General features: G+C 42.9%; 1 protein-coding gene across 1 annotated transcript; it reads left to right on the forward strand.

Annotated features, from left to right (window-relative positions):
• Positions 1–36,666: 36,666 nt before the first annotated feature.
• SDC2 (syndecan 2) lies at positions 36,667–97,791 on the forward strand (the record flags this gene model as incomplete). Its single annotated transcript, XM_080610476.1, has 5 exons — positions 36,667–36,726; positions 87,629–87,740; positions 94,835–94,968; positions 95,742–95,877; positions 97,134–97,791. The coding sequence occupies 5 exons, from the start codon at positions 36,667–36,669 to the stop codon at positions 97,295–97,297; spliced, it is 606 nt and encodes a 201-aa protein (XP_080466602.1). The 3' UTR covers positions 97,298–97,791.
• Positions 97,792–121,896: the final 24,105 nt, after the last annotated feature.

The following is a 121,896-nucleotide window of genomic DNA, read 5'->3' on the forward strand; positions in this document are numbered from 1 at the left end:
CAGGGAGGAAATGAGTTCAGGCCTTAAAGAAAACAGTGGCAGGTCACTCTCCCTTCATGGAGAGGAGCTTTGATGTGCAGCTATCCCTCTGTCCAATTAAGAAGCAAGGCTAATGAGGGCTGTCCTGACAGAAGGCTGCTGGCCATTGCCTGAGCCTCTGCACCGCCCAGAAATGCAGCTCTGGGGATGAGCCCCATGGGACTTGGCTGACATTCACCTGAACACCCTGCAAACCCCTCCAGAGTCAGCCTCTCCAGCAGCTCTTTAAAGAGCTGGATCTTGACATTGATTTCAAAGGGGGCTTGAATTACTTGCAATTTTGTATTACAGCCACGTTAAGCTCGAAGGCAGAAGTGTCCACGAGGGTTGTTCAAATGCTATTTTTGCTTTTGCAAACAAAGGGGCCCTTGATACCAAATGAGTGACTGTATCCCCGAAGTATGCTGGCCTGTCTAAATATGGAGATATTAGTAAGCATTTATTTTCATTGTCTGAAAAAGGAGGAATTACTGTTTCTATTTTTTTTTCCCCTAAATTTTAATGGGGAGAGAAAAAACAGCCTTTTGGACAAGGGCACTTTTCTATTTTCCCAAGAATAATCACTTCTCTGTATGCAATACTGGCCTGGCTTCTGCAACAAAAATATTCTTTCGGGATATTTTGATTATGTCCCTTGGGGAGACATCATCATCAGCTGTTTTCCAGATGTTTTAGTCTTTCTTAATCATACTTTCTTGCTAGCTGTGAGATCTGATTCAAAGCCGAAGAATGTCATTCCATCCGGCACAGCTTTCCTGAGTCCCCAGGAAGTGTTTGGGTTTTGCAGCTTACAGTCATGAATTTAATTGAAAGATAAACTGAAATAAATCTATTTAGAGTGGACTTACACATAGACATGCTATTGGCATCTAAAGCTTACCAGCATTGCCACTAGGAGTTTCTCTCATGTGTTTTATGCATCAGGTTGAACTTTATAACTCTGCTCTGGAGAATGCAAGGTGCCTTGCTATCCTGAATACTTGCTATCAGCAGAAAATGTTCTCACCTTGTGGTCCACCACTTGCTCTATGTCGTTTACAAGTCTATTGAACAGCAGCTCCCAGAACAAACTGCAAAAGCCTCTCAGTGACCTTCCTTGGTTGCAAAAAGTTATGTTTTGTTTTCACACTTGTAACCAAGCCTGCAGTTTCCCCAGAGCCCTGCTGAAGAGTTTTGTCAGACGCCTTTGGTCTGATGGGCAAGGCGGTCTGATTCTCTGTATCTACCAAGAGTCAGTGCACAGTGGTTCTTCTACCAGCTCCACAATGCAAGGATCTGCCTTTACCACAAACACCAGACTTCGGCTTTTAGACTGAAGTTCCACCAAAAAGACTGTTTTCCCCATTGCCCCATTCTCTGCGTAGTCATTTATTCCTGTGTGTAATAGAGGTAAACTGCTCCTTAATCAAAACCGTACCTTCCACATCCATTTCCTATTGTCTAATAATAACAACTGATCTTAAAAGTAAATTGGCTGTGCATGTTTCAAAGAGTTTACTCAGGACCTTGTTCAGTGGGGTCCAAGCCTTTTTCAGTGGGGTCCAAGCTGTGAATAAGGATCTGGGATCCCTCTGAAAGCCTAATGTGCAGATGACACCCCTTCTGTGTGACTCAGATTGTGTCTGCTGCACACATTGCCATCCTGACATGTACCTTACTCCGCTGAGGGATGTAGTCCCCAGCTAGGAAGCAGAATTTTTGCAAGATTGAGCTCTGACTATTGCTAGAAAAGCAGGTTGGAGATTTTGGGGGAAAGTAGTTTTTTTCCATTATTTTCTGTAAAAATCGGAATATTTTATTTTCATTGTTCTTACACTATTCCTCCAGGGCTCCTTGTTTTGACACATGTTGAGTTCAATGAATTTCTCTTGTTTTCATTCATAAAGGACAAAGTCCTACAAACACATGAACATGGCAGAACTTTATGGGGTGTGGACACACACAGCTTTATGTGCACTCTCGCTCTCTGTTAGCTTCCTAGACACATACCAGCCAATATTATTTTTCTTTCGGAAGGGAGGGAAATAATAAAAGATCCTGTTTATGTGGACATAGAAAATAAATATTTTTTAAATGGATGCCAAATGTTAAGCTAATAACCTTGAGAGCTTGGGCATGCCTCCCAAAAAATGCAGATGAACGGAAAACTCTCTAAGAAGTTTCTCCATGTTTTACTCTGGATTTTCCCAGTTATTAGACTCCTGGGATTTGCAGTTTTGGGAAGAAGGATGTGGTGTGGCCCCTTGGCTTCATAAAGCCTGAGAGTGCATGAAGTGTCCATTTGCCAGACTGAAGACAAAGACCTATCATCTCCTTCCCACTCCCTCACTGCAAGTCAGGCTGAAGTCATGATGCCACCAGCATCCCAGCATGAGCTGAGAAACCATGTGCCTGGACTGGGGAACTGACTGGGAAAAGTACTTCTGCTGGGCTGGTCTCAGATGATGTGGTTGTCAGTCTTCTCTTATTTTCCTCTGCCATATGCAGATGCACACAAATACCTTTCCAAGGCTCTGCTACCAAGAACAGTTACCAGCCTGTTCTGAGCACACACACTGTCAGGGTTTCACCCTCCCTGGCCATCTCATTGTTTCTTTCTCTTCAAATATATGTTTGCCAGCCAGCTGAGATAGCGGCTCCTATGTGTGTGTCCATACCTGGGCATTTTGCTACTGCAAAATGGAGGGGTTGTGACCCCATCCATCCTTGCTTTCCTCATGACAGAATCAGAAGGAGAAAAGAGCCCCAACATCAAAATTCTCAAAAATATAAGGTAGAATAATTATTTTCCTGCCATGTATTTTTGTCTCCAGTCTACCATTGCCGTGGAGGAGAAATCCACAGAAGTGGATAGCAGAGTAGGTGAATTATGTGAGCCAGTGCACAATTCCCATTACCATCGACCTACCTCCAGGCGCTACAGAGTTGGAAAGCGAAGTTTTCCTGGCACAAGATTGCCTGAAATTGTTTGGGCACCTGCTCACAGACTTCCATAAGTCTCAGTTAGGGGGACAAAGAACCAGAAATCACAGAAAGAAAACATACATTGGAAAGAAAGAACTGCTGGGGCTATTTGTTTTTTGCTTTCACAAAGGCAGTGGATGCAGGTGAGTGAAGAAAGGATGCAGTTGCTAATTTCTGGACATTTGATTATTCAAGTGCATAAGTTCAGTAAAAAGCTAACCTGCAGCTTGGCAGTGTACAATACTGTTATCCCATAGGAAGTACAGACTGTTCATTTCAGTGCTATCTCTTTCTGATTTATAACCCTATAGTAAACTCTATGCAGGCTTCACAGAGCAGAACTGTGGCAGGTTCAAGGATTAAGGTCTTCACTGTACAGTAACATTAAAAGAAACCTCATATTTGCCAGGGGCAGCCTCCAGTTTGTTTTCATAAAGAGGAAGTGCACTGAACATCTTCATGGAGACTTCACTTAACCATCTTCCTCATTTTATTTCTCCTTTATCTTAAAATAGACCTTTTAGGCTGAAAGTTGATGGTTCCACTTTGTACACGGAAAGCATAACAGAACATAATAGACAGTGTGACATGAAATGTAGGAGCTAGTCCAGAATGACGCAAGGAAGAAAACAGCTTCAGCTGCAAATGCTGAACCAGTCAGGATGTGAAAATCATTTCTCTCCTTCAAGCTGAAACAAAAATGTAACTGAAATTATAATTTCTGGGCAGCACGAGTAATAGCCCTGGGATCAGTTGGAAAGAAAAGGAAATCATTTAAATGTGTGAAGTTTGTGTTAGGAGCTGTTGGAGGGCAGACAAGAAGAAATTATTTGCTAATTGTGCCATAAATTTTAGAGGTTCTCCTTGTTTATTCTAGTCACATATAAACGCACTGATTCTTTCACTAGGAAGAGCTATTTAGTCCACAGAGAACCACATTTCAATGTTCATGCACTGTAAAACTGCTATAGGAAGAGTGTTTAGTGAACAGTTAATGACTTCCTTAAAAGGATAATACAGTTAACAGTTGAGAGGATGTACAGCTAAATATGGCCCTTATAAAACTTAGCAGATTCCATTAAAAAACAGACGTGCAGGAAGTGTCTAGTTCCTATTAGAAATGATTGTACACAGTTGCATGGGAAGAAATAAATTTAGTGTACAGAATTTTACATCACATCCTTTGAAAGCACTGAAAATCTCTGGTGTCCACGAATCTGTGCATCTGGTCCACATACACACACATATACACACAATTAACTGGTGTGCAATTACTTTAAAGGAAAATGTGCATCTAAAAGTCAGAGCCTACACATGCTGAAGTGAACAGCAATATCCTACTGACTGCAGCAGGCCTGGGTTTGGTTGCACCCGAATCTGTAAGCTAGGTTCTCCTCTCATTGATACCTCAACTCACCTGGGGAGATTCCATATCTGTGCAAAGGAGGAAATCTGTTCCTGTAGTTTCTCTGTTAGAAAATTCATTCCATTCTCTTTGATCTAATTTTCTATTTTGGAAATTAAAACAGAGCTAGTGCTAAACTTCCTTCATTAGATCGAGCATTTATTATGAACAGCAATTATGCACTCAGTCTTACTCAACTGATTTTTTGGGATTATGAATGTTTATATTCAAGGTATTATCAAGAAAATGATCCAGAGCCAGAATCATCTAGCATTGAAAGATGTCTGCTCACAGGAGCCTGGAAAACCTTTCTCAACTGTATTTGAAAAGATTTTTTAATTCATTTCGTGGAAATCAGAGAATTAATTTGCCTTTAGCCACAGTCCTAGTGCTCACAGGTGAAGCCAAGGAAATAATCCAGAGAACATCAAGACAAACCCCTGATGAAATCTAATGCAAAATTGCCTACCAGAAACCTAAATAACTGGATTCAGAGGACATTCATGCACCCACACCCAAGTTTTTTATTCCCCAAAGAAGACTGACTTCCCATCTGCACTGAGTGCTGTGAGGATGTCCCAGCTGGGTTCAGGACCTTAGGAGGAGGGAGGTTTCAAGCACTTGGGCTGCCTGTGGACAATGCAGGGTCTCACCTTTGAGCAGTTGCTTGGGCTGCTCTGCAGTCCACAGTGGGGACAAGATGCTCCTCATGGTGCCCTGTAGTCCAGGAGCTGAGGAGTCATCAAGGAAAGAAATATTTAAAACCAAATATCCTTGAAACCTCTTACTCTGCAGGATCCCCTAAATAATCCCCATCCTTTGATGCCCAGTCCATCAGGAACAGAGGTTAAAAATTCAAATTGACAGAAGAGAGCAGGAGCCATTGTACCATGGAAAAGTCCTTCTTTGGCAGGTTGATAACAACATGACTTTGGTAGTGGATTTTGCTTTCCATATTCTAAGCGGAAAACTAAACCAGTGTGGCAGACCCATCTGGGCTTGCAATACCAGTAAGCGAGAGGGAAGTGAAGAGTAACACTATCATGAAGAATAAGGTTTAAAAAATGAAGACAACTTTTTCATTGTGAGGTCTGGGGTTTATGTTGTATTTTTATTACTGCAGATGGTTTTGTGTGGAATATGATGGCTATTCTACTGTGTTGGAAAAATTATGTTCAATTCAAAAGCCTGAATTTCCAGTCTACAGGTTTTGTAGGAAATAAATAAACAGTCTCACACAGGAAATGAACAGAAGCCTCTCTGCAGCACACAGCATTTACAAATCATTGATTCGTCATCTGATATTTATTGGGCTACCTTACATCATGAACACGGAGGAAAAAAAAAGAAATCAAGAGAATGACACTGCCCAATACCTGCTAAAAGGGCAGAATTAGTCTTTACTCTGACCAAAGGTGCCTGTTCCAGCCATGTCTTGGCATTTTAAAGAACATTAGCCAGCATACAGGATTGTTTCCCTTGGCATCTGCTGGCTTGGGTACAAGCCTGTGCTGCAAAGCCTCTATCCACAGCATTAGCAGGCATTTCTGTAAAATGATGTTACTTCAAAGCTCTGAGAGCATGCTATGTTACAAGAATTCAAAGCAACAGCAGAACATTATTGAACAGCATGCCTAACTCATTGCTATTATTTACCATGTGGTAAATGTTAAATATTATTAATAAATGTTATTATTTACTGTAGATTTCAAGAGCCCCTAAAAACCACAGGAAAGGAGCTCCAGCAAGTTTTTTGATGTTCTTCATAATGGTTTCCTTACAAAACCTAAACAATTCTCCTGTTTAACGCTACCCAAGCAACAGAAACATTCAGAAAAAGGAACATGTATAATTTAGTACAGTGTTGCTTAATTTAGTACAGATATTGCTACTAAATTGTTGTATAGTTTAGTACAGATATTGCCATATTGCAAGCATGACCTCCCTACATCAGCTAACCCATGTTGCTTCTTGGGACATTAGTAGATCAGAAAGAAATTTTAGTTTTACCCATTATCAGCAACATAAAGCTTATAATGAGCAAGTTTACCTTCACAAACAGCACTGAATCAGCTTCCTAAGAGCCCTTGCAAAGTGAGTAGAGTCCCCAGCATCTCTTGCCACATCTACTTTCCAACTCAGTTGAAGGCACTTGGGCTAACAGCTGCTCTACCTGTGACTTTTGCAGTTTGCCCTGAGCTGGAGTGTTCATTTATGTATGTATATATATATATATGTAAAAATATATGTCAGGCTGTAGAGGTGTTGCTTAGAAACCTCTTTTAGCAACCGAATCAGCAGACATCTGCTTCTGCTGAGTCTGGGGTGTAAGTACTTAACAAGGGCTAACACGAGCTGTTGCACAAAGCAGCAACTAGCTCTGGTGATACTCTAGTAGGGCTGTAGTCAACCTCTTCCTTGCTTTTCACAGCCTAACCAAAAGGCCACTGACGTCACTGTTAGAACAACAGAAGTCCTAGCATGCATGATACACCTTGTGATTTGCCATATTTGCCCAAGACGTCAGTGCAAGTTCAGGAGTTTCTTGCTTCATCCACCATAACATTGGCATTTCGGGTGTGATTCAGGCTCTTGGTCCATGGGTGGACAGCAGTAGCCCCAGTCGCATGGCAGCATTGCTGCCATCCACAGCCCTCTACCATGGCTTGGATCTACAAGGTTTCCCCAGTGTCGTCACAGAGGGAGTTCATTAGCTCAGTTCTGTAACGTCACATCTCATCGCTTTCATTCTGCATTTAATGACTTCCTTTGAGTGTCACAGGTTAAATCTGGGGCTTCCAGCTTCTTATTACAAATGCCTTCAACACACAGGTTCTCTCAATAAAGATGATTAGAAAAAACTGGAAGAGGTAGGTTTTATCTTTATAGCAAGGACTGAAGAAAGAAATTATAATTGTCATATTGGAAGTGGCTTTTTCTCACAACTATTTTATACATGTACTCATTGATGTGTTGAAACCCATGTAGTTACATCACCACAATATTGCATCAACACCACGAAAGAGCCATCAGCCCATGGTCTTCTCTGTAGCAGTGGTGGATCAGGGGAAGGTCAGTCTTTCAGGAGATTGCTGTGTTACCTGCTGGCAGCAGGAGCTGAGGGAGGCAGCTTGGCAGCTCACATCACCTTGTAAGAGAAAACCCTTGGCTGACTGCCTGAATGACCCTCAGGCAGGGTTTAGGATGACCCAAGTGACGTAATTCTAGGAAAATCACAAGTATATCTTCAGGAGAAGCATACTGTCCAGCAGCTCCTGCAGACAGTGTAGGTGCCCATCCCTCTCCCAGCTTAATCCACCAAGATTTTCCCAAATCCTCCAAAGTTTACCTAAACCCTGAGGCCACCACTCTATCTTTAGCATGCTACCACTGTTAGCAGGCCTTTTTTGCCTATGGAGATGGGCTATACCTTTTCAGTTATTGATCTTGCAAAGCTGTGGGACCACAATACACCTTCTACAGGGTTGTTTTCCTAAGAAAGGCTCTGTCAAAGGAAAGACGCAGCCAGGCATCTGCCAGGCTTGGGACACCTATGCCCGGCAGGGAGGTTCTAGGTGGTAAGCAGACCTGGGAGATCACACAAACAGCTTGTAATCGTGCCTGTGACCTCCTTGGAACCAACCACAGCGGGTGAAGATGTTGACTAAAGCAGATACTGCAAAGCCAGGATAAAGCAAATAGCCCAGTGAAATGGGATAAGGAGTAGAAAGTGCTGAGCAGTAGGTGGTAGTCTGTACAGCAGAGCCTGTCCCAGCAGCCCACGCTCCAGGGCTTACCTAAGGAGAGGCTGGCACTGAATCAGGTTCTTGCTCTGTTTTCTGAGGAGCTGCAGGAGGAGATTGAGAGGAGCGATGTCTAAGGTCTACCCCAGAGACAGGATCTAAAAGCCAGACCTACATGTCATCATGAGCCTTTGCTGGCAGTTTGGTTGAGAAGATTGGAAACATGGTGCAGCAATAGGCACTGACTGATGGCAGGTATGTTGGCTGTGCATAAAGTGCAGTCATTTCTTCTGTCTTCGTCTTACTTTTATATTCACTCTCTCTTGTTTATAATCCCTGAATACAGCCAACCTTTGCTAGACTGGGAATATAAACACATCTTTTTGTGCATATAAATTCAAGGACAAAGCATGTGGCTGTGAAATTGGAGATGAATAGATAAACTCTCGCAAGCAAAGAGATAGGGCCTTCACTCAACTCCTCAGAGGGGACTAACCAAGAGGGAGGTGGCATTTCCCTCCAGCAACCCTCTGGATGTGTCCCATGACCAGGAGTACTGTCAGCCCTCACCCCAGGGTGGCCAGGCACTTTGTCTTTACACTTCAGAGACCAAGCACACAGAGTGCCAAAGGTCTCCCTCAGGGAACTGCTAATGGGAGCCTCCAAGTGGAAAATAGCTGCAGCAATGCAGATAGAGGTGGATAAGCCACTCAGGTGCTGCAGCTGTACCTCCGTGGCTTGTCATCCACATTGATTCCCCAGGGAGCAAATCAGGTACAGTCCTGGCTAATTTCTAGTGACATCTGTGCTTAACACGGGTCAAGCCCTGGCCCTGCCTTTCCCAAAACAGGCTTAATAATTATTAACTTTGGGCTGGATGAGGAGAAAACAAACGTTAACTAATAACCTTGATTTCCTAATATACACAAAATCTTTTCTATTTTCTAACGTTGGCTCTGCTTGACTCTCTATTTGCCTGGGAAACACCGATCTGATGCTTTGCCCCTTGCCTGCGGTTTTATACCAAGGGAAGGACAGAAAATCTGGAATGATGAATCAGTGATGCAGGGTGAAGTTGGAGACGTGTGTGAGTCAGTGGGTACTCCACCATGCTGACAGAACCGGGACTTCTTTTCTTCCCTTTACCTTATGAATCAATCTGCCTTCATGTCAGTTCAATTGTAACTAAACCTGCTCCTTTTTTTCCCTTTTTTTTTACGATGCACTTTGCAGCGCTTTGCATAGCCTGAGGGTCTGGGTTGGCATGTAAATGGATATTGCCCTGCAAGCTGCATTCTGCCATACAATCACCATCGTCTCCTAACTCTTAAAAGCCAGAGCATGATGTGAATTATAGGCTTTTCTTCTCCATGTGGGGCTTGCAGCTTATAGTCCTGAATTACATTTTGTCAGCCTGTTAAGAAAGCAAGATAGAAGCCCATTAAAAATAATCTGCAGTTATGTAAGTGTTCATGAGTGTCTAAATATTAATGTCAGGACAGTGTGCAATGGAAGTGCTCTAAATAATCCTTTTTAGCCTTTGTAGTTTAATCTCTACTCATATTTTATCCATTAGTTACCTCTAAATAGTATGGTTCTTTTGATAAGTTAGAGGCTGTGAATAACATTCACTGAAATTTCAGCATTCTTGTCTTTAACTGCTGCAGTTGAACATGACTGTTCCTGGGGCTGCTTGGTCTTTGGTATTTTAATTGCAAATGAACTACACAACCTGCAGCAGTTTAAACAAACAAACAAAATAAGGGCAAACATCCCAGTGCTCAACTCATGCCTCCATTTGTGGTCTGCAGAGGTATTTGAAATCTCAGCCCGCTCACATTATCGATGCTTAACTCATACCACTTTTCTACATGGTGTTATTTGACAGCTTCCAAATCTTACCAATCAAATGCTGTCTCAATGTCAAAGTGATGAGATAAAATGACAAAAGGCAGGAATTAGAAGCTTTCACATTGTGCCTAACTAGCTGCCAGTGTCCACAACCAATCCATTGTGTCAGCGAATTACTCGGTTCGGTTGGAGGTCCCAGTGGTGGGTACCACATACACAGTAGCATCCAGCTGTGGAAGGGGAGGGTTTCATTCATTTTATGTGCTTACGGTACAATCCCATCCTACCAGGGCTTTCATCTAGGAAAAATACATGAGCAATACCTGAAGGCAAAGGATGTAATATTTGCACATTCAAAGAAGGACCTGAAGTGGTAATTCACCATGTCATGGACCTTGTGCAGGGGCATCCAAAGTACCTGCCGGAGTCCAACAGATCCTTCCTCTCTCATCCTCCTTCCCTGTCAGCACATCAATTTACCGTATGGCAGCTACTCTGCAATGGTGAGGTGGCACATGCAGGCTTCATCCTGCTGCATGGGCAAAACACATGGCCTTCAAAGTGGGTTTCCCCCTGCCCACCACACCACCCTGTGCACACTACCACAGCACCCAGAGCCATTCCAAGCCCCCTGCTGCTACATGAGGGTTTCTGGCTGTAGGCTTGGCAAAGGGGATGCACAGGAAAATGCAGAGACAGGGCCTAGATGCAGCCAGGGGATGGGCCTAACAGACAAAAAGCTGAATCTGTTTCATGGCCCAATTTGTAGCTCTTGCTCACAGCCCTGCACAGCGAGGACAGAATCTGTGGGGCAGCACTGCAAGCAACTGGCATCAAGTACTAATGGTTTTGGAAAGGCAAAAATAAATCCCATAAATATCCTGGCCTTCTATTTCTCAACAAACACAGCAAGAATCTCATTGCTTCAATATTTCGTAAATAACTGACTATATCAGGTAGTTATAAAGGTTTGAAATCTGTTTCCAAAATGCTCAGTGATTTGTTTGTTAATTTAGATTGCATTTCTTTTAATAAAAATAGCCAAGCAAGAGGCCTTGAAAAACTGCGAAAGGACTCCCAGTGGAAGAACTGATGCTGTTTAACTCTCTCCATTATCGTTGCTTAGGGCCATAGAATCATAGAATCATAGCCTTTCTCACATCCCCTCAGCACCATGGAAATGTCACACAGCCAGCTGAGAAATAGCTGTCATCAAGGAATTCCTCACCATTAGATTTATGGACAAGGATAATTTCTAGGTTGAGACACAGTCTCGTGTCTGAAGATCCTCTTGTGAAAACTTTGCCATTGCAATTGGGTTTCTAAGGAAGTTGTGACAATAATACATGTTGATTAGAAAGCACTACATGCTGGAGCTGAATGATTCACAGTGTCACACTGGAGGATGTTGCAGAAATAGCTACTGGTAGCACAGAGCATCCCAAACTCTAGCCTACAAAGCAGATCCTACAGCACGAATCACGTGGGAGTGATTCTTTCTTCTTACTTCCAGCTGTTCAGTTGCTTAAAAGGTTGCTAAAAATATGACTATTGCTTAATATTACCCTTATATGTAGTCTTTCTGCAATATCATCTTGCAAGCTGTATGGGGAAATCCTCCCACCCATGTGACAAATATATAACTCTTCAGAATCTAAATTTTCCAGTGAATGCATTCACTTTCCCTATTTTAAACACATCCTTTCTATTTTGGTCAAATGACTGTGATCATTAGATCACGAACGAGGTGAAAAGGAACTCTCAAAAGAAAACACACCCAAACCCTCACTTTTTGTTAGCCCTGAAATGCGCTGGTGGAGGAGGACTTGCTGCCAAGCTTTGCTTTTCCACAGCCTCAAAATCCTGCTGCCCAGCCCTTGGTGGGAAGAGTCGTGGAGCTGTGAGGAAGGCACAGTGCATTGTTGCCCTGCCCCAAAATGCCTGGGATCACCATCACCCTCTTTTGGGAAATATCCATGTGGATAGCTGGTTTGATGTTATATCGGGGCTTCTGACATTGGTAATACCTTTAAATGACAGCAGACATTTTCACTCTCATTATCCAGGCTCTCTCAAGCACCCCAATGTCCTGAATTTGAGCAGAAATAATTAGGTACCATTGCAGTGTCTAAATAATTTTTGATTTTGAACACCAGCTCAGTGACAAAAATTGATCTCTCCCTCTCTCTGTGTTTCTCTGCTGAGGGTTTTGGGCTGCTCACAAAGGGCTAAATCAAGGCAGCTTTCAGAGATTCTGTACCATAACAGGTGACGTTAAACATTTCTTCAGACGTTGCAGAGAGGTTGCAAAATGATCCATTTTCACAGTAAAAGCCCAGAAACTGTTTGTGCATACAGTATTTGCACAGGGTTAATATTTTCTTTTTCTGTTTGTGTGTCCACATGTGCCCCTACACAGACGTATGCACACACACAGAGTGCTGATTGGTAAAAGAAATCTACATTTTTAACATATTCTTTAACACCTTGGATTCAGTTTGCTGCGAGTGGTAGAATTACCTTACTGACATTTTGACAATATTTGGACTGCTGTCAATGCTACAAAAATCCCATGGAAGCTGATGATGAACTGCAGAGGAAATGTGTCTTTGCAGCAGAACGACATTGTTTTCTGTCTGCCCTTCTTGCCTCTTCTCTTTAAAATACTCCAGCCACCTAATCCGGGATCAGAAATGACACCGTGTCACTTAAATTGCCAATTGCCCAAAACGAGTCCTGAATGGCTGAAGCAAAAAAAGCTTGTGCACAACCTGTAATCTTCAAATCATCTGTCCAAGCAACTCAGTGACCGCTTATGAATAACAAATGCATTTGGAGACATGGGTTGGGGCTCACAGACTGACCTGCTAGCCATCATCCAGGATGAAGTATTCACAGCGCCCGGCAGCAACTGCTTTATGATCTTAGAAAAATAGGAGTGTAGTACCTAGAAAATACTTCTAAGGGAGTCTACAGTGCCTCTCTGGGTCACCTAATAATTTGAATTGGGCAAGGCTGTGGGAGAGAGGATGGCAGCCACCATGTGCTTCAACACAGCCGAAAGCAGAGGAGGGATGATGCTCGCCTCGTGTGTTTGGATGTTTCCAGCACTGGGCAGGAAGTTTTGCTTGGAAATGTTGGCAAAAGGTACTGGAGACATTTGCAGGAGGCAGAAGGAGGGATGGAGAGGGAGGAAGGATGCAGGGAGAAGTTCAGCAGCATGGGCATATGAGTGAGAGCTGTCACCCAAGCAAGGGCTGAGGCATTCTGCTTTCTATGTAACTCTAGTCCACACCCCAGGACAAGAAACTGCTCCCTTTCTCATCATGACTTACATCTGACCTGCAAAAGACATACATGAAAAAGCATGGAGTAGTTACTTTTTTCATCAGCTGCTCTATGCATGCCAGAAATAGGCTTTAGACCTTTGCTGGTTTCCAGTTCATGTTAACAAAATACAGTGAAAGCAACTGCTGAGCAAAGGCAGAACTGGAGTGAGCTGCAGAGGGCTGAGAGACTGTGAAAAATGAATGGCATCCCTACCCTGCTAACCAGCAGGAGAATGGGCTGCACAGTACCACTGGGATCCTACCAAGTGCAATCACTGACCAGGCATAGCGTATTTTCCACCTTCAAACTAAAAAAAAAAAATAAAAATGCTATTTTCTCTTTGAAATCCTTGGAAGCTCTGCTAGAATAAACTCTCCAATCCTGTTTGAACAAGTGTGATTTTATATTCTCACTGTTTGCTTTGCATTGCATTACAAACCCCCGTAGCCACTCACTTGGAAAAATGCTTGTGGCTCAAATACATTGAATAGCTAAAAACAGACGATGTTTACTCTTCTGATTGAATTAAAAGCATTTTACTAGAAGTGTTTACAAAATCTTCTACATGTAATAGGAATTCACTGCGAAGTTGGAACAGCGCTTTTAGGACTTTTTAGAATCGTTGCCGAGTAATCATGGTAATTTGATTATATTAGCAAGACTTTTTAAAAATTCAGGAAATTGGGTCTTTATTCAGTCAAATGAAAATAGGTTGTAGGAAAGAGATACTCAGGCATTAAATGCTACAAGGAGTTCTGCTGTAAATTGCCAGATGTTCCGATGCGGCGTACTGAACGTAGTGAAACGTTTTGGTTGAGGATTGCAACACACTGCATGGAGTAATCAAACCACCTTCAGGTAACGAGATGAAACTCCTCACACCCCACTGGAATTATCCAGTGCAGTGAGTTCCCATAATCTCCTGGCTCAGTGCATGGAAGCGGCTCACACAATCAGCTCAGTGAACACGTTTAGAGTTTGTCACTTTGGGTTTCATCAGCCTGTGCATGTGCTTGGCAATAGATATTGGTTCAGGACAAATGTTTCTCATTCAAAGTCTTGTTTATGTGACCTGTGTCCATTGAGTTCACCTTCTGTACCTGCCCTGCAAGCATGCAGGAGCCATTTAAAATTAAAATTGCCATGAAATAAGTCCTAAGGAATTTGACTTTGTATTGCCTTTTTCACACTTGGGGTATGTAAAACTGCAGTGGAAATTCATCAGCTGATAGCAACCATGCAACCACGTTGTGTAGGCAATTCTCAGGCACTGCAGCTCCGGTGGCTCTGAATGCCTATTTCAGCTTGTTTAATGGTTGGTGACATTGCTGGGGTTACACATTCAATCTTCTTGTTTTAAGGAATTCCACAGGATTGATCTCTGACCTGGAGGGTGACGCAGAGGCAACCTCCACCTCTGACCTCCCTTCCTCCAAAGGACCCAGCTGGGTAATGGTGAGAGCAGCAGCCTGTCAGCCCTGGGCTGCTCTGCAAGTGCCATCCTCAAGCACAGGATGTCCTGTGATCTTGAAGCAAGTTTTCTCACTTGCCCATGTTTCAGTTTTAGTATTGGGTATGCTGAGGCCCTCAGCTCTTTGGCAAGGATGCATTGTCAGAGGAACAACAGGAGGATTTTTATGCAATAGGCACATCTGGAGAAGATAGCTCTGCGTTGTGCTCCCTGTGGTTTCAACCCCATTTCCAGCTGAGATAATAGAGCTTCTGAGGTTGCTCTGTACCTGTGCGGCATCGGGAGGGGCAGAACCAAGGGTAGGGGAATGTCCAACAGGAGAGGTGCAATGGTTTCAGTTGGTCTCTTGAAGACACTCAAGATCTGGTTTTGGTAGTAGAGGGCAAGTGAGGACTATCTGAGCTGGAACTCTACTGAAATCCAGAAATCACTGTCATTCTTCCCTGGGATAGCTGTGGCCATGCGCTGCCTGAGTGTCCTTTGAACATGTCTTGCTGGTGTCCATTTCCATGGGAAGTTGAACCTTCCCTCCTTGCAGGTGTACAGATTTCATGAAACTCTCTAGGAAAACCTCCAGTTTCTCTTAAGTCAGTGTGCCATCACTTGTACCTTTCTCATGTTCACTGTGATGTGAGCGGGCATTTCTGGCTCCAGATGATGCTCGCCCACTATCTCTAATCTCAGTTTCTATCTGTTTATCCCTTACTTTTGGGACACATACTGTGAAGCTGGTATAGATGTGAACCTCCACCCCCTGGGTCATAACTCTGATGAAAATCCCTACACCATTTACGCCCCCAAGGATTTTCTTTACACGCTGTTTTCAGCAGCACATTTGGGATCCATTTCAGATTTTAATTAAAAAGGCATACTCTTTATCTGTTATATTGTCACTACTCGGTACAACTTCCTGATGCTCTTCAAAGAGCAGGTTCCGACTAGAAACAGTGATTTTTGTAGGATGGAGAGTAACCTTTAACAGTTTCATCATGGAGCTTTATGATGGTAAGGTTATTTTTTTTTATTCCTTTTTGCTATTGCTGTGACCATAAACTCCACAAAACTCTTGGGAGAAGTACACAGGCAGGGAGGGCACTCCAGAAGAGCAGGCCAGTGGAGAAGGGCAGGAGGCCCAGTCTCCAAGGCTATTACTGTGGACCATGCAATACATCAAAAGTCCAGTTACAGAGGCAGCAAAATACAGCAAGGATTTATGAATACAAGTGTAGCTGTGTGTTGCCATCACAGAGAGCAGGGGAGGAGCTGCTCTTGGAAGTTGATGTGAAGGAAAGCATCAATGCGTAGTGTTCATGGAGTTCATCCATCCTCTCTGCTGTCGTTGACACCAACCATTCAGCATGTATAAAATCAAGGTTTGTGTCTGCACCTGTAGTAGCCTGTTATGGAGAAGGACAGCCTGCAGAGACTTGCCTGGCCATGGCATGTCAAGTCAGATGTCCAGCCAGCCCAAGTAGGGGGACAAAGTCCATACTGGAATCCCTCCTTTCCTGCAGCCTAAAACCAATACTGATTACGGCAGCAGTTCATTCTTTGCAAATCAATTCAACTGCCGCTACCTGAGGGGGTTTGAAATCAGGCTGAATGTGCTCATTCAGCCTCATCTTCTCCAGGCAGGGCTGACTGCAGGGGTTGGAGTCATGCACCATTGCTGCCCAAAGCCGTGACATTGAGGACTCAGCACTTTACGAAGCCCTTTGAAGGCATATATGGTGCTCCTTGGGCACAGTGGTGTACACACAGCTTCTTACTGATGTGATATTGGAACACCAAGAGACAGCAAATTGAATTTAGCTTCTTAATAGCATTTATTTAGATTTGCTTTGGTAACAGGCAGGAATAAGGACTTAAGAGCCCAGGAGACTAATCCTTTCAGACACTCAAGCTCCCATGCAGAGTGAGATGAATTTCCAAATGTCATATAAAAGACATGAATGTCTCAGGACTGTGCCCCAACCATGGGAAAATGAGGGAATCCTTTTGCCTCTGAAGTAGACAAACAGATAATGGCTCAGAGGTGTTTTCTCTCCTGGCTTTTGGGTACTACTGGGCTTATGAACATGGGTCATAAAGACAGGGACTGAACTGGCATGAAGCTACTTCTGTTTTCCAAAAAATCTGTGAAAAGCAAGGGAGATTTTGCAAAATCCACACCTTGATTATCTGGACTTGAGGATGCAGCGCTCTAAGCTGCTGAAAAGTATCAAATCCTTCAGCAACGGATTTATCGAAATGCTTAACAGAACTCTTCGTAATGTGAAGTGGAGATAGTATCCTTGCTAATATGGTTTCTTACTGAATTAAGTAATAAAGTAGAATTTTTGAAGCAAATCAGCTCTTGGAGCCTGCCTACTGTCACTGTGCTTTTTCATCTCAGGAAATTCTGGGGACTGTAAGCGTGAAGATTAATTTCATTGTGTGCTTCTGAAGAAAAACTCCTGTTAGAAAACAAGGGCTGGAGCTGTGGCAGATGGTGCTTTTCTGGCGAAGAAATTAGTGTTTAATAAAGATTGTAATAGTGTGAACCAGATGTTCATCTCACATTTTGTCTTTGAAAAGATTTGGGATGATGCCAGATAGATACATATGTGCATCACAGATCTTGAAAAAACACACAACCGTATTCCCAGGGGCTCATTAAGGGAGGAGTAACTTTCTGCAAGCCATCAAACTCAACTGTAAAAGCAAGGTCTGTTTAAGCTGTGACTAAATATCTCCTAGGAACTCCCTTTCACCTTTCACATGGACAGAGCAGCACTCCAGAATAATAAGGGTAAAGTAATATGGTTTTCCAAGGCAAATGGTGACTCCAGTTTAATCAAGTACTTTGGAAAATAATACTTAACTAGGTAAAGAAAGCTCTTAATGAAACACTACTCCTACCTGGCTTTGTCTAGCTCTCCACTGGAATGCAGAGGTGAGTCTCTAGCTATACAAGACAATATTTCCAAGTCCCCTACTTACTGGGCTTTTCAGCAAAGCATGGCTGTATTTCTTGTGTCTGAATTGCTCCTGCTATCTGACAGATTCCCAGTCTTCAGTGAGCTGTCCTGGTTTCTTCCCATGCAGTGGAGAAGTTCTCCCACCTCTGCTCTCCCCACCTGCAAGTGAGCTACCTGAAGGCTCAGCCTCATACTACATTGTGTTCCTGGCAGAGCAGAGGTGTGGGGTCAGAGCTCCCAGCCTGGTGCTGAGGTCTTGCAACAAGACTATGTAAAACTCCACGTGAGTCACTCCCCTGCCTGTGCCATCCAGGGAACAGTCACTCTCCCCCGGTGACATTTCACCTCGGGTGCCTGTGAGCAGCACAACTGCCTGTACTGCTCAGGTATGAGGCCCTCTCTCCACCCATCCCCCAGGGCTGGGTGGCATAAGAATGACTTCACTGGACATAGCTGTAGAAGATTAGTTACCTTGACATTGTTTCCCTTTTGCACTTAGAGTGAACAAGCCCTTGATGCCAAGGTCTCCTGCCTTACTATCTTCACTTAGTAAAAACACATATTGCTGTAGAAAATGAGCTCTGGATGGATAAATGCCTCTCCATGCCATGACTGAGCCATTTGCAGTCTTGAGCCATTTGAGCTGCCACCGGGGTCTCTAGGAGGTGGAGGCAATTATTTTAGGAGGAGGGTCATTCCCGAAAGGGCATGTGCAGCAAGTACTGGTGATGCCAGATGTGTTACTGCAATTAGAGCAGGTGTCCATCATAGGATGCAGCATTTATTATCAGCTCCTGTTGTTACTGGAAAAGCTGCAAGTTCTATATGTATCTGGTAAAGGTGAGGTTAATCAATGACTTAAAGGTGGTTATTTAGCATTATCGTCTCTGTGTGTGTACATGTGTCTGTCCATCTGGGAAAAATCCAACTAAAAATGAAGGTGGTAAATACTGCAGCACAGCTTTGCAGGACTGGCAGCTCCCTGCAGCACCAGGAGCACCATTCTGGGAGCAGGCAGCACAGGGATAGGGGCACTGATATACCCTTTGAAGCAGTTACTCCTTTGGCTGGGCTACAGGCCTGGCTGCTTGTTGGTAGGGACAATACAGGGGCTGTCCTGTGTTGGAGGCCCAGCAGCACCCACAGATGCTGACCTGGGAGAGCAGGGAGAGCCAGGAGCCCTGTGAGAAGATCCAGCAGCGACTGCTTTGGTCCTTCCTGTCACAGCAGCAAGAGCTATTCTTTGTTCCCAGGTTTTTTGAACAAGGATTTTGTCATAGCACCAAAATAACCAAGGGACTGCACGTTTTAATTAAACCTGCTGTGATCTCTGATTCTTTCCTCTAAACCAACAGGAGGACCAAGCGATTCGTGTAGGAGGGTCTTCGTTATTTTGAGGGGGAGTCTCTGAGTTCCTGCTGCCCTCCTTTAGCACATCTCTGCAAATCTGCCTCAGCATCCAAATAAACTCAGAAGGCAAGAATGCTCAAACTAGGTAAGGTCTGGAGAAGCATATAGCAAATTATTTTACCTTAAGTCTATGGTGGACTTAATTGTCAGGATCATTTTTCTGGGCATGGCATTCATACTCCTGCATATTGCTGGGGGATTCAATGCCATGGCCATTTTTAGCTGTTAGAGCTCAACGTGTGTTATCTGAAGAACTTTGCAATATGTTTTATATAAGCACAAAACCTACATTAATTAATAGGATTTTAATTAAGAGAATGAGCTACATTGTGCACACTTAAACTGCTTTAGAACTCATTTGCATCAATTTTTTTGCAATTAGTCAGTTCTAAATCAATTAAATACATCCACATAGAGAACCTGACTGGTATAAAATGCAAGACTGATTCACAGATTGCTTATACTTACATTTCAGTTCAAGGTCTCCTCGCAGTGGGGCCAGACATGGCATCCTGTAAACACCGTGCTTATCTTTTCCAGCTTATAGTTTTCTTGTGATTCAGATAAAAAAACTGAACTACCGTCACACCATTGTGGAGGAAATGCTTTAACTTAAAACTCTCCAATTAGAGTTCATGCTGAGTTGCCTTACCTTGCAATTAGAACAGGTGAGGAGTGCACATAAATTATTATTGACATCTCCAGGAGCTCAGCTGATGCAAGGTTAGTTACTTAACTCAGTTGTCTGCTGGAGTCCTTGAACTAAAATAAAGGTTATTCTCACTGACAACATCTTTTGTGCATGCAAAAGCACAGGAGAACTCATTAAGGACTTTATTCTTTGAAATTCTTAGGAGTCACACCAAAACACCATAGCTGCTAAATGTGTCCTTCCAGAGCTAGAAGGTAATGAATTTAAAATGTTGCTCATTACAGAAAAGATGAAAGAGGGAAAAATCAGAAGTGTCATCATCTAACATCAGTGAGGAAGTTGGAAGGGAAATAAAGATATTTATTTTCAATGTGAAAATATTTGCAAGGTTTTTCATCTTTCCAGTGCTACTACAGAAGCATTGAGGCTTGTACTGTTAAGCCAATCCTATTCCTGTGAAGAATTTAATAAGAATGTTAGAGTAAAAGCATCTGGGATCTCTGAAGTGAGGTTCACCTGAGAGAGAGAACACCAGTATTTAGTCTTTCAGAACAGCTTGGGAAAACAGGCTCATTGCTGATCAAGGCACAGTTAGCAATATGTCTGGAAATCAGGCACATCCTCCACCTAAATTGTCTGCATATCTCTAAGGCTTAGAAAGGACAAAGTGATTTTCCTTCTTTGTGCCCATTGCTATCTGTTAACATGGGAAAGTCGTACCAAACTCAAGCTAACTGTTCAGAACTGTGTAAACACCCCTCTCTGCTCATTCTTGCCATCTGTGATTGTCCATTGTCCCTGACCCTCATTCATGCAACATCTGAACAGAGAACCTTGTGTGACAGAAGCAACAACTTCCTCTGTGCCTAAAGAGCTGTTGCAGAATTTCAGGCAATGTCTAAGCAGATATTTTGAATAGCACATGTTTATTATTTTCTTGGCCACAGAAGACCTCTTCACCTTTGTCCCAGGTTCTGTCCTGAAGAACTACTACACAATCCAGTGTCCATTACATGTGAATACGCTGGCAGGGTCAGCTACTGCAAACCATTCTACAAAGGAAGTCACTCACAGAGCAAACCCAATGGTACACACATGGGACTATTCAAAAGACTTCTGTTACTCATATGGGTATCCATTGATAAAACTGGGCCTTTATGGTAATGTTTATGGCTGTGCCTACTGCCTCACATGAACAAAGAGGGGAAGGAAGAAAGCACCCACTGCCTTTGTCAAGGTGCAGAAGATAATTCCCACTCTAGTGCATGTTACTCTTTTTTCTCCCCATTGCTTGCACCCTTCTCCCTCCCTCCTATCCTCCCATTTCCTTCCACCACTACAAAGCCCTTCAAAGATCAAAGTCATCATTGACCATGAGTTTGCACAATGTTTCTGCTTCGACACTGGCTGGGAGCCAGCTGGCACGTGTTAAAAACCATCATCAGAATCTGTTTAATTACTGTTCCCAATGCAGTATTTTAACAAAACACTGGAACAGATACACTTCTAGCAAGCTGATGCCCAATGATGGGACACTGCAGCAGCACAGCCATGACTTTGATGTTGGCTGGTTTAATTCTTTTTTCATTTCATACTATTAATCCACTTTTGGCCTGCTTTGAAGAGATGCCTTTGCAAATACAGTAAAAGGAGCTCTATAAGATTTTATCATAGAATCATAGAATAGTTAGGGTTGGAAAGGACCTTAAGATCATCCAGTTCCAACCCCCCTGCCATGGGCAGGGACACCCCACACTAAACCATGTCACCCAAGGCCTCATCCAACCTAGCCTTGAACACCGCCAAGGATGGAGCACTCACAACTTCCCTGGGCAACCCATTCCAGTGCCTCACCACCCTCACAGTAAAGAATTTCTTCCTTACTTTCAATCTAAACTTCCCCTGTTTAAGTTTGAACCCGTTACCCCTTGTCCTGTCACTACAGTCCCTGATGAATAGTCCAACCCCAGCATCCTTGTAGGCCCCCTTCAGATACTGGAAGGCTGCTCTGAGGTCTCCACACAGCCTTCTCTTCTCCAGGCTGAACAGCCCCAACTTTCTCAGCCTATCTTCATACAGGAGGTGCTCCAGTGCCCTGATCATCCTCGTGGCCCTCCTCTGGACTTGTTCCAACAGTTCCATGTCCTTTTTATGTTGAGGACACCAGAACTGCACACAATACTCCAAGTGAGGTCTCCCGAGAGCAGAGTAGAGGGGCAGGATCACCTCCTTCGACCTGCTGGTCACGCTCCTCTTGATGCAGCCCAGGATACGGTTGGCTTTCTGGGCTGCGAGAGCACACTGCCGGCTCATGTTCAGTTTCTCATCAATCAACACCCCCAAGTCCTTCTCTGCAGGGCTGCTCTGAATCTCTTCTCTGCCCAACCTGTAGCTGTGCCTAGGATTGCTCTGACCCAGGTGTAGGACCTTGCACTTGGCATGGTTAAACTTCCTAAGGTTGGCATCAGCCCACCTCACAAGCATGTCGAGGTCCCTCTGGATGGCATTCCTTCCCTCCGGCATATCAACCGAACCACACAGCTTGGTGTCATCGGCAAACTTGCTGAGGGCGCACTCAATCCCACTGTCCATGTCACCGACAAAGATGTTGAACAAGACCGGTCCCAACACAGATCCCTGAGGGACACCACTTGTTACCGGTCTCCAGCCAGACATCGAGCCATTGACCACAACTCTTTGCGTGCGGCCATCCAGCCAGTTCTTTATCCACTGAGTGGTCCACCCATCAAATTGATGTCTCCAATTTAGAGACAAGGATGTCATGTGGGACAGTGTCGAACGCTTTGCACAAGTCCAGGTAGATGACGTCAACTGCTCTGCCCCTGTCCATCAGTTCCATAGCCCCATCATAGAAGGCCACCAAAATGGTCAGGCAGGATTTCCCCTTAGTGAAGTCATGCTGGCTGTCACCAACCACCTCCTTGTTTTTCATGTGCCTTAGCATGCCTTCCAGGAGAATCTGCTACAAGATTTTGCCAGGCACAGAGGTGAGACTGACTGGTCTGTAATTCCCCGGGTCATCCACTTTCCCCTTCTTGAAAATGAGGGTTATATTTCCCTTTTTCCAGTCGTCAGGAACTTAACCTGACTCCCATGATTTTTCAAATATGATGGCTGGTGGCTTAGCAACTTCATTTGCCAGCTCCTTCAGGATGCGTGGATGGATTTCGTCAGGTCCCATGGACTTGTGTACATTTAAGTTTTTCAGATGGTCTCGAACCAGATCCTCTCCTACAGTGGGCCTAGGGTCTTCATTCTCACAGTCCCTGTGTTCGCTTTCCAAGACTTGGGTGGTGCAGTCAGAGCCTTTGCCAGTGAAGACTGAGGCAAAGAAGTCATTAAGAACCTCAGCCTTCTCCAAATCCTGGGTAGCCAGTTCTCCCGATATTTTCCGAAGGGGGCCTACGTTGTCCCTAGTCTGTCTTTTACTCGCTATGTACCTATAGAATCCCTTCCTGTTATCCTTAACATCCCTAGCCAAGTTCAATTCTAACTGGGCCTTAGCCTTCCTCACCTGGTCCCTAGCTTCCCAGACAGCATCCCTGTATTCTTCCCAGGCCACCTGTCCCTGCTTCCATCTTCTATAAGCCTCTTTTTTCCTTTGAATTTTCCTCAGCAGCTCCTTATCCATCCAAGGAGGTCTCCTGGCCCTCCTGCTGCACTTCCTTCTAGTTGGGATGCAACACTCCTGAGCTTGGAGCAGGTGATCCTTGAATAACAACCAGCAGTCTTGGGCCCCCCTGCCCTCTAGGGCTATATCCCATGGAACCTTACTAAGCAGGTTCCTGAAGAGGCCAAAGTCTGCTCTCTTGAAGTCCAGGGCAGTGAGCTTGCTGCACACTCTTCTCACTGTCCTGAGGATCTTGAATTCGACCATCTCGTGATCGCCGCATCCAAGGCTGCCCTGGAGCATCACATTTCCAACCAGCCCTTCCCTGTTGGTGAGCACGAGGTCAAGCATGGTACCTCTCCTTGTCGGCTCCTCTATTACTGGCAGAAGGAAGTTGTTTTCCACACAATCGAGGAACCTCCTGGATTGCTTGTGCCGGGCCATACCGTCCCTCCAACAGATGTCAGGGTGGTTGAAGTCCCCCATGAGAACAAGGGCCTGAGTGTGAGGCCATTCCTATCTGTCTGTAGAGCACTTCATCCACAGATTCCTCTTGATCAGGCGGTCTGTAACAGATCCCCACAGTAATGTCTCCCATCGCTGCTCTCCCTTTAGCCTTGACTCACAAACTCTCTGTCAACTGCTTACTCGTCCCCAGACAGAGTTCCATACTCTCCAGCCTATCCCTAACATAAATAGCAGCTCCCCCTCCCTGGCTGCTGGCCCTGTCTTTTCTAAAGAGCCTGTAACCTTCCATTCCAACACTCCAGTCGTAGGAGCCATCCCACCATGTTTCTGTGATGCCTACTATATCATACTCCCGTAGATGTGCACACATCTCTAATTTCTCTTGTTTGTTCCCCATGCTACAGGTGTTTGTATAGGGGCACCTGAGCCGAGCTCCAAATGAAGCCGGCTCATTGGCTGGAGCGGCTGGAATATTTCTGCATCGCTCCAAGCATTTATTGTAGGTGCTGGCAACTGACTGCGTGTGTTGGGATGGAACGATGCCCCCCTCCCCCAACACATCTAGTTTAAAGCAACCTTGGCCAGCCTGGCAAGCCTCCTACCAAAACCACTCTTCCCCTTCTTTGTCAGACCAGCTCCACCAGCCCCCAGTAGACCTGGCCTACTAACTTGGGTTCCGTATTCAAGTCACCCAAACCCCTGACTATGGCACCATCCTTTTAACCACTTATTAACTTGGCCAATCCTCCTGGCTTTTTTAAGGTCCTCCCCTGTATCCTGGAGAATTGATGAAAAGACAATCTGAGCTCCAGAGCCCCTAACCACCTCTCCCAGGGCTCTGTAGTCCTTCTTTATGTTCTCCAGGCCACTGCTATCAACATCACTAGCACCCACATGGATCACTAGAAGTGGGTAATAGTCAGTGTGACTCACTAGAGCAGGCAGCCTCTCTGCAACATCCCATGCCCCAGGTAGGCAACACACCTCCTTCAAGACCGGGTCAGGCCAACAGATGAGTGCTTCTGTCCCTTTCAAAGTAGAGTCCCCTACCACTATGACCCACCTCTTTTTCCTGGCAGCACCAGTAGAGATCTTCTTTACCACTGCACCAGCCGGTTGTTTCTGGTGCGAGTGCCCTTCCTCCTTAGCCCCCTGCAGGACAGCAAAGCGGTTCTGGGTGGGGACAACAGATTTAGGAGGAAGCCCCTTGCTTTTAATTGTCCTCTTCCTCCTTTTTTTGTTGTTTTTTGTTGTTACTATTTCCCAGCTTCCTGGGTTGACAGCCTCCTCCTCTCCTCCATGAGCTTCAGGAGATGCTTGAGGCCCCTGCACAGTTTGGGCCTGGAGCAAGCATTCCTGCTTCCTCTCAGCTTCCCTGACATCTTGCAGCCTATTGACAGCATCCCACAGCTCAGCCACCTGCTGCAGGAGGACCTCCACCAGGGAGCACTGAGTGCAGCCCTGCCCATTGGGCACCGTTCCCTCAGGAGACCAGTGCAGGCACTCTCTACGCTCTGAGCATTGCACTGCAGCCTCCCCTCTCATCAGCTCTGTCTGGGTGCCTCCGCTGGCCACTGCTGGGGCAGCCCGAGCAGAGCTCCCAGGCCGGGCCCTGGTCATACAGTGAGTACTCACCATGCCGCTCACCATCCCGCGCGAACTGCCTCGACCCGCCCTGCTCGCCGCACTCTTGGTCGCTCCCGCTCCCAGGGGCAGGTTTTTACCCAGTCAGGGCTGGTGCCGCTCCTCCTGGCTCCGCCCCCTGTGAGTCCCTGCTCGCGTCAGCTGAGCTGCCGGCTCCTGGGCAAGGCCTGCCGAGGACCTGAGGCTCCCTCGGTGGCTCTGGGCGCTCTGAGTTGAGGCTCCTGAACGCTGATCTCCCCCCAGCTCCGGTGTTGAAGGTGTCCTCTGTCGAGCTACTCACCTCAGCAATTTTCCCCAATTTAGTATAAATTTATAACTAGAAGAGGTCCCATGCAGACCTAAATTCAAAATATATTGCTTACAAAATGAGGCACTTTATGCTAGGAGCCCCCCCCAGTGTATGACCTGTTGCTGGATAAGGACACTCTCCTGGCTAGCCTTAGAGCTGAGGGTTAGCATGATGATCATCTGCTCCAGGAATTGCTTGCAATTAATCCACCTGTTAAATTGAACTTATTATTGTTTCTTTTAAGCCTTTTCCTAACCTTTCATACATGTCTCGACTTCTGGTCCTGCCCAGAGACACCATTGGGTGGTTTCTCTGGTTCACACCTTCTCTGGGTTCTCTGATGCAAGAACATGTATTCTTACTGCCTCTGCGTGATCACACAGAGCAGAGGCCAGGTCAGACACACACCAGGTAGCCAGTGGCTACCTGCATTGCAGGACCTCATGTTGTACATCTCTCTAGCCAAAAAATCTGAGTGTGTACCATTTGCACTATTGCCCAAAATTATACTGCAGGATTGAGAGCCCCCCCACTCCAACCAAGTGCAGCTAAACCATGGAAACTTAAGGACTATATGGAGCAGGAGAAGTCTGAGCTTTCTGGTATAGTGGAAGAGCATTCAGCCCAATGTGCAAGGGAAAGGTGACAGCCTCCCTGTGCACTCAAGCTGGAAATGAGAACTGTGAGGCTGCAGCACTGTCCAGTGAGACACTACATCGAAGCAGCCTCCAGCTGATGCACAAGTTGTCCTGTTTTCAGGAGTGAGCCTATGTTACCACAACCAGTTTGACAACGGCTAGGTACTTGTTATTCTTCTTGTCATCACCCATGAATCTGAACTGCAGGGTCCTAGGGCTGGTTGTGGATGACAAAGCAAGTCCTGCAGCTGAGGACATTGCTGTCCTGGCAGACACATCCTCCTGTGTCAGGGAGCCAGGGAACCACTCCTGCTGCTCTGCAGTGGATGGCCTCTTTGGCAGCTCGAGGGACTGTGAATAATCCTTTTGAGCTCCTGCCACCAGTCCCAAAGTGTGATCAGTACACAATGACGCCAATGACATAGTCTGAACCCTCTCCTGCTTCGAGTGGCTGGGTTTGAACAACAGTGACAAGAAGGAGCCGGGAAATAGGGGACATTCAAAAGGACTCTCTCCTTCACACAGATCCTGTGAGAGGAATGCAGTCACCCCATCAGATCACAGGACAGTGTTGAACACAGGTCACGTGTTAGGCATATATTGTCCTGGCATCCCCATCTTGCCCCTGGCTCATGTGACAAGTGCATCTTCTCGTCCCGCTTCCTTTATTCCATCACACAGCCAGATGCCAGCCTCAGCCCCAAGGATCCTGACTCCCAGCATCTTGCTGCAGGGCTTTTGCCCATGCCCAAAGCAAAAGGCAGATGGGGCAACTATTCACCCTGTTTGTTGTTGCTAAAGCCTGGGTCAAAAATGTGCCTTCAAGATGTCCATGGTGCTGCACTGGGAGCCTCAGCATCCAGGGTCCCCCAGCAGAACATTGCATGTTTGGTGGCTGAGGCACACAACACTGTCCCCTATGACACGATCATGTTTTCAGTTCTCACTGATTATACCTTTTATGTTCCTTCTTGTATATTAATAGGCTTCATCTCCTCTGTGGCGGACTTAATGGAGGGTTAACTGCTTGGTGCTGTTGTTCAAAAGGACATTAGAAGTTTCAAATACTTGGTCACTCTATCTCAGCAACCAGGTCTGCAAAATTATCTGGGGATTATCCTGAGGATGAGGGTAAACTCTTGTCCTTGGAGAGGTCAGATGATAATTTTACCACAGATTTTTATCATATCCCTGGAGCTGGCATTTTCCCCAGTGAGATTTCTAGCACTTTAACTGGATGCTCAGTTAGAAAGACCGCACATGATGCTGTCTGACTGGTGTTTAGCTTTTCTGCTTCCAAGCCTGGCTTGACCTGAGATGAGAGCTGGGAGTGGAGAGGAGACAGGCTGGGCAGGAAACAGAGTCCAGTAAACTTCTACAATCCTTAAACAACTGCAGTTGGCTGGGATTCACTGTTTGAGATGGACCAAGGTTCAGGGTTATTTATTTTATCTGGAATTGTTTCACATCTCTGGATGTAATATGTGGGGTTGGCTCCCCCTCTGAAAGAAAGTAGGCCTTCCGAAGAAGGCTTTCAAAATGATCACCCATTATCTGTAGTGCAGCATTCGCCTTCTCTGCATTCACAAATTTGGAATTAATTCCCTCTACGACATAGCATTTAATGAGTTTGTCTTCTGAGTTCTGCAAAGCATTTAAAATCCTTTTGATGGCATTTTCTCTTTTAGTAATTAATGTCTTATCAGTGAGTTTTGCAGAGAACAATGGCCTGATTCTCCTCTGATGCCATTTTACATCTCTGTAGCTTCACTGACTACAAATGAGTTACTCTTATTTTGCATAGTGGGAGAGGCGAATTAAGACCTTAAGCCTACTACTGTTTAATCACATGCTTTGAACTCATTTTGTCTCATTCAGAATTTGCCCTTTGCTTGCAGCCCTGCATAGGTCCCATTTTACTATCGTTAAGAAGCTGGTCATTACTGAGAATGTACGTACTACCCTTTGATTTCAGAAACCCCAAGTGATGGATGCTCCAGCCAGGGGAAACCCCACACTGCATCATCTCACAGTGGTAGGTGGTGGCTCTTCTCCTCACCTGGGTGTCAGACTTCCCCCAGGGATTGCTCTAGAGCACTGAGGGACACTGGTTATTATTTCATTTCACTTTTCCCACATACCTGATGAATTTGCAATTACACTCAGAAATGAAGAGCTTGTCACATGAAAACAAAGCTTTTTCTCTAGAATGAAAAGTCCAGCTGTGTTTTCTCTTAGCAACAGTCAGACCATAGACTCTTCTTGTACTGAAGACTAATTTGTTTTGATGCTCACAGGATGTATATCCTGAGATTGGAATAAATATGCTGCAATGTGTACGACCTGGACACATCTTTGTTTTATTCTTTTGGCTCTGGATCCAGTTCCATCCTGAGAAGGTAAAAACAACACTAATAGAGAGAGAAACAGAGCAAAAGAACTAAACAGCTGTGATAAGGCTTGACATAGACAGATGCTCACTTGCTGTTGGAATATATGTTTATTTTAAATATATTTATATATTTATATCTGAACAATCAAGTATGAGCAGGCAAGATACTGTTTTAAAATACTTTCATCAATTTTACACACAGCTGGACTAACTTTAGCATGCTCAATGTACTACATGGGCAAGTCCTGCAGTATCTGTTTACTCCCATAAGTTAGATGATAAGTGGTGTCAAATAATTCCAGTGATTTTTTCATGTGTGCAAGCATTACCCATATGGGTACAGATTTCCAGGGCCAAACAACAGAAATTAGTTAAGCCAAGTGTGACGTTGTGCATTACATTGTAAGAGTAACATTAAGAAAACCTGCGATATGAAAACATTTCAGTTACAAAGAAAAGCGCTTGGAGTTGAGAAACACCAAAATTAAGGTTGTCCTTGCAGCTAATGCCTTATGATACCATCTTTAATTACAGTCACCTTTGTCATTGTCTCCATAGCTTTCAATTTCTGCAACAAAATGAGGCATGGATCTTACTGACAACATTATCTCTCACTACACAGCCTATTATTTATGCTGATCAGCCAATACAGAGTGTTGGGGCAGAGAGATATCTTCCCATCGCTATTTGTTGACAGTCGAGGAATGCAGAGCCTTATGTCCATTGGTGTAATTTCGAGGTCTGGAGGAGAACACAGCTGTCCCATGGTGGGCAGTTATCATCTTCTTTTCAGCAGGACTGTCTCTGTCCTCTTCTTCTCCTGGCCTCTCCAGACATAGCACTGTCCTGCTTTCCTCCCTTGCTGCCCCTGTGGGTACCTACCGTGGGTCTGATGCCCTGGTGCTCACCCATCCATGCCAACGCCTTCAGCCACCTTTGCTCTTGTTCTTCTCCCACCGTGCTGCTCTCTCCCCATATTCTCCCATTTCTTCCTCACTCTCCAACTCTTACCACCACTGCCCCTCTCTATATACCTCCATGAGTAAATCAAATTCCCTTCTCTTTCCCCTCGCTGTGCAAGCACACGCAGCAGACTTTGTCTCACAAGTGCCAAGAGGAGATCTACAGCCAGCCCTTTTATTTGGAGATCAACCACAGAGAGATTTCTGTGGCTCTGAGCTGGAACATGCCCTGCCTAGATGGGATTTTTAGATGTCAGAATTTAACAAGTCTCTACCAAGCACGTACAAACTGCAAAGACAGTAATGTTTAGACATGGTCCAAATTTGGGAATAATTTCCCAGATGTGTTGAAAAGCAAATTTCTAGTGTTTGGTTGACTCCTTTTGCCAAACCTTTGCTCTTTGCTTCCATGCACGGAGGTAAAACGTCTTCTCAGATAAATGTTGAAGGAATTTGGCTTACCATAGACATAATAACATACTTTCTCCTAACCTTGCTCTTGGATACAGATGCACCATTCTTGATAAAACCTGCAAAACAAAAAGAAACCAAAACAAATAGAGTCAGCCGGAGGCTGATATTCAGTGTAGGAAATTTCAGCTTGATGCATCAAACTTTGGCAAACGTATAAGCAACTGACAACAAGATATAATAATGAAAAAGTGTTGGGCAATCTCTGCACCTATAATTCATAACTCCTACTCATTTTAAGATAATGGAAATTACTAATGTTCATCAGGAATTGAATGGATGCCTCTGTTATTACTTGTATTATTCAGTTAGCAACAGCAGCCAAATGTATGTCTAACTGACTTTCATTAACTTCAGCAGTATACCTGGCAGAATTAAAATCCGTTTCAATTCAACCCTTCCGTATTTTTCTCCTGATGTACTGTATACAAACCTTAACCACGATATCATCTTTTGGGATAATAAACTAAATCAACAATGCATTTCATTTGCAGTGATCATGTATGAGACACTTCCAGGTATGCAAATGTCTCAGGCGAATATTGAGCCATCGTTCTAAATGAAACCTTCAGAGATAAAGAATTATCTTTTCTATTTTAAAGGTACATTTTGTCCTAATAAAAAGAAAGCAAGCGTAATAGCCTTGGCTAAAATGTCAGAATGGTAAATTTTACCCTGTTCAGGAGGTCAGCAAAAAGTGACACCGGATTTCTTAGGGCAGTTAGCATTCAGAGCCAAAGCTGGGAGTATAATGTTTCTTTGTCCAACTTTCAGGATTTTTCGGTGGTCCTAGCTGTCAGTATTGTGTCATTTGCTTTGCTTATGGTGCTTGGAAGGCACCTCTCCTGGAAAAAAGAGACTCAAATCAGCCAGGCACTGGAGGCACGTATTTTGCATTTAAAAGGTTCAGCGACTTGCTGAATAGCAGGGATGAGAGCTGCTCTAGGAGCGCTGCCAAAGCCAGACTTTAATGCCAGGTGTAAAGGCTATCTTTGAATGTGGATGAGTGACTGGTTCTGATGTCCCTCTCTATGCGGGGGTCACAACTTTCTGAACGTAACTCTTCTGGAAAGCTGGCTAACACCTCACTGAGCAGGAGATGACTCCTGATCCCCCCTTGCTTGCTCCACCTGCAGCATCCCCCCCTCAGCAACCATCTCTTGAGTGAAGCCTTCAGCCTGTGTTTACCATTGTGTTTCTTTGCATTGATTCTCTATTGTTGAACAATGACAAACACAAACCAGCTCCATTTTCAGGCTGCTCCTGGACTGCTTCACCCGATCCACCACCTCTTAGGAGGCTGCTGCATGTGCTGTGCCTGTAATTCTAGCCTTTTATTTTCTTCTTCATTAGGCCTCCCTACCACTATTCTTTTCCATGGAAAATGAAAAAAGAAGTTTTCCTTGATGCAAGTTTTCTGTTGTCAGTTGTTGCCCAGCCAAGTTGCAGGCCAAGCTCAGACTTTTTGTTGCATTCATACAGAGCCCAACACTATAAACCACCTTATAAAGCACATACAGTCCAAATGAGTGAACCTGGCCATGTCACAGCAGACACAACAAGCACTGGCTGCTTTATGGTGCCCTTAGCTCCTGCTATGCTGTTTTAGCAATCAGGGAGCACTCAGTTCTGTGCAGACATAGTTTGTATTTCATATCAACCAAGATAAACAGAGAGATTGATTAAAAAGTAAATACCCTGCGTAAGTGTTATGCTTCAGAAGCTGCACAGCAGGAGAGTTCTTTGAATCAAACAAACAAAGATGTCCCAGGGTATTTTGGGGATGCTTAGAATAGGTACCCTTGGAACAAGAGCCTATTGAAGAAGCATGCATGTTCATATAATTACACTTCTAAAAACTGATGCAGAAAATAATCATTCACTGATGTGTTACCAAAATTGCTGCAACCTCTCGTGTGGTTCAATAGTCCTACAAGCCCCAGCCTACCACATCCCTAAATTCACATTATAATGCAGAAATGAACATGACTGCACTGCAAATATTTAGTGAGACATTTTTGTAGAAAAGATGGGTAGTTCTATTATTCTTAAATTAGAAGCATAAAATTTGGGAGTTTGGGGATGTAGCAATAAATCTCATTCTGAAATCTCCCACTGACATATTTTAGCAAGTTTATTTCAGATCATTGCCAGCATGGGTTCAACCACATTTAATATCAGCTGCTCTCTTCCTTTTCGCAGATTCTGATCCTCTGTGAATAAGTTATTTGGGAAAATTTGCCACCTCTTATGACTTTTGAACATGACGCCAAGGCTACCCCATCATGGGAACAAATACAGCTACCAATCATTTATACAACAAACATCAGCTCCAGCCAATGCCACCTCATCACCCACTTGGCTGCAGCATGAGGCTCAGAGTTTTGCTGTGTTGGCTGATGCTGTGGGCCAAGCATTCTCAATCATGCCTTGTGTTATTGGCCAAATCTTAATGGAGAAATGGCATGATCAGGAGCTTTCCTCCCCATGTGGATCTCTTTCCTTAGCCCTGCTGGGTGCACGAGTCACCTGGAGGACTTGGCCATGCAGAAATGAATGCTTGGGAAGCACTCAGGAACTTGTTCAACTTACTTATCTTTAACAGTGCCTTGGCAGCCACTGGCTTGAAATCTTTTTTCTAAGGTTTCCAAAATTGGTTTTTGCACAGCTTTTGTCTCTTTCTAACCATGACTCTTCCCTAAAATTCAGGTAACTCTATGGCTCATTCCACTAAAGGGCTCCTGCAAAACCCTGCCTGTGCTCTGTGGTACTCCTGGCTTTAGAAATGTTTGCATTTGTGTGAAGTCATTCAGTGCTTTGACTGCATAGTACAAATGAGCCAGAGCTGGGAACAGAGGCTCCAAATCCAGAAGGTTTGTTTTCCCTTAGGAGAGACCCACAGCTGAATTTTCAAATTCAGCGGCCATTTGGGTTATGGTTGGGTACTTTCAGTAGCTGAAAACCACATTGCACATTCTACATGTGAGATCCTCTCACATCTTTCCAGCATATAACACAGTTGTAAAAAAATGTCCTTTAGTAAAGTTTGTCCCTTAATCCCACCTTAATCCCACTCCAGCCTTGTGTGATCCAGCATCGGGATTGTGGTCAGGTGGCCAGTGGCTGGTCTGCATCAGAAATGCCCTGGCCTGCAGCTTTCTCTTGGCAGCTCTGTCTAATTGCCTGGCTCTTATTATCCCCTCATTGCAGTTCTTATTACATAATTCCTCTGGGTTAAAAACATTTGGTTTCATGCTGGGCTTTCCACTTGCTTCTGTCACTATAAAATCAGGGTGACAAGAGAAGCAGGTACCAGAGCACTTGGCTGTGATGAGGTAGAACGACTATCCTCCGTGGGACCACGCATGGAAATGCTCCTAATGTTGCTCCCAGCCGGATGGCTCAGGAGTGTGGGGAGGCAACAGGTAGGTCCCAATACAATGTTTTGCTATTTCTGTGACCTGGAAAGGTTATTTCTTTTCTCTTCTTCCCTCCTCATGCTCATTTCTGTCCTTCCAAATAATTCATCTGGCTTCTGGTCCTCAGTTCTGCTCTTTCTAGAATTAGAGCATATGCTTAGCTTTGTGCTTGGCATCAGAAATCTCCTCCCCACCCCAGGTTTAAGAATGTGTGTAGGCATTTGGAGGTTTTCCAGGTCCTAGCCCTGAGTCCTCCCTTGGCACTGCCCATATGGACACTTCTGGTCCATGAGAGGCCCCTTAGCTGCTGTTATCTTTGCCTGAGGAAGACCTTCCCCTCCTCGATTACAGATGATACTGGTCTTTGATAGATTCTACTGAGTACATAAATCAAAGCATCACAGAATCACAGAACAGTTTGTATTGGAAGGAACCTTAAAGCTCATCCAGTTTCAAACCCCTGCCACGGGAAGGGACATCTTCCACTAGACCAGGTTGTTCCAAGCCCCATCCAACCTGCCCTTGAACACTGCCAGGGATGAGGCAGACACAGTTTCTCTGGGCAACTTGTTCCAGTGTCCCCTCACACTAAAAATCCCTGATAATCATGGATTGTAACATGAAAGAAAGGGTGAGCTTGCTTTATTTGTTAAAGACATGCCTGAAAGGTCTGAATGCTAAAAACACATGCTGCTGTAGTAAATCACCTGCCTCTTGGTATCTGGCAACCCTTAGGATGCTTCCGATATTCAGCTTCTCTGTCTTCACATTCATTCTTTTATGTTATTTGCTTCTAATGTGGCGTTCTGCTTTCCTGCTGTTAAATATCCTGCCAGCACATGGAATGCTACTTCTGGTTTCCGCTTTGACTTGGGGCGAGTTGCAACCTCTTTATCTCTCCCATCCCTGCAGATGGGGGTGCCTGTAAGACCCTGTGCCAATGTGAGGTCCTACAGATTCGGCCCAACTGGAGTCTTCCTCCCTTTTGTTCACTGCACTTCACTCACCCACATCAAACAGCGCTGAAATTGTCACTTAGCTGGATTGCAGTCCTGCTGCCTACCAAGGAAAACGATACACAGAATTGGGTCCTAGGTATTTGCAACATACTTTGAAGGAGAAGGATTACATTAAACAATCCGCTTAATATAAGGAATATATTAAACAATCTGTGCGTGACTCTGGCGAGGAGCAGACCACTGAAAATCTGATAAGATTTCAGCGGGGAATGCAGCCTAAAAAATCAATGACACGGCATGTCCGGAAAGTGGATCTAGAAATAGCAAGTGTGGTAACTGTTGAGAGGTATCATGTTCCTGGGACTGGGTTGTGTGCAGCAAGAGCACTCCAGGCATGGCCACCTACCCTTCTGGGACAAGGGTCCTGCCATTTCCCAGCAGACTGCACAGGCATCTCCAGGGGTGCCTGTTTGCCTGGGAGAGGTTGGGAAAGTGATGAGTGGGGTGAGAGATTGCTTGTGCCAAATTAACTTCATTTTATTTTCTTACAGGGTGTTCTAGTTTTGATAGGAAGGCAACCGGAGTGGGAACTAAAGGCGGTTGGGATCTCAACACCACCCATCAGCCAAAGCACTCCACAAAGCGCAGGGCAAGCAAGGTAAAGGGTGTGGAAAAACATCTGCCCAGGATAAACATCTGCTCAGGCAATCTCCCTGGGCTCTTTTTGTCCCCTCCAGGGTAGAGGTCCTCCAAGAGGGACAGGTTTTGCTAAACAAGAGACCATTGCAGACCTTGTGACCATTTGATGCAGCTATAAACGCTGCCTGTAGCCTTCTGAATTAAATCACAAGTGGTAGTTTGCAAGTGAGACTGATATATTTTGCTTTCCTGGTTATTGCTCCTTTCCCGTGTTCAATGACTGATGTAATATATGGACACACTCAGTGGTGGAAACATGCTGGCATAGGCAAGTGGATCAGGCTGAGGCTCCTACCTCAATACCACCATTTTCCCCAGCTGAGAAATACCATGGACTAGTCACGGCACGACTTCTTGTTTTGGCTTCTGAAGCATGCATTCTTGGTGTTGTCAATTCCTGAAATATTTATTTTGAAGATGCAGCTCCTGGATCCCTGCAACTAGGTGCAAACTGTAGCTGTCTCTTAAACTACCCCCTCACCTCTAAAAGTGTCTGGGCTTCTTGTCGAGGGAGAAAAGTTAAAACCAGAAAGAATCTTGGGGCAGAAAGCCAAGTGGGGATCCACAATGGGCTGGCATTTTGGGATATCCCCCCTCCCCGTGATTTTTAACCCCTCCGTCCTGTTTTTTCCAACACCAGGGACTGCCACCGGGGTTGACTCGGGAGGGTTGTGCGGAGCAGCGATACGAAATCCAACGCTGAAAACACGCGGCAGCCGCCAAAATTACACTTGAAGAGAAGGAGCTTTTCCACGGCCCAGCTTTTATACCGGGCCAGCCCTCGCTCGGTCAGCCCGCGGCGCTGCTCATGTTTTCCACTGGGGGGGAGGACGAGAGAGGGGAGACCGGAGCGGAGAAGGAGGAGGAGGGGTTGGAGGGGGGAAAGTTGCTTGAATTTGCTAGGGGCGAGAGCCGGCGGCAGCGGCGCGCCGCCTCCTTCCACTGGCTGGGGGAGCTGCCAATCTGTGTTGTAATCCTGCAGGAATTTCTGCGGGGTTTAACTGGGAGCCGCGCCGCCGCCGCCGCGCACTCGGGGCGGAGGGAAGGCAGCAGAGCCGGCAGCGCGCAGCCTGCAAGCCGGGCGCCCCAGCGCCGCGCAGCATCGGGCCCGCCGAGCAGCGCCGGAGCGAAGCGCGGAGTGGAACGGAAGGAGCGTGGTGGGAAAGAGGGCGCCCGCGGCCGTGCCCCGCGCCCCACGGGCGCTGCCGCCCCCCGGTTTCTCCTTTGTGCCTGGCCCCAGGCGGCCGCCGCTTCGGCTCTGCGGGAATAATGCGGGGCGTGTGGCTAGCGCTCACCGTCAGCTTCGTGGCCTGCGCCTCCGGGCAGCCGGTGAGTGCCGGGGCGAAGGGGAGGGGGCGGCCCCGCGGGGCGCAGAGGGACGGGACAAGGACAGGCAGCCGCTTCGGCTCCGTTTCCGAGCGCAGGGCTCGCAGCCTCGGCCCTGCCCGCGGCATCGCGGGCCGCCGGGCAGGGGGCTGATTCAGGGGGCATCTGTTGATAGCTGAGCGCTCTGCAAGCAGCAGACCCCCCTCCTCCAAAAGAAAAGACATCCCCCGAACTGAAGCGGAGCGGAGCGCCCTGTCGCCCTCCAGCGAGCCTCAGACCAAGTTTGCCGCGACGACCCGTCCCCCTGCCGGTCCCGGAATCTCCCCCGGTGACGGGGGTGACGTCCTCCCTTCCGCCCCGGAGCAAGGGGTATGAAGGGGGGGACTCCGCGGCCGTGGGGCACCCGAGGGGAGACGGCGGCGCTGCGGGGTCGGGTCCCGAAGCCCTCGGGGCGCTGCGTCCCGCGGGGGCTCCGTCCCCAGCCCGGCGCTGGAAGCAGCAGCCTGAGGGCAGCGCGCCTTCCCGCGGCTCTGCGGGCGGCGAAGCGGGAGCGTCTCCTTGCAGAGTCAACCCTCCCCGCACGGCTGCTAATATGAGGGGGAAAAAAAGCAGTAACGACCCTTGGTTGCGAGGCTCAAGATTCCCCCAAACCTTCGGGTACGCAGCGCTGCTGCGCCTCTACTTGCAGGAGTGCGCAGCGCTGCGCGCCGCCCGGCCAGCCGCCTGTCCCGGCCGCCCGCCCCGCCAGCCCTTCCTCTGCGGGCTTGCTGCGAGATGCTCGGGATAATGCCGCTGTTTACACTTTGTCCGAGCCACAAGTTTATTTGCTAAGCGAGGTCCTGCGCTTAATGCAATTAACTCGGTTGCCGGGATTTGTGCCTCTGGAAGAACCACTCTCGGCTAAGCGCTCCCACTCTTCCGCGGCAGGGAGCCGGTGACAGCCGGGCAGAGGGGTTTAGCCTTTTCCATCGGTGAATATGAGATTGTCCTGAGGGAAAGGAGGCATGCAAATGACACAGTTGCAGTGTTTGGGCAAATATTAGGAAATAATAAATTGAGGTTTCACTATGAAATTAAAAAAACATGACAATTTAATCCAATTAAAATGAGCCGCTCCAGTGAACTAAATAATGTCACTAGCTTGGGCTAACTTCTGAAGTTGTCTAGTTGTATAAATTAGCCCAGTCACAGCCTTCATGAAATCTGGCTCTTCATTAGGGATTTCTAAGGATACAATTGCAAAACGCGTTTCTTAAGAACTAATTAAAAAAGGGCTGTGTAGAACACCGAGTCCCTTTTCCGCGAAGTATAACAGCGCTGCAGAAACACGCTTGGCTAATGAGGGACAATATACTTTAATTTTATAGAAATGTAGTTATTACGAAGCTCTCTGATGGTGCAGTAACTATTAAACTGCCACAGTAATTAGTAAAGTATTAAGTTTGATGGGTTTTTGCCTTAGGATGAACACGCTGCGGCGGCGTGAGGCTGGTTGTCAGGAGGTTCGGGGGGCGGGGGGGGTGGGGGCAGCTTGGCTCTGGTGCAGCGCCCTCCCTGCTGCCACAAAGTTGTGGAGAGACTGGAAAAGCGAAGGAAGGTTGTTGTTTTTTCTTTCACTATCCTCCCCCTTTTTTTCCTCCTCTCACTATGTCTGGCAGCGGCTACATGGTCCCTTAAGGCAGGATCCTGTAGACTGATCTCTGGGAAGATAGATACCAATTCAGTCGTCTCTGCAGAAGGTTGTCTTGGTTGTAAGACGAATTTCATTCGGATGCTTAAAAAGCCCTGCTAGCTCTTCAGAGCACTCTCAAGTGGTTTAGCTTTAAATTTCTTCCCCTTTGATTCTGCTATTTATTGTTGTTGTTATTATCTAGGCAAAGCTGTAAGGTAGAAATCTCATTTCTGATTAAGTAAATTATCCAGGAGCTTTTTAAGCAGAGGAGGGTAGGGCAGCAGGAGATTTTGTTTCCTAAAGCAGTGAGTTCCCTGTGTTTACTTCATGTAACCAACAAACCTTTTAACTGGGGTGGGCCATATAGATATCAGAGCTGTGTCAAAAATTACTGGACATGAGAACACCTCTGAACCTGGGAGTGGTTTGTCCATGCTGGATGCATGCTCGGTGTGTCCCGAGGTGGGGAGGGGCACAGCAGATGCTCTGTGCTGTGCTGTGCCAGCTGCCTTGGGGGAGCCAGTGCTTGGGGACATGGCTGGGATAAAGAGGGTGAGCCCAACCTGCTCATGCCAACCTGCACATGGTATCAAGCATTGCCCACATCAGAGCTGGTGGATATCAGGGTGGTTTGCTGCCATCAGCACAGTGTGCAGTGAGACATCAGAGTAGAGTGGGGTCCAGTAACCCTGGCAGGTCTGGAAGGACATGAGGGAATCACCCAGGCTTGTCTGACTGTCAAAAAATGTTCTTTTTAGCTACGTTGAAAGTTTCCTGGTTTGCTTTTAGGAGAGAGAAAGAGAGTGATATGAAACCGCTGGAAAGAAAGGGCAAACTCTGTAAGTGAGAGGCTTGATGTGCCTTTTAAAAGATTGGGTCCAGTCCTGGAGGAGGTGAGAGTCAGCAGTTGCTGATTTTAGTAGCACCAGAGAGCAGCGCCAAGTATCCAGCTGCACTTGTCAGCTCCCATTTGGAAAGAGGTTGATAAACCTTTCTGTTTCATCCTGGTTTGCAGCACTGAAACTAATGGTTTTCCAGAGCTTGTATGATGGTCTGATCCTCTCCGCAAGCCCAAGCGCATGTTGGGAAACTTTGCTGGCTGGCAGGTTGTGCTGCATACTGCAGTGCTGGAGTGCTGCTCTCCTAACAGAAGGTTAATAGTGGCTCTCCTCGTGAGGGTTCTGGAGTCTGGAGACTTTGCTTCATGTCAGCAATACATGGTGGGGTGTTGCATTTTAGGTTTTCAGTAAAACCTGAGGCATCAACATTAACTGGGTGGTCTTTCTGTTTCTTGTGAAAGCATCTGAGCATTGATTTGTTGGCATAAAGATAGTTATTGAAGGATGATCCAACGACAATATTTGTTATATTTTTCAAAAGTATTTAGTATTTTAGAAGCATGATGCTGTTATTTTCCTGTATTTAATGGTTACTTTGCTTTTCAAATTTGGAAAATTGATTGTGTGCTGGAGAGGAGGAATGTTGGCTTTTTTGAAAAGGCAGCTAGACTTTGGAAATAGTTATTAGAGGAGAACAGAGAAGAAGGTCTGAAGAGATAGGTGGCATTTCAGATTGATATGCCGTGCATGTCTCTCCTAAGCATGTTAAGTCTGCATTGCCAAGGAAGTTCCCAAGAAAGGTAGGAGGCTTTTTTAGTCTTGATTTATTTCCACCCTTCCCCAGCTCATGTGAGCTTTTTCTTCTCATTATAGAATTAATAAATATCCATCCTTTGCTTTTTGTGGCTTGGCAGCACCTGGAATCAGGAAGCAGCATCTGCCATGGCTGCTTCCTTTGCTCTGGCTGAACATCTGGATGCTCCAATCCAACAGCTGCCTGCACTGCTGTGCACTGGAAATTCAGGGAAGCTGTGGGTTTTGCCACCAGTCTTGGGAATTACAATTCTGGTGCTGCAGTGAAGCCACCCTTTAGCTGGATGTTCTCAGGAGCCACTTTCTGGCAGTAGGCTTCTCTCCCAGGTTAGCTTATCTTTTACAAATTAAACAGCAGATGATTCTTGACCAGAGATCAAACACTGAAACATTTTCTCTTTTTAATGTCTTAGCCCTGAGGTCTGCCTTGGAACTGACTTAATATTCAGGCCTAAAGTGCAGAGATGTTTTCTCTGCATTTCTTTCTAGATCTTTATCAAGGAAGTAGATGAGAGCGTCGTCTTCAGGAGCAAGTCAGGGCAAATATCTCAGGGTTTGAAGTGAGGTACTGGGATTGTGGTTCTTGGGCAGATGATACCTCTGTTTGGGGCAATTGCTGCAGCTAATGGAATAAAGATGGTAGACTTTGGAGAATGAGACATAAGGCTGGGTTTGCTTGAAGTTTTGATGGATCTAAGTCTCTGTGGTTGTAATCTTAAAAGTAATCTCAGGATGACCATATTGAGGCCTAATTTATTGACTAGCATAGGTCAAAGCCTAATTTCTTGGCCAGCAGAGGAGTGAGTTCTGAAAAGTCCCGTTTCAAAGACTAAGCCATGATCTAATGCCTCCGTGGAGGATGGTGGAGAGCTACCTGCTATCCTTGGTGAGGAATGTCATGTTTTGGCTGGGAGTCCTGGGTTTGGAGAAGAGCTCATTCCTCCCTGCAGCAGCTGAGCTCCCTGCAGAGCATCCAGTCATTTTCAGAGCTTTCCGTTCGCCCTGCTTTTCGTGGCCGATTGTCTCTATAAAACAGAGGCATATGGATGGCATTTATTAATTACATTATCTCACCAAATTGACTTTTGCCATTGACCAGTTTAAACATTTTCTTTATGGTGAAGAATTACAGGCTTTAGTAAAGCCCAGCAGCCAAACAAAGGGCTCTTGTCTACTTACAGAGAAGTACTCTTTTGTCTTCTGAATAGATTTGACTGACTATGATTTTTAACAGAAATGTTGTGTTTGAGACGGGCAAGCTTATTTGAGGTCCATCTAAGACCCTGCTTGAATGTAAGTCATAACGATGCCCTCTGTGCTGCTGCCTTTGTGAGAGTGTGCACAAGTCATGAGCAAGCAATTTGGTCCATGTTCAAGTTGCTTTGCTCTCCATATTGTAGCAAGCATGAGAGAATTGCTGTAGGCTGTTCTGTAAACAGCTTGTTGTTTGGTTATCATAGAGTCACAGAATGGTTTGGATTGTAAAGGAGCTCAAAGCTCATCTAGTTCCAGTCCCCTGCCATGGGCAGGGACACCTTCTGCTAGACCAGCTTGCTCAAAGTCCTGTCCAACCTGGCCTTGAAAGCTGCCAGGGATCGGGCAGCCACAGCTGCTCTGGGCAACCTGTGACAGTGTCTCACCATTCTCACAGTGAAGCATTTATTCCTTATATCCAGCCTAAATCTACCCCTTTAGAGCTTAAAGTCATTACCCCATGTCCTATCCCTATGTGCCTTGTGAAAAGTCCCTCTCCAGGTTTCTTGTAGGCCCTCTTTAGGTACTGGACACTGCTCTAAGGTCTCCCCAGAGCCTTCGCTTTTCCAGGCTGAACAAGCCCAACTTCCCAGCCTGTCTCCATAGGAGAGGTTCTCCAGCCCTCTGATCATCTTCATGGCTCTTCTCTGGACTCATTTCGAAAGGTCCATGTACTTAAGCTGGGATCCCAGAGCTGGATGCAGTACGCCAGGTGGGGTTTCATGAGAGTGGAGTAGAGGGGGAGAATCAACTTTCTGGGCTGCACATGCACATTGCTGACTCATGTCGAGCTTCTTGTCAACCAGCACCCCCAAGTCTTTCTCCTCAGGGCTGCTCTTCCATTCTCTGCCCAACTTGTAGTTGTGCTTGGAATTGCCCTGAAAAGGACCTTGCACTTGGCTTGGTTGAACTTCATGAGTTTTGCACTGATCCACCTCTCCAGCATGTATACATTCCTCTGGAGGGCATCCCTTCCCTCCAGCATGTCAACCACACCACACAGCTTGGTGTCATCAGCAAAGTTGCTGAGGACACACTCAATCCCAATTGTCTGTGTAGCTGACAAAGAAGTTAAATAGTGCTTTTCCCAGTACTGACCTCAGAGTGGCACTACTCATCACTGGACTCCACTTGGACATCGAGCCATTGGCCACAACTTTTTGAGTGTGACCATCCAGTCAATTCCTTATCTGCCAAGTGGTCCATCCATCAGATCTATGTCTCTCCAGTTTAGAGATGTCATGCAACTCTCTTGGTTGGTTCCTCAATCACTTGGAGACATAAGTTATCATCAATGCATTTCAGGAACCTCCTGGATTACTTGTGCCCTGCTGTGTTGTTCTTCTAACAGATATCAGGGTGGTTGAAGTCCCCCATGAGGACCAGGGATTGTGAATGTGAGGCTGCTCCTATCTGCCTATACGGGGTCTCATCTGCTTGGTCTTCCTAGTTGAGTGGCCTGTAACAGACCCCAATGGTAATGTTACCTGTCCCAGGCCTCCCTTTAATCCTGACCCATAAGGTCTCTGTTGGCTCCTCATCCATCCCCAGGCAGAGCTCCATGAACTCCATATGGCCATTGACATTGAGGGCCACACCTCCTCCTCATCTGCCCTGCCTGTCCTCCTTAAAGAGTCTGTATCCTTCTTTTCTAACATTCCAGTCACAGGAGGTATCCCACCACCTCTCCATGATGCCAATCAGATTGTAGACCTGCAGGTGTGCACTCCTCTTGTTTATTCCCCTTGCACCATGTGTTTGCATAGAGGTATTTAAGTTGGGCCTGAAGGAAGACAACTTAGTGGTTAGAGTAGCTGGAATTCCTTTGTGCTGCTCTTCAGGTGCTCTCCTGCTGATCTGTGATCCCTCTCCAGGCTTTGGGCATCTTCTGCTGGCATCTCCTGCACCAAACTGGTAGAAATGGGATGGGTTGAAGTTCTCTTCCTCTGGCAACTTTAGTTTAAAGCCCTCTTCACTAGCTTGGTTATCTTCAATTCATGCTTACAAGACAATAACAAGCTGCTATCTGCAATCTTTTTAGGACTAGTAATTTATTCATAGGTTACATGCACTATTCAGTGATTTGGGAACAAGATTTCTCTTGCTCACATTGAAGTATAATTTGCAATCTCTTGAGTAAAGACTGCATTAGTGTTTGACCCTGTAATAATGACAGTTCTGTGTATCTATGTTGTTTTCTTGATTAGCTCAGCCCCGAGGGATGCTTTCAAAAGTGTACTAGATATTTAGGCAGAAATACAAAATATATGTAATCCTCAAAAGTATTGGAAAACTGATTGCAGTAGGAAAAAACATAGTATTTAACAACCATTTGCAACAAGTACTTTTGCGCTGAACAAATTATTTTGTTGACGTCTCAAGTAGAGGGTTCATTTAAAGTGAAATAATGACTAACGGTGGCATGAGTCTGCAGATCTTGGCCTTGTCTGTAGATTGGCTATTAGTGTGTCACGTAAGCTGTGCTTAACTAAAGCCTGAGCTGGACGCTCCATCCAAAATCACTATTCTTAGTTTATATATAAATAACTTCTTCAGAAATCTCCCTTCTAAGCTAAATTGTTTTGTTCCAAAGGTGAATTGATTTGGGAAAGTTCAAATAAAAACCTGTTTGGCTGTGTTTGAGTTGTGAGCATGAAGATAAATACATACTTTGTACTTTTTTTAATGGTAGGGAGACAGAGGGACTTGCAGAAGGTCAAATAGCTTGTGGTATACACAGGAACTGAATCAAAATGTGCAGAAACCAGCACTGTGATCAACAACCAGAATGTATTGTCTGTAATTAAAATATTATGTTGTCAGACATATTTTGTTCCTTCTTGATTAACCATAATAAAGAATAATTTTGGCTAGAGGTGCTTCCACACTAATGGAGGTCACTTGTCACCTTTCAGATCAGTGTGAAGTGGCCAATCCTTCTGTTTTGAAGTGTGTTTCAGAAGTCTGACTGTAATGGTCTTGCAGAGCTGTAGGAAACAGTGCTGCTAATGTAGCTTGGAAGGTGGAGTACTTCTTGGGGAGCAGTGGGGTGCATGACTGATATAGCCTGACTAAGAATGTTTTGAGAGAGAATTAAAAATGTAATGTACTTGCTGCCACGTGAATGACCTTACTAGGTCTTCCATCTCCTACCTTCCCCAGGATCCTCTCTGGTATGTCTGCTCCTGTCCCTCCATTAGTTGTACAAGTAGAAGCAACCTTTCCTCTTTCTCTGGGCTGAGCTGCATTAATTCCTGCTGTGGTGACTCTGCAGTACCTTCAGGAGCAGCTGGCTGGACACAGCAGCTGGAGAGCACAGCTGTGACCAGCCAAGTCCCATGTGCTTGATCTCTTTTTGGCTTTAATTGCTGAATCTTGTGTGGTTTTCGGACTGGGGTCTTCAGGGGAAGGCTAATAATGGGTTTGAATACATGACTTATCATGCAGGCTTCAGGAGAGATGTCCAGGAGACAGATTCTTCCTTTGCTGACTCGTTTATCTGTGTTCATACTGGATATGGAGATCCTAGAATTGATGTATCACTTAAACTGACTACCAGGTGAAAGCCTTCACAAAGCCTTTCCTTTTGAATCCTTTGAATCCTTTTCCAGTGTTGTGCAGTTCCACATTCAAATACGCAGGCATGGAGGTGTGACATTGATGGTGTTCTTATTATTTAAAATGAAAACCTGCAAGGGAAGCAAAGCAGAAAGGTGAAGCTAGTTCGAAATAATGGAAATGGGACATCTGAAAATTGAGCTTCTGTTGAATATAAATTTGTGACATGTCATAAGGCAAAAATAGGCATGGCTTAGTCCTACAAATAAGAATAATATGTAATTCCTGCAGCAAGGATGTGCATAAAATAGTGTTGCTGAGAAGCAAGGTTCTGAGTTTTCCATGAAAGGGGGCTTGCAGAACTTCCGGGTCCTGTCCTGGCCATGGGACTGCATCTCCTCACAGTTGGGAGCTCAGGGGCACTTGGTACTTGCCACTGTTGGCAATGCAAACCAGTAAATGGAAGTGCTTGTGCAGCAAGAAGGAGCATCCATGAACAGGACGTGTGAAATTTGGTTATAGGTGTTTAACTGGCTTGTGTAAGTCTCATTGTGAGAAGGTGAAAAGTTCTCAAGAACTGCTGTGGCAGCATGCAATGTTAGAAGATTAATGCTTTAGGATCATTAATGACTTAAGCATCTGTAGCATATGGAACTCACAAATCTCTCCGTGGTAGAACAAGAAAGATGACTAGTCCTGAAGGTAGACAGAAAAAGATACTAACGTGACATGTATCTTCTAAATTCTTGTCTTGGGTGGAATTGCCTATAATTTTCCAGCCATGTGCTCTCTGATTATTTCTCGTATGAGAAGGCTGATTTTTTAAAATGTGATGTCTAAAATGTCATGAAAATAAACTTCTTGGAGAGTGTTTGAAATTATTTGTTCACAGAGGCTGTCTTCTGCAGAGGATTGAGCACTGAGCTCTGCAACTGTTCTAGCTTGGAATGTGTTTGAAACTGGTTTTGTGTGTGTGTATCTTATATAGATCTTCATTCTATACAGATCTCTATTTTACATATTTTTTAACATATATTTTGTATTCTTTTGTGTGTGTGTCTTTTACAAAAGGCAGTGTGTCTTTCAAGTGTCAGGCAAAGAAATGCCCCACAGAACATAAAAAGGACTTCTAGTTAAATAAACAGAACAAAATGGCTCACAAAACTGTCTTAATGTAATTCTCTTGGGCTAAATTAGGGTGGGAGGAGCAGCTTCTCTAACCTTACTTACCAGGAAAAGAAGCTTTAAATGAGGGTGGTCTTTACAAATGTTTTTCTTCTCATTTCTTCACTTGTGGTTTAATATAAGTATGATTTGATCCTCTGTAGCTCCCACAGGTGCTTTTGGTTTGGTTCTCCAGCACAGCCTTTCCTCTGCCCTCAAAGCTCCGTCAGACCTCAGGCATAGCTGGCACTGTAAAATGCGAAAGAGTTGGAAACATTTTGTTCTAAAGAGAAAAACTGGGAATAGTGGGGAGCATACTGGCTGTCTCCAGTTGTGCTGTGTTTAGCCCAGGCAGCCCTACCCTGTTGAAGAGCAGGGCTATGTTCTGCGAGGGAGAGGGGGAGTTTGCCTTTGGTGAGATTCAGTCTTCCTGCTGGGGTGAGGAGGCAGAGGTGTGCCCATGCCAGTATTCTGGGGCTCACTGGATGGAGGGAACTTTTGAGCTCCTGATGATGCAAGAACGTTGGGTCTAAAATGATCTGAGACAGTACTCTTAATAGTGTTGCTGTGCTGAAAATGCCACTTCTCATCTATTTTGTAACTGTAGGGCATTAGAAAGAGGAAATGACCTTTCTTTCCTTTTGTTCCTGTTCTTAATGTGATTCACAACCTGAAAAGCTTATTCTACCCTAGGCTGTTTTGAGTTCCGTGCCTTCACTAATGCTGCTTTCTTGACTGTATCTCTCCCACTTAACCAAGAGCTGGTGACTTAGCATCTTGATGTAGGTCTCTTCTTACAGATACCTGTAATTGGTCTTCTGCCTGATGATATAAATTGTCATATACCAAAAGCCAGATAAACTTAATTGTGATGAAGACTTCCTGATACTTTTTTTTTGAGAGCCATGAAACTTGTCTGTGGGTTAAAGAAGTCTTCCGGCTTGTGAATGTTTAATGATGCTACTGAGGTCACATGCCAATCATTTTTTGTTGTTGGGTTTGGTTTTGTTGCTTTTTGTTTGTTTGTTTTTCCTTTCATAGCCTTCTCTATTTGCACTGGAAAAATTGGGCAGCTTTTGGTTATGACAAAAAAATCTTAGTTTAGGAAAAAACTGTGGTGCTTCTATAGTATACCTGTGTAGGAGGCCCTGATACATGACCACGTTACTTCTTGCTGTTTCATGTAACATCCAAGTATCTCGCTGGTTTAAATGTGTAAAGACTGAGGAGAAATATCCTGGCAGATGCTGTCGGCCTCCAAAATAGTAGGTGGGATCCCTTGTCATGAAGATCGTGGCTGTATAGACAGTCAGAGCTCACACAGTTCCTGTGTTGTACCATAGCTCACACAGTTCCCGTGTCGTACCATAGCTCACATGGCATTTCTGTATCTGTGATTAGAGATGAAGGGGTCCTAAGGGAGGATTAGCAAGAGTATTTTGGGGATTTCTCTGTGGCTTTCTAGAGATGCACAGAAAAAGCTAATCTCTCTCTCTCTCTGTCATTATTTAATTCAGGTAACCTAATTAGAAAGCCTCCTTAGAGCAGTCTCTGGCAGCTAGCAGCAAGAGCAGCAATTAGTAGTGTCACCTAATGGGAGAGCAAAACAAGGAGCGGTAGGAAACTGGAGGTGGATGTTTCTGTGTGTCTTAACAGCCCTCCCAAGGGCCAGGCTTGCTGAAGTAAACTCAGCTGTGAATTTTAAGAGCTTAAAAAAGCAAAAAGGAAAAGTGAGTTTTGAAAGAGTTAAAATTCTGAATACCTTGATTTTCTTACTGCCAGTCTTGTTATGCTGTTAAGCTCCACAAAAATGTGTGCCTGACCCCAGAGTTACTGTTTTGGCTATATAACCTGCTCTTACTCCTTGAAGTAGTTTTGGGGTTTGGGCATTGTTGTTGTTTATTTATGGATTAATTTATCAATGAAATTTTACACAAGCATGATTGGATGGGGACTGGTGGGCTGTACTGCCCATTCCTCAGGGTGTGAACAGTAAATCTGGGCAGGGAAGAGGTAAGTAATTGACTGCTTTATATATCTGGGGATGGTTCTTTGGCCTTTGTCCTGGAATGCACATATTCCTTTGTGTACTGGAATATGCTTTAGTCGCGGATAACCCTGAAGCCAGTTAAAAGCAGGAGCTAGCATGGAGAGGAGCACCAGCCGTGGGCTGACTGTGGTGAAGCAGGGCGGGAGGTGACAGAACCACAGTGCTGCTCCTTGGCCACACTGTTCAGAGCTGTACGTAGGCACCAGAGGGCAGAGACAGATCTGCATTTGAATCGCCAGCTTGGTACTTCACAGCTTCACATTGTTAATTACTGTGATTCTAATGTCATTTAGTTAAGTACATGTATATTCAGGGAGCATTTAGTTAAGTGTATGTGTGGGACAAGTAATTTCCCAATCCGTGCGGAGTTATGTGGTCATCACGTGTGAAATGTGTGACTAGTGGTTACAAAGGATGAGTTTTGGAAGTGCTATTAACCGAGTGGCATATGTCAGGGACTGGAAAATGTAAGCTATTTATAGTTATCCACAGGTGGAGAGCGAAGCAGCAATGCACAGCACCAGTAATAATTATCAGCAGTGTAGAAGTTCATCTCTTAAGCCACTGGGTCTAATGCACTCAAAAGTATGTGATCTGAAGTCTGGCACAGCCTTCAGATGGAGCCGTTCAAAGGCGTCCTGACCTAATTTTGCTGCGGAAGTGTGCAGGCCTTCCTCATTCCCCTAATTTCTTGCAGAAGGTTTCAATGATAAAGTCTTCATCCCCTACACGTGCATATATTTTACCACAGAGCATTTGAATAAAAGCAGCCATTGCAAGCCAGGTGGTAAATATAGCATACAGCTTAACAGAAAAGACCTTCAATTAAGCAGAGGCGGGCCCTTCTTCTGTGCTATGCGGTTGTCAATTAGCTTTCCTTAAGCCTTTTTTTTATTTGCTGGGTCTTTTCGTGACTAATTGCAAAGCCTGAAGTGCAGTGCTGGCTCTGCATGTGCAAGTACAGACTTTGTGTTACACTGAACTCCTGTTTCAGTGAACATCTCTAAAACGTGTAGCAGTTTATAAATAAAAGTTTGCTTTCTTTTCCAAGGAAATAAATCATTACATTATAAATCATCGCCCATGGAGCTATGTAAATTTATCAGTTATTGCATATAGTGTAAGCATTTTGACTTTCATTTGGATAAATCAAAGCAGATGTAACAACATTTTGCCTTGATAGGCTTTTGTCTTCAAAAGAAAATGGGGGGTGGGAAAAGTCTGTTTTTCAGTGGTGGTATGATAGAGTGTACTGCAGGGATGGATAGTGCTCTGTGTTATTGTCTGTGAGGGTGTAGGCTGTTTCCATCAGAAGTTAAAAACAAACAAAAGAACCTGAACTGAGGTCTTCTAAATTCTATCTAACCTGTCGCTTGTATGTTTGCTCGTGCCATTATTACTGCAGTGATGGTGTAAGACTGCCAGTTTCCTACCAGAAATGTCACTTTTTGACTTGTGCTACTGGTATTTCTGAGCAATACTGCACAGTACATGGTAACTGTAGTGCACTCTGTAACTGTAATTTGTACCTTAAGTTCTTTATTTCCTCTTTTTCTTTGCAACCTCCTGTGCTTCCAACCTCATTAGACTCATTTTATTTTTCCCCTCCCTGCTGCTTTTGTGCTGTCTGGCAAGCCAGGTACTGTTAGCATTGGCACCGCTCTTCAGTCTCATGTTGCAAGTACTCGATCCAAGAGCAGAAGAAAAGGTGGATGAGAAACTGGGTCTGCTTTGGTGCTTTGCCGACCCTCAGGAATCCTTCTGCTCACTCAGCTTACCGCAGTGAGAAAGAGGGAGTGGGGAGAAGGCAGCTGGAGTGACCAGAGTACTGGCAGAGCTGTTGACAGGGAGGGGCTGCTGGGCTGCTGACATGTCTTGATCAGACCATAACTCAAGGGAAAACCTGGAGGTGACTGGTCTGGGCTGGAAAAGAGTCTCTGTATCGGGGATACTAGCTCCATCTTTGACTCATCAGCTGTGTCTGACAGCAACTGGCGCATGTGAACCAAGTGTTAAAGCAGACGTGGATGACTCGAGCACTGCATCCCCCATCCCCTTTGCTTTTTGGAAAGTGAATGTGTGGAGCCAGACTTTGCAGCTTGACATTTCTCTCTGCTTATCAGGCTTCCTTGGAAGCCTCTGCATTCTCCTCGTGGACTGGGGAAGGATGGGAATGGTGGGTGCAAGGTGCTGATGAAGCTGGTGCTCCTGCTCTGGCCTACGGCATCACTTCAAAACTTATTTTTGTCCGAATCACCATCTGCCTGTTGAAGTGATCAGTAACTGTATTTGCTCAAGTGGAGGGGGGGCCGGCTGAAGTTAGGACTAGTTGGAGAAATATCCGGTTACTGAGGGCACTATAATCAAAGTGACAGCTGCTTTCCTTATGCTATCCTGAAACAAAATACCCCAAACCGCTCGACAGAGCCTCACCAAATATATTAACCTCAGTGCTTTTTGCTCTTTCCACAAGTTGGTGGAATACTTAGCGCTGTTGGCTAATGAAATATTGGAGTGCTAATCTCTTTCCATGGATACCAGAGGGGAAAATGTTGAGTATTGCTACCCCAAAGTGTAAGCCTATGTGTGCACTATTGAACACTTTCAAGGCAGGCGATGCAGGCAGGGAAGTGTTTTCTCCCTGGGGTGCTCATGTACCCTTTGTAGGTGCCGAGCATGGTGCAGGGGGAAGAGGAAGGGTGGGCTTCATCATGCCTGGGGGGATTATCTGCAGCTCAGCAGCTGCTGTCTGGATGCTTGTTTTGCCATACCCTGCCTGGTGAGCAACCTGTTAACACAACCCTGTCTTCCTCCCACCCCTTCCAAGGTATTTACGCTTGCCCTTAAGTAACCATTTCTTCCTTTGGCTACTTAAGCTGACACGCTTTGAGATACTCAGGAGTGAAAAATGGGAGGTGCTACTTGAAATAGCCTTGATGTGCTGCTTGGGAGAAGCGTGTTTGAGGAGCAAGCTATGAGAGTCCTCTCTCCCTGAGCAATATTTATACCTCCCTTCTAATAATACCAGTTTACTTTATTTTATTTTATTTTAATCAAAAGCTCCTGCTGTGGTCTTAGCCACAGAAAAAAACCACAAAAATACCTTGCTGGGTTGTGGGTGCAGTTTGTTTCCAGTGATGAAGGACAAGCATGTGTGGGGAAGAGGCTGATGTGAAAAGAATAAGATAAGTGAAGGCCATGAGAAATAACTAGTCCTGGGCTTTATTGTGGGACTGTGACTAAAATTTTAGGAATTGTCCTCTGGTACAAAGCCTTTTCTTAATAGGCTCCTCTGCAGATAAAACTAGTCTTGGTCTTAGTCGTTGATTTGCTAGAGGCTTGTTCCCAGAACAGTCAGAGGGCTGTAAGCCGTGTTTTCCTTCAAGGCAGAGGGACCTCCTCCCATGCCTCTGTGGAAAGGTCTGCTGCAACAGTCGGCATCAGGAAAAAGGAGGTTGATCTGGGAAGCCTGAATCTGTAAAGACAGCAGGGATGTGAGACTTAAAAATTGTGGGGAGGAAAGGCAAGGGTAGTCTTCTGATAGCTGAGCCTCACTGTGCGGGAAGCGTAGCTTTAGCTGTTACGTGCTGATTGCCACATCCCCTTTCTGGTTAGGAAAGGCAAGAACAAGGAGTGAAAGGACTCCGGGAAAATAATCTGGGTTAAACTTGATTCACACGGGTCTGATGAAATGCACCAGGAGTTCTGTTGAGTGTATTTTAAGAGTTGGCTGTAAAAGCCTGAGGCCGGTGGAGCTGCTGCAAGAGGGAAGGCAGGCAGTCTTCAGCTGCAGAGTTTGCAGGAGGCTCCTTCCCTGCCGTGAACTCCCTCCGTGTGGCTCTCCTGTTCCACCAGCTGCCAGTGTGACTGGAAACCTCCCTTTCCCTGGCCATAGAGCCTTCTCCAGCTGATGGAAAAGCACGTCTGTATCACTTCATCTATGGTCAATGACATGAAATATTTCCAGAGTTGAGACTACACTCTGAGTAGCGCTGATACTCCTGAAAGGGCAAAGAAACAGGGTGAAAGTTAAGATATTGGTAGAGCACGAACTGCGTATTTCCTGGCTTGCAGCTGCTTGGTTATTTCAAAGTACTTGTTTATCCTTTTATCTTTTCTCAGTCTCACCTAACTTAGGCAAATCCTGTGCTGTGTGGGGATTGTGTTGGAAGATGTGCATTTTGAAGTGGAGAAACTGCTCAGTAGCGAGGAAATGTGAAGATCTGAGAAACAGCTTTTGTGCCTCATGGTTTTTACTCTTAGAAGCTCTGGAGCATTACGTACACCAATAACAAATCTTGCATGAGCAGAAGACTAAGTGATGTAGGCCACAACAGCCAGGGTTGCATCCAGGCTTCCCCAGGGGAGCTAGCTAACCTGGACCCTTGCAGGGGGGTGGCCAGGGTGTGTGACGTGTCCCCACTTGTGCAGCAGAGGCCCTGCACACCTGTGTTTTCAAAATGATTGTGATATTTTTCCTTAAAATGCAAGTAGAGGCTGAAACTGTGAGGCTGACCTCTTGCATGAGGTAACAGTTTCTTCCAAGGGAGAAGGAACAAACACCAAGGAAATTAAAGGGAAAGTTGTTCCAATATGAATTTTTTTGGGGCAATTTTGTTTTCTTTTTGCATAATTATTTTTAGTCCTCTCCTGCTGGCAGCATAAGAGGCATCAGAAGAAGGCAGTGTGTTCATTAGGTGTGGTGCAGGACTTGTGAAGCCTGACCAAACTGAATAGGCTTCACTGGATGGTCATTGAGCACATGCTCTGGAAATAACTCCCGAATTTCCTCTTGGGGTTTGGGAGATGAAGAGGCACTTTCTTTCAGCCCTCTTACTTATTTAAAATAATACGCTGGCGTGCCAAACAGAACAGGATTCGTTTTTTTCTAATGCTGGGAGAAGCGGCCCACGATTAAGAAATTCTGGTGGTTTGTGACACTTGGTTTGTTCTCTTGTATTTTTGCTGCATGTGTTTGTATGCTGAGGTGTTCATAAAAGCATAAGAAAGTGTATTTTTGGGAAAGTTGTGAAATGGATGACGTTTTTCTGCAAGGACAGCGTGTCTTTTCTTGTAGCATCATGGCCAAAGAAGCAAATATGTATTTTGGTAAGGAGCCCGATTTTGAAAACATCTATGGATCTGCCCTGTAGTACCCTACTTACTGTGTTTGTAATTCCAGGCAGTCTTGGAAATGCCATGGATGTCAAATCCAAGTAATATTGGTTGTTTTTGGTTGGTTGGGGTTGTTTGGTTTCTGGTGGTTGTGGTTGGGGTTTTTTTTTCATATTTAATGAATTAAAATTACTTTTTAATTGTATGACAGTAGTCTGAATTATAATGTAATTCCAGCATAATTAGCACAAGTTAGGATGAAGTAACTTCTAGCCTGGAACTCCAGTAGAGGTATCTCAGCACTTCCTGTGGAGAAAAAAGTAGCTGAGTCCCAACTTCTCTTTATTTTTTACCTCTCAGCTGAAACTGCTGCTAACACAGCTTATTTGGGCATTTGTATTTCTGATGTGGAGGGATCTGCCCTCAGCTAATGAAAAATGTCAAACTTTGCTGAGAATTTGGTAGAGGGGATGGAGTAATGGTGTGCTGCTGCTGATCTCGTATGGGTACGAGAGGCATCGAGGAAGTCAGATGTAGAGACACAGGTAAAGAAGAGGGAAGAGCCACAGTGTGACTTTACATGCTGAAAATCATCCTGTGACTGCTCACAATCAACAAATGCCATTCCAGAAAACTGCGCATGCTTTGGAAGTGGCTGTAGCAATGGACATGAGAGAGGCAGCTTTCCCTGAAAAAGGGGGAAAATACTAATGAAAACTCACTCGCTATAACTTTTGATTGTTCTACTTTTGGTTTTGTTGGGTTTTGGTTTCCCTTTGTTATGGAGGATGTGACTACAGTCAGTTCCTCCCTGTCCTCTGCCCAAGAGCCAAGTGAAGAAACACTGATGGAGAGTGAGCAGGCATCCAGCGCCATCACTGGTGGCAGAGCTACCAGGAGGTGAAGGAGTCGCCTCATCTCACCAGTCCCTGCGCTGCTCACCTCCTCCAAACTGGTGCTTCATCGATGGAATCGTGATAGTGTTGCAACTAATGTTGTAAGAAATTAGGGCAAAAGTAATGCTGGATTTATTTATGGGACTCCAGAAAGATGATCCAGTGAAGTGAAGGTGCTCTTGTGTAGCTCTTGCAAAAGCAGAGGACTGCCTTCACTAGGAGAAGTGGGACAGAACAGCAGGTTGGACCTGACTATTCTGGTGGAAAAACCCCACATATCTCTCGTGGTATATCATGTCTGAACTGATGTGAAAATACACAAACCAATACGGCTCTTACGTCAGTACTTCAGCATCACGTAAGACTTTTCTAGCTCCTACTGCAACACCAGCAGATCAGTTACTGCTTTGTAACACTCGTGCTAGAAATAAAGTACCTATATTTTATCAGTTTTATCTTTAGAAACCTAAGTTATTCAGGACTTAGAGCATATGAATTAACCAAGTTAAAGTTTATGCTTCACAGTACATATGGGTATAACGTTCTCATATGGTGAAAAGTAGCTAGTATTTTATATGAGCTATTAAACCTTATTTAGCTGTTACCTAATAAATATTTATTAGCTGCTAAATATCAGTCATTCACACCTGATGAATGAGGTTCTCCAGGAGGCAGCTTCAGCTGGGAAGGCATCTCCCTCCTGCCCTGTCTGCGCAGTTCTACATTAAGCAATGTTTTTCCCACCTGCTGCTTTTTGCCCGCGATTGGAATGTCCCTTTTCAGTGCTTGTCAACGAGTCTGGATGGAGATGTGAGTGTCTTGCACTTCCCAGCACTCAGAAAGGGGCCAGTTCTCCAGGACAAATCCTCTTAGAGATGTGAATTCGTTTGCTTGCAGGGAGGATTGAAATGGATCATCTACTCAAGTGATGCTGTGATTTCTCTTTGGGAATTTAGGTGGATATTATGCATGTCACACAGCTGAGTTTCTGAACACGTTTTTCATTTTAAAATTTGCTTTTAAATGTCAATATAGTCATCTCTTAAGCATCCAGAATTGACAGGTGGTTCTTTTAGGACTAGACAGTCTTTGTGGAGAGGCAAGTAGGAAGGCAGTTTTAAAATAAAGCACTAGGTTATTTGGGATTGCTGATTCAGCTTTAGTATCAGGGGATGCCGAGTCTGGGTGTGCTATGGATGCCATTTTCCAGGACAAAGTGAGCCACGCAAATGCATGTGGAGTTCAAGGTGGGGTGGGGTAGGCAAGATTTTCTACAGGACAGGAAAACAGCAATTAACCTGTATGCATTATGGTTGTTTGATCTCCATTTATATATGAAAGCATTGCATGTTACAAGGGGGAGGGGGGCGGGGAAGGCAAGACAAGGAGGAGCTAAAAAGAATTGTTTAGAATGGAATTGGTTTGTTTGTTAAGAAACAAAAGAACACATCCACCCCAAAGTTAAACTGATTTTGCCATGATCAGCAACAGCCTAACTGCCTAGCCTCTAACAACAGCTTGGGATATGCTGCTGGGTCTTTTAAACAGAAATGATTGGTAAGAGGTATTTTGCTGATGCATTAAGTGGCAGTTTGCTGCAGAATTGCCTTGGGGAATCAAAACAAGCTAGGGACTTTACTTTCTCAAATGTAAAGTTCCTGTTGCTTAGCAGTTCAGGGATTTCCGCATGGGCATGATCTGCCTGGTTATGAAGCCAAAATTAGTTATATGCTTTTACTATTTAAAAAAGTCAGCTCTTCTTAGCACTTCTGTGTAAGGAGCACTAGGTACTGTGTTAATTTCATTTTGATCAGTGTGTTCTGTGTGAGGTTTTATTTGTTTTTTTAAGAGTCCACAGCATATGAAACTTTGAGGATTAAAAGTAACTTTCAAGGATGTAATTACGATGTAGCTCTCGCTACATTATACTTGTTTTGTAAACTGTCTCTATGCAGCCGAATTTATCCTTTGAATGAAGTCTTATGTGCCACCAGAGTTAATATTTAAACCAAACCACCAGCTTAAAATTGGCTGCCCATTACCCCAGTTCCATTAAATTAGAAACTGGCAACAAAGTGAAAAGGTTCTTGTTTTATAGCATGAGCCGCTTTCCCACCCTCAGGCAGCAAACTTATTTTAAGTCTCTTGCTCTGAAGAAAATAGAGTTCAGTCCTCTAGCTGCACATGGCCGTCTCAGCACCATGAAAATAGAAACTAGTGCCATCCCAAATGCATAATTCATCCCGTAGCTAGCAGGCGTTCAGGCAATAGAGTAAATGGCCATGGCTCCTTTAAGCATGCAGGGGGTAAACGGGGGCACTGGGGCTGCGGCGCCTGCGCTTGCATGTCCATTCCCAGCACAACCTCTTCCATCCTGTGCCCGGTGGGAAAGCTGCCCCGAGGACAACACTGGCAGCTTGGCAGGCTCAATGGAGTGTGCAGGGACCCTTCTGCTTTTGGTGGAGTAAGGGCTGACTTTGCAGCCATGTAAGTTATGGGGAAACTTAACCAAAGGTTAATGGTTGAATGCAAAGGAAAGAGTTGTAGAAATGAACAGACCTCAACCTGCTGATATCCTTTGGATGAAAACAATTTTTTTCAAGCTTTACAGGACATGATTATGTTCTGAATTTGTATAGGAAAAAGCAGTTTTGTAAACTGTATAACTGCCGTGTGATGTCTTTTTCTTCCTTCCCTCTTTCCCACAAACCAGTGTTTGTTTCATTCCCTCCATCTTCTCAGTGTTACTAGTTACTGCCACCAAAACCAGGGAGTTGCGATCAAGATGGTGTTCACTGTTGAATGTTCGAGAAGCACAGCATAAAGTAGCTCTTGTTAATAGCATCCTCTTCCATGACTGCTTCTGAGCAAAATTTTCTACAGCATTTCTTAATTTCCATTAAGAAATTTGGGAAAAGCAAGTAGTTTTTACTCTTGGTTGTACCTGAGCAAATGCCATTGACATGAGTGAAGTTTATGTTGTAGTATTTGGAGATCTTACTCCAAAAAAACCCCAACAAACTGTAGCTTTAGAGATGCTGAAGGATGGAATAATCTCAGGGAGAAAGGGTAATACAGAAAGATGATGTTGTTTTTCTTACTACTTTGATTTTTAGAGGAATAAACATTGAGCAATGAAAATAAATATGGTGTGTCAGAGAAAGGTAAATGTTTAGGTGGCTTCACAGAAAAGAGAGGAAATGCTTTGAATTCTATCCTGTACAGATGCAGAGCGACAGCCACACAAAACTTTTCATTCATTATGATGCCTTTCAAAAGAGAGTTTTTTTAAAATAGGTTTCACCAAAATGATTCTTAAAAAATAAAAAAATGTAGTTCCGTTCTTGCTCACAATTCTCTTCACCTCTCTTCCTAGGGGCCATGGCTTGGCTGTGTGGCCTCAGTAGCTGAAGCCAAGCTAAATCAGGAGGCTTGGGGATTTCAGTCATCAAGGAAGAGAGGTTCAGCTGGCAGCAACTCCTTGTTGCAGGGAGTCCACATCTGTTACTGCATGTGCTTTGTTGGAGGATGGTATTTATTTTGCTGGGATTTAGGACAATCCCAGTCATTATGTTACTTATGACTAGACGATACTGAAGAAAGTGTTTGGTTGTGTAACACTAAATACTGGTTGATCCATCACCTCCCTTGGCTGTCTTCAGCTTTTGGTGATTGTCAACTGTTAAATAAAACTGTGCAACTGTGATAGGATTTGTGTTGTGACAGGTATAAGCTGGGCTCCAGCTGTGTCTCATTTGTTAGATATGTGCAGTAGATGCTATCTGGGGAGGCTGGTGATGAAGTTCAGGTTAGATGGATCCCACACATTATTCTTTGTTACTCTTGCATCTCTCTCATTTTCTAGGACCTCTCAGTTGTTAATGGTGCCATATGGAAATATCGTAGGGGTTTAAAGTACAAGCACATACTTGAATGGTGTCCTGAAGTATTTTAGAGTAGTAAATAAGTAAATTAAACAAAAAACCACAGAAAACTTGTATTGTCAGAGCAGCCCTTTACAACATGAATTAAACAAAAGAAGCAGCAAATGAGATGCAATCCACGACTTAAGCATATGCTCTCAATTAAGCACACTGAGCAAGCTAAAATGGGGTCCCTGATGGCACCCCTTGTGCATAAAGTAAGGCACACATGGGAGCATCTGATGGAGGCCCAAGCTCAGCGTTGCAGGTCATAGGCAAACCCTAATTCAAAATGGTAGCAGGGCACTGGGCCAAAATTGTCTGTGTGTTCCTTGGTGGGTTTGATGGCCCCACAGAAATGTTTCATGATGTGGTTTCATGGGTTTGGATTGATTCAAGACAGGCCAGACCATGCTCTTTTCTGATGGAGATGTCTTTATTTATTTATGAATTTAAAAATAATGTAGTCAGTTTTAGTGCTCTGGGAGGACAGAATGGTACAAAATTCAGTATAAGCCCTGAATGGCATGAACACTTAGACTAATACTGTGCAGGTTGCTTTATTCAGTACTGTATCTCAGTGAAAAGATTGTGAGGGAAGCAAAACCCATCAAGTTTTGCTTTGGGAGGAACAGGCTGAGCAGGAGGAGCTGATGAACGCAGAGAAGAGGCAGCTGGCTGCCGTGCAAGTTTGTCCTAGGAACTGTTGCTTCTTTTAAAAAATAAAAATTGAATCAAATATAGACCAAAGGCAGTTTACATACTGTGTTTGGCAATTTCTGATGGGAATGCAGCTGAGAGGAGGGATGCAGATCACTGCAGACAAGCATGGAATTGTCTCATTGGAAAAGATGAATAACTCCAGAAGAGAGTCCTGTACAAGTGGCTCGCCTGTTTTTGTCAGCCTTTCAGAGAGGAAATTGAAATGACATAAGTCTGTGAGAGTTGACAAGTTTCCACCATGCTAACTGGAAGAAAGGATGTTTCTTCTGTGCCTCACGTGAAGGAAACCAGTGGTTGCCATTGCCTGTGTAATTCTGTTACCTGTAGTTGCTAAGTGTGACTGAAGCACAACACATGTGCCCTAAGTTAAGTAATACTTTCCATCCCAAGTTCTCCTTGCAGACTTATTTGTGAAGCAGTCTTGTTTTTCTTACTTGATAATCTGCAGTTGCCTGCTGACCTCCACCCCAAACTCAAACTATTAAACTGTGCGTGGATAAATCCATGGCATCTTGCCTGTCTGAAGCTGCAGCCCAAGCCTGGCTGAAGCCAAAGCTATTGGATGGCACCACCTTGCTCTTGCTTGAGGATACTCTGCATGCCACAAACAGTGGATGTTTGCAAGACTTGGAATTGCACAGTAGCTCCTGGGAATCTGGAGCTGTAGGCTTTGGTCTAGTGTTGAGCTGGCCAACTGATACCACGTGTAGGTACTGGTCTAGCAGTGCACATACTGGTCATGCACACGAACCTCAGCAACGTTGCAGAATTGGGTCCTCCAAAGTTGATGCAACATACGGGCTTGAGGCCTTAATTCTTCTCTCATATACTCACCATCCCTGGAAGTAATTTGTATTACTGATTCTGTTTTTTGTTTCCACCCAGAGAAGCTTTGGTGTCATATCCCATACAGATCAGGCACAGATGAGGTCTAGTTTACTGGGGTGGAGTACTTTGCTTGAAATTGTGCTCACTCCTGAGTTCCTCCAAAGCTGGTTGCTCTGCCCCTGGACTGCAGAGCTGGCAGGATTTGTAGGCACCTACTCTGCGGTGAGTGCAGTATGGTTGTACCTTTGAAACCCATAGTCAGTTCTGCTCTGTTCTGGAGGATTTGGCACAGCTCTGCTATTAGGCCTGGCAGATGAATGTGATTAACAATAGATCTGGCTGCTAACTGTTTGAATTCCCAGGTGGCTGAATTTCCGTGTAATAGGACTTTCATCATAATTTATCCGCTTGGGGTGTATTAGCGATGAAAAGCCGCCTTTCTACAGTCACAGTTTTATTCATCATGTATTGTTTCTGCAGTTTCTCAGTCATTATGTCACTCACCACTACTAGGTGGCTTTTGCCAGTGTAAAATTTGAGATACTCTGCTGAAGAGAACCTATTCTAGGAAATTATACCTTTATTACACCTACCCTAGTATATCCTTTCCTTTCTCGCTCCATTGTTGTCATATCACTTCAGCCTTAGAGTTCAGGTGATGAGACCTCCTGTGCTCTCTGTTAGTGAGACCTTCCTCCCGTTTGAAGAGTAGTCAGCAGGCAGCGATCTGCATCTTGATACTCATACATGACACGGCAAACCCAGGCCTGGGTGTGCATGGTGCTCACTGTGGTACCTGCTTCTCCTGTGGGCAGGTCTGATCATGTTGATGGAGCGCTGCTGTCCTCCGAAGGCTGCCTTACCAGCAGCAAACGGAGAGCACTGGCTTGGAAAGTAGAAGGGTGTGAGCTACATGGCAAAGTTGCTTTTCTTTTCAGTAGCTCTGTGTTGACTGCAATTACAGCAGCTGTACTTTGTGCGTGATTCTTGGAGAAGCAGGTTTCCAAATTGTATTGGTGAATTGGTGACTTGACCAGTGCTAGCAGTTGTTATGACCTGTATTTGTCCCTCAAGGTGTGTGATGTCTGCTTGTGTAATATTGATAATAGTAAAATATGCAGAGGAAATTTCTCCCTCTCCGGTTTCCAAGTGAAGCTTCATCTCTGGGCCCCTCTTCACTCAGATACACCAAGGGAGTACACCTCAAAAAAGGAGGCTTGAGAGCACAGTATCATCTGCAGTGTGGGATTTGTGGTAGCATGTCACCTCACCCTGCTTCACTGGCCTTTCAAAGAACTTGACAAGGGAAGTATGATTTATAGTTTATGACATGTTTATATGGAAACAACAGTCTTTTACCACAGACACATTTTTCACTCTCTTCCCATAACTCACCTTCAGCTGCTCAATTTTAGACAGTGTATGCATTATGTAGTTATTTTTTCCTGTTTTTATATCCTTTACATATATTCTGTGGGAAGTTTTTATGAAATAGACTTTTTTTTGCGTCGTTATCTTACTATGTCATTTTCTCCAGTGTTGTGTGATACTGAACGAGCATTCCTTCTGTTTCTTGAAGCATCTTGCCTTTGTTAGTGTATAATGTTTCTGCAATTCATTAAGCTTTATAAGAGTTTCTTCATAGTGAATGAAAAGAATTGCAGGTATTTCAGGAATCTATGAATAGCTATTTCGTAAGAAAAGGCTAATAAGAGGGGAACATTTTTTCCTGTTAATCTGAGTTTCAAGAGAGGTGAGTACTAAGAACTCAGTGTTAACAGCCTCCTTGCTAAAACTTGATCCTTTGGCTGTATAAAAGAAAGCTGTAGTCTTCAATGAGATTGCAGAAAGATAAAAATACAGATCAGCGCTGTGTCAGAGTATTTGTTGCCACAGCACTGAGCGGGCACTGAGGTCTCTTTATCAGAAGTGACAGCAGTGTTGCCGTCAGCATAGCCAAGAGTAAAGGTAGAAGGAGGGGGACTGGATAACAAGTCCTGTTAGAGTGCCTGTGAAAAGTAAATAACTAAATTACTTGCAAATTCTATAGTATGCTACAAGTCCATGTCTGGAAAGGAGCATTAAATAATTCTGATTTGGAAAGACATCTCGGGGTGACCGTATTGCCTTTTAGAAAAGTAATTCCCCTAGATTTGCTTTGCTTCATACTCTGAATTGTGGTAGCTGCTGTGAGAGCCCTTCAACCTTAATGCTTTCCTTTTAGGAAGTGGTATTGGTAATGGGAAGTTGTACAGATTAGGTTATATTAGTGCCTGGTTTCTATCAAACAGCTTGGCAGGAATTGCTGCATTCCCTGATAATAGATTTGGTCCTCTAACAGTGTATCTTTCTAAATGCAATCTCATTTGAGATGCTGTTGTACAACTTCTCTTTCATGGCTCTCCTTGAGAATATTGCCTTTAAATCTTGGAGGCTTATAGTGCTTCAGTTTACTTATGTTTAATTTTTAAACAGGGGTTCCCTTGAGCTGGGTACTCAGTTTTACTTAAGGCACATGATAAGTAAGTATCAGATGTGGATGATTGTTTAACGGCCATGGATTTTCACAGTATAATTAAGGTTAATGTTTTCCTAAACTTATTTGGTTTTGTATCTTTTCAATTAGTGCCTAATATAGAAGACAGGCTTGTACACTACCTCTGCTCTAATTTTATTTTTTTTTTTTTTTTTTAATTTATCTAATGTGATTTAATTATTTCTGAGGGGTAAAAAACCTCTCTGGTTTGGCTTCAGTGTTTCAGCAGCCTACAACCTTAGAGGAATATGCTAAAGCCTGAATTAGCTAAGCTTTTCTTTTTCTTCTCTCATCAGTAATGACCAGGAACAGGTTTCCATAATTTAAGGATGCTTCTTCCAAGGGCAGTAATATTACCTGTGCTGTGGGTTCAACCCACACAAGGTGGGTTTCATTACAGATGCTGAATAGGGTACATCTCTCAGTCAGTATAAATGCTGTTGTCAGAAGCAGCCTTGGGATTTTGCTATTGGGCAAAGTTGCCTCCAAATAAGTAAGTCTAAATCTATGCGTAGTGCTTATGCTATATCAATTCTGAAAATAATGCTCATTCTTTCCTAAAGTAAAAGACATTTGATTTAATGCTGCTGGTTCAAATGCACAGACAAATTTTGCCTGCAGTAGAAACATTTAGATGATGTCTCGCTTCACACAGGAAAACTTTTAGGCTCAGATAATGGGGTTCATTGGGCAAGTTTGAACTTGCTCAATGTTTTCTGCCTTAAAAGGGCAACATACATAGAGCATGGAGCTTCTAGTTACCTGTGACTGTTGGTAACGCAGCAGCTATGCTTCATGTGAAAAAGAAGGAAATTCAGAAGTGTATGCAAGTTTTCTAAACCAGGTAAAGATTAAAAATCAAAATCCCTGCCCCACCCCACCCATGCTGTGGTCCTCAAGCTGTTGCGAGGAGTTTGTGTATTGTTTTCTGTTCCTCACAAGCTGTGCTTGTATCTAAAATAAATTAAAAGCCCCTGTGGAATGCCTGTTCTGTAGGAAGCTGTCAAGGCTTTCTAGCTGTATATGCAGTAAAGCTCACGTTTTACTTGCACAAAAGTTAATTACTCCTATGTTTAACTTGTTCACAGACATTTAGCATATAAAGGAATTAAAATCTGGGACTTATCTTTCCCTGGTGGTGGCCGGATTTTGCGAGTGATTTTTTTTTTGTGTGTGTGTGTGTGTGTCTTATTTATAGAGCTTTATATTTTTTTTCAGAAATTGTCCTTTTATATCCTTTAGAATTATTGCAATAAGGATAACTGCCTATTTTTAATACAAGTGAGTGCAGTATGGAGTACAGTCATGAACGTATTATTTTTTTTGACTGCCTGTACAAATTACATTCTACATACCATGCTGCAGTGTGTTAGTAGGCAGTCTGATTTATGGTTGTAGAAAAATACCATTGCTAGTGTTTTTGAGAGCCTGGGAAGGAAGGAAATAGGTAGCCTTTCTGGTTAGCTTTCAGTGGAGTGCTCTGAAATGCTTGGCCTTCAGTCAAGAGAACAAAAGCCCTCTTGTTAGTTTATGAGGTTTTAGGGTGTGCCTACACCCTAAAAATGTTGTAGTAGCATTTATTATGGAAGCCTTATTTGGAGCTTTCAACACCTTGATGAGGAGGGCAGAGCTGCTATCAACTCCCCTGCCTGGCCAACTTTTGGCTTAATCCAGCCCAGAGGGAATCATCAGTAATAATGCATCAGCCCTTGCGAATCCTGCCTGGACCTGTCTTTCCAGCCTTGAAGAAAGAATGAGAAGTTCACCAAGATTTTCTGCCAATCTTTCTATAAGTATAGCTGGTGATCTATACAATGAGAAACCTTGGAAGTAGAAGATCTACAGGTGTTTTAACACAGACAGCTCGTAGTGCTTCGCTTTGCTGTCTTCAACTGCCCATCTAAGATAAGATTCCAGCTCAGGATTGCAGCGTGCAGGTCCTTTTTAATGTCCTTTGAAGACTTGCCTTGGTTTTGCAAATGGACCATGTGGCTGACAACACCTGAAAAGCTGTGTGTAAATCTCTACAAATCACTTTGTAGCTGTGTGCACTGAAATGATAGTAAAGCTTGCCCCAAATCAGACTACTTTCTCCAGCTCTTAATCTCTAGATATGACTAATACAACATCTTCTAACCCCATGCCTGTGTCTGCAGGCATTAGACTGAAAATGATTTTCTGTGTAATTGTGGAGCCTGGGGCTGGTGAAAACGTGGATCTCGATGCAGAACCAGGACAACACAAACTTGGTGAGAAGGATACCGCCCTCTTTCCGACCATGTTCTCACTAGCTTTTCACTATGGCAAAGGGAGGAGGATTGTTCAGCTTGCGCTCCCACAGCCAACATTGGAGGCGGCAGGGGATGGAGGAGAATTTAGTAACCTGTAGGAGAGCTCAGCAGAGTACTGCAGAGCTTAGACATGTCCCTTCACTGCTGTAGGAGCATCTATTGTTGGTTCTCAGGATCTTTCCCATAGCAGCAAAAGGAACCAGTTTAAGCAACTCTAGATTGTGGAGAGGAAGGCAGAGATTGGGATTCTTGGTTTTCTAGTTATTAGAAAAATTGTCTAATAGATTTGTGTTACAAAGACGTTAGTGTTCTTCCCACTTCTATAAGCAACAGGTTATTTAAATTGACTTTGAAGGTTTGGAAACTTTCTGTTTCTGTCCTTGGCGTTTTTAGCTAAAAAAGGCAATCTGAGAGAAAAAAATGCTTTATAATTGTTTTGCACACATGGCATACAGAAGTCTCTTTTGATGTCTATTGTGTGGGGAGCGTTGCAGGTTTGGCCTAGACCTCGTCATCTGAAGAGTTTCTAGGTGGTACAAGTGGACTGTAAAAGATCTGTTGGGTGACACCCTGGAGCATTCTCCAAAGCTTGTCCTGCTGTGCAGGAGTTGCTCTCACTGAAGCATGATAAACCAGGCTTCACTCATGATATATTCAATACCTATGGATAGGGAGCGTGTATTAAAGTTACAAAGCTGAGCATTTCAGAAGTGCTTCCAACACTTGTGCAAACTTCATTCAGGGTCCTGTGTCTTGCATGCCGCAGACCAGTCCAGATTCAGAGACATGCTCCTCCACATGCCTGCAACGCCTGCCCTCCCAGCGTAGACAGAGAAGAGAAATTATCTTAACTTTCTTTGCCATTTGAGATACCTTCTGGCACTGGGAAGTCTGCACAGTCCTGGAAGGTGTGACAGGACCTGCAGGAGGCACATGCCCATCTGGAGCAGGAGCTGGGGACAAGTCAGGGTGCCTGAGGGATCCCAAGCAATGCTATGTGCTTGTGTTCAGGAAGCTCAACAGGGCTCCCCTGGCTGCAGTGACAAGATTTCCACTGATTAAAATAAGGTTGCAGACACTGAGCTCAAGGCAAATTGCTGCCTAAAAGTAGATGCCTTTGGAGCTGAATCTCTTGCTTTAAGCCTGGCCCTCTGGAGGCTCTCTAGGAATGAGTTTTAAATTCTTCATGCCTGTTTGTGCTTTTTCTTTTTTCCTTTTCCCCTATCGCTGGCGAACAGCAGTGGTACTTCAGTTTAGGGCCAGGAAGCACGCCGATATCCTGTAATTGCATCTTAGACATTAGCTGGGAAGTTGCTTTTGTATAATTGTCTTGTTTTGTTCTCAGTTTGTTTGTTCCCACAGCCTCCTATTACATTAGGACACTATGTCCCTCTTGGAAGGTTTTCTGCACCACTGTAAGGTAATTTCATCTTGCTGACCAGAACACCATTGTCTGCAAGTGCATTATATGCAGGTATCCTTAGGGGGTTTTCATACTGTGTGGGTATTTATCAATAGCCTCTCTCAAAAGAAAAGGAGGTGACCCAGGAATAGGAGCTGGAGTGCTGCTTTATGCTGGGGGAATAGGTCCTTATTGTCTGTAGGTAGAGTAGGTGTATAATTACCAGAAATTTCAAGCACTTTTTAACACAAGCACATCTCACATTTACAGGTTGGCCTTAGGTCAAGTTTTCTGCTATTCTGTAATTGATAGGTATACACTTCTCTTTTACATGGAAAAGAACTGTGAATTTTGAACTGGTTTGTCTGGTTTCTGTCTCATTGCACGATAAAGATGGGATGTTTAATTTTAAGCCTTAATAGATTATACTTCATTCTTATTGTACATGAGAAAATAAAGTACAGTACACAGTCTGCAGGTTTTATAAACCATTACATCCTTCTGCGATACACAACTATTCAGACTTGCGCTATCTTGTGGACTTTGATTACTGTAACGCAATGCAGCTACTCCTTTGTTTTCCATTCCTCAAAGAGGCATGTGGAAACTCTTATTTCTAAAGCATTATACTCAGCTCAGCATTATGCTTTCTCCTGTACACACTGGTTGGCATTGAGAAAGGGTCTGATATATGTTACCATTCGTTTAATGACTGTACAGGATAGAATTAACAATTGGAGGAGAGTTGCAGTGCTCCAAGCGTGCAACAATATAACCTTCTTGGCAGTCATCAAGTGACTATAAGCAGCATAAGAAGAGATAAAAAGTTCACCTGGAAGAATTTTTTTTGGCACCGTGTTAATTAGCCAGCAGAATTGATTTTCTATACATCTAGGTATGTACATTTAGTTGCATGACAGTGATGTCTAGGTGCTTGCATACTTCAGAGCTGAAATAACTGCTGATGTACATGACCAAAGAAATACAGCTTCTTCTTAAAGAACTCTACAGTTAGGAATTATGCTGTGGATACCTTTTTTTCCTTCCTTATAAAGCATCCAGAGAAATGAGTACCCGCTGTCCCAGTCCAGGCACTAGTCACCTATTTGGTTGGGTTATACTGTGTCATTACAAATAAACAGAGATCTTTTACTGGAACTGTCAGCTGCAAAAGTATGGGTCTGCAGCCTGAAGTCATGGGGCTTGGGGTTTATTTCAGTGCATCTCATGGCAGCACTGAGACACTGAGGTTTCTTTCCGAGTCTCATAAATGTGCTGTTGTCACAGTAATTATTTCCTCGGAAAATGTAGAAGATCTGATGGCTTTCCAGTGTGCCTCTCTACTGTCTTATGCCAAAACTCATTCAGACCTACTGGAACCTGACATTATAGGTGCCATTTCAGTCAGAGATTGACTCCCTTGCTTAACATGTGTTGGGAGGACTGTTCAGCTGTTAACTGAGGAGTCTGAATTCAGACCTAAAATCAGGGCTGTGAACAGCCCTCTGAAGAAGTATACCTCTCTCCATTCATCTGTAGAAGGACCTTTTGGTACTAAATTTAGCTACTCTGGATTGAACTAAAGTTAAGTGCCTGAAATACACAGTGACTTTCTATCTCCCCATCTCCTCAGTCTCATCTGAGAGTGCCACTGTATTAAAGCCCTGAAAAGGATAATCCAGTATGAGGCCAGTGGGTTCAAAATTACAAGTGAAGTCTGTTCGTAGTGATTATGCTAATTGTACTTAGATAGAGAGAAAGGAATGTGCATATGACTCTTTGGGGACTCGCTTTGATCCTTTCCTCCCTATGCCAGGCAGAGGGATAGGGAGAGTAGGAGTAGGTGCAGATAATGTTGAAAAAATACTTTAGGTTTCATCCAAGGCTGATGTGGTGTTTTAGACTATGGCAATTTTCATCAGGCTAGCTGAAACCTCCAGCCCATGAAGGAGGCACCATCAAGGTTGGATGGCTGCAGCCAGCAGAAGAGCTGAGCAGTGGCTCTGCAAGGAGCAATGTCTTTCTGCTGGGCTCCTTGTCCTGACCAGCCACCATGTTGGGCACTTGCTGCAAACTCAGAACTTATTGATGCATAAATACATGGGGCAGGAGCTGCCTTTGAACTAGTTGTCAGCTGAGAGGTGTGAAATCAGCAACTGATATCCCTGTTATGGAGAGCTGATTTCACTTTTGCCATGTCTGAATCGAGTGATGTAACTTGTGCATTTGTGGGACAACCTGTCTGTCTGCTTCAGATAAAGTAAGGGGCTCTGCCACACGAAATTCTGGCTTTGTGGAGGTGATGAAGTGGTGAATAGGTGATGGGTGTTAGTTGTATGCTTTATAAACCATGTCAGAGAGAACTGTGCAACAGCCTGTGCAACAACAGAGTAAAGGAACACGAAAAGGTTCAGCATCAATCCACTCTGGAAGCCTTCTCTTGTGTTAAGTGCCTTTTGACGTCCAGCTGGGGAAGCAGGGTAATCTAGGTGTGGCCCCATCACAAGGTGCACCAATCCTCTGGGAGCTACCTGTCTAGCTCTGGCATTGGTCTGAATCCCATGCCTTGGTCAGAGTGCCTACATCTCTTTCTTGGCCTTCTCCTGCTTAAACGGAAGCACCTTTAGTTTTCTTGAACAGGGATGTCAGCTGCTGGTGTGCATAGGTTTTGCTGGCAGGGTCTCTGTAGCTCTGAGAGCAAGGGACACTTAGATCTTAACAAAAACATGTCAACAAAGATGACATTGTTAAAAGAAGTAAGCCTTTGAATCCCCAACACCATAGTTGTAATCCCACAGTCATTATAACATCAAGCAACAAGTCTGAAAAAGATGTTGAGCTTGATGCTGTTGCTCAGGATGTCTGCAAGCTGAAGCAGCCAAGCTCCATGAGTGGCACAGGACCACAGCTGCATCCTGTGCTCCCTTCTGATGTGCTAAGGTTTCAGAAAGTGGGAAGATGACAGGTCTGGTGGGATACTTTGCTTTTGCAAGCCCTCAGGGTATTTATTAAATAATGCATTAAGAGGGGAAGTAACATGGCAAATAGCTGCCATAACTGGAGGCTTCGTAGTATCTTCTGTGCTTTGCTTTGAAAATACAAGCCTGAGACTTGATGTGCCAGGATCACCATGAATGCAGACTGAATCTGTGTTTAATTCCTCTTTAGCGCTGGGGTATAAACAAGGAGTGTGTGCCCTGGAAATTTTTACAGCTGCTTGCAGAGAAACAGTGATGGAAGCCCAGCGTTGAGATTGGTTGATTACTCACAGATTATAGAGCAGCGATTGCAGACAGTTTTACTGTTTAAACACTGCTTGGTATTAAACCACTTTTATAGTGGACTGGAAAGGCAGATGTCCATTTAATCTGTTTGGCTTCTTCAGCGCTGCGTAATGTCATGAATGACAACCTTCTCCAGCAAAATGGAAAACTTCAGCTGTGTGATCCAGTGCAACAGGCTTGTAAGTGGGAGAGAAGCTTGTTCCTTTTAGTGACTCCTTTGGTGAATGTGAGCTTTAACTTTCAGATCATGTGGCTAATTAAAACTTGATAATAGGATATGATATATCCTGGGATATATAGGACATTATATATCCTGATTATAAATCAATAATAGGATATTAAGTTGATTTCCTAAGATAGTATAAAGGGGAGCAGTGGTGTGAAGTATCCTAAACTAGCCCTTTATTTGAATCTCATGTGTTGGTATAAAAAAACCAAACTATATGTAGTTAGGCTTTGTGGTCACATTGGAAGTGCCACTTTTATACTTTGCTTCAGCAGGCACTGGGGGACTGCAGTTGGCTGTTACAAACCCAATCTTTCCATTTTGTGTTACCTCTGAATTGTGGCTGTACTGAGCACAGAGAGGGGAACAGCACAACCTCCCTCCACGCTCACAGAAGGAGGGTTATAAAAACCAGGCCATGTTGGGTGGTCAGTGCTGGCTGGACTTGTAGTAAAGGTGGCACAAAGCAAGCTGGGACAAGTTAATGTCCAGCAGGCACATGCCCGGGGGCAGCTTGTGGGAAAGCTCCCCTCAGCTTTCTGATGACAAACCAAAGTTTTCCACTCTGAATGCAAATGGTGCGCCACTTCAAACCAGCCCTGCCAGCTAAGAATGAAGGAAACGCCGCGTTGCCTGTGAAGGCAGGCTGTGATCTACCAGGAGGGTTGCCTTTGGCTCCTGGCACCGTTTGCTGCCTGCCTGAAGCCGGTGGCTGCTGAGCTGGTGCCTGTAAGAAGCCACAGTGTTCCTTGGGTTCTGTGGCTCCTGGTGGGGCATGGGACAGACCCTTCCATCTCCCTCCTGCGCCATGTCCTGCTGTAGAAGACGGAGTGACCGCCAAAGCAGGTTTCAATAATATTAGACTTGCAGAGCGTAGCCTGGTCTTTCTTTTTGAAGCTGTAAACAGGCTCATGAAGGACGTAGTGTTTGAGCAGACAGTAAAGAGCAGTCCTGGCTTTCTGGCAGGCTTCGTGATGGGTGGGGCCATTGGCAGAGCCTACTGACTCTGCCCTCACCATGGTAATTGAAAACTGAGGTGTTATCCCACAGCTCTGTGCTGTGTTTTGGGGGGTTATGTCACTTCTTTCAGTGTCCTTCATAACTATTCATTCTTCCCCCCTTCAAACTGATTTTAAAAGAATGAAATGGAGGCTTGTTGAACCTTTCAGCTGCATACAGTGCTATATCTGTGCCATAAGCCAGTAGTAATCTGTTCTCTCAGCCCATCAGAGGCTTCCCAGGGGGACTGCAACATGGGCCAATGTGTGTGCACACATAATTAATGGAGGAAAGACAGCCCCTGCCACAGGCTGAGCCAGGGCCCCTGGTCTTCATAAGGGGCCGTTCTCTCTCAGGCTGTTAAGTGAGCAGTTCCAGCACAGCAAACTCTTGGGGTGCCAGTTCACCTTGATAAGCCAGTTTTTCTACAAGTGAAGTGCAGCTGTCTGTTTCACTGGATGAGTATCTTCAGTTTTTGTGGGATGTGTCCACTATGGACTTATTTTTTTTAAAGAAATGAATGGAACTGATGACTCTGCTTTATCAAAATGCCTGTAGTTGTTGCATTCTTCTGCCTAATGGTCTTTGTTTATTGTGTTGTGAAGTCAAATGAACTTCTGAGTGACTTTTAAGAAGAGGCATCAGCTACTGACATGAATTGAGTTTTCAGCAGAAAACATCTTCACCTTTTCAGTTCTCAAATGCTTCCTGGGCATGGTCTGCCTTTGTACAATTATTGAAAATGGCATTTGAACATGTCTCTCTGATCTCTCCTATGTGGTCAAAGTGAGCAAACCAGTGCTGCTTGCCATGGTGTAACATGCTGCAATTGCCTCCTTAGAGCTGTCTTCCTCAGAATGCCATAAAAAGCTGCCTTCATTTGTATTATTTACAGAATTGTATTTATTAAGAAGTTCTTGACCTAATTTGCTCATGGATATGTAAATCATGTACATGCTCATGTAATTCAGAAAATCTGATTTACACACTTCGTGCTCTGCCCTGTGAGGAGAGGTTTATTCTCGATCAAAATGTCTAATTTGTGAAGCACTTAAGTACAACATTATTGTGTGACAGAAAATTCCTCTACACTTTCTACTAATCCTGCATTACAGGCACATTCTTCTATCTGTGTAGATCCATTTGTTAAAATGTTGCTTCGCATTGCATTGCTGTCACTTGAAACACAGTCCTTGATCGCTCTGTTTTCTTAGATATACATATGCAAGTGTACTAGTAATGTCCCAAAACATTTAATTCTGTGTTTTCTTGCTGTGACAATCTGAATGTCTTGCCCTGTGGTCTCCTTAAGCAGAATCTTTTCACCTCCCCTCTTTGTCCTCAGATTATTTTTTTCAGGAGGTAAGGTCAGGTCTATTAAGAAGCCAATATCAGTAACAGGCTGATGAAACTCTTTTTTGCTTGTTCTGAGTGCCAAGTGACCCTTTTACTGGAGCAAACAGAAATGGGAGCTAAGAAGCTTTCTAATGCCATCAGTGTAGCAACCTTTTCTATTGCTTGCAGAGAAAAACCTGTGGTTTGACTAAAAAGTTTGTTATTAATCTGGGGATAGCCTTGTAAAGTGCAATTGCTTTGGACATATCTGCAATGAAACCTTAAGAGAATTTTTCCATTTGATTGATGGCTATATACGGAGCAGATTATGTGCTGTATTTCTGAAGCAGAAGTAATCTGTCAGAAATAAGGTGCAGATAATTGGCATATATTCCTGCTTTATGTGAGAATAACTTAAGGTTGACAGGTTACCTATCCATTGTGTCCACTATTTTTGCCAACACTTAATTGCATTAAGTAGCCTAAAGATGCCAGTACTGAATTAGTTGCTTCTGTAATACATTGCTTAAAAGGTGTTTTTGTGGTACCTGCTAACTTTACTGAACTTAGAAAACATCCATTCTTTCCATTCACTCCACAAGGTAAGGTTTAACAAGGAAATAGGGAAGTTGATCTAACATACAGAAATAACATATCACTAGTAGAGATTTTGTAAACTCAATTTGTATCAGTTTAAATCTCTTTCTTTGACTCTTCTTCCTGGGCAGCTTCCTCTGTATGTCTTGGTTCTTAAGTGAGAGCCTGTTTGTCAAGTGTGATACAGAAGTTGGTATCAAATCTAAATATCGCTGTGCCTGTGCGGGCTGTCTGTTGAGTATATTTTATAGTGTGGCCTTGGATTAAAACAGGGTAGGTTTTAGTAATTCACTGGCCACACAGGCTTTCAAGATAATAAAACTTCAAAGTCAAAGGACAAGCAAGAGTTGCTTCTCCAAACAGGATCACTGTACACATATTTTTGGTAAGTAGGAGAGTAGAAGAAGCATGGATGTGGCTGCTCAACTGTGGCTACTCATAAGTTACAATCCAAGGAAGACTGCTGTGCTAGCACTGGCCTTCTCGGTTGATACCTCCAGGCATAAGCCTGCAGAAGACCATGAGATTGCTTTTGATGTTTGCTGATATGTGTCAGATTGAGGTTTGCTTTTTCTACCATGCCACAGAAATATGGTCCTCAAGCTGGGGACCTTTATCTGATAAGGGGTATAAGAATAAAGCAGAGTGTTTGGGGTTTGAGTTTGAAGTGTGAGAAATTTGCCTGTCTTTCTTCCCTTCCTTGCCTCTCAAGACAGGTGGTATGTTTTCTTCTTCAGTAGGTAAATACACTTGCTAGCTTCTGTTTCTCTATGATATGCATAAAGGTAGCATAGATATATGTATCTCTCTCTATGATATACATACTATAAAAGTGACAACAAGGCAAAAGAAAGTGTGCAAATTAAATAGCATGGTCTCAAAAATATATGGATTTGGGCTGTTTTGTCTGCTGTGCATTCGCATTTCCCCGTTTCGGGAGGTGGCTTAGGTGTGTAGCCAGATTCTGGGCAGCAGTGCAGTGGTCTGTAGAATATAAGAAGCATATCAGAGAAGTGGAGAAAATAAAGAAATAAAAAGGGAACTTGACAGACCCCTTTCCATTTTCTGCTTAGTACCTCCCTGCTTTGTGCTATATTGTAAGCTGTGCTTTAGCAATAATACTGACAAAGCCTAACAAAGAGACTTGCTTGCTGGCAGAAAGTTGCTTAAAATAACTTACTGAGGATAAAGAGGCTGCCCAGGTCAATAATGCTGTGAAATCCTCAATGTGTAGCAGCTCCAGGACGTTTTGTAGGCATATGGATTTTTAAAAGCTTTAGACTGTTGGTAAGGCTGTAAAGATTGCAGAGTGCTGCTAACCTTGTATTGATGATGCTGGGACAGTTTTATGAAGATTTGGAGTTTGGCTATAGAAATATTGAAATCTTTGTTCCCTTCAGCAGAACTCTGATTTAAGTTATGAACATTAGAAAGAAAGTGTTGTTATTTATTAACAGATATTTAATACTATTTAGAGTCTTTGTTGTATTTTATTCTTCAGTCAGATCAGGCTGCAAAAGTTGGGGCTGTTCAGCTTGGAGAAGAGAAGGCTGCGTGGAGACCTCATAGCAGCCTTCCAGTATCTGAAGGGGGCCTACAAGGATGCTGGGGATGGACTATTCATCAGGGACTGTAGTGACAGGACAAGGGGCAATGGGTTCAAACTTAAACAGGGGAAGTTTAGATTGGATCTAAGGAAGAAATTCTTTACTGAGAGGGTGGTGAGGCACTGGAATGGGTTGCCCAGGGAAGTTGTGAATGCTCCATCCTTGGCGGTGTTCAAGGCCAGGTTGGATGAGGCCTTGGGTGTCATGGTTTAGTGTGGGGTGTCCCTGCCCATGGCAGGGGGGTTGGAACTGGATGACCTTAAGGTCCTTTCCAACCCTGACTATTCTATGATTCTATTCTATGGTTCTATCTATCACTGTTAAAAATGCTGTCAAGCAACTTACCTGGCTTGCTGCCCTTTAAATCAAGGGAAGCTAATTCATGAAATACAGTGTAATTCATCCCTACCTTTGTTATGAATGTGATTCTTTTGGTTCTAGTTTTATGTAGCATTATTTTTAAAACATCAGCTGAAGGTAATCAGTATGAAGCTTATTTCAGCCAGTTTTCATTAATGGTAGCCACTCATGATAAGTGAGAGATAATGTTAGCAGTTCAGTAATCCTTCAGTTAAAAGAGCAGCTTTCTTGACCATGCCTTAAACAAAAGAATTGTAACATGCCACTCAAAGGTGGTCCCTTATGTAATTTCAGTTAAAACTTTTATTTTGAGGAATTTCTATACATTCATCTTCAGAGTTGTTTGATCCATGTTCTGCCACATCCACATGCACAGTTTATAGGGAAGGAGTAGCCCAGGGGAAAGGGTCAGGAGCTGGGATTGTGATGAGAAAGGGAACCTCTGCAGGAAATCTGCTGTCAGTCTTTCCACTGCCCAAGGACTATTATTTTAGTGTACTTTATACTGCACAGTTTCAGCTTGATGTCTTCTGTGTATGTTTGTGGGGTTTTTTTAAGAACAGACAGGTGGTTCTTATGAATATGAATGCATGTTCATTGTTATGGTGTGCAGAAGGGTCTTATGGCAGGTATGGAGGCTCACAGCAGACTGCCTCACTAAGGCTCTGTCTTGTTTTCTCTTGCTGTGCTGTTGATATGGGGTCAACCAGCTGCAAAACCATCTGGGGAAAAATTCCTAACAATGTAGTCCAAATTCTGTTTTAGTGGTTCTGCTGAGTATGTCCATTTAGGTTCCAAATGTAACCCTGGACTGTATTTGTCTTCAGAAGAAATTGTCCCCCTTGCATCCCTTGCCCAGTCCAGTGCTGCACTGCAAGCCCCAGGGAGCTACCAGGAGAGTCAAAAGCAGAGAGAGGGCAGGAGGGAAAATCTTTCCTTTTTGCCTCAGCCCCACCTGGCTAGGAAGTTGGCTGGGGTCCCCCAACCCAACCTGTCTGTCATCTTTGGCTGGGGAATCAGGCAGGCTTCTGCTGGTGATGCACCAGTTCATTCTCCCTGGTGAAGGAGGGGAGTCATGCCTGAAGGGCAGCATACCAGACAGAAGACTGCTTCTGAAGCCATGCAGCCTGTACAAGCTGCTGTATCTCTGATTTCACTCAACTGCTGTTATAGTAGAAGTTATTAGAGTGATGTTTTATCCCGTCTGAAGTAAACTCATTTCTTATCTTTCTATGCATCAAAGAGGATATGAACACCAAGCCTTTGTAGCAAAAATTCAGTTAAGTAAGATGGGATCAGAGTGCAGAATCCAACAACTTAATCTTGTAGACCAGTGAAGTGAGTAGGAGTTGGCACCTGGAAACAGCAATAAAGTCATCTTTGTTGTCTTACCATTTGGGGATCTGGAATATGAAGAGGTATCTCAGAAGGATGTACCTGGTCTCTCAATGCTTTCTGTGTTTGCTGTCTCTGTCTGAGAAGACTATACCAGTGGAAAGAATGATACCATTTATCCTTTTGGCTGTGGAGATTTATCCTTTTGGCCGTGGAGATTATGGCCTCTGTCCTAATTTAACCAAGTTTTGGATTTACCAGTGCTTTTCCTGCCAGAGGACAAACTGATCCCTTATTTCTGTGCTTTCAGGCACTACCCAAAGTAGTTATCTGAATAAATGAAGTTGTGATCGTTTTCATAGACTGAAGAAAGAACTTGCCATGTGTAGCATGTTCTGCTGGCTAACGCAAAGTTCACATTGATCTGCAGTTCCATTTGCATTTTGCATCATTAGATTGTACCAGTTTTGAGCAGAAAATATTCACTCTCAGCACCCAAAGTAGTATAAAAATCATTATTTGGGGCTTTTTGTATGTTTCTTGGGTTTTTTTGTAAGATATTTGTTCAAAGGGTGATTCTTTCCCCTCATGTTGAGTGCACAGCCTGCATATTCTGTTGTAATGAAACTAGAGTTCTGGTACAAAGGTGTGTTTCATTTAAGCATGCTTAAATCTTATTTGAGCTCTACTTTCCTTAAATAAGAATCTAGCAAACCTGGGATATGAATGTGTTACCACCAACATTCATCTCAGTTCTAGAGGACCTAGGATTCCTCTTCATTTAGAGAAGTTTATGACCATCTTCTGAAATAGGTTGCATGTGTTTGTGGGAGGAAGGGAAGTTACTTCAGCTAAGTGCTACGATGGCACACAATTTTAGAAATATCAAACAGATTTTAGATCCACCAGTGGCTGGTTTCCCACCAGTGGCTGGTTTTCCATCTTTGGAGAGATTTGGTAGGATGTCACCAAAAGCCTGCTGGCTGCAGGTGGCAAACGAAAGTGTCCATTGGGAGATTTAGAATCATAGAACAGTTAGGGTTGGAAAGGACCTTAAGATCATCCAATTCCAACCCCCCTGCCATGGGCAGGGACACCCCACACTAAACCATGACACCCAAGGCCTCATCCAACCTGGCCTTGAACACCGCCAAGGATGGAGGACTCACAACCTCCCTGGGCAACCCATTCCAGTGCCTCACCACCCTCTCAGTAAAGAATTTCTTCCTTAGATCCAATCTAAACTTCCCCTGTGTAAGTTTGAACCCATTACCCCTTGTCTGTCACTACAGTCCCTGATGAATAGTCCATCCCCAGCATCCTTGTAGGCCCCCTTCAGATACTGGAAGGCTGCTATGAGGTCTCCACACAGCCTTCTCTTCTCCAGGCTGAACAGCCCCAACTTTCTGAGCCTGTTTTCATTACGGGAGGTGCTCCACTCCCCTGATCATCCTCGTGGCCCTCCTCTGGACTTGTTTCAACAATTCCATGTCCTTTTTATGTTGAGGACACCAGAACTGCACACAATACTCCAAGTGAGGTCTCCCGAGAGCAGAGTAGAGGGGCAGGATCACCTCCTTCGACCTGCTGGTCACGCTCCTCTTGATGCAGCCCAGGATACGGTTGGCTTTCTGGGCTGCGAGCGCACGCTGAAGCCGGCTCATGTTCATTTTCTCATCGACCAACACCCCCAAGTCCTTCTCTGCAGGGCTGCTCTGAATCTCTTCTCTGCCCAACCTGTAGCTGTGCCTGGGATTGCTCTGACCCAGGTGTAGGACCTTGCACTTGGCATGGTTAAACTTCATCAGGTTGGCATCAGCCCACCTCACAAGCGTGTCAAGGTCCCTCTGGATGGCATCCCTTCCCTCCAGCGTATCAACCGAACCACACAGCTTGGTGTCGTCGGCAAACTTGCTGAGGGCGCACTCAATCCCACTGTCCATGTCACCCACAAAGATGTTGAGCAAGACCGGTCCCAACACAGATCCCTGAGGGTCACCACTCGTTACCAGTCTCCAGCCGGACATCGAGCCATTGACCACAACTCTTTGCGTGCGGCCATCCAGCTAGTTCTTTATCCACCGAGTGGTCCACCCATCAAATTGATGTCTCTCCAATTTAGAGACAAGGATGTCGTGTGGGACAGTGTCGAATGCTTTGCACAAGCCCAGGTAGATGACGTCAGCTGCTCTGCCCCTGTCCATCAGTTTCGTAGCCCCATCACAGAAGGCCTAGCCGCATCATAGAAGGCCAAGCCCCATCATAGAAGGCCATAGTAGACCTTGATGAATGAATCCCTACTAAATAACAGATTATGCATTTGAAAATTGGAAATCTGACTCCTTAAGCTGTGAAGCTGATTCCTGCTCATCTTTGATAAACATCAGTTGCCCTACATAACCTTTGTTAGTAATATTTAATTGATGCATAATGTAACTTTAATAATATAGGTGTTTTATTTGTAATTTCTCTGCTTATGGAAAAGGAATGTAATTGATTGACTGAGTTTATTGCCAATTCTTGCTACAAATGACAAAAATATCTTAATTTAAATGATTTCACGTTAGTTGATTCTGGTTTCCTCACATGGGGTTATTTTGTTGAAATCCACTGGCTGGAAAGGAATCAATATGGGGCTTTTGAAACTGGTGGAGATTTGCAGTGCTCCCACTACGATTGATTACAGCTGCTTTTGTAGGGCTTTAAAAAGAACAATCTGTATTAAAAACATCATTCTTTGGTATGAGCTTGAACAGCTCCAAATAGGTTTCCATGGGGGCTGCCCTGCAATTTGACCACTTCAAGGGGTTGCAGTAATCACCAGTGGGCCAGGGCAGCGAGGCAGAGGAAAGGCTATTAGGTGGGGAGTTATTGGCATGCATGCCAAAGAGGTTACCCTGGCAGCTTTAATCATTCATCCGCATTCTCAAGAGGAGGGAGGAAAATATAAGTGTTAGTTCTTCTGATAGATTAGCAAAAAGGATCAGTAAAGCATGAAAGGAGAGGGGAAGAGCAAGTGCACATTAGATTTAAAAGCACTGACTGGGGCAGGTATATGTAGTTATGACCTCTAAACCAAAAGCTACCTGCTTCCTCCATTGCTGTCACACTTGTGACTGGTGATTCAAAGACAGGCTAACCTCTTCATTCAGTATTTTCAAAGGAGTGTATTTAGCTTCTTGGTCACGCTGTGCCTTAAATTTAACCTGTCTGCACATGGCTGATGTGTCCTTAAAAAAAATGATTAGCATTTTGAGCTGTGACAATGATTTGCATGGTGATTTTGATCCTATTTTTGGCAAAACTGATGGGTGCTTTTTGGAAAACATGCAGAAAATTGCTATGCTAATTGAGAGAAATCAATCCGTGATACACATTGCTGGCTGCTGGCTTCCAATGCTGTTTCGCCTGCACACTGCCCTTTAATATTTCAGTCTGGAGTAGTACTTTGGAAGCTGATTCAGCTGCAGACCTTCTAAAATAGTTTCCCTGTTGTATCGTGCCTACGTCAAAGGCAGAGTTGAGGAATAAACTGTTCTTTGCACAGATTGATAGCTTGGTGTGAGGGCTGAAAGGGCTTTGAGTTTTCTAATTTTGGGATTCCCAGAGAAACTCTGGTATTAAACTTCTGCTTTTATGTGGGAAACAAGAACTGCTGTGTACTGCACCTTGGCTGTTAAGCAGTCCTGAGATTTTCAAGGTAAAAGCGACAACTAAACTGCAGCGTTCAATTCTAGGTTTCATGTACAAGGAAAGACCTGTTGGTACAGTGTCAGGGAATGTGATATGATGTCAAACCAAGGAGGTTCATGTAAACGGCATGTACTGTTTGCTTGGGTTGGTGTATCAGATTTGCCCTTCTCCTCTATGAGTCCTAAGTAACCATTTTTATGTTGTAGTAAGTTTATGTGGTCACTGAGTTAGGAAAGTGTCTTGGTCCTAACCTGTAGCCTCTGTGGAGGTGATTTGACCATTTGGTTCTCTCTCAAGCATGGGCTTTCAGCATGAACTGCTGTAGAACCACAGGAAACTTTCATTGCTGGAGAAACAAAATGAAATACTGCAGTTTCATATCCTGTGATCCAGGTAGCTTTCACTTGCTGAGTTGTGGGATGAGGCTGTGGAGCATCTTCTGAGGAGACTCTGCCTACATGAAGAACTGCTCTTCTTTGGGATGTAGCAGTGGCAGACATCCATGGAGTTGTAAAGGTTTGTTGTTCCAGAAAATTGTGCATATCTGAATGAAGATGTAGGTATCTTCTGCAGGGTAGATGATGAAGGCATCTTTTGAAGGGACAGACCCAGCTATGGTCTCACTTAGCTACCGGTCCTTTAACACTACTTCACATGGGCTTGAGCCTAATTAGGGCTGTTGTGTAACTGATGAGGATCTCTTTTTGTTCATTTACTAAATATCTATTGTAGGTGGAGAGCATGGAGCAAGTTGTTTGATCTGCCCTTCATCACAAATCATGCTGTTGATACTCATGTAAGGACAGAAAGCTCTGCCTGATCTTGCCAACATGCTACCTCGCCTCCCTTCTGCACCTTCATACAGCAACCTCTGTCCTACCCTGGGCAACACAGCTTCTGGATAAGGCATTATATTAACAGACTAAAGTTTAGTCTCTGTGTGCATCTAGTAGATAAGTGATGCACAATGGGAAATCAGACTCTCTGAAAAGAAGTGGAAAGGTAAAAGCTTTTTCATAGAATCATAGAATAGTTAGGGTTGGAAAGGACCTTAAGATCATCTAGTTCCAACCCCCCTGCCATGGGCACGGACACCCCACAATAAACCATGTCACCCAAGGCCTCATCCAACCTGGCCTTGAACACCGCCAAGGATGGAGCATTCACAGCCTCCCTGGGCAACCCATTCCAGTGCCTCACCACCCTCTCAGTAAAGAATTTCTTCCTTAGATCCAATCTAAACTTCCCCTGTGTAAGTTTGAATCTGTTACCCCTTGTCCTATCGCTACAGTCCCTAATGAATAGTCCCTCCCCAGCATCCTTGTAGGCCCCCTTCAGATACTGGAAGGCTGCTATGAGGTGTCCACACAGCCTTCTCTTCTCCAGAGAAGGAGATTCATTTTCTATTGGAATTTTCCTCAAACAGGTCAGAACTTAAGAGAGTGTTTATTTTTCTCCTCAAGGCAGGACAAGCTTCAGCTCCAAAGCTGTAAGCAGGCCAAAGACCCACTACACAGATCTGTGACCCTTTATAATGGGAAGAAAAACATTTTCAATTAAGCTTGAACAGGTTCTGCTGTAACAGTTTTAAGTTCTGTTATCACATAACGTACCATACAGCATGTAATTACATATAAGGGAATATTTCTAAAGGCACAGATTGTTAGAAAAGAGGCACACAAGTTTCTATGACTTTGTGAAGAGTAAGAACACAAATTTATCAACTGCAGCACTGTGATTTCTTTGATGCATGGCTGTAAGTGAACAGTAACTGATGTACTGGTGGCTTGTTGGTGTTTTCTTACCCCAGGGACTTTTTGCCTTGGAGCATTTTCCTGTGATCACCATGTATGCAGTGTATTTTCTTTAGTGCAAGCTCTGACACAGACAGCTGAAATGCCTGACACCGGCAAAAGTTGTTTTATTAATGCTGTTCTTGTCAAACGCGCCTCTGTTTTGGTAATTAGTCTGGCATAACAGACTGTACGCATCTTAAAAGCCAGCATATTTTGACTCTTGGCTCTGACATGAGGCAATCTCTGTAAATCAGCTCTTTTGGTAGACTCCTTTGTTGTTGAACCCTAGCAGTAGTAGAAGCAGTTTGCAGTACTTGTGTTTATTTTGGGCTCTCTGCCTTTCCTCAGCAGCCACGAGCAGTCAAACCCTTTCTTTATCTGTCATGAGGGCTTGGAGGCCTAAAGCTATAGTTTTGTGCATCATCAGGAAGTTCTACATGAGGTACAAGGAGCGTGAATAATCTTTCTGGCATGTGCTCCAGCTTTGGTAGCGGCTGTGCGCTGTACCAGACAGCGTCTCAGCCTGCTGCAGTGCTGCCAGCACCAGCGCCGTCCCTATGGGCAGACACCCGACTTACAACACTAGTAGGTACACCTGTACAAAGTCAATTTACGAAGGGCAGCAAATGTCCTTTAAGATTCTAAAAATACCTTTGGAAATGAGCTCTCCAGAATGAGTCATGGCATTCAAAGCTTGTTATTTAACTGGCCAAAGCCAAGGGAGACAGTGGCTTTTGCAAATCCAGTCCAGGCAGTTGCCATCCCAAGGCTGGTTTTCACATTGGGTACGTGGATGAGCAGGAGAACTAGGCATGGAAAGGCAGCAGCCTTGGGGAGTGCTTGGAGGGTTTTGAGCCGTTCCAGGGTAAAACTGAGAGATGGTAACCATGTCAGAATGATTCAGAGGAAATGAGCAATGCAGATGTTGGCTTCTGTATGAAACCTTTGCTCTCAAACTTGGAAAATTCAATCTGGGGCCTGTTGTTATGGAAAGGATATTTTTTGCTGTGATCAGTTACACAGAGTGGTGTAGGGCAGCCAGTACTCACTCCACTCGCATCACCATTGTGCAGGCAGTACAGTTTCTCCAGGAAGAAAACGGGGAATCCTTAGCATGTTGTGTTTAAATTACATCACTAATTACTAGTGGCTTGTTTCTCAAAAATTCCCACTGCCACCTCTGCTAAAGGCCCCGCCACACTTGGCACAGTGCACCGAGGTGGGGTTTGCTGGGAAGAGTTTGGCCTTTCAGTCCTTAAAAGTGGCCACCACCACTTTGAATGGAAATAATGAGGACTACGTCTCTTCTTCGGTGCCCAGCTGTAGGGCATATCAGTGAAAGGAAAGAAAGACATCTGTATTAAGACAATTAGTGGTAAACATGCCTTGTAACATAAAATCCTCCTTCAAAGTTATGTGTTTGTAACAGAGTACATGTGGGCAGCATAGTAGTGTGCAGGCTGAAGGAGGCTGATGAGCGCTTGCAGAGCCAGCAGAGACTCATCTCTGAGAATCAATAACACCATGAGAAATGGAAGGTGAATGCTCTTCCGGTTAGCATGTTTCTTTGTGAAAACCTTGTGCTTTGAAATGGAAAACTGATTCTCAGGTTTTTGGCTGTACAGTTTCCTGGACAAGGTTAATGAACTCATAATGGGACAGTCCCACCTGATGAAATAGCTTTTCTGGTGTGATCAGGGAAAGCAAAGAAATGGCAGACAATGATAGGAAGACATCTGCCTGCTTCAAGGTTGGCAATGCTGAGGCCTGTTAGGACTAACTGCTGTTGGATGGCAGATCACAGTTCCTTTAGCAGGAAGCCTAGAGGGAAATACAGCTTCTCCTTCACACAAGTGCCTTTTTTTCATCTTCAATGGGAGTCTCTGCAGTAGCCCTCGGGCTTTAAATGAATGCATTCAGGTAGCTAGCTTTCAGAAAAAAAAGTAGTGTATATGAAGAATACATCACTTCAGTGAACTCAGACTCACCAGCTGAGCATGCTTTTATACAAGCATGTACAGAACAGCACTATATTATATAGTTATTATTTGTTAATAGAAGAGGAAAATCTGTTTTCTTTCTCCTTACATATAAGATCTCTGCCTAATCAACAGCTATAATGCTTGCAAATTTTCAGAGACTTCTGGCTTAGGTATCTGTGATATAACATCAGTTTTAAAATACTAGTCTTTGGTTCTGTGCATACTGAGTGGGTTGCATGTAAAGGACTTCCATCTGGGGGAAAAAGGGAAGCAATGTACCATTAATAACACAGCTGCAAACCTCAAATTCTCTGCCCCATACATATACCTAAAAAGGCAGAGAAGAGAAATTTGCGTGCATCTGTAAGTAATAAAATATTTCCTTCCATATAGCAGTTACTCATCGCTCTTCCGTCTGAGCTTCCAACAACCACAACAGCCGTGGTAGGAATTGCTTCTTAACTGCTCCTCACACCAGCTTTCTTGGCTTCATCTATATGGCATAAAAGTCTTTAATGTCTTATTCCTAAATTATCTCCACACACTGAAAAGACTGACTGTATCAGCAGCACTGGAAAAGGGAATGGCTATGACAGGGCACTTTGTACTTTTTTGATGAGATGAAGAGTCAGAAAAGGCTTTTTTGTTTTGTTTACTCTCATTTAGTTTCAGAATGAGGCGTTTGGGGTTTTTTTATAATGTCCTGGATGATCTGAATTAATAAAATTAAAAATCATTTAAAATGTAAGCTTCAGTAAAAAAAAGAGTTTGAGACTTCAAATTCAATGTATTGCTGATATGGGAACATCTTTTATCTAGTATTTAATGGGTGCTAATCTACACTGCACCCATAAGAGTTAGATTTATGCCAGTGTAGTCAATAGCTAGACAGGAATCAGTGATCATTGGCATGTAGCATGTGAAGTATTTAGGTCACAGGATTTTGCAGCATTATATTCTTGGAATAAAAATGTAAGTGGGATAACAATGATGGATGAGAATGAAATCTCTGTCAAGAGGTAACGAGCAGTTTTTGTGGCTTCAGGGTCAGATTAAAGGACTGATAACAGAGACATCCTTTCCTGGTGTTCCTGCCATTTTAATAGATCTGAAAATAAGGCTGTTACAGAAAAGTGTCATAAGGGCTCTCATTTCAATTGTTAGCCATAGGAAATGGTCTCTGAAATATTTGGCCTTCATGATAAGTAAAAATAGATTTATAGAGTTCTAATTTGCAAACGTTTTTACTTTTTCTCCTGAGCATACTGAAGTGCTGGTACAGACCTTTCTCTGTCCAAGAGTACTGACAACAGACTTGTTTTTCCACTCTGGAAGTAGTCCATAGGCCCCCATGGATTCCCAGCTGACAAGCAAGAAAACACTTCTAGAGCAAATGTTAAATCGAATTAATTTTTACATAGCATAAAATTGCAAAATATGGCTTCAGTGCTTGATACAGAAAGACCATGAATAAAGCATTCTTTTATTTTCATTAACAATCTTATTTTTCTAAGCTTAATCTTCACAGAATTATTTTTGGTTAACTGTTGGGCTTTTGATTTTATTCTAAACCTTAAGACAACTTTCATTCCAAGTGGCCTAAGGCAGCTACATGCTTTTGAGCAACTGGGAAAAGAGGTGCAGGCTGTGGGTGTAGGAGGAGGTGCCCCTACCCCATGTCAGCTAGCCAGCTTGCAAAGAGAGTCTGTTTGGGGATAGTGCAATGCATTTGTCTAGGCAATGCTTGCAGATTTTTAAGCTAGAGTATGCTTCTTTGTGCCTTTTGTTTGAGAGGGTACTCATTTCCTGCCCAAGTTTCACTAGATGAGAATCATTTGCACTAGAAATGGGCTGAAGCAAGGGGCTCTGGCCAGAGAAGCTGCAGAACATCTTCCTCAGATGGAGCGTGGTGTTTGTTCTGAATGCATTTGGAGTTCACTGTACTGTATATTACTCCCTATAGTAAATATTGTACTGATTCTGTAAGACTGTGGGGAATAGTTTTCTCATTCTGATGGAGAATAAGAAAACCACCTACAATACTATATATTAAATAATGTATCATATTGTATCTTTTGCATCCCCCAAATAAAATACAGTGGATGCTCAAATACAAAAAAATACAATTGCTGCTGAAAACTACACAGACTTTCCTTCCATTTCTGTTTCTCTGTTTTCAGCTGATTTAAATCTTGAAAACATCTCAGCATAGCTAGAAATGAAAGCTTTTTGGCAGCTGAAAAGCCATAATTCATTGAAAGAAAGGGAGTGAATATGATGGTGGGGAGCCTGGCTGACCAGGCATTTGCAGCTTGGGCTGGGCTGGGATAGCTGCTCAGCTGTCTTACAAAAACTGAATCTTTAGAAGAACTGTCAGGGATCATTTCCGTCTTCTCTAAGTCCTGTGAGGCTGGAAAGAGCAAGGAAACAGGGGTTTTGCAGGACGATGTTTTGGATTTTTGTTTGTTTTTTGAATTCCACTAAGTTTGCTTCTGATATAGACAGAAGTAGGAAATGGCCTAAGGAATAAATACATTTGTAAGTTCATATCTTTATTCCACGCTAAGAATTCTGGCACGGATGCGTGATGCTTCTGTTCTCATGCAAACTAGTTTTCAGTCACTAATATTTGCAAACTCAGGCAGTTTCTCAGCTGTTACCAAATGCTATTTTCTATTTCCATTGTTAGGAAATTTCTCCAGGTAGGTCTTCAGTTTTTTTCCCAGCTTGGTGTTGGGTAACATTTACTGCCTTTGAATATTGTATGCCTTTTCTGTACTCATGGTCAGACACCTGCATTTTCTTTTAAATATGTTTTGTTTTTTCCTGACTGGTATTGGAGAGTGGGCTATTTTGTACCACAATTGTGGCTGAAAGTAAAATGGGGTGAAGTGTCTTGGCCCATTGTGGCAGCCTCGTCAACAGCAGGATATTTGTCCCATGACAGGGAGTTGTTTTCCTACACGGAAACAGTCTCAGCTGTGTCTTAATTACAATGCCACCTATACACCTACCGAGGTACTTCAGGCCTTCCTTTGGAAACATATTTTAAAGGAATTAAGTCATTTGATGGTGACCAGACAGTGTCTTGAATTTCTGCTTTGGACTGCAGCCAGTTCTAGGCAGACCGTGTGAACTAGCAGCGGCAGATGAGAGTAGACCTTTTGTAAGCCTATCTTAAAAACAGGGCTTTTCTTCTCCCAGATATCCCACAGGTAAAAGCTGCCGTAGCAAGAGCAGACTTTGACCAAGTGTCATGTTGTTTTTCTTTTTCCTCTGTAGAAGAAAAACAGGGTAACTCTGTTTTAGTTCAGAGCTTTTCAGTGAAGTGTTATAAGCACCCCCAGTGGAAAGGTCTTTCACTCTGAAATAGTCTAATAATCAGGATGGCCTTTCTGCTTTCCATGAAGAATCATTTTTTTACTGTAGATCAAACTGAAAGGAGTTTTCTGCCTTGAAAAAGGTAAAGTTTAGGACAGGAAACTGTTGCCAAGCAACTCCTAAAAAAATAAGTAACAGACGTCTTTGACAATATTTTTTAGATCTTTGGGGAAAAAAATTACCTTGGAAAGTCTGATATGAGTCTTTGCATACAGGAGTTACCCCTTTCACAGTTTGGTACCCCTTCAGGAAAGCTACAGTGAATGCTGGGTGGAATAAACCAGGCAATCAATGCCATGCAGTAAAAAGTAAGATGGAAATGCTTGATACTCAGAGCAGCAGGTTTGGGTGCTTATCTGAGATAGAGAAAAGATGCACTTTGATGTAGCATTTTGGTATTTGGCTTTTTGACTTAAAACTCCATTTGCAACTGTCATACTTTTTTCAAAAGTTGTGGCAAATGAGTCTTCACAGAAATGGTCATGAAAGTAATAGTAGTAATAGCAGCAGGTACCCTCCCAGTCATCAAGATACACGGCTCCCATAAGGAAGTTCATGTTCTATCAAGCGCAAGCTGCTGTGGAAGAAAAGAATGTCTAGTCTTTCAAAGCCTGAATTGTCAGTCTAAAAGGATGACTGATACCTTATTCTATTACCACCTCATTTTAGCAGACTTTCTCTTTAGTGGGGAAATACTTGGGGACATAAATGTGGTGAAATTCACAAAATCCCAACTTTTTAGCCTCTTGAAGCTACAGCTAAATTTTAGGAGAGATGCACTGAGGTCGATATACCTGTGAAACACATTTTGATACATGCTTTTGTTGCTTCCCATTTGAGATCAAATGACAGTCCGCATGTGACAGCCTATATATGTCATATTTGAGATCCTGACAGAGGGCCTCACTTCCGGGATTTGCTTCTTTCTTGTTACAGAAGCTCTGCAGAATATATTGCAAATCCTGTTTATTCATTCATGCATTTAATGAGATGAAGTGTGATTTGAAGGGGGCTTGCTTCCTGAAGATTGGGTGGTTTCCTAGTTTTCGTTGTGCAGCCTTGGAAATTTTTTTATACTGCAATTTTTATAAATTTCTTTAACAACTTAGATGAATGTGTTGCATAAACTGAAATTATAAACTGTTCAGTGTGCCATCATCAGCTTCTGAAATAGGAGTAAAGATAAGAGACTGCTACGCTGGAGAACTGTTATCTTTTTAACCATTCTCTCTTATCTGTTTTCCAGAGAACAGATTTGACCTCTGATAAAGACTTGTACCTTGACAACAGCTCTGTTGAAGAAGCATCAGGCGTCTATCCAATTGATGATGATGATTATTCTTCTGGGTCAGGTTCAGGTGAGACAACATGTCACAATTTGATTTTCAAAGGTGTAAGAGGTAATGCAATTGAGGAAAAGCTGTGTAGTTTTCCTTATGAGCTGGAGTTGATACTTTCAGTGAGTGTCATGAGTGCTTGCCTCTTTATTTACAGAGCACTGAACACCCCTGCAGGCTTGGTTTTAAAAACTTAACTTTCTGCTCTTTTCACTTACGCCTTAGTTGCATCATTTCGCTGTGTTGTTCTCTCTGCTGTCTCTGCTTTCTCTCTGTTTTCTGTGTAGATCTCTCTGGAGTTTAGAAATACGGATTAGAGAAGGCTTAGTACTCCCATGACATAATGCTAATTTAGCAGTCTGTAAGAAAACACAGCAGCAGCAATCTTATTTTCTCTTATATGCATTCAGGTTCCTGTAAACATAGTGTCCATGCCTTTTTGTTGTTCTTTAAATTTAGAAGTCTAGATGCTGCCAAAAACATGAGTTTTCTCTGAGGTAATTACACTCATAAAGTGAATTAAGTAATTCTTAAACATAACGTACTGAGTTCTCAGACTTAAACACTCATTAGAGGCATGTAACTAGCTCATCATTCTTCAAAAAACTGTCAGTGAAACCTCATTAATCATTTCTCTCAGAAGGTCTCTTTGTGGAGTGTCTTCTAGACTGGCTGGGAGGCTCCAGCCATTAAAAGTGAAGTGCAGGATTTTACGGTATTTTTGGAAGAGGAATTTCCTTGTTGCTTTGAGTGTTTGCTAAGCTGTTGTGGAAATCCCATTTCTTTTCCAAGCGTGTGTTACTTCTTTCTTTGTTATGATACTTTTTGCCATCTGTCTCTTGATGGTTATACATACTTGGGGATTTTTAAAGGATGAATCCTTCTTGAAGCACCTTTTGTCATACTTTTTATGTATATTTTGTCTTTGTTACCTTGTAAGGCACAGCTGAGATTTTTCAGATGGATTTTTGCCTTTCTTTTGGTGATTCAAGGATATGTTAAAATGAAGTCTGTAGAGGTCTGATTGTGCTGCCAGGCAAGTGCAGGCCCAAGGTCACTGGCACCTGGGTGATACCCTCTATCTTAGGAGTCCTTCATGGTGGCAATTTGATGTTCCACTGTGATCAAAGGCTTAATTGGACCTCCTTGCTGTAGACTTCTTTGAGGGGAAATGTAACATTTCATTTGAAAAGGAAAAAATACATTAAATTAAAAATTCGGTGTTTCCATCCAGTTTCCAGGACTGTCTGAGGAAAAATCTGGCCTCCAGTAGAATTGCACTTTCAGTCAGCTTCCCATTCTGTTTTCAAATGCCGGTGACTTCGTAAGGTTCATGAAAGGAGATAGGTTAATAAATAATGGTATGGAGAGTGGTCTGGTTTTTTGGCTTTTTTTTTTTTTTTTTAATCACTCCATGAAGTTTGGCTGTTTCTAATATGAATGATTCAAAATGCAGCCCTGCTTTTTAAGTGGAAAGTACTATGCAAGAACTGGGTTGAGATTTTATTAACCCCTCTCAGTGGTAAAAGTGAAGCCAGAAGGACAGAATCTACCTCTAGGCTTCGCCAACAGTAATGCCAACAGGGAGCTTTCTTGCTGCCTCTGGCAATCTTTGTTTCTTTCCTACAAGAAAACAGGAAAAGTCTCATTGTAGACTGAGACTAGCTGGATGCCTCTCCAAAGAGCTCATGTTACAGTACCAAAATCTAATACTTTAAAGCAAAGGAAAAACTCTAAGTTAAAATAATCTTCTGGCCAATCTGTGGGCCCAGTTGTATTCACTTAAGAAACAAATCTCAAGAGGGAGGCAGATTAGCATACCCTCCACTCTACCCATTCTATATTTACTGCTATCTATTTTATGAAGTAGAAAGTGTCCTGCAGATGTACCAATGATCAGTTTTCCTTATGTTGAATGTTTGTCTCTTTACTTGATACTCAGTGATGTAGTGTTCCTCTAGCAGGAAGAGCCTTCCCACTCAACAGTGATTTTCTTGCCATGTAATTGCACTCCAAGCAAACAGATCCAACATGACAACATGCTGACTCCTGTCTTTGGTATGAAAATTGCTAGATGCCACCAGGCCTATGGAGATGAACAGGAATTGTCAGCACTACCATTAATGCCCTTGCAGGTCTGCAGCAGCATTAACATGGACAAATGTCTCTGTAGACATGACACATTTCAAACTAGAAATTGGCTGAGGGCTTTCTGTAAAGTGGAGAAAAAAAAAGGTGATGGTATTCTGCATTTTTTTCTTTTCTTTCCTTTCATAGCTTCTTTAGTCTTCAAGTACATTCAGCTACCGTTGTGCTTTTGCCAAAGTGTTCAGTCCAAATCCATCCTCTTGGTTAACAGTTTCTGAAATAGCCATGTCTGTTTCCTCATTGCTCTGTATCAAGAACAGAAAGTTGTGAATTCATTAGTCCACTGTTTCCTTCTTGCAGTCTCCACCTCTGAGAAAATGCCTCAGTCTGTCATCACTGTGTTTAGTGTTGGTGGTTTTATGCAGCATAATAATAGAAGAGTAAAAATAGTTTTCCTGCCTATATAACTTGAAATGCTTTCATAACTACTTTTTCCTCTGGCATAAAAGTCTTAACTGAACCTTGGTCTTGCAGATACCTGGAAGTAGCTGCTAACCAGCATGACTACCCTTACGTTAAGGAAAGGTACCACTTCTGTCAGATTTATCTACAAGCTCTTTTGAAAACTATCAGTTTGGTTCTTTTATCTTCTCTGAAGTTACTTGTGGTAGACGAGCCTCTGCAATATATTAATTGTATTATCATGCAGATTTTTTCCTTCCTCTTCTCTTTCCCAAACTAATATTTCTCAGTTAATAGCAGCTTGAGCTGAGAAGGTTAGCTCAGGATGAACTAGGTTGAGTCTGAGATTGTGGCTTGGGACTGTTCTTAGAGAAAAATTATGGTGGTGGGGTTGGAGCTTCTCCAAGAAACACAAGAGCAGGTCTGCTTTGGCTTTTGACCTAACGGGAAGGCAAAATTATGCTGCAAGGCCGGAAAGCAGTTTGAGTCCAGTGGTGGCGTGTGCGGTGTGGGGCTGGGTGATGGGTTGTGGGGTGGCTGGGGAAGAAGGGGGATGCTGCTTCCTGGGGGAGGTGCTGGTGCTCTCCCAGGTGCTGAACAGGAGGCAGCACAGGGGCCATGGCCACCGCTGGATGCTCCTGCCCCCGGGGGCACTGTGCCTGGCAGACACTCCAGGTGAAGCAACACACCCTCTGGTGTGCTTCCCCTTCCATGGTGGAGGCAACACAGCAAGTATTCATTTTCCATTTCCTAAGGTCCCATTTGTGAGTGCCTTTCAGACTGCCTTGGAGCAAGATCTTCTTCTGTCCATATGTCACATCAGCCCCAAGCATGTTCCATGTCATTGACTGCCTGGTTCTACAGGTCTTTCAGCATAAAATCCTACTGTGATACTCTTTGAAAGTGTGAGGTTTTTTTTTGTGCTGGACAGAATCTTATACTTCAGTACAGTTAGGACTCTAACTTTTGTTTTTCTTCAAGTTTTGTTGGGTTTTCTTTTCCCTCCTTAGGTGAGAATTATCAGAGGCACAGCATCCTTGCACTGTCCCCATCAATTCAGCTGAAGGTCTCTGATAGGGCACTAGTATTGTGTTTCCAGTGTCATCTCTGGTTGCCTAACACTATGTTGATTAAGAGTTGTATTGAGGATTTTTCACGTGAATGGGGGTAAGATAAGCCAGCTAAAAATGTGACATTCTGCTATGTGTCACATTGATGATAGAGATAGAAGGTGTGAAAGATATGATGGGTATGTGTATGCCCAGCTTATGACAAGTTTGCTTGTACTACCACCATAGTACTACTAGAGTGTGATGTGCAACAGCAAAAGTGATACCAAAAGATAGGATGAAATTATTGGATTTGTTTGGTAGGAAGCGTTAATCACTGATTGCTTTGCAAGTAGGAGTGCTAAGTACCGTAGGCTTTTTGTAGGGTACAATAATTTAAGCTGGCACAGTCTTGATTTCTTGACAAGTTTTCTCAAGCACCAGGAGTGTGAAAGAGTATTTGTGTTCCTGTCATCTAAGAGGCAGCTAATAGACACATTGCTGAGGGCTATATTAGATATTTCCAATACTACAGCACAATCTAGAGCTATTTTGACCACTATGAAGGCAGCAGCTGGGCATCCTGAAGAAGTTGTGGTGGATAGAAGATGGTGTGTAATAGTGAAGAGGTTTCAACTCTTTACTACAGAGATGGCTATGGGTTTAATTACCACAGGGGTTTTGTGGTGCCCTCACTATGAGGGCAGTATCTATTTGTCAAGGGACTCAAGGCAGTTTATACCCAGCACTGTCACCCAAGCTGGCCAAATCCAGAAATCATCTAAAGAGACAGTGATATTTTCAAGAGGAAAAAGTAAGCTAGCTCTATACTCCAGCCATATCACAGTATTCCTTTTAACAACCTACCTGGAAGTTATTCTCATGTACACACCAGACACTCTGTGGTTTTTTTTCTTTCCAATCCTTTTTGGATTCAGGAAGGGGGTTGGTTCTCTCTTTTTTGGTTGTTGGGGTTTCTTTTTTCCTTTTAAGTATCATGATACTATGTAAAGTGCTATTTGATGTTCTGAAGAGCTTTAGAGAGTTTTTTTCTATCTCTTAGTTGTGTTTACGATCAATTCTGAGAAGCCTACTGTCAGTTTAGCAAAGGAAATGACTTCCCTTTGTTTAGCCCTACTCCATGCCAAGCAGACACCTGTCTAAATAAAGCTAATTAGAAAGCAGGAACCATGGGGATGTGTTTGAGAAGGTACCTAAGGCCTAAATGATAGATGTCCCAATATTTTGGGGATTGTCAGGATTTCCTTAGGCCATACAGAAGAGGAGCTGGGTACCTTCACTGCAAATCTAGGGACTACTCCAGCAGTTAGATTAGTCATCCATTTGTTGAAACCAGAGATCTGCGTTCTCCATAGCTAGTGAGGTTCGGACCTGTAATGCTCACCATTTTATCTGGCAGACGCAACTATTGCCTGAAGCAAAGGTGGCCTTTTAAGGATTTGGAGAAGCAGTTGTGATTAAGAGACTTCTCATTTCAGAAAAAGAAGAAAATAAAGTTCTGTACTCTCAAAGTGTGTTTTATCATCAGATCTCTGATCTGCTCATCAATTTTAATTTGCTTGACTCTGAAAATTGTGTGTAATTTGGAGGAACTTTGGAAGGTGAAGCAGCCTGAGCTGTACATTGGGCCCTTATTTCTCAAAGAAAACTCTTGAGGCAAAGCCATAAACATTTTCCTGTCGGATGCCTTTCCTCACCTCTGTTTCGAAGTAAGATGCTGGTTTTTTAATCTTTGAGTAGCATTTCAGGAAAATATCTGATTCTTGTTGTGTGGTCTTATTCTAGAGGTTGCATTGTAATTTTGGTATCTCTGATCTGAGAGGCTTTCCAGTATTATTCTGTGCTGGTAGCTTTAATGTAGTACTTTCTGAAATTATTCTAAATTTTCTTTCCTACTGTACAGAAGTTGTTTTAATTATTGTCTTGTTAATGCCCTTCCCTTCAATGCCAAATATATATAATTCTTGATCATGTGTTCAAAACATCGTTATTGTGCTCGTATTTTCAGCCTGTCCCTTTTCTCTACAAAAATAAGATAAAAATTGAGTTTGGAACGAGTGAGTCATAGCATTCTGTTGTAAGAGGATATATTTTTATTTGCAAGGAATTATTCTTATGCATATTTGCTGGATTTATTACCCAGTTGTTCCTTGGGTGACTGGTGTCTGTAATGAGCAGAACACATTGAAATTCCTAAAGAGTGGTCCAAGAATAGGCTGATTGTTTTCCTCTTTCAGGCCTTGCAATAATTTAGTTTCTTGTCTGTGTTTTCTTCCTTCCAGTATCACTAAAGGATATTTATTAGACATGTCCATTATCTTATTCTAAAGGAATCTTCATACTTCAGCAGAGCTTTGAATGTGGAGGAAATTAAATTTAAGGTCATCTTTAGGGAGTTTTCTGTCCTCTCACTCTTTATTTCAAAAGAAAAAGACTTCTGAATTACAGAGTTTAAAAACATGTGAATTCCTGATGACGGAAACATAAAGTAGTCTTTCTGTAGATACAAACTACTTGGGTTTTTATGTTTGAGGGTTTAACAGATCTGCTGCAGAAAAAAGATTTTGTTGTTGAAGCAGTGTGTTACAGAGAAAAACTGTTCAGTTCATATGGTTTAAGTCAAGTCAGGATAACGAAGTTTATTGATTGATTGATTTATGTAATTAGCTGGCAATCATTGAACTACATTTATGGGCTTAATATCAGCAATACAACACATAACCACAATGCCAGCCACTTAAAAAGATGGTAACATGCAACTACAAATTTCCAACCTCCTTTTGTAAGTGACCCCAGCATGTGCCACACGCACACAAAGATTTATTCACACACACAAACACACCCTTGCAGGCCACGGGGTGTGCAAGCTCCCCTCATCGGGTTGTGCCGGACCCTCTGCTCACACAACCCTGCTGTGGAGATGCAGGTGCCCCCAGCCCCATGTGATCCCAGGGCCCCACAACCTCTTGGGGGTGACAGGAGGTGATCCTGCACCCGCAGGGTACAGCTTCCAGGGGTGCCCCCCTGACGGCTAGAGCTAGAGGTGCTGCTGGGGACATCCAGGGGCTAGGGAGTGGCACTGTGAAGCCCCAGAAGAACCCATGGTACCAAGGAGCCACATCAGACAGGGTCACACGGCCCTAGTAGCTGATGTTTCCACTCCAGGGTTTCTCCCTGTTAGAAGTATTTATGCTTTTTTCCATACTTCTTTTCCCACTGGTTCCTACTGTTTCAAAAATATTGTGGTAATTTCCTGGTTACTGCTTAATCTGGCTGATGGCCCCCGTCCTCTTTCATGGGATCACTTGGGGAAAATACCTCCCTGGCAGTTTGGAGCACACTGTTCTTGCATCCTTACCTTAGCAAGCATTATCCTCTAGGCCATTTGCCCAGGGTGAGCTGTGCAAGCACCCCTACCTTGGTGTCATAGTTAAAAATGTGATTAGTCTGGGAGAGTTTCACCGGTCAATGCATTGTCACCTTTTTTGTCTCCAGGTGCTGATGAAGACGAGGATAGTACAGCGATAACAACATCCAGAACACTTCCAAAATTACCAGCAACTAGTGATGCATCTAGGGCTCAGACCACCACAGTGAAAATGCAGACCAAGGTGCCTGCACAAACAAAGGTGCGTGGCTGGAGGGCAATGGTTAAAATGGTTCTGCTGTACACCTCTGATGGCTTCATGTTAACTTTGTTTGATTTATATGGATTAAAAAGCACACACACTTTTCTTCATGCTATTGCAGCCTGTTAAATGAATACAGAGCTGCTCAGTTTCATTTCTACTAGAAAGTCTGTATTTCACATGAAAGCAAAGAGAGATGCAAGAAAAAATAACTTAGATACATAAGACAGCTTTTCATGCTACCTGTGAGTCTCAGCTGTACGTTTTTTACATCTCTCGTATTGTTATTAAAAAAATTCTGCTGAAATTCCCCTCCTCAAAGGAAACTGTTACGTGGTTTGGCTGTAGTTTGAACGCTTGCCAGGTTCCATTTAGCATTTGAGTATTTCCTTCTACCACCTCAGGTAATATTGTCTGCTACTCTCAAAGGTGTTCTGAATATGGCGTCTGATGTGTTAATTTCAGAATTCATTCAGAGGCCATTACTCTAAACACAGGAAATATTTACCAATTGTTTGCTAAATATACTTTTGGGGTTTTTAAACTTGTGTGAGATGTTTTTCATTTCAACATCATGACAACAAATAGATCCAGTTACAATGTCTAGCACAGCTTTCTGTGGTCAGAAAGCTTCCCGTGTGTTGTGTTTGTCGATGTTGTGGAGAATGTGCATGGAGCCATAGCTTCGTGGCTGCCCATGACAGGCAGTGACTGTGCAGACTTGTGGTGCTCCCTGTCTGTGAGCAATGCGCTGTTTTCCTTTTGTGCCACAGTCACCTGAAGAAATCGATAAAGAGGAAAGGACTGAGGTGGATGCCAAGAAAAAGAGTGATCAGCCAGGGGATGACACCGATGTGTACACTGAGAAGCATTCAGAAAACCTCTTCCAGAGAACAGAAGTTCTGGCAGGTGAGGCCACATTTGCCAAGGTCCAGCTCACCAGAAATACCCCACAAAACAGAGGGGATCCATATCACATAATGCAAACTCAACATTTGTGTTTTCTCGGTAGATCCTTAAATGCATTCACAGCAGGTAGCCAGAGGTTAATTTGATGAGAATGAGATGGGCATCTTCTGGAGTTGCTTAATGGCAAAGTATGTTGCTAATTGATTCGATGCCCACAAGCTGAGTACTGTCAGCTGAGTGTCTGGAGCTTTCCGCAGCTCAAATAGGAGCTGCTATTTGGATTGATGCTTGCAGTGCAAAAATGTATTTCTCACCCACACTCCCAAGAGCACATTGCTGTCTGGTCTGTCTGGTGTAGATAGACACTGCACAAGAGGAGCTCATGGCAAGGGGTGGGTAGATAGGTGAATGAAGAGGGGACAGATGAGTGCCCCCTCAGGATACAGAAGGTCTGTTTCCATGCATAACACAGGGAGACACAGGCTGACCACCAATGTTTTCACCACATGTGAAGGGTTTTTGGCATAAGAACAGTGTTTACAGGTACACTTTTCCCCACTTGTCCTCAGAGGAGGTGGTGGGAGCCATGAAAGTCACACAGGTTTGGACCACATCTTCCCGTGAGCATCAAAATGTGAAATAGCCTTAATATCCACATCAGTGGAAGCATGCGGGTTTGCTAGTTGGAGTTGGTACTTTCTACACACTTGCAAATGCATGATGAATGTAATGCCTCTGTTCCTACAGCTCCATGAAATGTTATCTGCTACTACTCATCAATAGGAAATTAATTTCAGCCTTGAGTCAGAGTGAAAACTGATGGGGAAAAGGGAAAACCAATTTCTTAGCCAGTGTAACAAAATAGTTGTTTTAAGGCTGAAAATATTAATTGTTGAAAAATGAATTTGAAAGTAACTTGAAATTTATTATTATAAATTAATAGAACTTTTGCTCTGGCAGTATTGGGGGCTCTCTTAATTGAGGTTTTAGGAAATTTCTAATAACCTTGTTAGAACTGTGGGTTGTTGCATCACTGACCTGTAAGTGGAATGTCCTTTTGAATGACTGCTTCCATAAACATTATCAGGCTTTCGGAGAATATATTTCAGGATACTAATAATCAAGACAGTTGCATAATGAGAGCCCTTTTCTGCAATTTGAAAATAATAGCACCCTTATTGTGTGAGATGAAAAAGAAACATGGTGCTAAACTTGTTTTCCCAGCATATTGTGAATGTCTCTTTCTTTGATTACAGCTGTTATTGCTGGCGGAGTTATCGGTTTTCTTTTCGCAATCTTCCTTATCCTGCTGCTGGTATATCGCATGAGAAAGAAGGATGAAGGCAGTTATGACCTTGGCGAACGTAAACCATCCTGTGCTGCCTATCAAAAGGCACCTACTAAGGAGTTTTATGCATAAAATTCCTATTTAGTGTCTCTATTTATGAGATCACTGAACTTTTTTAAATAAAGCTTTTGCATAGAATAATGAAGATCCCTTTTTTTTTCTTTTTTTTTTTTTTTTTTTTTTTTTTTCTGTCATTAAAGAGCCATTCCGGCACCTTTACGATAAAATCCCATTGTATTTAAAACTTTTCATGTATTCCTTTACAAATGTAAAATTAAACTTAACATTTGCAGTGTTCTGTGAATAACAGTGGCAAAGCATTATTTTATAAAACCATTGATGTTCACTGAATCATTTTTAAACTTTATGCATAAATATAAAATAATGAAAATTATTGTTTTATCCTATGGTTCAGTGAAAGTTGTTTAATTTTTGTCAGCATGTGTCAGGTTGATCTTACAAGTTAGTTTTTATTTCATTAATTTATCTGTTTCCAAAAAATGCCTTTTTGTAGTTGTCATGGTGCAATTTGTCTTCGGATAATTCAGATAACAGTAACTTTTAGTGTAAATGTAATTTTTCAGCTATGTAAACTTTAACCTCCACTTTGTATAAATTTAAGTGTCAGAATATCAATTTTACACTTTGCATTGTTTCTCAGCGTACCTGTAGCTTCAGTGAGATTTGTAACAGCAAATTACTGTGTAAAATTGGATTACTACAAACTGTATAGTCGTATTCTTACTAAACAAATCTCCTGTAAGGAAGATTTGGAGTAAGCTACTGACACACCTAAGCAAACCCAAAGACTCTAACAGTATTTTGAGAAGTTGCTGCAGATTTCTATGGCCACTGTATTTGTTAATTATTTGCAATTTGAAGGTACAAGTAGGGGTTTAAATTTTTGTTCTTTAAAAATGCATTTAAGTTGTAAACGTCTTTTAAAGCCTTCGAAGTGCCTATGATTATATGTGACTCATTGCAGACTGGTGTTAATGAGTATATAACAGTAAAAGAAAATGTTGGTATTTTATAAGCACAGACAATTCTAATGGTAACTTTTGTAGTCTTACATGGATAGACATAATTGTAATTTGGGAACATAAACACTACTGAATAAATCATGTGGCCTAATACTGAGAATTCCATTGTGATATACTTTTGTACGCTTTTCATTTTATGTCTACTTGCTTATGTTTTAATGTCACAGAGTACACTTAGTAGATCTTAAAAATCCAGACCAAAAGAAAAAGGCTGTTGATCCAGGCTGATCTTTGGACTAGATTTATTGCTGAAGTGACAGAGAAAAGTGGGAATGTTTAAGTCTTGCATCTGGTGTATGAGTCATTTGACCTTTGCATTATATTTAATGGCAGTACTGACACAGACCTGTTTGTACTGAAAATGTTGTTTTCCATACTCTAAAATTCAAAGGAGTACCTAGGTTCATTTATTGTGTATATTGGGTTTTGATTTGTTGTTCAGGATTGCTTTATTCCCTGGCCTTTGGAGAATTTTGGTTTATTCTGCTTGGACTCCAGCAGAAGAGTTGAGACATGTGGAATATCTTCGTAAGAGAAGAAAGAAATTTTCCAAGTAGAAGAGAAAAGATTCTGTTGCTTAGACCTCAGATAGGTATTGGATAGAGGGACACGTGGAGAAGATGATAGTCTGCCTCCTTATATTATGCTTTCTAACAGACAAATGGCTTCGTCTTCTGCTCTGTTAACCTCCTCACTTCTTTTTTTTGAGATTTCCAAAATACAGGTGATCAGGATATCAAGCTGAAGTGCTTCTCAGAAATGGCAATGTAATGTAAATAAGTTCTGGTAGCTCTTTACAAAAGAGTTGCATAACTTGTATTTCTTGCTGTCCCAAGTTCAGTGGTCATTTAGGAACAAACGAATGCTATCCTGTGCTAAAATATTTAATATATTGCTTTTAAAATTACTTATACTTACTGGCAGGTTTTTCAAAGCCATACAAGTTCAGCAAGTAAAAACAGGGTAAGAATTTAACAGGTATATCTTATTGTGCAATATTTAGTGAAATTCAATTAGTAAAATAACTGCTTGAAATAACTGTGCCAAGAAAAGAAAATTTCTGGCAAATGCTGTGCCACTGCTGTAAAATAAAGCATTTATTAAAGTGCCAAAATAAAGTCTACCATGCCTAAACTAATACTTTATTTGTATAGTCTGACATCCAGTTTTTTGAAGCCCACTTTGCTGGAGGTAGTAGATCTGAATTTTCTTTAAGGATGTGATGAATATTCTTCTAAGTATAGCTATGAATATTAAGCACCAGCTAAATTGTTTTCTCTTTCTTCATAAACAAACTGATATTAAGAAGCCGTTTTCTTTTTATTTATGTATGTTAGATTTCGCCTCTATTCCTAATGTGCAGAACACTTTATCCAATGTAGACATCTGTTGCAATTATGCAGGCTACCAAATACTATGCTTGTCTGGTTCCTCCTGCCTCTGCTAACAGGCAGAAGCAATGATAAAGTTTCAGCTCTATTTCACCAACTGCCTTTTTTTCCACTACGCATACATTATCCACTCCGTTATGTACAGAAGATGTTTAATGCTTCAGCTATGTACACAGACTTAAAGCATCACAGTCCTCCCACCCTCCCTAACAAAACCCTGAAACTTCTTCAACATGCAGTAGGTGTGATAGTAGCATTTATCATCTTGTGATCTCTTTCCCTGTTTTCAGTGCTAAACCATAGTATTAGGGAAAAATTCAAACAGAGCTATCATCTCCATTATAAACATCATTTCAGTTTTCATCAGTCTGAAAACCAGGCTGATGCAGACACCCAGCTTCTAGCAACACTGTTCAAAAGAGATCAACAGCTGAATGCACTTCTCTCATGCTGAGGCTTCCTAGCACAAGTTGGTCTTCAGTTCTGCTTCCTTTTTGTTCTCCCCTTCCTGGATGCGTTTCTAGCAATACTCTGGCTACTCATAGATGTTGCTGGGCAGCTGGGAGTCTTGGTGCCAGGCTGTGGATGCTACGCCGCCTGCCCGCAGCTAGCAGTGGCATCTGTAGCGCTGGGATGGCTTTTCATAGAGAGCCCTTGGCTCTTCCCTGCTGGAGCTGCTCTAGCAGCTCTGAAATTCCTCAGCAACCTGATATGGTGTCTCCTTGTGACTGATAGGCTCTAGCGTTTATCAGAATGCCATTTTGCTTTGACTTACCCTGGGTTATAAATGGTTACTTCCTCTTAGATTCTGTGCAAACGAAACCCAATGCAAGTAACAAAGTTTACAGTAAGTCTCTTGTCTTTGCTTTATTCATGGAAAAGTAACTTCAGAAGTTGAGTTACTGGTTCCTCTGATTGCCAGCTTTACACAAGTGCATTGTAGCTCGTGTTTACAGGCTGCATAGCTAGCTTTCCTTCACTTCAAGCATTGCACTTCATTGAAATAGAATACATTAAAACCAAAAATGTCCTTTTGCATCACCTAACAAACAGAATAGCATATTTGTAACTTTGGCTAGTTGTTGCTCTTTTTTCTGCTTGAAGCTGTGTATTGAAATGATGAAGTGCAGTCTTAAATGATAGATACAATTTTTAAGCAGCATACAGAATACTGGAAACTTTTGCAAGGAAAGAAGTATCCAGATAAACATTGAACAAAAACTACTGGTGTGAAGGAGATTATCATAGCATGCTGATTATTTGCTCAAATAAGCAAAGAAGGAGAAGGAAAAAGGAATCTGAGGGGTGAGAGAAGATCTCTAAGGAAACTATTAATCTTACAGACGGAAATAATATAGCATTTTTTTCTAAATTTGCAATCAGTTATACTTGTTATTTAGGCTTGTTTAATCACACTGGTATAATTTCCTTTAAAGAATTGGCAGTAGTGGTTTCCATTTTTAATGAGCTTTAATATTAATTTTGTTACATTTAATCTTTTGCCCTCGTATCAGAGCTCTGAACCTTGGTGTGAAAACTGTGTGCTGCATTCTCTTTCCAAAAACTTTCTTCAGGAAGCATGACCTTGTTGTACAGTTTGTCTGAGGAAAGATACAGCAAGTATCCCCCTCCCTGGCTGACTTCTGGTCCTGGGATTGTTCGTGGCTGGAGGAGAAAGAGCAGTTTTGCTAAGGAACTGGTTCAGGAGAGGGGGATGCTGACATGCGCGTTTCATTTCCTCCTGACTCTTCAGCTTGACCAGGCACTGAGTTCAGCTGTGTGTGTGGGACAGGGGAGCTGTAACCCAGCCCTACCAGTGAAAAAGATGCTCTGCCGAGATTTCTTCCCCTGTAAAGTAAGTTGTATATTTTTTGCTTTGAAAACAAGCAAATGATAGAACTTAAGCTCAGTAGAACTAGAAATGGAAATGTGGGCTCCTGCCCTGACCCCTGTGATCCAATTTCACATGTGCATTAGATGTGCAGAGTAGCTGCTCGTGTGGGTGGAATACTGAAAATTGTTCTGTGTGTTTGCAGCATCTGAGCTTAGTTTCTAGTGGGAATTGGGGGGATGGAGGGGACATGGCTCATTAGTTCTCTAGAACTAACTACAGACATTAATTTGGGGTAAATGGAAAGAAGGCAGGAAGAAAACTGTCCTGACATCCCACATTTTCCACTGTAAGTTACAAGGCATTCTGATTTTTTGAGTAGTTGTCACCCTGAATTTGCTCTCAACAGAGAGAATCCATAGGCAGGCGAGTGGGAAGATGTTGGTGTCATACCCTGAGAGACACTCTTAGTTGCACACAGCTTCCCAGCACATTGGACATCAGTGCTACCTGTTGCAGATGTTGGCAGTGGCAGCTCTGACCCCCCATGCCTGCTGCTGCCCACAGGAGGTGCTGGAAGGGTGGCAATAGGCAACAGTCAGGATGCTACATAGCACTTGCAAGAGTCTGGGTTGTGTTTGGGTTCATGGGAAGTGGGAAGACATGGATGAGACGTGCAACCAGGGCTTTGCTGTTGAGATGTACTGTTGTGCTTTGAAACAACTTTCCATTTCTTTTCCATGTTTGGGAGATGTCAAACTACCCCTAACTCCTTCGATATCAGGTATGTTTATGGAACAGCCTGCACAGCTCTCAAGTTTTTTAATTCACGTTACAGCTTAAAATACTGTGCTGTAGTTGGGCTGAGGGCCGCTGTCTCTCACGGCTGAAGGTCAGGTCCAAAGAATTTCTCCAGCCTGGCAGTTCAGCCCTGGCCCGGAGTGACAGGAAATAGGAATGCCTGTGAAGAACTTCCAGAAAAATATTGCAAAACCTGTAATAGTTTGTTGAAAATAAACAGAGCCCAAGTTCTCTGTAGGGGGTGACTTTAATTCATTTAGATTTCTTCTGGGGCATTATGCAATTCTTTTTCCCATGGATCTTTTGTTGATTTGTTGAATGTAGAGGAAGCTTCTGATTTTTTTCTATTTTTAATTCAAGCACTGACATATAAGGAACAATAATTCCACCAGACAAGCTACTTGAAGCTTATCTAGTGGTGGGAAACTAAGTTCAGTGGAGGGAAAAGTTCTGTGTCCTAGTTACCCACCCACCTGGTATGGCCATATGTAGTCCTAGAGTCTAAAATAAGTTTGGTGCCCATTTTCCCAAGCTCCTGTGGTGGAACAGGAGCTTTCTCTAAACACTGCAGCTCCCCAGAGGATACAAGAACAAATGGGAAGACTTACTTTTTCAAGTTTTTGTGTCATAACCCATAGTACTAATACTCATCTCCTTCCTACTCCCCTTCGAAATATAGCAACAGGGGAGAAGTCAACAACCATCACACTAAACAGTACTGAAGGAATGTAAACCAGTCCAAGGTTCAGTTTACATCATTCATCCCTACAATTTTTGTTACTGCAGAGCTAACAGAAGAGTCTCTTGTGAAAGGAAGGGAAGTGGAGCATGTGCTTCCTTCTGGACCCGCCCACAGTGCCAGCTGAGTTAATGCTGACTTGGGGAAAAACCTCTTCTTGGGAAGGAACAGCTTCTGGGGCCAAGTCTCAGATGGCTGAGATGGCAGCTTAACTCCTGCTTAGACCAAAAAGCTTGAATGAAGGACGCTGCCTTGACCTGGTGCCTCACTGCCGGGCCAGGGGCCGTGCAACCTTCATGCTGGTGAGGCAAGGATTCAAGAACAGTTCTAGTAAATTTGCATTATCTGAGGTCCATCCTATAAGAACATCTTTCCTGAGAATCACAGTCAGCTTAACTTACTGATTACAGTAGTCACAGCAGCAGCAGGAAACTTTTCTTTAAATCGTCAGCTTTCACCTCCTTTTGCATCTGCTCAGACATATTCCTAAAGAAAATTGGTTTTCATTGGCTGGTAAACAAGACGACTTGTTAACTTGTAATTTAATATTTACAGTAAATATTGTACTTATTTTTGCTCAGCAGGAGCAGACACTATTTACATATTTATGCCATTACAAAGCTAAACTTTCATATTCTAGTTCTTCCATTCTGTTATGTTAAAGATGGTAAATAAATATTCATTTACCAGCTGATTCAGTTTATAGCTTTTATTTGTTTCAACTTGCTTTTCAATGAAAGTTGAGATTTCATTAAGAATGCATAAAATTAGCATTTCTTAGAAAGTAAAATATATTAAGCACATCAGAACAAAGATTAGCAAAAAAACTTTGACTTTAAAGCATATGTAATTATTAGAAATATCTTACTTATTAGGGAACAGTATTTTACTAGTTACTGAATTGAACTGAGTAATTCCAATCACACTATCTCTTCAGACTTCAAAATCCGTAGGTCTCAATCTTCCTTCCTTTTTCCGATAGCATGAAAAAGTACAAGCTTTCCTGCTTTTCCAGCTTCTAAGTGGTTTTATTAAAAAAAAAAAAAAAAAGCCTGAAAATAATAATAAAAAAGAGAATTTTATATCTACAGAAGAGCTGTCAAAGAGTCAGAAGTTTTCTTTTATCATCTCAAAAACTGGTTACAGGTGCTCAGCCACGTGACTTCTCCCAATCTATGGTTTGATTTTTGTAACAGCTCTGGCAGTAGAAATCCTCAATTTTTCTCTGCCAGTCTGTGCTTTTTATAACACACATTCAGCCACTAAAAGCTAAGTGGAATTTTACTTCAGCCTTCCCCAATGAGACTTTTAATGAAGATCCTGAAACTCCACAGACTTGTTCAGCTCTGGCTCTTCTAGACACTAAGAAGTACTGTACCCATCCTCAACTAACCAATATATTCTTTTACACAAGCTCTTACTATATTAGTTTTTCACTTTCCAGCATGTGTGTCAAAGCTTTCAAACCATGATCAGGCAGACTGCAAGTTTGAGTAAGAGTATGCCATCTTCTAAATATATACCATAGAGGATCCAAAGAGGACTCCAAAGCTTTAGTTAGTTTTGATAATAACAAGTTTACTCTTGCAGAATCACTTAAGTGATTCATGCTATATTATTTCTGCTTGAGCAGCCTGTTCAGATTCTTGTAGTTAAACCTAGAATGAGATGCTGATGAACCTAGGTCTCAAAGCATGCATCCACGCACTGAGTAGAGAGTTGTGTCTGTTTGCATTCAAAACCCATCACACAATAAAACACCTCTCACTTTTGGGCCTGTTCATTTGATAACAAGCTATTTTGGCACTCAGATTCTGTCCATCTATCTAATATCTGCCACTCCAAGAACATTCCCCTTTCCGGTACAATGGCTGGCTGAAACATCATTAGCCAGATAAGTCACACTCCTGCTTGGCCTCCCATCTGCCTCTGTTAGATGGATCATCTGTATGAAGGCAGTCTCTTCCAAGTTCAACACAATTCAACCCATCCCAAGCTGCGATCAGGGAGTAACTGTGTTTCAGTGCAGGGTGGATGGCTTGCACTAGGTGTCCTTTGAACTTGAAACTCACCATAGATGTTTTGCGAAACAAGGGCTGCTTTGGTACACAGCAGGGTACAGGACTCTCTTTAAGTCCATATATCCAGAAATAAAAGTTGTATTTTATCTGTGTTTTTAAAGGTATCTATTGATTTAAACTTGCTTGGGACAAACACATGTTGAATAAGTTAAACTGGGCTTTATCGTCACAAAAATATTGAGAAGAACCAAGGTACCTAGCCAGAGTGGAGAGAGTTGATGATATAAATTAATTATAATTCCTTCATCATAAGCAAAGTTATATAGAGCAGTATTTAATGCATTTTTAATGCAAATATATGATAATTGATGTTACGCATCCAAATGTCTTTGCTGTGTAAACACAGGAGTGGAGGAAGACTCGTGTATTGCTGGACCAATCACTATGTGAAGACTGAAGATCCACAGGAATGCACAGAGTTACTTGTACCTCTGTTTTTACATCAGGTGCCCATGCTATGCTATCTACAGCACAAGTCACGTAGTTTACAAGGAGATTCCACTGGGAACACTTTCCACCAGTGCTTAACAAAAACCTCTCTGTTGGATTGCAATGCAATTGCCCCTTGTAAGTAAACTTGTAGTAATCAACAGAAGATATTACACTGCCAGGCTATCTCTTGCTAGTGAGTTTTGCTGCCAAAACTTTTGTGGGGTCATGAGTTGCTGACATTTTTATGTCTTTGGAGCATGTGTGCGCTCATCACTGCTTTTTTGAGGTGCTGCATGTCCTTGCTGCAAGAAGCTGTAACAGCAGAAGGGCTGCTGCACACTGGGTAAGGACCCAGGGCTTGCAGCTGCCAACATTGCTGTGTTCTTAGAGCATGTATAGAGTGGTATTTTGCTAGTAGCTATATGCTGGCTTGTGCTGCTTAGAGAAGAGATTTCACTAGGGCAGGAGAGGCTGAATTTTGTTGGCCTACATCAACATAGTATGAGAATGCACAGAAACTAGGGGCAAATAATGCCGACTTCTGACAGTATACCTCAATAGCACTGGACAGCTTAGATTTGTCCCATTCAAGCATGCCCTACCAACTCATTGCTGGCAGATGTTCTGCTCTTAGCTGATGTTGCTTTTGATAACTGAAAAAAACAACTCTGACACAGAAGTGGAAAAGCTAGCAGAACTGCGTAGAAGAATATATGCCATGATATGCTTACTGGTTTTTTTTTCACAGTGTCCCTACCTTTTCCCTCATTCTGTGTGCTATTAGAATATATTTATTTGCTGGCAGGCTGTTTAAATGGAAAGACAAACAAGTCAGGGTCAAGCTTGGAATACTTCTTCCTAGAAAGAACTGAAAAACAGCACCTCTTGGAAACTTAGGAATATTTATTCTCAGCTCCTTTAACTGAAAAAGAAGTGGAAATAAAAGCTGAAGGTTGCATTGATTAGCATTCTATATTTACCTGCCTACAGTGCAAAGCAACAAAGGAAAACTTTAAATGAAGAAAACACCTTCTAGTGGTACTGAAATACAATGTGGACCTAGAGGAGACTTCGGGGAGATTAAGTAAAAAAAAAAAAACAAACAAAAAAAACCAACCAAAAAACAGTTTGGTAAAGTAAATAAATGTCATAAAATGGAAATTATGAGCATGCTTCTAAACAAGGGTAGCTGGTGTACTGGTAATTCTTTCAGGCTGGTACAGTGTGCTCTCACTTCAAACACCTTTTGTGTTTGGACCTGTGCTGGCAGATTTTCAAAGGAATCTCATACTTTCTTTCCTCCCCCTCCCCACTTTGCATAATAATTAGTATGTGAATATGCGTGTGATTTCTTCTTATTATTTTAATACAGTCACATTTTAGAGACTTCAATAAAATTCTGAGCTCCACCAAAGCAGTCCTTGCTCCAGAAAACATGCAGACTAAAAGGACTGGAAAAACAAAGCACAGGGAAATAACACCTCTGTGCAGGGAGAAGCAGGATTCCAAGCAACTGTCCTATCAGAGGAGATCCAGGATCCATTCAGGCAGTATCCTGTGCCTAACAGCACACTTCACCAGTTGCTTCATATACTGTATTATAGAAGGTGAAAAAAATGAATCCAGCAGTAAGAAGCGTCATCTGTCCTCTCATTAGATTTAACTCTCCTTTTCAGGAGTCAGATACCAGCTTATTCCCCAAAGCACCAAGTTACAATCAGATAATTATGATTATTTTTGACATTCATATATATCCGATCCCTTACTTGAGTATTAAGTTCTAGACTCTGACACTGTTCCTACCAATGTAATCACGGCAATCTTGTAAAGATACATCCGTATGAAGACCTTCAATCAACTGAATAGTCTTAATGAGTTCAGAAGTATGTGAGATGGATCACATATATGATTTCTGGATGAGGGGTGGGGCTAGAATTTTGCCCACCATAGTAGCTTATAAAGTCTGGGAAACTGAGCACAGGTCTCCTCAGCTCCAGCCTCTCCCTGATTTACAATTAAAATTCTGAGGATGGAAGAACAGCAATCCAGAAGTCTGTAACCTGCAAATTAAAGGAGAAAAAAAACCCTATGCATTTAGTGAATAATGCAAAATGTAACAAAATAATGTAAGAGATGGGTGTGATGGAAATACCCTTCCCAAGGCTAAGTGAGTATTGATAAGTTCCAAACCCGTGAACAGATCTGTGCATGCTGCTGGCTAACAAGGCTTGAGGGGTGGAGCTCTAGGTTTTACTTGCTCTTATTCATTGCTTCTCAGCCAGGACAACGTAAGACATGAGTAGTGTGTTATTTTCCCTCTGACCTGAGGTTAATGATAGCCATGCCAAGATTTCTCTATCCTTCTGGCTACTTTATGATGGGGGAAAAAGATGGCTTATTATCATTCACAGTATCACAGTATGTTAGAGATTGGAAGGGACCTCAAAAGATCATCTAGTCCAATCCCTCTGCTGGAGCAGGAATACCTAGATGAGGTGACACAGGAATGTGTCCAGGCGGGTTTTGAATGTCTCCAGAGAAGGAGACATCTTTCTTACTTCATCCTTCTTACTCCTTGGCTGTGGAAGGATTAATAAAGGAACATAATTCAGGAAAAAACAGGAAACCAGTTTTCGAAAGTGGTTTAATTGTAAAGGGAGCAAACGAAGAAAGAAGGAACCACTCTCAAGAATCAGCCCAAATCCTAAATTCAAATAATGCGTGTACAGTTTTACATGACATTGTGTTCAGGTTCCATGCTCTCTCTCTTATTGGAAGCAAAAAGAAAAGCTGTTAAGTTCAAGAGGTTGTGGGTGCAATAGCCAGTCATTGAGGATGGAATGACTTGCATGACTTACAGCAATGCATATATAACTATTTAATCATTGTGTGTAATCTCTTTCCAGAGTACAGTCCTAGACACTTACAGCTTATAAGCCATGGTATGTAAAGTATATACAGAAAGTACAGGAAAGAGACAGGTAAACAGGCAGATCTCTGACAGCCATTTCCTTGTGTAACATTTTTATTCAAACAGTTATCGTGTTACCCTCAATGTAAGAAGGTTCTCAAGGACAGCATCAGTTTGAGAACACCATACTGTTGCATCCCACCAGCATGCTTCCTGATCTGTGTAACGGAGGGCACAGCTCCAGCTGCAAAAATGTACCATACAGATTGTGCACTGAAAAATACAAGTGAAAAAATACAACTGGGCCACCTCAAATAAATGGGTGGAGCAGTCAGGTTGGCAGGGACAGCCATTATATTATAGTAACATGCGTTTCAGCCCCCTCCTCAAGGTACATGCCTAATGAAGGACTTCTTTTCACTTAGGCATAAAGTTCATGCATATAGGAGTACTATGTTAAATATTAGAGCAAAATTCTTCACTGTCTTCCTTCTACAGCATCTTTTTGGAAATGCACCAAGGGCTTTGATTCTAACGATGCTTACCTGCAAGCACCTGGGTACTCCCATTGACCTAAATAAAACAAATCAAGAAGTTAAATTCAAGTGTTTGAAGATTAAGACCCATGTTTGTATTTTAAGATTTTATCTACAGAAGAAATGGCACTCATTTACCTAAGTGTTTGTAAAAGTCACACCTTTATTTAAATAAGCATAATGTTGCTTGTGCAGGAAGCTGCCATGTGAGGAGCAGAGGTCCTACTTCAGTTCCTAACAGTGTGAAGGCAGTGATGGCTCTCAGACAGCTGAAAACCATCACTGACTGATATTGTATTGCCATGGTCTGAAGTCCTCAGTGAAAAAGCCACTGTGACTATGTAGGAAGCCAGAAAATCTCCTCCTGCTTCATGTGTTTCATAGAAGCACAGAACAGTTTGGGTTGGAAGGGAGCTTAAAGGTCATCTAGTTCCAACCGCCCTTCCATGACAAGGAACCCCTTCCAGTAGACCAGGTTGCTCAAAGCCCCATCCAGCCTGGCCTTGCCGTTTGCCGTAGGTCCTTGCACTACTAACACGTCCCTACAAAAGCGCAATCCAGCGCAGCAGGCAGCCCCACACCGAGGAGGTTCCTCTCCAGGATGGGCTGGTGGTGGTGCATGAATACAGTTTTCTGGCCTCCTCCCCGAGAAGCAGGGTCGGGCGGAAGCGTCCGTGCCGGGCCTGCCTGGCCTCAAAGCAACCTACTAGGCGCCATGGCCCGACCCGTCAGCAAGGCGGGGGGCTCCCCCGGCCCCGCCTGCAAGGCAAGGCAGGGCAGGCCCGGCCCGGCCCGGCCCGGCCCGGACTGGACTGGTTGCAGGCCTCCAGACGGGTTCCACTCGGCTTCAGGCGGCCTCGGGGCGGCCCGCCCCTTCCAGCCCCTCGGCGGCTCCTCCTTCCTTCGTCCCCAGGCAGCCGGCCGGGCTGAGGAGGGGGCTGTGCTGCCGCCGCGGGGTCCGCACGGGGAAGGTGCGTGTTTGCTCTTTCCCCTACTCATCCTTCTCTCTTCTTCCTCCTCCTCCTCCTCACAGCGGGCCGGCAGCGCGGAGCGCTCCCCCAGGCTGCCCGCTGCCGCTCGCCCGAGTCGCGCTTCTCGCCGGACTGTAGGCACGGAGGGCACGGAGGCCGCTATGCCCAGCGCCCCAGTGGGGCTCAGCTTCTGCTCCTCCTCTTGCCGATGCCTTGCTTTGAAGCCCTGTCAGAATGTGCTGGAGTTTCCCCCCCACCCCCGCAGTGGGGCCTCCAGCCGCTGAGCCGCAGCTTCGGGTGCTGCCGGGCTAGCTCTGCCTGGGGCCGATGGGATGGAGCCCTCCTGGGCGCACCTCACGCCAGTCTCCCTCCCTTCCTTGGGGTGGACAGACACCAGCTTGGTCGCCCTTCAGGAACACGGAGGCTCAATCACATGACAAGAAATGCCCGCTTATCGTCATATTCCTTTTATTTTTAAATCAAATAGCGACATGAAGTTGTAGTTGGCAGTCGCACTTGTGAGTGGGGAACACACGGTCGATGTTAAGTGAGGCACGGTGGTCCGCCGTGGTTAGCAGAGTTGGCAGCAGTCACTGACTGGTAACTGTGCTGCTGCAAATGTATAAACCCGTAAATAGCAGATGGGTGCATTAGATACTTAATTCCAGTTTACTGCATACTTCATTATGAAGAGGTCCCAGAATGTAAAGTGGTTTAGTGCTTCTGACTAAGAAATTCTAGGAGCTGGTACCCATTAGATTTGTTTTTACAGGACTTTATTCTTCAAAGACTACCTTTTTCAAATTGATGCAAAAGGGAAAAGAGTGTAAGAAGAAAGGCTTTTTTTTTATATATACAATTTTTATATCTGTGTATATGCATATACGTATTTTATAGATGTATTAAAATACATATGAGGGAGAGAAATGTGAGATGTAAAAAACCCCTGAAAAGTGGCATGTAAAAAAAAGTAAGTTTTGCAAGCTGAATCAGATCGTGCTGAGGAAGCATTAGGTATGGAGAAGTGCTTTGTATCTGGTGGTGGTGTCTTACAAGGCTCAAGTCTGCTGAAAACTGAAGAGAAAATTTTAAATACAAGCAGTGTATTTCTGTTTGCTTGTTGATCACTTTCATTCTTCAAAATGCAGATTTGTGGAACCTGCATGAACACCCAGACTGCCTGCTCAGAGAGGGCCATACGCATTCAACACCTGAAATCCTGGTTTCTTGTTTTGTAAGGCTTAGTTTTTAAAATTCTGCCTGTGTTTTCACTCTGTTAAAAATTAGATTAATTTTAACTATTTCTACTCACTCTTTCGTAGTAGAAGACTGTAAGAGTGTTGTAATCTGTCAATGGAAGGGGAACATGTGGGTGTTTCTTCCTATGAAGCAATACTTGGCATTACTGTAGAACAGATTCCTAGTGGCGGAATGGAAGAATTGCTTACATCAACATCTGTCTAGAATCTCTCTCTATTTTAGCTTGAGAAATTAATAAGATTTAAGCTAGAGTGACCAAAGTTGGCATTGATCTTGCTCTGGTTAGTTTTCTGTGAGGATGAAAGCTTTTATTAAAAGTCATTCTCGTGCTTACCTACTATCACTTCTTAAAATCACCTTCCAGTCTTGTCTGGTGCTCCCTCTGTTATATTATTTTTTTTTAATAAAGCCTCAAACACTTCTTTCCCCAGAGAAACCTTACAAAGCCAGCTATATCCCTGAGAGTTCTTGTGTCTCTTGTTTCCTTGTAAGTTTTGCCTCATTTCTTTAGACATATCCACTCTGTTTTGGATAGCATCTCTCAGTTGTGCCTTGCCATCAGGTTTTTTTTTACCCAAACTTCAAGCTTTCAGATGAAGTCTGTGCAGATAAGCTTGGATCAGGGCCACTGCAGCTTTAGAGATTCATACAAAGCCTTTGTCTTGGTCTTTAAAATATATATAATTCTTTTGAACAGCAGAACAATAAGATACTAAATCAGATAAGAGCAGATTGCAAATCTGGGCTGGGAAAGAACAACCTGGCATTGACCCCTGTTGAGAGACATCTGTCAGTAAAAGCTCATATAAATTCTTATTTGTTTTATAGCATGGGTTTTCAAATGCCTGCTTGTCTTTAATGCCAAATCAGGAAAGGAAGCAACTTACAGAGTCTCTTATTGTTGATATAATTGCACAAACTCATAATGCACATGGGATTCTTTTATCTATGTCTGCTATAGTGTATAAAACTTTCTTGCTTTAAGATTGAAAACTTTGTCTTTTCATTTCATCCTTCCTTCCCAGTTGTGGGAGGATGAAGATGAAGGATGGCAGTACATCTAAGAGATAGCAGCTGCAGGGGTGAAATATTTTGCTTAGAAAAGTACTTTGTGCGTAGAAATGTACAAAACGATTACAATCTTGAAGCTTTACAGTTCTTTCTATTCTGTCTTGACAGGAAATATTATCTGTCAAAAACTGCATTGCAGTAATCTCTCATGTTTTTGTTACAAATGTCTGCAGTAATCTCAAAAGTAGTGAAATAAATGTAAGTTCTTTCTCCAGTTGACCCTCAGTCACTTAAATTTTCACTGTGATGGCAATAGTGAATTTTTAGCTGTGATTTGAAATCTCCTAAATGCCAATTGCTTGATTAATTCAGTATTTCTGACAGAATCTGTGGAGAATGCTCTGCTCTTTTTCCTTTTGGTTTTACAGTAGAAGAAAAAATTGTATGTCAGTTTGAGAAAAATGTTAACCTTGTTAGCTTGTAGTCTTAAAAAATGATAATTTGGGTGCCTTGATCTTGCAAGAGGCTTGTTTTCTGTTTGTGAGACAGAGAGAATGGACCAGTGATGGTGGTAGGGGGTGTGGCATTTATTATCTATCTATCTATCTAATCTTTTTTAAATGGAGAGCATTCAGTCATCCAGGATCCAAATATCCAATAATAAATGATATCCAGTATCATTAGGATTTTTTTTCCCCGTCTTGGTATTAATAATAGCAATATTTTCTCAATTTTTTTAAATCTAATTAAGATAGATCTGTTTGATGAATTTTCTTCACAGTGGATTAGAGAAAAATGCAAAAATCCCTTTGGTGCTGTTGCTGCCAAGAGGGATTTGATGGAAGTATCTAATGAACAGACATTCGGATTAAAATGCATCTCTAAGAAGTTATTTATATATGTTGGCAAAATGTTTCTTTGTACTACCCATTGCAATCAGAGGTATGGCAAGAGACCTGTGGTCTTGAAACCCAATTTTTAAAGTAACTAGTGCTGTTTCAGAAAAGAAAAATTCCAGTCAAATTTATCTCAATTCTATAAAATGAATTTTAAATCAGTTATCTTTGTGTTTATAGTGAGAGGAGGTTAATCTAAGGTTAATCCCTTCCAACCCAAACCATTCTATGATTCTGTGTTTTCTTACAGGAAATATAAACAAATCGGATTTGTTTTAAACTTGCTTGAGTGACCATCCTGCATTCAGTACAACAGTGACAACCTCTACCAGCTCAGGATTTGCCAAAACCTGTTTTGTGACCCCACAGATGTAGCATCTGTGCAACTGAGAGTTGTCATCACCCTTGTGCAGCCTGTATTAGTACTGATGTGAGAAAACAGTGCTGGTTTTAAGTATACCTGTGTTGGGTTTTTTTTCTCCTTTCTTTTTCTCCAGTTGCTGGTTATGGTGTCTGATCTTCTACTTAAATGTTATGATAGTATATTTCCTGCTAGAACACTGTGTATGAGAGGGAATGAGATCACTCTTCCACCCTCCCCCAATTTTTCTAGCTTTCTTCTGCTACATGTATATTGATGTCCTGTGCCTTTTAATTTTTGTGTTAGTTTTTTCAGAGGAGGCACTTGACTGTGAATTTACATAAGACAAGTGAGTCGAAAGTGACTTTGTGTTTTAAATAGCCCCACAAAAGGGGCTCATGCAATATTATGCATGTGCCAATAGACATTTGAGAAGGAAATCTGCTTTTTTTGAGGCCTTAAAATGAGATCTGAGCCAATAGATTCCATTGGGAAAGCATCGACTTTTTTTATCTGTGTCTTTTGAAGACCAAAGCATAAATTTGATATATCTATAATGGCTTCCCCTTCTACTTTCCATAGGTTTTGAGATTAATGTTTCTGATCTTGTTGATTTTTACTGTTCTGAATCACAGGGCTCTCTCTGGTCATGTTCTCCCATGCGAAACACAAGTGCTCTTCCGTGGCAGACTGTGAAAACACTTCTTGGGAGTTTTAGTTTAATGAAATTCTTTATTGCTTTGGAAGCAGAAAGAATTTGAAGTTAGTAATTTCTTTAAGATTGATCATATACTGCAGTAGGCTATTAATATTTTCTGTTATGACAACTAGATAAGGCAGAAAAGTACATTACTAATCTCAGGTAATGTATTCAGTGCTGCCAAAAAAAATACACAGAGCAGACAATTTCTACCTCAGTGATGCACTGTGAGATACCCTAGAAGGAAAACAAAGTCAACTTGATCTTAATTACTTGTTCGGTTTGGTTGTCTTTAAATAGTTGTTGGCAAAAAATCTCTAGAGGGTTTTTAGAAGCAAAAAAAGTCTCAGGAATGGGCTTGGAAAATTCTGTGCTGGCTCTGAGTCACTGCCCTTGTCTAATATACTTGCAGCTGCCGCAGAGGTTTCCACCCCAGCCCCTGCCTGTCCCTTGGTCAGTGATTCTCTACTACCCAGATAGCCGAGCTGTCTGCTCATCAGGCTGTAGGGATTGCTGCAGTCCAGTCTTCCTTTCCCATTTTCCCTTTGTCAGTAACCTACTGGTAGTCATGCTTGGGATTAATTTCTGCAAATAAAGGATAAATATTTTTCACTCACTGGATTAGTTCCAATAACCAGCTGGCTGTCTGACCAGATGGATAAATTTCTGGTGCAAGTGAATGGCAATTTGGAGGATAGAGCCACCGTAGCTGAGATCTAGGTGGACTTAAGCAGTGACTGATCCAAATCTTCTGTTGCCCAGTCCATAGGCTAATTAAAATACACCTACATTGATTTTAAAATACATTAGTACTGCAGCTATGGTCTGTGACACACGCTTTATTTTGAACTTAACATGTTATGGCTGAAGAGAAAACTTGCAAAAAAGGTGGTAATGAACAGGAGTATCTCTGTGGTTGCCCTTCAAAGAGAATGAGAACGGATGTTCTTGTTTCCAGCAAACAAGAAGGAAACTTGTTTCTTTTGCTGCTCAAGTTAGCAGATACATCTTGCTTTGCAGTGCTCTCTGCTGTGTACTACAGTCATGATTACTAAAAAGACCCGGCTTAGAAAAGCCATCATTATATCTGTTACAGGTGGATCATACTGGACTTACTGGTCTGATTTTTGACTGTTCTGGCATGTCTGGTGATGAGAGAGGAGAAAGTGGCCCAATTGAAAGAAACTTGGAGGGAACAGCTGATGCTGACTGTCAAAACATCTCTTAAAAGTTTGCTGTGCTCATAGGAGGTGACAGTGCTGCCTCCAGCCTCACATCTCATTTTGACTGGAACAATTAATTTTTTTGTTTCACTGGAAAAACAGATGGTCAGAATAGTATGATAATCTTTCCCTGTTTAGATCTGGTAGCAGGTGAGCTGCAAATTCGTTTGCAAGACTTTTTTTCCTAGAGGAAAAGGTATTTCCCCATGCCAAGTGGTGTTTCTGTTAGTAGTCCTCTCATTGCTCAAAGTAGGTCTGATGTTTTGTTCCAGAATATTGGCTTTGAGTAAAGATTGACACGAGTTTTTGACAAGATTAAAGATTTTGACACGAGTGTAAGTTAATTTGTGTTTGTAACCAAACAAGACTTTGTGCTTTCTCCAGTATGGGAATTTTGGTATGGCTAGAAATGATATTTTTTTCCCTCACTTCACACTCTCACACCCAATGTTATCTGTGAAACAAATTTGTGAAAATTGCTTTATGGTTTGAGCTTTTAGGCTGGCAGAAGTCAATGCATGTTTTAAGCTTTATTTGAGGAGATATCATTATCAATAATATGTTTCTTTGATCCATATTGTATAGCAAGTTTTATTAGCAATAGAAACATAGAAAATACCTTGTACAAAGTGAATCCTGTTTTGCTGACCCTGACTTTAAGTCAGGAGATGAACCTAGTAGTTAAAAACTGCATGATATATATGTCTATAATGCATATTTGATATTGATATGCTTGGGTTTGGTTGGGGTTTTTTTTTGTTTGTTTTTTCTTTTAATCAGTGCCATTTTCTTGTGATTATGGTGCAGCCCTCTTGGCTATCTCATCATTGTGTTACATGCCACACTCTCCTAAGTCCCACTGTCATGCATGTACAGGTCTCAGGGGGTTACCAGAGTTAGAACAGTTATGTTTTGGGGGAGTATTGGTCACATCTTCTATTTTGTTTTTCCTCTCATTTCACGTGTTTCTTTATCTTACTTGGTTTTTCCTCATTGTCGTAATTCTGGGGGATATGGCACTTCTCTGTTGCTACTGTTCTCAATGCATTGGTGTTAAAATGAAATGTATTCAGATGAGAAAGTTGCGGTTGTTCAGCCTGGGGAAGAGAAGGCTCCAAGAAGACTTTATTGCGGCCTTTCAGTACTTAAAGAGGGCTTAGAAGAAAGATGGAGAGGGGCTTTTTATGAGGGCCTGTCGTGACAGTGCAAGAGGTAATGATTTTAAACTGAAAGAGGGGAGATTTAGACCATGTATAAAGAAGAAATTTTTTACAAAAAGGGTGATGAAATGCCAGAACAGGTTGCCCAGAGAGATGGTAGGTGCCCCATCCTTGGAAACATTCAAGGTCAGGTTGTATGGGGCTCTGAGCAACCTGATCTAGCTGAAGATGTCCCTGCTCACTGCAGGAGGGTTGGATTAGACAACTTTGAAAGGTCCCTTCCAACCAAAACTAGTTTGTGATTTTTTGATGACTGTTCTGAAAAATCAGAACACACAGCCCAGTTGGGCAGCATACAGACAGGAATGGAAGCATGGGAAAGTTCCTTTCAAGAAGGTCTTATAAAAATAACTGTTGGGAGCTTATCAGTATGTGAACTGTATATAAAAAACTAGATGCACATTGGATAAATGCAACCTCCCAAAATTACCAGAATGAAACATGCAGTCTAACATCTGTCCCTACAGACAAGTGGCATGGGAAGGATTGAAAGTCAGATAATACTAGCTTTTTTCTGGAAAACATTTTCAGCTTTGGTGAGGTGACAGTTGGACTGTTGGCTGCAAGCATTGCTGCAACTGTGGGTGGTGGTCTGTGCACGCTCAGCTGTTCTTCTGAAAGCAGGTAACTTTGCTGTAGAAAAAACCTTAATCTAGGAATTAAATGGGATAGTAAGCTTAAGAAAAGTAGGCTTTTTGTTGACCTTGCCTGCTGTCTAGGTGTTTAAGTACTTTGTATTCAAAAAGTAGGGCTTGTTGGTAAGCATGGAGTAAGGAGTGTAGGATTAGTGTTGCCATCAGATCTGTTCCAGTGGATAACTGGGAAATCATCATTGAGGAGCAGGGCTGATATGTAATTCATTGCCCAGTGAACTGTTTATGTCCCGGCCTGGCTTCCAAATGATTTGAAAAAAAGAGCTTTCTGAGGAGTGACCTTAATATGGAAATCATGGAAGTGCGGGCACATGTGGTAAGACCATCATCCTGAAAGGATTGGCACTTCATTGAGAAGTCACAGATGACTTTTTCGCTGCTTCTGAATGAAGGGGCAGTTGTAACTTTATGTGAACTCTACCTCATCAATTGCTCCTGCTTGCAGGCTGATGTATATGATGAAATTGAAGCCAAGTGTAAGTGATCCTTCAATACCAGTTTAATTTTAACTTGGAATTGCATTTAATTAATGATTAATGCATTTAATTAATGATTTAATTAATGATTTAATTAATGACTGACATTTGCAACATCTGGATTCACTGAAGTAGGGAGAGGCTCCATTTTTTTTCCTCATACTAGTAACACCAGAGCCCCAAATATCAAATAGTCTCTACTCATGCTGTGGATAAAGCCCTCTGAATTTTATGCAACTGACAGTGCAAATGTGTGGTTTTGAAAATTACCATTTATAACTAAATCAAAGTAAAGTGCTCTAAGTGGGTCGTTTTTGCAAGCTTTTGTCTGCTTAATGATTGGTCTTGGACTAGAAACACTTAAAGGTGGCATTCCCAAAGCTGTGCTTTGCAGAGGGCTATTTAAGAGGTAGGCTAAAAGTCAGAGGTGTCCCAATACCCTGCTCCCTGGCCAGTTTGATAACACTATATCTAAATAGCAATTTAAAGAGTGTTTAAATAGCTTCACTTTTTATTGTGTTCCAGGCATAACTCCTTCAGCAAACCCAGAAGGAGCTTGTGGTTGTCACTTGAAATAGCAAAAGGACACGGGTCTAGAAATGGAGCTGTGGGCTCTCAGGGCTTTGCTTGGCTGAAGTCCCTGTGTGCTTCCTGAGCTCAGGTGCAGTCACTCACAGGGTCTAGTGTGTGCTTGGCAGCAGCAGTGAGCTGGTTTTCTTAAAGATGGTCAGCACAAAAACTTCTCTGGGATCTGGGTGCTGGCACCTGTGTGTCAGCTTTGCCTTATGCACCCTCAACTGTGCAGAAGTATTTAATGACTGAGAGGAAAATTCTGACTGGTTTTGTTTCCTCCTGTACTTTCTTGGCATAATTTAATCTCTGAGTATTACTGGTCACGTGCAGAGTCAGAATCATGTCAGTGCGAAGTCAGGGAGGGAGATGTCTTAACAGTGTTTGCAGAGAGATGGTTGTTTGCATTCTGTCTTCAACAGTGTTGCAGATGATGTAAAATGTATGCCAGAATATGATATATGTGTATACCTAGTCAGCTTATGTTTACCAAAGTCAGTTTCTTCCCTTAACATGACACTCAAGTGCGCTATCAGCTTTTGTATCGTGACATTCGAGACCCTGCTAAGCATCTGTATCAACCAAATGGTACAATGCATAGTTTGTCAGCTAGAACAAAGAACCTGTAAGGATTTTAAAGGATAGATCTCTATTTATTTTTCTAATACCATGAGATTCAAACCATAATTGTGTTGAGAAAGAGTTTCGTAGTTTGTTAACTAGTTTCTTCCCACAAATATTTTTTTTTGCCATTTTGGAAGGCTGTCTCCAGTGTAGCTGCTGAATATGTTTTGGCAGTGGTACTTTTTAAATTTGTTCTGCAGCTGCTGTTGGTATTGGAGCATGTTTGTTGTGTGGTATCTCTGCAGGTACAGTTGTGTGAGAATAAGGCATTAATTTTTGCTTTGACAGTTATATGTATTAACAACATTATCTAAAATCTGTTCTCTCCTCTCCCCTCCCTTCTCTTTCCCTCCTTTCCTCTTCATTTTCTAAAGACTTTCCCTAATGAAAAACATAATCCTCCCATTTTTCTGGAAACTGTTGCCTTCAGGTCTCTTAAAAAATGCTGATCAAGGCCAATGGCTAATATTTCTAAACCTGAAAACTGTACTGTAGGCATGTTCTACGCTTAGCTTTATTGATAAATCAGTGTGTATGCATCTCACTAAATAGAAAATGTAGCTTGTGACACCATTAGTCCAATGCTACTACACCCAATTAAACATTTAATTTGAGCACATGAATGGGATTTGAACGTATAAATTGCTAATACAGCTACTTTTCCTGATGATAATTCTGTGTACTGAGAAATCAACATAGTCCTTTAAAAGGTGTTTTGCACTCTTGATTGCACTTTTCCTTTTTTTTTTTTTTTTCTTCAGAGAGTAGTTTCTTCTGTTTCTGCTTAGACTGGTAATTCATCAAAAGGTATTAAGAAATTGGCATTCATTCAGGTGCCACATTAAAAAACCAACGGATCTGTAGTGGGTGTATGTTTAAAAACTAAATACTCAAAGTGAACTTTAGGTTTTCCATTGAGGTATGTTCACAAGAAAATTTTACACATCTGGACTTCCCTGTATGTATTTTCGCATGCTTAAATTTTGTCTACACAGAAAATTGTCAATACTTACCTAAGATTTGCTAACCTATAGTAGCTCAGTGTAAGCTATTTCATAGGTTACATGGATGATGGATCTTCAGAGTCACTACATGAGATTTATGGAGAGAGACATGCCAGCTGTGTTAGCGTGTGAGCAAAAATAAATTGAGAACAGATGTTTTCAGGTATTTATTGCTAGCATACCAGATACAGTAATTGTTAATGTTTATAACTATTTTGCTTTTCTGTACTTAAAAAATGCCAACACAATTCAAACACATCTTTAAAAGTAGAACTTTTGGAAGTAGAACTGCATGGCTCAGAAAAATAGGAATTTTCTTACCAGACTCACTGGTGTCAGCATTTGTCACTGTGCTCTGTATATAACTGGTGTGTTTACTCTTTAGTATGTTCTTGAGGCTTTTTTTTGTTGTTGTTTTGGGTTTTTTCCCACTTTGATTTCCAGTTGACTTTTTGTAATATGACCATTTGCTTCATTGCAGCAAACTTTTGACCACTCCTTTTCGTAGTGTCAGAAGAAAGGAGCTGAGTGGTCATGTTAATTGAAATGTCTTTCATGTGGCAACTGAATCACTTGGAGATGGCTCGTCTGGGTCCCTCCTCTTCCAATTGTTTGTCCATAGTCTGTCTGTAGTTGTAAGGCCCTAAAGGCATGTTCCTCTCTTTGTGTCTGTGCATTGGGCAGTACTGTGGACCCTTATCTTAACTGGGACTGTTAGACGCCACTTGAAATAAATAAAAATAAGTTTATACTGATAAATGTCTGTTTATTTTGTCCTGCAATAGCAAAATTATTTGATAATATTTTGTCTCTTAAATGACAGGCAAAAAGTAACTAAAACTTATACAGAATCAGAACCACATTATGGGTGGTAGTTGTAGTGCCCTATGATGTGTGCAGCACTGAGGAATAACTTTGAAGAAAAAATGATGTTGGGGCTTTCTTCAACATCAGAAAGAGGTCTGGTTTTCCTAATTTATTTCTGAAAATTGGCTGAAACCCAGTTTCCTATCAATTTCTATAAGGAAAGTGTATTCATTTTGTTTACAGTATGTCCCTTGCCTTGGTTCTTTACATTTAAACTTTTTAAGCTTGCTTTTGTTTCTATGTTGCAGTGCAGTCTTCGGTGGGATGGCGGCCCCAACTGTACATTGCCACTGAACTGTATCAATTTGGTTTTGATGTTGATATATTGGAATGCCGGGTGATATTTGAGTACCAGTATTATGCTCCAGTGAATATGATGAAATCGTAAATGACATACTTCATATCTCATGGAAATTAATATCCTTTCCCACCCTTAATATAAGTAATGTGCATCATAATGATCATTTTTCTGTCAATCATAATAAGAAATTCTTTATTCTGTGCCTTTTTCATATAGTTGTATTTACAAATTCATCTTTCATTGCTCTGGGAAGTATGCACAGTGGGCATATCCTACAGTAAGAAAGCAAAAGACTAGAATATCAATTTTCTTAACAAGTATAGCAGTATGTTCACCAGACTTCTCAGCTTCACAAAACCACTTGAATGTTATTGCTATAGCACTATGAGAAACATACCTTTTCTTGTGACTGTATGGGAAGACTATGAGAAAAAACTAACAATTAAAAAGGGATGTTCAGAAAAGTTACAGTTATTTTAGTCAGGAAATTTTGTTTATTAATATTTTTAAATACCTCATCATATTCAGTAATGCTGGGTAATTGTTGACTTAATTTGGAATTGTGGTGCTGTTTATAGTCTGTAAAATGAGATTGTAGATGTGAAATAGTTGGATAGTTTTGAAAACATCAATCTTGCCTTTTTTGTTTTGTTTTTTTTTTTTTTTTTTATTTGACGTGTTTAATAATGTGCATAACTATTCCCTGGACTTGACTTATTCCATGTACGAAACAAAAACGTGCTTTGTAGGCATGTGGTCATAGAGGAAT

Source organism: Psittacula echo (assembly GCF_963264785.1).
Source record: "Psittacula echo genome assembly, chromosome: 2".
NCBI classification, from domain to species: domain Eukaryota; kingdom Metazoa; phylum Chordata; class Aves; order Psittaciformes; family Psittacidae; genus Psittacula; species Psittacula echo.